Raw genomic sequence first — 138,157 nt, 5'->3', positions numbered from 1 at the left:
TATGTACACTATCATGTCATCTTCAAATAAAGACAGTTTTAATTCCTCCTTTCCAATTTTTTAAAAGATTTTATTTATTTATCTTTAGAGGGGAAGGGAAGGAGAGAGGGAGAGAAATATCAATATATGGTTGCCTCTCCTGTGTCCCCTGCCAGGAACTGGCCTGCAACCCAGACTTGTGCTCTGACTGGGAATCAAACTGCGATCCTTTGGTTTGCAGGCCCAATCCACTGAGTTAACACCAGCCAGGGCCTCCTTTCCAATTTAGATGCCTTTTATCTCTACTTCTCTGATTGCAGTGGCAGAACTTCCAGCACTATGTTGAATAAAAGGGGTGAAAGCAGACATCTCTGTTTTGGCACCAATCCTAAATGGAACACTTGTAATGTTTGCCCATTGAGTATGATCCTGGCAGTGGGTTTGTCATATATGGCCTTTGTAATGTTTACATACACTCCCTCTATACCCACTTTGCTAAGAGGTTTTATCATAAATGGGTATTAGATTTTATTGAATGCTTTTTCTGCATCTGTTGATATGATCATGTGGTCCTTATCTTTCATTTTGATTATTTAGTGAATAACATTTATTGATTTGTGAGTGATGTACCAACCTTGCACTCCCAGAATAAATCTCACTTGATCATGGTGTATGATCTTTTTGATGCATTGCTCTATTTGGTTTGCTAATATTTTGTTCAGGATTTTAGTGTCTATGTTCATCAGGGATGTTGGCCTATAATTTTCTTTTTTTGTAGTATCTATCTGGTTTCAGAATTAGGATAATGCTGGCCACATAAAATGAGCTTGGGCGCATTTACTCCTCTTGAGTTTTTTGAAATGGTTTGAGAAAGAGAGGTGTTAGTTCTCCTCAGAATGTTTGGTAAAATTAGCTGTGAAGCCATCTGGTCCAGGGCTTTTGTTTGTTGGGAATTTTTTGATTACTGCTTCAGTTTCACTAAGTGTAGTCTGTCTATTCAGCTTTGCTGATTCTTCCTGATTTAGTTTTGGTAGATTATATGTTTCTAGGAGTTTATTCATTTCATCCATTTTGTCCAATTTGTTGGAATATAATTATTCTTAGTATTTTCTTAAAAGCCTTTGTATTTCTTTGGTGTCAGTTGTTATTTCTCCTCTTTCTGATTTTATTTGCTTGGGTCATCTTTCTCATTTTCTTGATGAGTCTGGTTAAAAGTTTGTCATTCTTGTTTATCTTTTCAAAGAACCAGCTCATGGATTCATTGATCTTTTGTATCATTTTTTCAGACTCTATTTTTGTTTATTTTTACTCTGATATTTATTATTTCAGCTCACATTGGACTTTGTTGTTCTTTTACAAGTTCCTGTAAGTATAAAATTAGATTGTTTATTTGAGCTTTTTTCTTGTTTTCCGAGATAGGCCTGAAATGTTATGAATTTCCCTCTTACGGTTGCTTTCCCAGTGTCCACAGATTTTGGCTTGTTGTGTCCTCATTTTCATCTGTTTCAAGGCATCTTTTGATTTCTTCCTTGATCTTGTTTTTGGCCCATTCATTTTTTAATAACATGATATTTAGCTTCCATATTTTTGTGTGTTTTTTAGTGTTCTTCTTGTGAGTGATTTCTAATTTCATAGCACTGTGGTCAGAGAAGACAGCTGATATGATTTCAATCTTCCTAAATTTACTGAGACTTGTTTTGTGTCCTAACACATAGTCTATCCTAGAAAATATTCCATGTGCACTTGGAAAGTATGTATATTCTGCTGCTTTGAGGGGAAATGCTCTAAAGATATCAACTAAATCCATTTGATCTAGTGTGTCGTTTAGGGCTGCTATCTTGTTGATTTTCTTCCTGGAAGATCTATCCATCAAAATCAAAGGGATATTCAGATCCCTGACTATGGCTCTATTTCTGTTGATCTCTCCCTTTATGTCCATCAAGATTTGATTCACATATTTAGATTATCCTATGTTGGGTACATAAATATTAACTAGGGTTATATCCTCTCATTGGATGTTCCCTTTATCATTATATACTGTCCTTCTTTATCTCTTACTATAGTCTTAGATATAAAGTCTTTGTCAAATATAAGTATTGCTATCTCAGCTTTTAATATTCAACAGAGGAAGCAAACACATACAATGCCCTAAAGATAGTTCATTCAATAAATGGTATTGAGAAAATTGGACAGATACATGACAAAAAATGAAGGTAGACCACCTTCTTACACTACAAAGAAGAATAAATTTTAAATGGAGTAAATACTTACATATTAGACCCGAAACCATAAAAAAGAATAGGAGAAAACATAGGCAGTAAAATCTCAGACACTGCTTGAAGCAATATTTTATTGCATATATATACCTAGGCAAAGGGGAAAAAAGAAATAAAATTAAAAAAAATAGGACTACATCAAATTAAAAGTGTTTGCACAGCAAAGGAAACCATCAACAAAATAAAAAGATAACCCACAGAATGAGAGGACATATTTGCCAATATATCTGATAAGGAGTTACTATGCAGAATTTATAACTATCTTACAAATTTAACACCAAACAAACAATCCAATTAAAAAAATAAGCAAAGGACCTAAATAGACACTTCTCCAAAGAGGACATACAGATGGCCAATAGGTATGTGAAAAGATGCTCAGTGTCTCTAATCATCAGAGAAATGCAAATTAAAAACACAATGAGATTATCACCTCACACCTGTCAGAATGGCTATCATCACTAAATCAATATACAACAATGCTGGGAAGGATGTGGAGAAAGGGGAATCCTTTTGCACTGTTGGTGGCAATGCAGATTGGTGGAGCCACTGTGGAAAACAGTATAGAGATACCTCAAAAAAATGGAACTGCTTTTTTACCCAGCATTATCACTTCTGGAAATATATCCAAAGGATCCCAAAATGTTAATTCAAAAGAACATAGGTTTTTCAATGTTCATTGCAATGTTATTTACAATCACCAAAAAATGGATGCAGCCAAGTGTGCATCAATAGATGAGTGGATAAAACACCTATCGGATATTTACAAAATGGAATTCTACTCCACTGTAACAAAAGAAAAAAATTACCCTTTTCAACAGTATGAATGGGTCCAGAGAACATTATGCTAAGTGAAATAAGCCAGTCAGAGGAAGACAAATACCATATAATTTTACTCCTATGTGGAATCTAATGAACAAATTATCTAACAAGCAGAAAAAGAGACAGACTTATAGATGGAGAGCAGGATAATGGCTAAGGGGGAGGTCAAGGGGTGGAGGGATTGAGCAAAAAGGAAAAAGAACTCGAAAAGGACTCATGTTCATGGACAATAGTGTGGTGACTGCAGGGGGAGGGGTGTATAAAGGAACTAAATGGTAATGAGAAAAAAGTACAACAAAAATTTTTTATGAACAAGAATATATTTATAAAGATATTTGAATTTATTAGTGGTCAAAGGTGTTGAGGGCATCCAAGGCAGAGAGGGAAAACACAAGGGAAACAAAAACTGGCCTGTATTACATAGTTCACCTGGGAGAAAAAGAAAATAAAAAAAATAAGTAAGTCCTTAGTACTAGCATATAAGATGCATGGAAATGAGTGACTGGAGAAGAGGTTGGAAAGATAGGCTAGGAGAGGTTGTGAAAAATCCCTGAACTTCATGCTAAGGAATTTTGCCCTAATTATGTGAGTAAATGACTGCTAATGAAGATTTCTAAACAATGGAATATTCAGTCTGGGATTTTAGAGAAATGTGTGGTTAGTGGTAGAAGACTGGCAAGAAGTTGGAGAGACAGGTTTTTGTAAGAAATGATGACAGACTGGGTCAGTGCCAGTGGGGTAAGAATGGAGCACACTGATGTGAGATTTTTTTAGGGGTAAAGTGAATAGAACTTGAGGAGTGGCTGCATGTGAGCATTGGGGGAGAAGTCAAGAGTATTGTAGGCTTTCCAACTTGAATCATATTGATGGTGATGCTATTACCAATATAAGGACAGTAATAGAAGAAGCAGATTTGGAAAAGGTAACGTAAGTTCTACATATATTGAACTTGAGTTACCAAAAGTGTAAAATTTTTCATTGTATATTCAATTGATTTTTCCCTCCTCTTTACAAAGCTTTTCTCTCATTTTATTTTGTATTTCTACTTGAATCACAAATAGTACACTCAAGTGATATTAATTACTCAAGTTCTAGATAGGCATGACAGATAACAAAATACATCCTTTGGCTTAACGATAACTAGGAATCAAATCAATCCATTGTTCCCTGAGTTATATATTGACAGTCTGACTTTGCAAGGTTAATTAGATAAAATGTTTGTTTTTCCTTAGAAACCAAGGATTTGTTATACTAGTCTGAACAGAGACACATTATTTTCTTTTTTTTGTTGTTGTTGTTTTCTGGACAAAGCTGTTTTTATTTACTATATTCAATTCCATGAAACTCTTTAATTTAAATAGATACTAAAAATAAATTCCCTAAGGCAGAAAAATAATGAACAAAGGGAGAAAATAAGCCAATAGGACATGGAGCTACATGCACAATTGGCCACAGATAAATAAACAACATGCATGAAGACCGGATTCTTAACAACATTTTGCTAATTACAGTCATGGTCGGCGCCTTCCAAAAATAATACAGTATAAGCAGTATTTTAACAAGGGTAGAGAAGAAACTGGTAACAAAATGTTTGTTTTCACTGAAGTTTTCATTAGGTCATGACATGCAAGCAAAGATATTTAATATATTTTTAGAAAAGCAAGAAAAGAAATCTTTAAGCTATGAGAATGATAATTTTGAAAATATTTTGAAAAATTAAGTGATATATTTATGAAAGTTTAAGCAAATCCTCAATATATCTAGGATGCTCAGAAATTTGAAGACATCGGTTTTTTAAAATCTTTCCTTCTAATCCAAAACAAGTTTCTTCTTTTGTAAAATCTGTCAGTTTTCTCTTATTTTAATTTAGGTTATATTGTCTAATGGCCAGGGTTTATAATTCAATATTCTTAGATGTGTTTTGTTTTAAATTCTCTCTCTGGACTACCTCCTAATTTTTTCTACTCTAAAGATTGTGTAGCATAATTTTGATTCTGAATGTCATTTGGGGTCAGAAAACTAAGATGGAAACACTGTAGGGGAAAAGGAGAAAGAGCCATTATACCCATTTTTCTGAACTTCACATTTTCTTGTTTACGTCTTGGCTTTCTACTCTTGTATCCCTCCTCTATTTGTGACCAGAAATTTCACACTTATTGTTTATTTTCCAATCTGTTAGATTAACCCTGTCTGAATTAGGAAATAAAGAACAGAATTTAGGAAATAAATGATAATATAGAATAAGGAATCTGTAGGAGTAGAAAAACAAAGAGGGAGCCAGAAGATCTGGAGATGGATATAATCAAACTTAGGAAGCAAACACTTATCTTTGGTACCTAGTATTCTCATTCAACCTCTCTCCCCACATCCACCATCATACTTTAGCTCTTTCGTCTCCTTCTGGTCTAACCTGATTATTCTTTCTGTAGGGCTTTGCCACTTGCTATCTTACTAGCTTCATCTAGAAGTATTATCCTTCCCACGAGTTTTTGTATTTTACTAAAAGTCTAAAGTCTATTATGGTACAACCATTATGGAAAACAGTATGGAATTTTCTCAGAAAAATAAAAATTGACCTTTCTTTTGACCCAGCAATTCCACTGCTAGGATTATATCCTAAGAATCCTAAAACATCAATATCAAAGAACCTATGCACCCCAATATTCATAGCAGCACAATTTACAATAGCCAAGAGCTGGAAGCAACCTAGGTGCCCATCAGTAAATGAATGGATCAAAAAATTGTGGTACGTATACACAATGGAATTCTATGCAGAAGAGAGAAAGAAGGAGCTACTACACTTTGCAACAGCATGGATGAAACTGGAAAGCATTATGCTGAGTGAAATAGGCCAGGTGTTGAAAGACAAATACCATATGATCTCACCTTTAACAGGAAGCTAAACAACAAAACAAACAAGCAAGCAGAATAAAAACAAAGACACTGAAATAGAGAACAAGGGGGCAGTGACCAGAGGGGAGAGGGAAGGGAATTTAAGGGGGAAAAATGGGGAGGGATTTGGAGGAACAAGTATGAAGGACACAGGGATGAGGACTGGGGGGGCGGAAATGGGAGGGAGGTGGGGAGCACGAGGTGGGGGGGAATGGGATGGGAGAAATAGACAAAAACTGTACTTGAAAAATAACTAAATAAAAAAAGTCTATTATGTACTAAAATTCTTTGTAGGCCCAAGAATAATTCCTAATTGTTTAATGAAATTTGCTTCACTACTGATATAAAGGTGTTCTTTGTGCCTCTACTAGATATTTCTCACTTTTATATCTGTTTTCTTCCTGATCTTCATTCTTCCAGTGACCCCAGTCTGACCAGGGTTTCTATGTATTCAATTCCCACAAAATATTAGTACTTTAACTAGGATAGTAACAACAGTAAAAGTGAACTGTGATAGATATATGTATGAGGAGGAGAGTGGACAATACCTAAATTTGTGTGTGTGTGTGTGTGTGTGTGTGTGTGTGTATGAAGGGATATGTACATATGTGTGTAGATATTGCATATTTGTCCCTTGCAATCAATCCAAACAACAACATAAGAACTTCTCTGATAAGGGGCATCTGCTGGACCACTGAATCCAGCAAAAGAGGATTTTATGTACTGCAGGAAACTCTCTTGTATCTATGACTGCTATGATTGTTTAGGTTATTCTTAGATTATTTTCCAGTGAAATATAATTTAGCTGACCTGTGATATAGGCTTGGAAATAAACTTTATTACTTACTCAGAAACTATTTAACAAGTCTCTGTGTGTGTTAGAGTGTATGTGTGTATTCCCTTTGAATTAGTTTTTCTTATCTTTTCCAGGGGACCAGTAAGTATTTGCAGGGGTAGATACTTATGCTTTATTATCCTAGGAGACTCTGGAAGGCAGCCAAGATGATTTTGGAAAATGTGAGAGGACAAAGAGAACACCTAGAGGCTTAATTTTTTAAAAATATTTTATTTATTTATTTTTAGAGAGAGGGGAAGAGAAGGAGAAAGAGTGGGAGAGAAACATCAGTGTGTGGTTGCCTCTCACATGTTCCCTGCTGGGGACCTGGCCCACAACCCAGGCATACACCCTGAATGGGAATCAAACCAGGGACCCTTTCTTCACAGGCCTGTGCTCAATCCACTGAGCTACACCAGCCAGGGCTAGAGGCTTAATTTTTTTAAGGCCACCCTGATCTTAAAGATCAACTGGGAAAATATAGGAAAAGGAAATATAAAACTTCCAACCTATGAGAAAATCATCTGCTTTAGTGTGACATCCTTCTTTGATCCCTTTAGAAAAGAGCAGATTGAATGAATAAAGGTACAGATGGGAGTGTAATAAACTGGAAGATATGTACAAAAGTGGTCTAGTTGTGAACCTTTTCTCCAATAGGGAGAGTGTCAGTACCCTTTGCTGTGTATAATGTGCACTTTTTGCTCAAATTTTTGAAGGAAAAAGATGTACACAACACAATGGTAGTACTAATTCTGTATCTATATAAACACTTGTTGACTTTGTATCCTGCTGTTTTGCCAAATTCATTAATTAGTTTGAGCAGTGTTTGGGTAGAGTCTATAGGATTTTCCATGTACACTATCATGTCATCTGCAAACAATGACAGTTTTGTTTCCTCCTTTCCTATTTGGATGCCTTTTATTTCCTTTTCCTGCCTGATCGCTGTGGCCAAAACTTCCAATACTATATTGAATAGAAGTGGTGAAAGTGGACATCCTTGTCTTGTTCCTGATCTTAGCGGAAAAGCTTTTAGAAATCAAAGGCATTTTTGTATAGAAACAATGAATCAGCAGAAGCAGAAATCAAGGGAAAAAATCCCATTCGATATAGCAAAAAGAAAAATAAAATATCTGGGAATAAACCTAACCAAGGAGGTAAAAAGACCTATATGCAGAAAACTACACAGCCCTGAAGGAAGAAATCAGGGAAGACACAAACAAATGGAAACATATACCTTGTTCATGGATTGGAAGAATTAACATCATCAAAATGTCCATACTACCCAAAGCAATATACAGATTCAATGCAATACCTCTTAAAGTACCAATGGTGTATTTCACAGACATAGAACAAACACTTCAAAAATTTATATGGAATCATAAACGAGCCCGAATAGCAGCTGCTCTTTTGAGAAAGAAGAACAAAGTAGGAGGGAATCACAATACCTGATATCAAACTGTATTACAAGGCCACTGTAATCAAAACAGCCTGGTACTGGCATAAAAACAGGCACATAGACCAATGGAACAGAACAGAGAGCCCAGAAATCAACCCAACTCTCTACAGTCAATATTTGACAAAGGGGGCAGTAACATAAAATGGAGTAAAGATAGCCTCTTCAGCAAATGGTGTTGGGAGAACTGGACAGCTACGTGCAAAAAAATGAAACTTGAGCACCAACTTACACCATACACCAAAATAAATTCAAGGTGGATAAAAGACTTAAATATAAGCTGTGACACCATTAAAGTCCTAGAGGAGAACATTGGCAAGAAAATCTCAGCTATTCCATGCAGCAACATTTTTACAGATATGTCCCCCAGAGCAAGGGACATAAAAAAGAATAAACAAATGGGATCTCATCAAAGTTTAAAGCTTCTGTGTGGCTAAACAAAACAGCATTAAGTTAAAAAGACAACCAACTGTATGGGAAAACATATTTGCCAATGATACCTCAGACATAGGTTTAATCGCCAAAATATACAAAGAACTTACACAACTCCACTTTAAGGAGACAAGCAACCCAATTGAAAAATAGGCAGAGGACTTGAACAGACATTTCTCCAAGGAGGTCATACAGAGAATCCAGAGACTCATGAAAAGATGCTCAATATTGCTAGGTATTAGAGAGATGCAAATTAAAACCACAATGAGATACCACTTTATACCAGTCATAATGGCCATCATAAACAAAGCAACAAACAACAAGTGTTGGAGAGGTTGTAGAGAAAAGGGTACACTAGTTCACTGTTGACGGAATTGCGGACTGGTACAACCACTATGGAAAACTGTGTGGAATTTTCTAAGAACACTAAAAATGAATCTTTCTTTTGACCCAGCAATTCCACTGCTAGGATTATACCCTTACAGCCCTGAAACACTCATCCAAAAGAACCTATGCACCCCAATGTTCATAACAGCACAATTTACAATAACCAAGAGTTGGAAGCAACCTCGGTTCCCATCAGTAAATGAATGGATCAAAAAATTATGGTACATTTACACAATGGACTTCTATGCAGCAGAAAGAAAGAAGAAGTTCCTGCCCTTTGCAACAGCATGAATGGAGCTGAAAAGCATTATTCTGAGTGAAATAAGCCAGGCAATGAAAGACATATTCCATATGATCTCACTTTTAACAGGACCCTAAACAACAAAACAAACAAGCAAGGAAAATATAACCAAAGACAACTGAAATACAGAGTAGGCTGACAGGGACCAGAGGAGACAGGAGAGGGAATTTCAGGGGAAAAGGGGAAGAATTTACAGGAACTAGCATAAAGAACACATGGACAAAAACCGGGGGGGGTGGAAATGTGAGGGATGTTGGGATTACTGGGGCGTTGGGCTGCAGTGGGAGTAAAAGACAGAAAACTGTACTTGAACAATAATTAAATTTAACACAAAAGAAACCACTGTTTTGGATGATAAATAAAATTTTCCTTTGAGAGAAGAGAGAGAAAGACAATCTCGGTGAAAGAAACAAAATGAAAGAGTTAGACATGGCTGCAAGCACAAAGATCAGAACCACATGGAGCAGCTTCTTCAAGTTTTCAAAAAGAGCCAGCCCACTTGTGACTAAAGTGGGATGGAGGAAAGACTTTGGTCATGCTCATTGCAACAGCATTCCTCAGATTCTGACATGCTGAAAATCAGACAAGAGACATCACAGTTATCTTTCACTGGTCATGACAGTACTATTCAGTACAATAGCAACCCTGAGAAGTGTTCCTGAAGGTAGATTGAAGAATGACCTGCAATATGTTAAGGTAAGTTGTGTGATTAGTTGTTGAAATTCAAATTTCATAAATACCATTTAGATGGTTTCTCCCGGAAAACTTTCCAGGCACAAGACAAGGTCCATGCAAATACTGTAGAGCTACTTGATAATGACAGGAGCCGAATATTTTAAAAGACTGGTTCCTGGAGAAAGTCTTCCCTCAGTATCTTTGAGAAGCACCCTTAGTCAGGTTTATAATGTAAATGAAGAAGGTGAAACACTCAAGCAAGCATGAGTCAACAAACGTATGTTTGCAATGACAGGTTCAACACTGAAAAATATACCAGAGTGGTCACATAAGGAGGCTTTATTTCAATAGATTAGTTCTAGACATGCTCAATGTTTTCAATAAGAGCAAAGAACTGAACATATGTTTGGAATATAACACATTTTAAAAATAAGAAAGTCATAAATACATAAATATCTTCCGAGCATGATAAACTCTCTTACTCCTGCCACTCATCATTTAATCTTAACAGCACCAAGAGGAAAAAAAGCTAAGTTCACACAAATATAAATATCCAGGCATCTATCCAGGCATCTCCCTGATAGTAGCCCTAAGATATAACAAAACTGTAAACATCATCCACTGATGTTAGAAGCAACTATTGTTGGATAAATATATTTGTGTTTTTTCTTTTTTTTATTGTTGGTCAAGTACAATTTGTGTTTTAATAGTCGTGTTTGAGAGAGACTTCATGTTCTACTTTCCCCTCCTCAATATGTTCCTTCAACAATCCAAGCACATTCTCCCACTCAGGATATTTGCACATGTTTTTCATTTTGAGTGACACATTCTTTCCAGACATTTGCATAACTGGTCCCCTCAGCTGCTCATGTTTTTCATTCATCTCTCTGATTAGAGGCTTTCCTGAGTCACTCAGTAAATCATAACTGCCCCTGCTCCTTGCAACCCCCCTTTCTCTCTTAGCTTGCTTTATTTTTTTAAGATATATGTTACCACCTAGTGGACTATTATTTTTTTCTAATGTTTTATTACTTATTTTTTTAGAGAGGGGAAGGGAGGGATAAAGGTGCAGTTGTCTCCTCACACCCTCTACTGGGGACCTGGCCTGCAACCCAGCATGTACCCTAGACTGGGAATCGAACCAGAGAACCCCTTTGGTTTGCAGGGCCAGACTATGTATTTTTGTTTATCATTTTTCTGTAACAACTAAAACGTAAGCTCTATGAAGTATTTTTGTTGTTGTTGTTCAATGCTGGATTTCCAGTTCTTGAAGTACATATTGCATATAATAGTTGCTCAATAAATATTTCTGAACAGTTGAAAAAAACAAAATTAGAAAAAAATTACAGTACATTTCTCTAGTTTGAAATACTATTGCAATAATCTGCTCAATGGTCAGAAAATAAATTTCTGAGTTTTGAAAGACTTTCCAAAAAGTAAGGACTAAAATTAGAAATGTTTTCTGTTGCTTTCTTATCCTTATCCAGAAAATCATCCAGCCATGGTGTCTAAGATTCAACCCCCATGTCCTCTAGCTAAGCTTGTACTATATTTACTCTATAATTTTATTTTTATGATAAGTAAAACATTTTTTATTTAATTGTTGTTCAAGTACAGTTTTCTGTCTTTTACTCCCATCCCAGCCCACCTCCCTCAGTGTTCCCCCCTTCCTCCCATTTCCACCCCCATTAGTTTTTGTCCATGTGTCCTTTACACTAATTCCTGTAAATCCTTCCCCTTTTCCCCTGGACTCCATTCCAAATCCCTTTTTGGGGCCCCCCTCTTGGCTGCACCCTGGTACAGGACTATGTCTTAGGTTTGTATCTATAATGCATAGCTCTTGGTTTTGCAATGGTAGATGCCCAAATAATCTCTGCTAAATGGAAACAGAGGTTCACAGCCAGAATTAAAATGAACCAAAGATTAAAACACCCAGATTTCTATTACCAAACAGACCAATTTTGTTCATGTAATTTTGGAAAATGCATTTTTATTTTCCTCATATAGAAAATGGGGTGAATATTTCCCATTCTACCCATCTCAGTGGTTTCCTAGGAAACTCACATGTAAAAATAAGTTTTTAAACCATGTAAAGTTATGATTCATTCATATTTTTTTCAAATATAAAGTACTTTGAAAGTTTAGTGTAATGAAAAACTAAGCTTAAAAAATGATGGATGAGAAACATGTTAACTGTGTCCTGAAAATTAAATTAAAATAAGTGTGTTTGGCCTTTGAAATAATGACACATTCCTTCAATTGTTCAAACAAATTGTTTCAACAAACATGCTGTAAATGCTATAGGGTTTTTTGAAAAGGAGACATGTAGACATTACTTACTATTTCTAAATGCCTCTCATAGTCCAAAGGGGTGTCAGCATTCCCTTTGTTCTTGTTTTAGTTTCTTCTACTTAAATATAACTCATTTGTAGATTAGAAATGAAACTGGAATGTACAAAAAGGAAACTAATGGGACAGCTTTCCTATTCTTTTTTTTTAATTCTGAAAATGCCAAAAGCATTTTTTTATTGATTATGCCATTATATTTGTTCTATTCCCCCCTCCATTCACCTCCACCCTGCACACCCCTCCCCCACCATCCCCCCCCCCTTTAGTTCATGAACACGTGTCTCAAGTTCTTTAGATTCTGTATTTCCCATATTATTCTTGCCCTCCCTCTATCTATTTTCTATCTACTGTCTATGCTACTTATTTTCTGTACCTTCTCCCCCCTTCTCCTCCTCCCACTCCCCTGTTGCTAATCCTCCACATGATCTTCATTTCTATGATTCACTCCTGATCTAGCTGTCCTCTTAATTTGCTTTTGTTTTAGGTGTGGTTGTTGATAACTGAGTTTGCTGTCCTTTCACTGTTCACATTTTTTATCTTCTTTTCCTTAGGTAAGTCCCTTTAACATTTCCTATAATAAGGGCTTGGTGATGATGAACTCCTTGAATTTGGTCTTATCTGAGAAGCACTTTATCTGTCCTTCCATTCTAAATGAAAACTTTGTTGGATAGAGCAATCTTGGTTGTAGGTCTTTTCATGACTTGGAATACCTCTTTCCAGCCCCTTCTTGCCTGTAAGGTCTCTTTTGAGAAATCCTCTGACAGTTTGATGGAAACTCCTTTGTAGGTGACTGTCCCCTTAGCTCTTGCTGCTTCTAGGATTCTGTCCTTCATTTTAATCTTGGGTAATGTAATTATGATGTGCCTTGGTGTGTTCCTTCTTGGATCCAACTTCTTTGGGACTCTCTGAGCTTCCTGGATTTCCTGGAAGTCTATTTCTTTTGCCAGAATGGGGAAGTTCTCCTTTATTATTTGTTCAAATACCATTTCCACTCGTGACTGTTCTTCTTCCCCTTCTGGTACCCCTATAATTCAGATGTTGGAGCGTTTAAAGATGTCCTGGAGGTTCCTAAGCCTCTCCTCATTTTTTTGAATTATTGTTTCTTCATCCTTTTCTGTTTGGTCATTTTTTTCCTTCCTTCTGGTCTACTCCCTTGATTTGAGTCCCAGTTTCCTTTCCATTACTACTGGTTTCCTGTGTATTTCCATTCATTTCAATTAGTTTAGCCTTCATATGTTTGTCTAATTTGTGGCTATAATCAACCAGTTCTGTGAGCATCCTAATCACCAGTGTTTTGAACTATGCATCTGAAAGTTTGGCTGTTTCTTCATCACTTAGATTTATTGGCTCTGGGGCTCTGAGTTGTTCTTGAGCCATGTTTTGATCTGTTTTTGCCTGTTACGTATGAGGAGAGGCATCTTAGATGTTCACCAAGGCGGGGCTACCCAGGTCACTGGTTTGTGATGCTGTATGTGGGGGCAGGGTCAGAGAGGGAGCAATAGCAGTCCTCTCTGCTTGCCCAGTCCATCCCACTGCTCGTCCCAGCCTGCTTATCTGAGTGAAAATGTGCAAACCTGCCGCCCTGCACTGTGGGGTCTCAATGCTCACCTCTTCACTGGTTTATCTGCACCCAAATGCTCAACCGACTGCAGACAGACAGCCACGCCTCTTCCCTGTGTCCGCCGGTAGCTAGCTTGCACCTGGGATCCGTGCCTTCAGCTGCTTGTGCACCACCCTGGTCAGGGATCTTTTTGGCCAACCCGCTCTGCTGCTGGCTTCGCCCCTCTTACTGGTTTAGCTGAGCATTTAGTTGTTTTCGGACTCCGTATTATCGATTTTCTGTGTGGTTTGGTTATGTTTATTGTTAAAACTTTGTTATTTTTAAATTTGGTTGTGCGCAGACACAAGGTATTTTTACCTACTCCTCCATCTTGGCGGAAGTCTCTGTTCTTTTCAAGAACTAATTTCCTGAGAATGTGAAGACTTATAGCCATATGAGAAAGCAAGTCTAATACTTCATTTCTATTTTGTTAACTCAGGTAACCAAAAACCTTTGTTTGGGTTTCTTTTTAAAAAATTATTTTATTGTTGTTTGATTACAGTTTTCTGCATTCTTCCCCCACCCCCTCCAAACACACCTCCCTCTCTTGCTTCCTCTCTCCCCCTTGGTTTTGTCTATGTGTCCTTTATAGTAGTTCCTGACAACTCTTCTCCCCAGTGTCCCCTCCCCCCCTTCTCCGGCTATTGTTAGATTGTTCATATTTTCAGTGACTCTGATTTCTCTTTTTGAGTGTGAGGAAATAACCTGTAGCATTTTAATGAAACCAGGGAAATGTGTCACCGTGGAATAAAGGACTTTGTTATTAAAATCTCAGGGTTTTAATAGGTAAGGATCATAGGAGCAGGAATAAAAGCAGTGCTGTATAGATGGAGTGAGGCTGACTTATCCATCTGATTAAATTAAGGTACATGACAGATCCAGGTGAGATATATTCTTTACTTTAAAAAATTTTCCTTTATTGTTGTTCAATTATAGTTGTTCCCATTTTCCCCCATTACTCTCCCCTGCCCTACACACTCCAACCTCCCACATTTTCTGATTATGCTCTGACATCACCTCTTGGTTTTTTGGTGAACACTTTTGTACCCTTTTTAGCTCCCTGCAAACTACTTGCTGCTATAACTTCACAAATCAGTCCATGGTTGCCTCCATTTTATTCTCACTTGCTATCTACTATTCTCCTTTACTCATTTTTGTGCTTGCATGGGTGCCCTTATCTAAGTGTTTATAAATACTACATATGTAATTGTGTATATGAATAGATACATCTAATTAAATAATGATGAAATGTAATTTGTAAGCACTGAATAAATGTTCTAAAATAAATAAATAAAATCAATACCCAGTGACTACAGTTGGATAAATTATACTTATTATTCTGTTTTCAACTTAATTATTTAATGACTGATTTATGTCTCCACAAGTTTATCAAAATAGAGCTTGTCATAGTGCCAGTCTGTATACTAGCTATCCCTCATAAGGATCATTCACTGATTTAGAACATATTTATTTAGCACTAAATGTGTCTCAGGTACTGTTTTAAGTATGTGGTTGCTATCAGTGAACAAAATGGAGAAAAATACCTGCTGAATAGAGCTTACAGTCTAGAGTAGGGAGACAGGCAGAACCTTCATACCTTTCTTCCAAAAGTTCAAATTTCAAGTATATAACATATCGCAATTAGACCATAAAAATGGGTCTTGGGATATACTATGTAATTCTCCAAACAATCTAACTTCATAAAATGATGTGGTCTGGAAATAAAGGCAAGTATGTATTGCTCAGCCAAAATATTTCTCTGGTGACATAAGAATCCAGGGGTAGCCAAGAACCACATCACCCACTCCAGATTTCTGGCTTCCTCCCAGGAGTCTAAACATTTGTTTCCTGAGAAATACCACTTGAGTAATTTCTTGGCCTCTGGACTAGAATACCACAAAGCTAAAAATGCATTGCCCTTACTTTATTTTGTGAGCTAGAGTCAGGACTTTAAAAATTTTTAATTTTTTTTGCACCATGATAATTCAGCTATATTTTGGATAATCTGGGCCATATTGCTCAATGTTGTTCTGGGAGATAAAATTTTAGGGAAGGAGAAGATTTTATAGACCCCATGGAAAATCAAAATACATTCTAATGAGTTTTGAGGGCAAAACATGAAAAGTGAAACTCAAATCCAGGAAGACCTTACCAGAACTCTGATGCAAGTTATTTACCTACAGAATCAGAAGATAAGTCACAGGATATGAGATGTAACTCAAAAGGAATGTTGAGGAAAGAGTGTTCGTTAACCCAGAAGAAGAAAAGCCTGGGGGATAATTTAATAATTACCTTAAAATATCAGTGACTAAGATGTGCAGGATAGTCAACAAACAGTCTATTCTTCAGTGAGTAAATAGCTTTAAGAAAGGCCATGGGAGATTTCAGATAGATTTAAGTAGGAATCTTGATTGTGAAACACTGGAAGTAGTTCCTAAGGAATGTTGCATGAAATCTTCTTAATAGAGAGGTTTATAAATAGGAGAAAGTCTCATTTGTCTGTATTGGGTAGAGTGTAGAAGCAAGACCTAGCAACTGTAAGGTTTCTTCTATATTATTACATTTGGTACACCAGGTCTTTTGGAATCAAGTTGTCTTTGTATAATGTTGGAATAGACTGGCATGGTTTATAAACTATTGGTTAAGTGATATTTTTAAAATTGTATTTTTGTAAACAAAGTATAGTCTTTAGTAGTTTCCTCTCATTTCTAAAGATATCATGACAGTCTGAGTAAAATCTCAGTATGCTTTTTTTACTGTCAGTAGTAATTATTCCATTTACTGATGATTAAACTAATGTAAATGGTGCCAGTCCACACAAGTTCTGTTCTCTCAAATATTTTGTAAAAGAAAAGAGTATTTATTTGAATAATGTCCACAGATATTGTCAGAAAGATACGGCATTTAATGTTCTTTTTCTGTAGGTTTATTTGCTTTTAACCATTTATCTCTGCTTACATAGGGCTTATACCGACAATTCACAAGAAGCAGCTGAATCTCACACACATTTTGAAAGGTAAGTTTTAATTTTATTAAAATTTATAATAAAATTATGCAAAATAAGTACATTTGTAATAAAGAAAAAAAATTTTACAGTATTTTTGAAAAATATTTAGAGTTGGATATGACTTTGAAAACTATCAAAGGTTATCAAACTTTTTTTACTCTTGAGAAAATTGAGGTCATGAGAAAAAAAAATTTGTATCCAATGTAACAATGGTAGGATTAGGGCCAAAACTCAGGTCCCCTAACCCACAGACTAATGCTCTTTACAACACACATAATTAAATCTTTCTCTATTTTGATGGTTATTTTATTTTATTTATTTATTTATTTTTTGGTGAGGCGGCATGAGTATGTACAGGTCTGTTAAGGCTATGAATCTGTTGGTCCATAGAAGTATGACAGCCATATGAAAGTGATAAACAATTCAGAAGAGTATGTTCTTTAGAGAAGAGGGACACAGGAAAAATAACATGGCAAAGGGAGACTCATACAGAAGATATAGCCTGATTGTAGAGATGATCTTTTTTTAGGGGGACTCTGCTAGAATAAGAGCTGAGGAAGACAAGGGGGAGATACTAATTTACCATGCCTGAAAATATAAACAAATGGTTGGGAATTTGCCTGATATTAAATATCATAGATGACAGTTAAAAAATTAAATGTGTTCCACCACACCTTATGAAAAAGGTTTCATAATAATTGAATTTTTCACAGCTATTGAATTTTTTCAAAGGTGTTTATAGTAAGCAGTATCTATGTAGCTTGGGACTAGAGTCCATCTGTGTCATTAGTACTTGAGTGACATAGCAAATGAGAATTGTCAAGCAGTGTGACACTCTAAAAGACTCATGGTAATATAGAATGCCAGCATCACTGAAATATTAAATGAGGGAAAATGTAGATAGTCCAAATTTACATGCAAAAACCTAGATGTCCTAAATAAAGACCATGTTTCCTGAACCCATCTCAAAATCTGCTGTCCCAGACAATTCAAGTTCTCTCTCATGTTTTTTCTTCCTCAAACTCATCCTCCCTGGCTCCACCAGATATGCATTGTGTTTTAGCCTCCAAGAGCTCAAAGATTAATAAAAATGTATTTAATTCCCTCAAGAAGCTTTCAGTCCAATCCAGGGAGATAGAGATATAAAGAGATAATTATGATGCAGTCTACTAAATACTATGATAGCAGGAAACATTTTTCCAAATGGGTCATTGGAAACCTAGGCTATGAGTTTCAGCAAGGACATGATGTCTGAGCAGAGTTTTGAATGATAAATAGGAAGATCTCTTCATCTTTTCCTTAGATTATGGAAAATATTTCCCAACTGGACTTCTTACAAACATGTTTGCCCTAGTACATTTTGAGAGAGCTTATGGTTTAAAGGCAACAAAGCATAAAAAATTCATGAGATATCTGGGAAAATGACAAATGTTTGGTATGATTTTATTCAGGAGTGAGGGATCCAAGTAAAAAAAATAATCAGAGGCTAAATCATAGAATGCCTTATGTACCATGAGCCATGTTTTGTGGAATTGAAAAGTAGTAGAATATATTGTAAGTGGAAGACTAACCAAGTCCAATTTACTTTTTGATTTTAGGGCTTCTAATGAAGAATGGGTTGGAGGAGGGAAAACATGATAGCAGGAAGCCCAGTTAAGAGGCATCATGAAGAACATAATGACATTCTCACTTAAGACCATAGTGGTCGGAATAGAGAGAGGTGGACAGATTCAAAAGGTCATTAGGAGATAACATTGGCAAGACTCCATGTAGAATTGACTGTGTGATGAAATTGATTCTGTGGAGAGAACAAGGATTATCATATCTGGCTTGAGCAAATAGATAGCAGTGTCATTCTGTGAATCTGGAATATAGGAGGAGGATCAGTTCTAGGTAAGGGAGGAGAATGATGAGTTCAGATTTGAACATGTTGAGTTTGACTTGCCTGTAAGAAGACATCCAGGTAAAAATTTTTACTGAACAGTTTAATACAATGGAACTCAGTAGAATAGTATGTACTCCCTCTTCTTTGCCTCTTCTGAATGCCCTTAAAGACCATACTCAACAACTTAATACTTGATTCCACACTGCCCTGGACCTATCCTTTGTCTTCCCCTTTTCCTTCTATTTCCCGAAGGCAGACATTGTGTACCAATCTGTACCTTTTGCAATGCTTACTTGACTTGTAGGTAGGTATATGAGTGAGGACTTTATAAAGTTTTCTGAAGACTTGCATTTGGCCTCCTCACCAATGAGGTCATTCAAGAAAAAAATGATACTTTAATCCTCATTATAAGGTGCCAAGAATATTTCAGTGTTTATAAATAGCTGCAAATATCATAAGTCAGGTTTACCTGTGTGACAAATTTTACTTGAAAGATTACTAAAATATTTTCCATTACCCCTTTTCTTTAATTTAGGTTTTTCAAACTTGAGGAAGAAGTGTAAATGATAACTGCTTTTCTTACAATTCTTTATTGTATCTTCTGGGTCCCTGAGATTCTGCATCCTGGTCTGGCATATGGAATTAATAAATCAGGGAAGGGATCTGGTCATTGTTATGTAATGTTTGGGGACTTATAATTGTCTGTGAGTGTGGCATCCTGAGATACTCTCCACTTCATTTTCACCAAAGGAGGTGCCTCTGCTGTACAAACAGTGGAACTTGAGGGATTTCTGTTAAGCATTTACAGAAAATGGTTCCTCTTTTTAAAAATGCAGGAGGTTTGGGCACATTTTTCAAATGTGGGAATGAGGTCTTAGATGGTTTAGTAATTCTTGCTTTCTCATCTCCTTCCCTTTTGATACTTTTTTATTATATTTCCCCTTCCTCTTTTACCATTTTAAAAATTCATTTATGCATGCATCCATACATTCACACATTCATTTCTTACACATCACAACAATTTACCACTCCTAGTCTCTGTATGTGGCAAAATACTTAAGATAAGAATCGGTCCTGCTGTGCAAATGTGGAAGACTAACACATACCTGTTTATTTCCCACACTTATCTCTTGAGTAGTCTATGTGAATATCAGTGAGTTTTTAGAAAAAATAATTTCTGCCTTAGGAGCTTGTCATAAAGGAGTGATGCCAATATTGGGACTTGTAACCCCAGTGGGCGACAAAGGGTAAATCTTGGCAAGTAAATGGACAGGTAGAGCTTTATTTTATTGACCCACCTACCCACCCACCCTTCCAATCAAAACCTTGTATCACCTAATTTACATATAGGCTACTGTGTGCCAGTCCCATAGTAGATGCTTTACACATACCAAGTCATTTAATTCTCACTATAATTGTGTGAAAAAGTCCTATTACTATAGCTATCTTTTTTAAGATTTTATTTATTTATCTTTAGAGGGGAAGGGAAGGAGAAAGGGAGAGAAATATCAAGGTATGGTTGCCTTTCATGCATCCCCTGATGGGAACTGGCATGCAACCCAGGCATGTGCCCTAACTGGGAATCGAACCACAGTTGTTTGGTTCACAGTCCCACTGCTCAATCCACTGAGCTACACCAGCGAGGGCTACTATAGCCATTTTAAAGGTGAGGAAAATGAGGAACAGAGATGATTGATACATTCTCCAGCATCCCATAGCTAGTAAATGATGGTGCTGAGATTCAAATCCAGACAATCTAACTCCAGATTTACTGCTCTTATGCAATATACTAAGATATGAATCTGGTGTGATCAATTTAGTATGTATATATGCAGTTCTCTCAGCTAGACTGTATCTTCTTCTAAATGTGAGTTACATATATATGCTGGAGAGTAGCTCAAAACCAAGGAAAATGGTACCCACCCATGCTCTCAACATTTAAACACAGCACACAAGGATTAATGGGGAATCTACCAAAAAGATCAACTGAACTACTAGTAATAGGAAATAAGTGCAACAATTTGGTGACAAAAGAAAACGGAAGATTTAAAAAATGTCTATTTTAACTGCTGAATGAGGTATGATTAATATACAAAGAGCTGCATAAATTTAATATGTACAATTTGGTAACTTTGGAGGATTTTTAAGGGTATCTTCTGAGTCCTGAAATTATGAGTCTTTGAATAGCTTTCTCTTTAGGTAAATGTTCAATTATCCCCTTCATTATCACCTGGGCACAAAATAATTTGAATTGGTCTTCTAACTTGGATAGAAAAGGAAGGCAATGAAATGTCTAAAAGTAAGAATTTTTCATATTTTAATGTGGGAATGCCACTAGACAGGCAAGAAAAATTTCTAGATAATGTAAGAGCTTTGTAATAACAAATCTTATAAAGTGAATAAAAGATAATGTGGCTTTTAGAAGCTTAGTGGTTAGTAATGTAATCTTAACATTGCCAAAACTTTGACTATTTAAAACAATTTAAGATAAGTTTAAAAGAAAAATTACTGAATTTTTCTGACAGGTGACCCTGCGGGATAATGTACTTTTTTCCCTTAATCTTCACCTGAGGATTTATTTATTAATTAAATGAGAGAGAGAGAGAGAGAGAGAGAGAGAGAGACATTGATGTGAGATAGAAACACCAATCAGTTGTCTTCAGAACACACCCCAACCCAGAACTGAACCTGTGACCTTTTTGGTGTACAGGATGATGCTCCAACCAACTGAGCCACCTGGCTAGGGTAATAATGTACTTTTGTCATTGAGATCAGAAGGCAAAAAAATTAAGACCAGTGAACATCTTTTAATTTATCTAGTGATATTTGGTTATTGTTCCAAGCAGGAAGTGTTCATGATTTTTAATGTTGTGGTAATTATCTGCAGTTCCTAGTTTTCTAAGTTTTAGAATCACCCATGCCTAAACCTGTTATACAATCTAAATAAATGACCACTAGGAAATCTCTTTCAGTCTCAGGCCATTAACTCTCCAATTTTATCTCTAGTACTGAACTCTCCCCTAAGCTCCAGGTGCATGTATCCAAATGCCTACTCTGTATATCTACTTGGAATTTTAATGAGCAGCTCAAATGTATGATATTCAAAACTGAATTCTTTATTCACACACCAAGACTGTTTCTCCTCCAGTATGCCTCCTTTCAGTAAATGGCATCACCACTTGTTTACTTGATAAGACTGGAATCCTTGGCATCATTTTTTATTATCCCCTTTCTTGTGTGCTCCACATCTAATTCTATAGAAAATCCTTCTAGCCTTGCCTAAAATATATTCAGAATATGGCATTTCTCACCATCATAGTGCAAGTCACCATCATCTCCTGGCTGGACAATTGTGAGAGCTTACTAAGTCATCTCCCTACTCCATTTTGTACCTATCTCATTTATTGTCTACTCGGCAGCCAGAGTTATATCTAAGGCATAACTAATTGCATACATGCCCCTAATCAAAAACTTTCAATGGCTTTTCATCTCACTCAGGGCAAAAGCCAAAGTCTACAATGGCCTCTGAGGCATCACACAAATTGCCTCCTCTACCTCTCTGTCCTCTCCTCTTACATTCTTCCTTGCTTTCTCTGTTCCAGCAACAGGTTTCCTTACCACAACCTACCAGTTAGAACCCCTCTTCAGGGCCATTGCACTTGCTATTCAATCTGCCTGAAACATTCTCTACTCAGTTAACTTCATGACTCTCTCTCCATTCTTTTATTCAGGTCTTTCCTTAGAGAGGTCTTCCTTCCTAATCATCCTTTCTAAAATAGCCTCTTTCTCTCACTCCACCCATTACTATCTAGCCCCTCACCTTGCTTTATTTTTATGGCATTTATTATTACCTAAGATAGTTTTTGTTTATTTGTTTATGGTCTATTTCCATTACTGGAATATAAGTTCAATGAGGTCAATAATTTATCTGTTTTTTTTATTGTTGTATCCCAATTACCTAACATAAAACTCAATAACTATTTACTGAATAAATGAAAGACTGAATGAATGAATCACTCAATGGCCATAACCTAGGGAGAAGGTGGGTCATAGTTGGAGGAAATAAATAAAACATTTATTCTAAGATATGCTGCCAATAAAATATAGTTTACAAGATCATCTTAGTATTAGTGTAAAAATTCCTACTTTTCTCTTTTTAGGAGATACAACCACTTTGAAGTCAATTATTAATATGCAGTGAATATGATCCATAAATCTGTGGAGTTTTTCTAAATTAATGTAAAGATTAATAGATGAGATAGTTTTGAAACCTGATTTAGTAACCTATTTGAGCATTAAAAAACCCTTATATCACTAATAAAATTATAACTTGAGAAAATTAATATTTATTGTTGATCTTTATTTCTCTTGGAATTCTGGGGTGCTTTGGCTGTTAGAAATTTCCTGCTGGTTGTTCAGTCTCTGGCTGGGTTTTAACTTCCTAATTTCATTAAGGCTCAATTCAAGGACACACACATATGTACAGTGTGGTTTCCTGTTACTAGTTCATTAACAAGTTCATTATGTGTTTGTTCCTGTCTCAGCATTATCAAGACACAAATTGGGAAAAATCACTGTGTTATGGTAAACTTCTATATGATTGTTTCTCTGAATCTTGATTGAAGAATTACTTACTTTATAATACAATTAGAGGTTCAAGGGTATAAATGAGAGAGTTGTTTTGTAACATATTCTTGGGAAAAAAACTTAGGTAGAAAAGACTCCTATCTGCAGAATAGCCTAGTGTGTTTTAATGAATTTATCAGGAAAAGGCTTTTAGCATATTTTATCAATTACTTTCAAGAGATTCAAATAAATTAAAGTTTCAAAAGATAAATTAAATTAAATTAAATTAACTGCTGGTAAAGTGGAAACTTATATAGGCTATTGCTAACTAAATGACCTGATTACACCATCTCTCAGTTTGGGACCTTAGTTTCCTTGGCTGTAAAACGAGGGTGTTAAGATTAGAGTGTTAAATGTGTTTCAGCATTACTACTTTAAGATTCTGTGAAAATGATATTTCTTGATCTTTAAGACTGGGAATATCAGTTCTCATGATGAGATTAATACATATTTTATCTTGATAATTATTGAATCTAGGTAATAAGTACATACAGTTTTACTGTACTATTTTGACTTTTCTATATGTTTGAATATTCTTAAACAATAACAACAAATTTAGAAGTTAATTGATTAGTAGAATGCTGAATAGCAGATAATATACTATATTCAAACTGATTTTGTGAAGTCTATTTTGTGTCTATGCTGTTTTCTTCCATTGTCTTCTGAAACAATTATACAAAATATCCTTCCCTCTTAAGATCATTCCAGAGCAGTTTTCTTCAGTTTTTAGGTAACCATGTCAACTACCTGACAAGCAGCTTAAACCAACAATATCAGCCTTTTTCCTTCATTATTTTTGCATTTAGTTATTTGTATCAAAATGAAATGTGTGGAAGAATTTAAGAAAACAAGAGAGGAAATGTGGTTATTTTGGTTACCTTCACAAAAAATGTTGAATATAATATCTGCTGCATTCTAGGAACTGGATTTACAGAAGTAAGGCACACTTTTTTTCCAAAGGAAATCACATACAGCAGTTTCCTCTCATCTGCAATTTCAATTATCTATGTTCAACTGCAGTCCAAAAATATGAAATGAAAATTCCAGAAATAATTCATAAGTTTTAAATTGCATGACTTTTGGGGTAGTTTGATGAAATCTTGTGTTCTTCTGCCTGGGACATGGGTCATCTCTTTGTTCAGCATATCCATGCTACGTACATTGCATGCCCTGTAGTCACTTAATAGCCTCTTAGGTTATCAGATCGACTATCATAGTATCATAATGCCTGTGTTCAAGTAACTCTTATTTTACTTAATAATGGCCCTAAGGCACAAGAGTAGTGATGTGGCAATTCTGATATGCCAAAGAGAAGCCATAAAGTATTTCCTTTAAGTGAAAACTGGAATGTTCTTGCCTTAATAAGGAAAAAATTCATATGCTGAGGTTGCTAAGATCTATAATAAGAATGAATCTTCTGTCCATGAAATTATGAAGAAGAAAAAAGAAATATTTGCTAGTTTTGCCATCATACCTCAAACTGCAAAAGTTAGGGCCACAATACAGGATAAGTGCTTAGTTAATCACATTTGTGGGTGGAAGACATGAACTACAAATGTTTTCTGACGATGGGTGGCAACGTGTTGCACCAGAAAACATTGAAACTTCTGCAAGGAATCCCCTGAAACAAGTGACAACAGGCCATTTACTACAAGTAAGAGGCGGTTATAGAGATTCAGGAATAGGTTTGGACTTTAAAATTTAAAAAATTATTGGAGAGAGTCCACATTTACATAAATTTTATTATTGGATATTGTTATGGTGGTTTGGTTTTATTATTGGTTATTGTTTTCAATCTCTTACTGTAACTAACTTATAAATTAAACTGTATCATAAGCATATATAGGAAAATAATAATATATATAGGGTTCGATACTATTCAAGGTTCCAGGCATATGCTGTGGGTCTTGGAACATATACCTCATGGATAAGAGGGTGGGGGGGCTACTGTACTAGAAATAGACATGTGAGAGCTTTGACTTAGGCTGAACTTGAAGGAATGACAGAGTAGCCAATTGTTGGTATACTGAAATTTAGGGAGGTAAAAACAAAAATCCCTGGCCTGTCACTGGTTTTCAAATTCCATTAGCATATTTTTTCTTTGAACTTTATACATTCTTTAATTTTTAGAATCCATGTGCAAATGTCTTTGAAAAACATAATACATTAAGTAATATGAACTGCACTTTCATGAACATTTAGTTTTATATTATTTAGAGTACAAGGAAAGTTGTTTTAATCAAGAGTTCTTAAAATATTATAGCTCAAGAAATGGACCAAAGGTGGGCAGCAGTACTGATAAAGAAGATCACCCATGGCTCAGGATCATTCTACCTTGTCGCTTTATCATCTCCCAGTATGTTGACTTTGTCTGTGTGGTGTAATATGGCTCCTACTATCATATTTGTGCTGGTTGAATGAAGGGAGAGAAAAAAGAAGACAAGGGATTTTCCTGTCAAAACATGATCCAAAGATTGCACAAATCACTACTACTTGCATATCATCTAAATTTCTGCTGTATCTTCATACCAAACTGCAAAGGAGTCTGGGAAAAAAGTTTGGCTTGGAGGTCATATAAACAGCTGACTCATGAATTTCTACTGCTAAAAGGAGGGTAGGGGAATGGATAATGAGAAACAGTTAGCAGTGTCTGCCTTAGTTTATCAGATGACTTTATTTTGATAAGCTTCCTGAAAGACCTAGACCTTCTCACTGAGGTGGGCTATATGACTCATAAGAAATGGTTATAAAGAAGGTTGACTTGTCTGAAGTGTTTTCTGACATCAACCAATTACATGGTCCTAGATTCTCTGATGCCAAGTGGATGTTCTATCATTCAATTCAATTCTGACACTGTTTCTTTTTTTAAAAAATAATTTTATTTAGTTATTTTTCAAGTACAGTTTTTTGTCTATTCCTCCCATCCCAGCCCCCCCCCGCCCTGTGCTCCCCACCTCCCTCCCATTTCCACCCCCCTTAGTTCTCGTCCCTGTGTCCTTCCTATTTGTTCCTCCAAATCCCTCCTCCTTTTCCCCCTTAAATTCCTTCCCCTCTCCCCTCTGGTCACTGTCCCCTTGTTCTCTATTTCAGTGTCTTTGTTTTTTTTCCTGCTTGCTTGTTTGTTTTGTTGTTTAGCTTTCTGTTAAAGGTAAGGTCATATGGTATTTTTCTTTCAACACCTGGCCTATTTCACTCAGCTATTTCACTAATGCTTTCTATTTGTTCCTTGAATAGGAACAAATCCCTCCCCTCCAAATCTCTCCCCTTTTTGTTCCTCCAAATCCCTCCCCTTTTTCCCCCTTAAATTCCCTTCCCTCTCCCCTCTGGTCACTGCCCCCTTCTGACACTAAGTTTCTATAGTTAGCAAGGACACCACATGTTAAGGGCTCAGTGTCACAAGTCTGCCCCTACTTCAGTAGAAAGTTTCAGCACTTCTGACTAACCAACTATAAATTCAGGAGTTTCTATGACTTTTTACAGGTCTGGTAATTTGCTACAACAACTCAAATAAGTCAGGTAAACACTTTCCTGGATTATTATGAAGGATGTAACTCAGGAACAACCACTTGGAAGAGATATACTGTACAGGGCAAGGTATTGGGGTGGGAGAGGCATACCATGGCTCAGGGAGTTTGCTCTCTTTCTCTCTCCAGGTAGGTCACCTCTTGGGACCTTGATGTGTTCCCAACATGGAAGCTCTCTGCACAAGTTTAGGGTTTTTGTGGAAGTCTTATTAGATAGGAACGACTGATGAACTCACTGACCTTTGGAAATTGAAGTCAGCTTCCAGCTTCTCTCCTGTTTCAGGAGGTTGGGGTGGGACCTCCAACTCTTTAATCACTAGGACTTCCAACTTTCTAATCACTAGGTTAATTCCTCTGAAAACCAGCCGTCTTCCTTTCTAGGTGACCAGTAGTTACCTCATTAGCATAAACTTGGGTATGGCTAAAAGGGACTCCTTAGGAATAACAAAAGACACTCCTATCACTCAGGAGATTCCAAGGTTTTTAGGATGCCTGTGCCAGGAACTGGAGACAGAGACCAAATATATTTTTTACTATACCACAGCTTGATACTATCAGAAGCAGGAGTATAATTATTCAATAGTTTCTACTTTCTATTTTCTTTAACTAGAAGGTGAACTGTATGATATATAATCTCATTCACATTTGTACACATAGCATCTGGCACAGTGCTTGGCACATTGTTTCTCTGTAAACTGTTGCATGAATGTGAGTGAATGAAAACTAGATTCCAGCACGGCTTATCTCTGCAGTCTGTGGGTCTGTATTTAAGACTGTTTGGTGTTAATCTTGGCACTGGATCATGTGTTTCCCAGCTCATGTGGGTTTCCTGAGAAGCTCAGCTCTGGTGTCCTGCTATTGAATTTGTGGTTGTCTGAAGGGGAATTCAAAGTTCATAAATTAATTGGTTTCAGAATAATAAAAACTGGATTTCAGGGAATGCAGGCAGTCTAAATGTCCTCTGTCTCAGGAAACTGTGGTCTTCACAGCACACTGTTTTTCTGTGTAATAGCCAACTCTACTAAGTAACTTTTCAAGTTAGCTTTCTGGAGATACTATTATTGAAAAGAACCCTCAGAACCTTAGAAGTCTGACATATGCCTGAATGGTTAAAAACTGTTATTAAATTCATAGATTTTTTAAAAAGAACTATGTATGTGTGTATATCCATGTAAACAATATAGTCAATGGGTATTTTTATTTTTTATTGTGTTTGTTTCTCTAATGTCCCTTAATCTTACAAAGGAAATAACACTTTGGGAAATTCAATACTGCTTTTGCTGACTGCCTCATTTGAACACAAGTTCAGGAATATCCTCTTCCTGTTTTGATGATCAACACAGAAGGGGAGTTACAGAACTTTACACATGAAAGAATTATCATGATCCCTCTAGTCAACTACTTTAGCTATTGAGGGATCAGAAAGTATCCCAATATTAGCATGATTCTGCAGGGAGAGCACTGGACTAGGAATCAGGTCCACCTAGATTTTATTTCTCTTGAATTTTTGACTTTTGGAAAGTGACTTAACCTATTAAAACTTGACTCATATCCATTTGTAAAACTGAACTACCCCCTCTTAAACTATCTTAGGGAGCTAATGTATAAAATAAAATAATATACATATGTTCCTGCCAGAGAGGCCAGGGATAGCGCTTGTCTACCCTGAGCCTGTCCTAGCTTCACTTCATGGTGTCAGCTTAGAAAGTCTCAGTTCGACACAGTCCTGGCCTAGTGAGAATGATTAAGTTTTTCTAGGTACGAAGTCTGGAAACAGCCTAGTGCGTGCTTTGCCTCTAGAATTGATTTGGGTCCCAGGACACTTTGTAAGCATCAGGTTTTGGCTCTTATCTCTTACCCCACCATCTGCTTTTGGTTGTTTAATTGGACTTTGGCTCTGATCTGGAAGCTAAATTCTCCCTCTGTGTCTGTTGAAATTGGGGCCCTGGCCTAAATCTTTTAATGTAGTTTCTGGTAGCTCTGTTCCAGGGACTAACTGTAGACTACTTGTGGAATCATTTGTACCATCTTGCCCTGTTCTTTCACAAGAATGACTTGATCACAACTATCCTGAAGACCTTTCCTTCCCCGAGGCTTTGACGTACCTCTTCATTCCACACCCCTTGGGTGAAATTGACCCTGGCTTGCTTCATGTGCAAATTTAGGCCTTTTCTCAATTTTGGTGTAGAACAGCTTCCAGCTAAAGAAGGACTGTTCCAACTAGTATTATTCAGTCTCTCTTCTCTGCACCAACCAAATTTATTCCCAAAATTCTCTTTTTCTTAGGAGTTGCAGAATGCCTTGTATCTGGTCAGAGTAAGCAGAGTGAGAAGGAACAAGCATACAAGTATTATTGGCAAGTTCCATTGATGTCACCAGAAAGCCATCAGATAGAAATTTTAGTGTATTAAAATTAGTTGTCTTTTTAGTGTCTTTCTCTTCACACAAAGAAGCAAAGCTTAGCCTATGCTTTCACTGGGTAAGCTGTCAAACCAGGGTGGAAGTTCATATCTAATCAATTTTAACATCTGAGGCATGGTGCATCATTTCCATAGTGCATTTTATCAACTATACTTAGAGTTTGCATGTCTACAGACAAGAACATTGTATTATTTTGAGATATTGTTATAGTTGTATTTCTTTGAATTATACTTTTTTCTTATACCATAGTATAATAAAGTATAATATAAAGAAATATTTGCAAGAGCTAGAAGATTTGATGGAAAAAGAAGCTTGAAGAAAACTTCCTGAAGAGTTTTTAAAAAATATTTATTTATTTATTTTTAGAGAGAAGGGAAGGGAGAGAGAAAGAAAGGGAGAGAAATGTTAATGTGTGATTGCCTTTCACATGGCCCCTGCTGGGGTCCTGGCCTGCAACCCACGCATGTGCCATAACTGGGAATTGAACTGGTGACCCTTTAGTTTTCAGTCTGGCTCTCAATCCACTGAGCTACACCAGCCAGAGCCTGAAGAGTTATTTTTTTTAATAGAAGAAGATAAATGAATTAATTGGAATTGCATTCACAGGAAAAGAAAAACTTTAAAATCCAGGTTTCCATGTTTTTACCATTATGTGAACAAATTCTTATCATAAAATACATGATAAGTAACTTCTGACAAAAATAATTGTGAAAGAACCAAATTAGCTGACACTTGAAAAGCAGACACTAAACTTCCTAAACAATTATCAGTTTCGTTCCACCTTTCAACTTCATTTTAGGATGAAGCATTAACTATACAAATAGATATAAAAGAAAAAAAAAACCTGTTAGGGTAAAACATAAAGTTAGTAATGGAGGGAAGACTGCGTCCACAATCCCCTCTTCAGTCAGTCTCCTTGCTTTTTGCTTTTTTTATTTATTTACATATTTAGTGTAAAATATATATTTGCTGTTGGAGGGAAGTTATTGCTTGAACCTGTGTTCCACAGCAAGGAAGATAATTTTTATCCATTAAAATATTAGATGGTATGCAAACTGGGTCCAATCTCAATTCATTTCTATTTTGGAATAAATCACTGACATCATTTCATGTACTTTACAAAAGCATCACAGTACTCTGGATTCTTATGACTCTTCATAGTTCCTCAGCATGGAGATTAAATCAGGGGTGGATTAAAAACTCTGTGGGGACTTAATAGATGAAGGATAATACTGTAGTGATCTGAGTTTCTTAATTTTATTTGGGCTGAAATAAAATCTTGTTTGGTTATGTAAATAAATATTTGATAAACTTTCAATAAGAAAAGAGATATATGACACTGAATTTTAGTTACACCAAGGAATTAAGAAATCAGGGATTCCTTAACGCAAATGCAAAGGCAATTTTTGTTTGGAATTGAAGGTTGAACTAGATTACTTCTGAGGTTTTATTCAATATTTTTATTGAAACTGAAGTTTAAAAGTGTTAAGGCAATTCCTCAAGGTCACCTAGATGATTGCAGAAGGAAAAGCCTCGAGTAGAATCCAGGTTTCAGATTCCTTGTCCTTTTATGACTATTGATACTTAAAGATATTTGAAACTCAAAACGGTGAAGTACTTTGGATAGTGCACTCTGAGGGAACAACATAGACCTGGTAAACCTTTGGATTATCTTTTAATTCTCAGTGTGATGAGTCACATAGGAAAATAACATTGGCATACTGAAATGCCTATCAGGAACTAATTAAAAGGGAAAGAAAATAACTCAGATGAACTTTGTAATTTCCTCTGAGTCTTTTGACAAATGTAGTCTTGGATACTGACCTGCTTTGAATGCAGATTTTCTCGTGACAGTTGGTAAATTTGGTGAATAAAGCAGAGCTCCTCCTACATTAAAAACTTCGATTGTAAGGTCACTTAAAATTCATTAAGTTTAAGAGGCTGTTCATGGGGACATATTTCATTGGGATTACAGAAGATTTTATTATAACTGGACACATTATTTACTTACAGTAAGTCTGGAACTTAAATTTGGGGAAAGGAGTGTGAGAGTGAGAAGTAAATTGTTTTGAATAATAATTTGTTTCATTTTCTTCACCTTTAAAAATAGGCTTATTTTTAAGCAAAAAATAGTTTGTGTGACTTGATACAATATTAATTTGGGGAAATAGAATACTTTTAGCATGAAGCTAATTCATAGATGTTGGAAGATTAGCATAAATACCACTATTGCTTTTAACTCTTTTAAATTTATTTTTTTTAATGACCAGCTTTTTTTAAATGTCTTTTTTAAAAAGTTTCATTTTTTTTTTATTTTAGAGAGCATGAGTAAGGGAGAGAGAGAAAGACAGAGAGAGAGAGAGAGAGAGAGAAGAACATTGATTTTTGTTCCACTTGTTTATGCATTCATTGCTTGATTCTTGTATGTGTCCTGACCAAGGATCAAATCTGCAACATTGGTATGTTGAGAATATGCTGTAACCAACTGAACCACCCATTCAGGGCAGCTTTTAATTCTTATTGTTGTTTCCTAATTAACCTCTATTTTCTATAAAAATCATACCTCTTACAAGCAAACTTTGTCCTTTCAAAATAGCAAGAATAGTTGCATTTATTGTTAAGAGGTTTTCTGAGATTATTTTCTATGAGACTTTTTGGTACAAATGAGAACATTCACTCTGCAGTAACTTTTCTATCTTAAACTCAGAAAAAATCATAGAGTTCCTCTAAAATGAATAATTTAGTTTATCTTTCCATGGTGTTTTGAGTTATTTATAGGCATGCATATCCTTTGTATGTGGTGATTTTATGTATTTGTATAATGTGGTTATATGTATTCTAGGGATATTAAAACAAAAATTTTAATTTTCACTGCTTTTGCTGTAAAATAAAGTAACATCTTATATATTTAACTCATATTTTTCTTTGAAAGAATACATAGTTAACACAAATCTAACACTAAAAAACGTATCACTTTTACACATTGCACTCACTTTGGATGCTTACAGATTAACTGTCATTTTTAATATGTAAAAGGGTACAGGGAATCAGGACATGAATATAGGGAATTTATCAGCTGTTTTCTATATTAAAAAAATCTTTTCCCTGGCTGGTGTGGCTCAGTGGATTGAGCACCGGCCTGTGAACCATAGGGTTACCAGTTCAATTTCGAGTCAAGGCTTATGCTTGGGTTGTGGGCCAGGTCCCCAGTAGGGAGTACATGAGAGGCAAACACATATTGATGTTTCTCTCCTCTTTCTCCCTCCCTTCCCCTTTCTCTAAAACTGAGTAAATAAAGTCTTTTTAAGAATCTTATTAAAACATAGAATGTTTTAGAGAGTTTAAGACTTAAATAAAGTACATGGAATTATTGTTGTTCCATATTATTACAGAATAATAAACTAAAAAATAAGCAGTCTGGTTTTCAGGCACAGCTCTCCCCCATATAGCCTTGAGACCTTGGGATGGACATTCTGCTCCCCTCCATCTTAATTTATTCATTTGTGAAATAAATCAGATGTTCTGACTCTATGTAATGTCATGAAAGACAATAGAAATGTTAGAAATGATTATTCAAACAGCAGGACTAAATAAACAGGCAGAGCAACTATTGGATTCTTTTCTTTTTTTTTTAATACTAAGATTTTTCCTGTAAATGAAAAGGTGGTATTTTTTGAAAATGAGAGAAATATCACTATGTTTTTGCTACAACTTGGAGGAGAGTGGGGGTAGGGTGGATTGCTTGTTCCTTTCAATGCACTTTTCAGAGTGTCTTCAAAGAATCAATAGGAGGTGGCTTCTGGATATGGGATAAGTGGAAGGCAACTTATAACACTTGAGTTATATGGCCACTATGCTGTAGACATCTTAAATGTACTATCTCATTTAATCATTTTCTAAACCTCAAGTATTATTGCCTTAATTTGTTTGATGAGAAAATTGGGATCTATAGAGCTGAATTGTCTTGCTGTGACCTATGTGGCTGTAATGTTCATGTTCTTTCCATCATTCCATGCTGCTTCTAGTGTCATGCATAGGCCATGCTGAGGAGATAAGCTCTTTGGAATTATGTCTTCCATTCTCTCTGTGGGATCAAAACTTTAGCTGGGGAGAAGGATAATGTGCATGGTCATGGAGGAAGTTGATAGGTGCCTACATAGCATGATTTGGGAGGCAGTTGGCAGGTGCCTGCCCACAAATATTATTCACACTGACTTTTCACAGTCACTTTGCCTGACATTTTTCCACTAAAATCATTACTTTGTTTGTCTTTGCCACTGGGGAGGTTGGAAGGACTGTCAAATGCATACACCCTTGGGAGAGTTCATATATTAAATGTTTTATTACTTAATACTTTAGCAGGCAGTGTGGAATTGGAGAAAGAATTCATATGGTAGAGCCAGAAAGACCTGAAATTGAATTCTGATTACACCATGTTTTAGCTGTTTAACTTGCACATAATATTTAACCTCCCAGAGCTTCATTTTCTTCTTGAGTCAGATAGTAATGCATCTGCATAAACCTTTTTAAAAATATATTTTATTGATTATGCCATTACAGTTCTATTTCCCCCTTTCATTCCCCTCCACCCTGCACACCCCTCCCCCACCATTCCCCCCCTTTAGTTTATGACCACATGTCTCAAGTTCTTTAGATTCTGTATTTCCCATACTATTCTTGCTCTCCCTTCTATCTATTTTCTACCTACCATCTATGCTACTTATTTTCTGTACCTTCTCCCCTCTTCTCCTTCTCCCACTCCCCTGTTGCTAATCCTCCACATGATCTTCATTTCTATGGTTCTGATCCTGATCTAGCTGTCCTCTTAATTTGCTTTTGTTTTAGGTGTGGTTGTTAATAACTGAGTTTGCCGTCCTTTCACTGTTCACATTTTTTATCTCCTTTTTCTTAGGTAAGGCCCTTTAACATTTCATATAATAAGGGCTTGGTGATGATGAACTCCTTGAACTTGATCTTATCTGAGAAGCACTTTATCTGTCCTTCCATTCTAAATGAAAGCTTTGCTGGATAGAACAATAATGGATGTAGGTCTTTGGATTTCATGATTTGGAATACTTCTTTCCAACCCCTTCTTGCCTGTTAAGGTCTCTTTTGAGAAATCCTCTGACAGTTTGATGGAAACTCCTTTGTACGTGACTGTCCCCTTAGCTCTTGCTGCTTCTAGGATTCTGTCTTTCATTTTAATCTTGGATAATGTAATTATGATGTGCCTTGGTGTGTTCCTTCTTGGGTCCACCTTCTTTGGGATTCTCTGAGCTCCCTGGATTATCTGGAAGTCTATTTCCTGTGCCAGATTGGGGAAGTTCTCCTTTATTATTTGTTCAAATAAGGTTTCCACTGGCGGCTATTCCTCTTCCCCTTCTGGTACCCCTACAATTTGGATGTTGGAGTGTTTAAAGATGTCCTGGAGGTTCCTTAGCCTCTCCTCATTTTTTTGAATTCTTGTTTCTTCATTCTTTTCTGTTTGGTCATTTTTTTCTTCCTTCTGGTCCAATCCCTTGATTTGAGTCCCAGTTTCCTTACCATTACTATTGGTTTCCTGTGCAATTTCCTTTATTTCAATTAGTTTAACCTTCATATGTTCCTCTAATTTGTGACTAAAATCAACCAGTTCTGTGAGCATCCTGATCACCAGTGTTTTGAACTGTGCTTCTGATAGGTTGGCAATTTCTTGTTCACTTAGATTTATGGGCTTGGAGCTCTGAGTTGTTCTTGAGCCATGTTTTGATCTGTTTGTGCCTGTTATGTATGAGGAGAGGAGCCTTAGTTGTTCACCAGGGCAGGGCCACCCAGATCGCTGGTTTTGTGACTGCTGTATGGGGGAAGGTCAGAGGTGGAGCAATAGCAGTCCCCTCTGCTCCTTTTTGCTGCTGGGGCCTGCATGGTTTGTCTCATGGCTAGCTCCTTTACTGGTTAATCTGTGTGCAAATGTGTGACCACAGTCAGCCAGCCGCCTTTCGTCTTCACTGGATCTGCCTGTCACTACCCCACACCTGGGATTCACCCTTGGCTGCCTGGGTTGGGGGATCTTTTTTGCCTGATCCACTCCTCTGCTGCCTCTGTCCCTCTTACCGGTTTAGCTTAGTGGTTCACTGTTGTTGGACTCCCATATTGTTCAATTTTCTCTGGTTTCGCTGTGTTTATTGTTGCTAAAACTTTATTGTTTTTAGATTTGGCTGTGCGAGAAGGTAAAGTGTTTCCACCTATGCCTCCATCTTGGAAGTTTGCATAAACCTTTATTACAATAACTATGATATATTAAACAGCTGGTATGGCTAGTTGTGATAGGGTGGGAAAAATACTGTAATGGAAGTCAGAGGACTTTGTGTCCCGCCATGTCAGTTTCATTCATCCAGATAAGTATTTATTGAACACCTACTATGTGCCATATACTGTGATGGGTACTTGGGATATATAACAGTGAATAATTTGAAACCCCTGCTTTTTTATATTTTAAATTCTAATTTGCGCTAATGTAACTATATCCATATCCTAGTCATATAGAGAAAGTTTAATATTCTTCACATTTTAGAGATGGCAATAAAAATATAACCTTTGACCTCACTTAATTTATAATCTAATGAAGTAGAAATTAATCAGATAATCCTAAAAATTAAAGTGAGATTAAAACCATTAAGTCTTTAAAGGAAAGAGAATCAGCACTCTAAAAACAGGTAATGGAGGTTTCACTTAAGCTTTCATTGAGCAAGTGATATCTATGTTAATATCTGAAGAGTGAGTAGGTGCTAACTAGGTCATAGTTGTATTTGTCCATACTCAGATTCTTTTGGATTTCCCTCAGCTCTACTATACCTTCTTTGGTGGCTGTTGCAGACTTTCCCTCTTTTTAAACCTCCTGCTCAGCTACTATACATTTATTCTCTGGAGGTGTATTTGCTTCCTGTTTCACAGAAAATAGAATCCATCAAGAATCTATCTGATCCACCCATCTCACCACTTTTATACATGCATTGGTTTGCATCTTCATCCATGATTTTGTTTTGTTTCAGAGAAAGAACTAGCCCTCTATCAGTCCAAGTTCAATCTCCTCAACTTTGCTTTAGATTCCATGCCATCCTTTTGCTTTTTTAGAGATCTCTGTACATAATTTCCCCTTTTCTCTTATGTATTTTTAACTTCTTCCCCTCTCTGAGTTCCTTTGTCAGTAAAGTTGATAAAAGACACCCTTCTTGACCCTCTCCTGTACAACAAAGGCCTGGACAACCTATACAATCAAGCTTCAATAAAAAGTGCTCCACACATAAAACTGTCTTTACCAAAGTCACCAATTTTTCTTACTTCCAAGTAAAACAGACACATTTAAGTTCTTGTCTTCCATTCTCCCATGTCCTCTTTTTTCAAGAATGTAGATAACATGGAGAAGACTCATAAAATCCAGTCTGGGAAAAGGAGTACAGAAAGTTTAGGAGGAAGTGCTACCTGAGATAATCTCAGTGACTAAGCATAATCAAGGACTGCTCTAGGGAAATCAGGATGAGTATTAGGTTACCTGCTTGGTCAAAGCTTACAGATAAAACAAGACCATGCTTTTTAAGATTTATAGGAAGAAGATGAGACTAAATGTGTAAGTAAGGTCCAGAAAATTAAAACTGTTGATTGCCATGCTAAATATTTTATGAGATGCAATTACATCACAGAAGTTAGGGCATAGACTTTGAACTGACACTTACCTGGCTTTGAATCTAACTCCATCACTTGCCAGCTATGAGACCCTGGCATGATCATTTAGCTTCTCTCTGAGTCAGTTTCCTTATTGGTAAAATGGGATGACATATGTATCTATCTCAAAATGCTGTGGTGATGATTAAGTGAATTAGTACAGTCAAGAGTTTATAAAAGTACTGGTATGCCATAAGTGCATTGATTTGTAAACTGTTATTATAAATTATTCAAGCTTGTGAAGGAATTTCAATGGATATGTTTATATTTTGAGAAGGTCACACTACCTACAGCATAAAAAATGGACTGAATCTGACAGTCAGATGGAAATGCATCAGTAGGTCATTGTGGTTGATTAGTCAAGATATGGTGATGGGTAGTATAAGGGTCATGGCAGTGAAGATGAAGTAATATGGATGAATCACAAAGATATTTAGAGAATGGAATATTTCTGATGTTGTGTGTATATATGAAATGGTGAGTGAAGATAAATGGGAACAAAACAATCCTGTTTCTGTTTTTTAAGACACACCTTGGGAAGTCATACTACCATTTGATACTGTAAACAGAGATAAGGAAGATGATGATAAGTTGCACTAATGTTTGGACTATTTATAATCTCCAAGTGTATTCATGTTCTTTGAAACAGAAAACTGAATTACACTGTCAGTGTTTCAAATCATGTATTGAAGGATTATCTGGATATATCAAGATAACCTGCATAAGTGGAATTTACTGCTGTTGCAGGAAAGATATACTTTCTTCTCCATGACTTTCTTTGATAAGTACAAGTTTGTTATTTCCATAGCTAAAAAATGTTAAGAAGAATCCTTTGATGAGCAATGTGGAACTATCAAGGTAACATGATCAAACATGGTAAATTTGTTTTGATTGTGGAGCTTGTAAGCTTTCCAAAATGAGGGTATCTCTGGAAATATGTAACTAGTTTACAATCTTAAAGACATATCAGTTCATTTATTCAATCACTAAATATTCATTGTCTGCTATGTGATAGGTATTATGCTAGCACAAAAGCAGAAGCAGTTCCTCTTCTCATAGGCCTTACAATTAACCAGAAGTAATGGACATTATTTAAATAATCTCAATGATAAATGTGTAATTTTAAATTCTAACTACTCATCAGCATGTAAGCCATGGTAATACATCGTGGAACCCAAGAATGTGCATGTGTGTGTACATTTATACATATATCTCATTGTTTTTTGGTAGTAACTATCAAGGAAATCAGAAGGGCCTAGGAGGTCCTGAAAATCATCTCACTCACTTCCAAGGACCAAATCAATGATGGAAGGTGGGAAGTATTGGTCATTCTAATATTCCCATGGATACTCATTGAAAGAAATACAAAGCCATGTTGTATTTCTACTACAAGTAGTTTTCTTTTCCCTAGGCAACTTTAACTTTGCTCAGCCAGCAGTGATTAATCCCTAATTGTGCAGTTAGCCATATCATTTATGTAGCAGTTTTTCAAGAACAGTGTACATTGTTGACAATAAATCTGTACTGTGTTATTGAGGGAAAACTTGAACTCCAGGGCATTCTTTTTTTATGACTTTATTTATTTTAGAGAGAGAGGAAGGGAAGGAGAAAGAGAGGGAGAGAAAAATCAATGTGTGGTTGCTTCTCACATGCCCCCTACTGGGGACCTGGTCTGCAAGCCAGGTATGTGTCCTGACTGGGAATTGAACCAGTGACCCTTTGGTTTCCAGGCCTGTGCTAATTTACTGAGCTACATCAGCTAGGGCCAGGTCATTCTGATAATAACCAAAGCATGTGGGATGGATTGCCAACATCTGGAAAAGGTGAAACAGCATAGGATTAAAGATGTGTGAGTGTGCCATCAGAAAATCATTTATAAACTAACTGTGGCAGCAGCTCATGATGGTGGAAGAAGTACTGTGGTACCAAAAGGAGGTCATATGAGCAAAACCTTTAGAAAGCCAGAGAGGGTCCTCCAGCATTTATATCCTATTTACAACAGTACTTTGAAGGCTTCAAAAGGGGACATTGAATTATTGTCACATTGTATTTTGTCATTGTGAAAAGTTTCTACTTCAGCATTTTGTGGTTGTATTTGCAAGTGGAGTATTTCAGTAAGTGCCCCCTCCCCCCAGGTATCTGGTCAAGAGACTTTAGCCCAGGGAAGTGCTACATAGCTTAAACGTTGACCTTCTCTGGAATGAGCTTCTGACTCAAAGGCTATGTAGAAAATGAGAGATTGGACTGTTTAAGTGCATATTTTTTATTACTTTGAAATTTGGGATTAAAAGTTTATGAACTTTTAAGGGATTTTGATATACAATGCTAAATACTCCTCTAATTAGGTTACAGGTTTGCTTAAATAAGAAAGTGGCTTACTTTGCTCTCAGGTAACTGGAAGTAGCTATTCACTAAGGGTATGCAATTTTACTGAAGGCAGGGACAAGGGCTGTGGGCTACTCAGAACTTGTTGTTCTGCCCTGCCTAGAGTGTTTCCCTTATCTGCATAATTGCTTGATCAAAGGTGGCTCACAATCAATACCACGTTCTAAGCAGCAGGATGAAGAAAGGAGGGAAATGGAAGGGAGAAAAGGTCTATTCCCTTTAAAGTTATGGCCCAGAGATTGAAGACAACAGTTCTCTTTACATCTCTCAGGCCAGAATTTAATGGGATGTCACATATAGCTGAAAGGCTGTTCAGAAACAGTCTTCATTTTGTGTGGACATGTGCCCAGCTGAAACTCCGGGGTTTCCACTACTACTGAAGGAGAAAAGAATGAATATTAGGAGACAGCTGGTAATCTAAGCTGTACCACGTCCAAAAACAATTGTAGCAATTCATATTTCTACCTGGTCTGAGAAAGTAGCCTGAGAAAAGTTTCACCTTTTTAAAATTAAATTTGCTTGTATTATAATTTATTTAACTGTAAGTTTACATAACTTACTTTCTAAAGACTAATTTTCAGAGTGCTTTTAGTTTCATAGTACAATTGAAAGGAAGGTACAGAAGTTTTCTATACTTCTCTGTTCCCACACATGTGTAGCCTCCCCATTATCAACATCCCCCTCGACGGTGGTACATTTGTTACTGTTGATGAATCTTCATTGCCACATCATAATCACCTAAAGTCCATAGTTTATTTTTAGGTTCATAGGGTTCACTCTTGATGTTGTACATTCTATGGGTTTAGACACAAGTATAATGACACATATCCATGATTATAGTATTATGCAGAATATTTTCATTGCCCTAAAAATCCTTTGTGCTCTGCTCATTCATCTCTACTGCTCATCCAACCCTGGCAACCCTTAATGTTTTTACTGTCTCCATAGTTATGTCTTTCACAGAATGTCATATTGTTGGAATCATACAGTGTGTAGCCTTTTCAGATTAACTTCTTTCATATAGTAATTTTCATTTAAAGTAACTCCATGTCTTTTTATGGCTTGATAGCTCATTTCTTTTTAGCCTTGAATGACATACGGTTGTCTAGATGTACCATGGTTTACTTATCCAGTCATCTCATGGAGAACATCTTGGTTGTTTCTAAGTTTTAGCCATTATGAATAAAACTGCTATAAACATCTATGTGCAGGTTTTTTGTGTACATTAGATTTCAACTCCAGTGGGTCAATATCAAGGAGCGTGATTGCTGGATCATACAGTGAGAGTATAGTTTGGTAAGAAACCACCAAAGTGTCTGTACCATTTTGCATTCCCACCAGCAAATTATGAGAGTTCCTGTTGTTACACATTCTCACCATCATATGTTGAGGGTGTTCTGGATTTTAGGCCATTTTAATGGGTGTGTAGTGAATACATATATTTTGTCTGTTCTTTCAATACACTTGAAGGCAAGGAACAATGTTTCTTGATTGTTTTCATATCTGCAGCCTTGAGTGAAAAATTAATGTTCAGGAAATGTTTGTGAAATGAAGATCTGTATGGTTGCCTCTGACCATGTCAGCACTAATACATCAATCAAAGGCATAGTTATAAAAATAGAGACTCTGAGGTACTAGTTTGATGAGGTGACTCTAAAGTCTCTTAGGATACATTTGTCTAACTCAGGCTTAAAAGCAGCTGTGAGAACAGTGAGAAAATAGATGATTAGGTAGATCTACCAATTAAGATTATGGAGCAAATTTAGAGGTTTTAAGCAGATGATTATAAAGAACCAGTCTTCATAAAGCACAAAATTCATTTTTATGAAGGGTAATCAGTCCAATAAAAAACAATAAAGCTCTGTTCACATATCAGTAAAAAATAACTTCATTTGTCTTAAACATTTATCAAAAAGCAAGCTTATGAGGTTACAAAACTGGTTTAATACTTAAGTGGTGCATGGAAAATATTCTGAAGGCAAAGAACTAATGGAAGTGTATTGAGAAGAGAGAAGACTCCACTATTTTAAATATAAGGATAGACAGTGATCCAAAAATATATTGATTTCCACTTAATGGAAAAGGGAAACATCAGTAAGAGAGAGGAAAAGAGGGAGAAAATGGGGAAAAAAGTGGAGAAAATAAAAGGAAGGGCCAGAGAAAGGGGAGAATAAGGGAGAAGAAGACAACAGTAAGAGCCTGAAGTGACAAAAAAGCTCCCCTCCAGCTTTAGTTTCAAAATGGCTGCTTATCTAAGCCAGAATACAAATTCTCTTGCCTAGAGATATGCACCTACTGGAAGGAACCCTTTATGGGTATTTTCAGTTACATTGTTTGAACCCTCAGTTTCAAAGTTCTCAAAATACAATAAAGGCTAGATGTTTCTATTGTGCCTTTCCAAATTGAGACTGGAATCAGAATTTCTAATGTTTCTCAGTTAAAACCTTTAATCATATTTTTAGACTAACAACAAAATTTAAAAATTCCCTTATAACAATATAAAATTGTTTCTGAAGACTTTTGTAGAAAAAGATTTGGAAGAAATAAATGAAATCTCATCTTGCACATAGAAAATAAAGATGTGCTATAGTCTGAAGAATTTGGCAGGCTTTGAAAATATTTCATTAGAAATGCAAGAACTTTGAACAGAGGGAACATATTTCTTAAAGTTATCACTGGTGAAACTTAACTTTGGTAGAGTCTTATTGTCTTACAAAAATGTTCTACTTGGTATGGTACCCTTTGATAAGTATAATCCTAAAACACGCTGACCCGTGTCCTTCAAATAACATAGCAAAAATCTGAGAGCAGGAGCAAGCCCTTATGTGAGATGTTCTCCACTCATGTGTTCAAGGGGGAAGAAATGAGTGATTTACTCCTAGTTAGACCACCTTATGTCCTGTCACTGCAAATTACTCCAGAGAGTTATCTATACTCATTATCTTCAGTTTTTACCCTTCCATTCCTTAAGTATATTTTATTGATTATGCTATTGCAGTTGTCCCAATATTTCCCCCTTTACTCCCTCCACCTGGTGCCCTACTTTGCTCCAACAATCCTCCTGCCTTAGTTCCTGTCCATGAGTCATGCATATAAGCTTTTTGGCTTCCCATTTCCCTATACTATTCCTAACCTTCCCCTGTCTATTTTGTACCTACCAATTATGCTTCTTAATCCCTGTACCTTCACCTTATTCTCCCTTTTTCCCTTCCCTGCTGATAACCCTCCAAATGATCTCCATATCTATGATTCTGTTCCTGTTCTGGTTGTTTGCTTAGGTTTTTTTTTTTTTTAGATTCAGTTGTTGATAGTTGTGAATTTGTTGCCATTTTAATGTTCATAGTTTTGATCTTTTTCTTAAATAAGTCCCTTTAACATTTATATAATAATGGCTTGTTGATGGTGAACTCCTTTAACCTTACCTTATCTGGGGTGCACTTTATCTGCCTTTCCATTTTAAATAATAGCTTTGTTGGATAGAATAATCTAGATCATTTTGAAATTGAGACTAGAACCAGAATTTCTGATGTTTCTCAGTTAAAATCTTCAATCATGTTCTTAGACTAACAACCAAATTTTAAAATTGCCTTATAAAAATATAAAGTTGTTTCTAAAGACTTTGTTGTGGAAAACAAATTTAGAAGAAAAAAATGAAATCTGAGATTACACACAGAAAGGAAAGATGTAGGACCTTGCATTTCATGACTTTGAATACTTCTTGCCAGTCCCTTCTTGCATATAAGGTTTCTTCTAAGAAATCACATAATAGCCTTATGACAACTCCTTTGTAGGTAACTGTTTCCTTTTCTCTTGCTGCTTTTAAGATTCTCTCTTTATCTTTAACCTTTGGCATGTTAATTATGATGTGTCTTTATGTGGTCCTCTTTGGGTTCAAAGTGGTTGGAAACTCTGTGCTTTCTGGAGTTGTATGTCTATTTCCTTCGCCAAATTAAAGAAGTTTTATTTCATTATCTTTTTTTTTTAATTTATTGAGTTATTTTTCAAGTACAGTTTTCTTTTGTCAATTTCTCCCATCCCAACCCCCCCTCCGCCCCATCTCCCCACCTCCCTCCCATCCCCCCTCCCCACAGACCTCATCCCTGTGTCTTTCATACTTGTTCTTCAAAATCCCTCCTCGTTTTTCCCCTTAAATTCCCTTCCCTCTCCCCTCTAGTCACTGCCCACTTGTTCTCTATTTTAGTGTCTTTGTTTTTATTCTATTTGCTTGTTTCTTTTGTTATTTAGCTTCCTGTTAAAGGTGAGATCATATGGTATTTGTCCTTCAATGCCTGGCCTATTTCACTCAGCATAATGCTTTCCAGTTCCATCCATGTTGTTGCAAAGGGTAGTAGCTCCTTCTTTCTCTCTGCTGCATAGAATTCCATTGTGTATATGTACCACAATTTTTTGATCCATTCATTTACTGATGGGCACCTAGGTTGCTTCCAACTCTTGGCTATTGTAAATTGTGCTGCTATGAACATTGTGGTGCATTGTGAAATTGATGTTTTAGGATTCTTGGGATATAATCCTAGCAGTGGAATTGCTGGGTCAAAAGGCAGGTCGATTTTTATTTTTCTGAGAAAATTCCATACTGTTCTCCATAATGGTTGCACCAGTCTGCAATCCCACCAACAGTGAACTAAGGACCCCTTTTCCCCACAACCTCTCCAACATTTGTTGTTTATTGCTTTGTTTATGATAGCCATCCTGACTGGTGTAAAGTGGTATCTCATTGTGGTTTTAATTTGTGTCTCTCTGATAGCTAACAATATTGAGCACCTCTTCATGTGTCTCTGGATATTCTGTATGTCCTCTTTGGAGAAGTGTCTGTTCAAGTCCTTTTCCCATTTTTTAATTGGGTTCGATGTCTTCCTAGAGTGGAGTCTTGTAAGTTCTTTGTATATTTTGGAGATTAAACCTTTGTCTGAGGTATCATTGGCAAATATGTTTTCCCATACAGTTGGTTGTCTTGCTAATTTAATACTGTTTTCTTTGGCCATGCAGAAGCTTTTTATTTTGATGAGGTACCATTTGTTTATTCTTTCCTGTATATCTCTATTTCATTATCTTTAAAAATAAGTTTTCAATTTCTTGCTTTTCCTCTTTTCCTTCGGCCACCCCTATGATTCAGATGCTGGAATGTTTAAAGTTGTCCCAGAGGTTCCTAAGCCTCTCCTCATTTTTTGGAAATTTTGTTTCTTCTTTCTCTTCTCGTCGAATGTGTATTTATTCCTTATGTTCCAAATTGTTGATTTAAATCCGGCTTCCTCACCTTCAATGTTGGCTCTGTAGGAATGTCCTTTATTTCACTTAGTGTAACCTCCGTTTCTTCCTTTATGTTATTGCCATACTTAACGAGGTCTCTGAGCATCCTGATCACCAGTGTTTTGAACTTTGAATCTGATAGGTTGGCTATCTCTCTTTTGTTTACTTCTTTTTCTGGGGTTCTGTTCTTTCACTTAGGCCATATTTCTTTGTCTCCTCAATTTGGCAGCCTCCCTGTGTTTGTTTCTGTGTATTGGGTAGAGCTGTTTTGACTCCCTGCCTTAGCATACCAGTTAAGTTGTACGGGGCTGAGTCTTAGGTACTCACCGGGGTGGGCTAACACACTTCACTGCTTTGCGGCTCTGTACATGGGGGAGGGTTTGGAGAGGGGACAGTGTTGCTGCCTGGTTTCTGGAGGTTTGCTCAGCACTCACCTCATTTCCAGTCACTTCAGCAACTTCCCATATGGGACTGGTGCCCTTCCAGTTCTTGCCCTTGTGGTATATTCCAGAGTGGGTGGGTTCATGTATGTTCTAAGTCTATGCAGGCCCTTTGAATTGACTTTCCTAAGAAACCAGCAGTCTCTTCTGCTGCCCGAACCCCCACTGGTTTTTACAGCCAGAAGTTGTGGGGCCTTATCTTCCTGGTCCTGGATCCTTGGGCTATGTGGTCTGGCCAGGAGTGGAATCGTTCACTTCCAAGGTATCCCTCCTGATTTTTATACACCAAACATGAATGCGGGGACTGCCTGGTCCACTGCCACCACTGCCTCTCCACACCACACCGCATCTCTTGTCTCTCCACCCCAACTGTGTGTCTTCACCCCTCCTACCCATCTGGATGAATGTGGCTTCTTTAAATATTTGGTTGTTTTAATTTCATACAGTTTGATTTTCTGGCAGTTCTGAGTGTTACTCATTTTGAGTTTAGTTCTAATTCTACTTGTGGTTGCATGAGGAAATGAAGTGTATCTACCTATGGCTCCATTTTGGGCAGAAGTCTACCCTTCCATTCTTTATTGAACCCACTTTAATCTGAGTTTTGCTCCAAATATTTCACTTATTCCCTTAGCAACTCCATCAATTATCTCTATTTTGCTAAATCTATTAGGCCATTCTCAGGCTTCATCTTTTTGGGTCTGTCAGCATTGTTTGACACTATCTATCACTCTGTCCTCGAAACATTCTCTCCACTTGGTTTCTAGTACACCACAAACTCTGGGTTTTCCTTTTACCTCCCTGGTCTCTCTTTAGTTTCATTTGTTGGTACCTACTCATCTGTTTGACCTCTCTAATATTGAAGGTTTTCAGATCTCAGTCCCTGGTCTTCCATTTTTCTTTTCTTTTTTAATCTCATTTCCACTATACTTTAAGGGACTTCGATTGATCCTGTGGCTTTAAATACTGTCTATATTGTGATGACTCTCAAATATATATCTATAGCTCTAATCTTTTCCTAATCACTAGAGTCAAATATCTAACTGTCTATTCATCTTTTCCCCTTGGATGTTTAGTCAGGCAGCTGAAACGGAACCATCCAAACTGAACACTTGGCCATCATCTCCAGGCCCCATAAATAATTATCCAGTTGCTCATAACAAAAAAACAGAGGCAGCATCCTCTGATACACCACATTCAATCTATCAGTAAATCCTATCAGCATCTCCATTGCTATCAATTTGCTCCAAGTCACCATCAACTCTAGACTGGATTACTGCTTCTTCTCTTTCCTTGTATACAGAGTAGCCCTTTAAAGTATAAATTACGTCACGTCACTCACCTCAAAACTCACAACTGTCCAATTGCTTCTCATTTTACTAAAAGTAAATGGTAAAATAAATAGGCACATGACCTACCCTGTGCCTGTGAGATTGTCTAGCCTTTTCTGTTTCTATTGTACTGGTGTTGCTATTTCTTACTTAGTTATTTTTCAAGTACAGTTTTTTGTCTATTTCTCCCATCCCAGCCTCCCCAGCCCCTTGCTCCCCACCTCCCTCCGATTTCCACCCCCCTTAGTACTCGTCCCTGTGTCCTTCCTATTGGTCCTCCAAATCCCCCCCTTTTTCCCCTTAACTTCCCTTCCTTCTCCCCTCTAGTCACTGTCCCCTTGTTCTCTATTTCAGTGTCTTTGTTTTTGTTTTTTTTTCTACTTGCTTGTTTGTTTTGTTGTTTAGCTTCATGTTAAAGGTGAGATCATATGGTATTTGTCTTTCAGCACCTGGCCTATTTCACTTAGCATAATGCTTTCCAGTTCCATCCATGTTGTTGCAAAGGGTAGTAGCTCCTTCTTTCTCTCTGCAGCATAGAATTCCATTGTGTATATGTACCACAATTTTTTGATCCATTCATTTACTGACGGGCACCTAGGTTGCTTCTAGCTCTTGGTTATTGTAAATTGTGCTGCTATGAACATTGTGGTGCATAGGTTCTTTGATATTGATGTTTTAGGATTCTTAGGATATAATCCCAGCAGTGGAATTGCTGGGTCAAAAGGCAAGTCGATTTTTATTTTTCTGAGAAAATTCCATACTGTTTTCCATAATGGTTGTACCAGTCTGCAATCCCAACAAAAGTGAACTAAGGACCACTTCTCCCCACACCCTCTCCAACATTTGTTGTTTGTTGCTTTGTTTATGATAGCCATCCTGACTGGTGTAAAGTGGTATCTCATTGTGGTTTTAATTTGCATCTCTCTGACAGCTAACGATATTGAGCATCTCTTCATGTGTCTCTGAATGTTCTGTATGTCCTCCTTGGAGAAGTGTTTGTTTAAGTCCTTTTCCCATTTTTTAATTGGGTTGGGTGTCTTCTTAGAGTGGAGTCGTGTAAGTTCTTTGTATATTTTGGAGATTAAACCTTTGTCTGAGGTATCATTGGCAAATATGTTTTCCCATACAGTTGGTTGTCTTGCTAATTTAATACTGTTTTCTTTAGCCATGCAAAAGCTTTTTATTTAGATGAGATCCCATTTGTTTATTCTTTCCTTTATACTCCTTGCTCTAGGGGACATATCAGTAAAAAAGTTGCTACATGAAATATCTGAGATTCTCTTGCCGATGTTCTGCGCTAGGACTTTAATGGTGTCACGACTTACATTTAAGTCTTTTATCCACCTTGAATTTATTTTGGTGTATGGTGTAAGTCTGCGCTCAAGTTTCATTTTTTTGCACGTAGCTGTCCAGTTCTCCCAACACCATTTGTTGAAGAGGCTATCTTTACTCCATTTTATGTTACTGCCCCCTTTGTCGAATATTAATTGACTGTAGAGAGTTGGGTTGATTTCTGGGCTCTCTGTTCTGTTCCATTGGTCTATGTGCCTGTTTTTATGCCGGTACCAGGCTGTTTTGATTACAGTGGCCTTGTAATACAGTTTGATATCAGGTATTGTGATTCCCCCTACTTTGTTCTTCTTTCTCAAAAGAGCAGCTGCTATTCAGGCTCATTTATGGTTCCATATAAATTTTCGAAGTGTTTGTTCTATGTCTGTGAAATATGCCATTGGTACTTTAATAGGTATTGCATTGAATCTGTATATTGCTTTGGGTAGTATGGACATTTTGATGATGTTAATTCTTCCAATCCATGAACAAGGTATATGTTTCCATTTGTTTGTCTCTTCCTTGATTTCATTCTTCAGGGCTGTGTAGTTTTCTGCATACAGGTTTTTTAGCTCCTTAGTTAGGTTTATTCCCAGATATTTTATTTTTCTTTTTGCTATATCAAATGGAATTTTTCTCTTTATTTCTGCTTCTGCTGATTCACTGTTGGTATACAAAAATGCCTTTGATTTCTGGATATTGACTTTGTAACCAGCTGTTTTGCCAAACTCATTAATTAGTTTGAGCAGTTTTTGGGTAGAGTCTATAGGATTTTCCATGTACACTATCATGTCATCTGCAAACAGTGACAGTTTTGCTTCCTCCTTTCCTATTTGGATGCCTTTTATTTCCTTTTCTTGCCTGATCGCTGTGGCTAAAACTTCCAATACTATATTGAATAGAAGTGGTGAAAGTGGACAACCTTGTCTTGTTCCTGATCTTAGTGGAAAAGCTTTTAGTTTTTTCCCATTCAGTATGATATTGGCTGTAGGTCTCTCATATATGGCCTTTATTATTTTGAGAAATGCTCCCTGTATTCCCACTTTCCTGAGTGTTTTTATCATAAATGGGTGTTGTACCTTATCAAAAGCTTTTTCCGCATCTATTGATATGATCATGTGATTTTTGTCTTTGCTTTTGTTTATGTGATGTATTACATTTACCGATTTGCGAATATTGAACCATCCTTGCATCCCTGGGATGAATCCCACTTGGTCATGGTGTATGATCTTTTTGATATATTGTTGGATGCGATTTGCCAATATTTTGTTGAGGATTTTAGCATCTATGTTCATCAGCGATATTGGCTTGAAGTTTTCTTTCTTTGTTGTGTCTCTATCTGGTTTTGGAATTAAGATGATGCCGGCTTCATAACAAGAATTTGGGAGTTTTCCATCCTTCTGGATTTTTTGGAATAGTCTGTGGAGATTTGGGGTTAGCTCTTCCTTAAATGCTTTGTAGAATTCTCCTGTGAAACCATCTGGTCCAGGGCTTTTGTGTGATGGGAGTTTTTTGATTACTGCTTCAATCTTTTGCTATTACTGGTGTATTTAGATTTTCTGCTTTTTTTTCACTGACTTTTGGAAGATTGTATTTTTCTAGAAATGGACACATTTCCCCTAGGTTTTCAAATTTCTTGGCATACAGTTCTTCATAGTAATTTCTTACAATCCCTTCTATTTCTGTGGTATCAGTTATAATCTCTCCTCTTTCATTTCTGATTGTGTTTTTTTTGTGTCCTCTCTGTTCTTTTCTTGATGAGCCTACTTAAAGGCTTCTCTATTTTGTTTATCTTCTCAAAGAACCAACTCCTGGATTCATTGATCCTTAGAATTGTGCTTTTAGTTTCTATGTCATTTAATTCTGCTCTAATCTTGGTTATTTCCTTCCTTCTGCTTGCTCTGGGCTGTCTTTCTTGTTGTTCTTCAAGTTCTTGCAGGCGTAGGGTTAGGTTGTTTGTTTGAAATGTTTCTATCTTCTTTAGGTGAGCCTGTATTGCTATAAACTTCCCTCTCAGGACTGCCTTCACTGTGTCCCATAAGTTTTGGGTTGTTGTGAGATCATTTTCATTTGTTTCCAGAAACGTTTTGATTTCTTCCCCAATTTCATTCTTGACCCATTCGTTGTTGAATAGCATACCATTCAGTCTCCATGATTTTGAGTGCTTTGGGTTTTTTTCTTTGGTGTTGGTTTCAAATTTCAGGCCCTTATGGTCCTTATGGTCAGAGAAGATACTTGGTATGATTTCAATTTTCTTGAATTTTTTGAGGCTCGTTTTGTGTCCTATCATGTGGTCTATCTTTGAAAATGTTCCATGTACATTTGAAAAGAATGTGTATTTAGCTTCTTTGGGATGAAGGGCTCTCTATATATATATCAATTAAGTCCATTTCATCTAGGGTGTTGTTTAATGCCACAACATCTTTGTTGATAATTTGTTTGGAAGATCTGTCCAGTTTTGAAAATGGGGTGTTAAAATCCACTACTATAATTGTGTTGCTGTCAATATCTTTCATGAAGTCCTCTAAGATTTTCTTGATATACTTGGGTGCCCCTAAGTTTGGTACATATATGTTTACAATGTTAATGTCTTCTTGGTGGATTCTTCCATTGAGTATAATGAAGTGACCTTCTGGGTCTCTCTTTATGGCCCTTTTTTTGAAGTCTATTTTGTCCGATATGAGAATTGCTACCCCAGCTTTTTTTTTCTCGTCTGTTTGCTTAGAAAACTTGTTTCCAGCCTTTCACTTTTAGTCTGTGATGTTCTTTTGTCCTGAGGTGGGTCTCTTGTAGGCAGCATATGTGTGGGTCATGCTTTCTTATCCATTGAGCTATTCTGTGTCTTTTGATTGGAGCATTTAATCCATTTACGTTTAAGGTTATTATTGATATGTCCTTATTCATTGCCATTTTTGTACCTGTGTTCCTCTCTGTCTCCCTCTTTTCCTTCCTTTCCTTAAAGCATTCCTTTTAGTATTTCTTGTAGAGCTGGTTTGGTGGAGGCATGTTCTTTTAGGCTTCTTTTGTCTTGGAAGCTCTTTTTTTGGCCTTCTATCTTGATTGAGTGCCTTGCTGGCTAAAGTAGCCTTGGTTGTAGGCCTCTGGTTCTCATTACTTGGAATATTTCTTGCCATTCTCTTCCTGCTTGAAGTGTTTTCATTGAGAAGTCAGTAGCTAACCTTATTGGGGCTCCCTTGAATGTTACTTCTTTTTTTTTCCCTTGCTGCCTTTAAGATTCTCTTTTTGTCTTGAAATTTTTCCATTTTGATGATGATGTGTCTTGAAGCGGGCCTCTCTTGATTGGGACTCTCTGTGATTCCTGAATTTGTGAGACTTTTTCTCTCATCAAATTAGGGAAATTTTCTCTCATTACTCTTTCAAATACGTTTTCCATCCCTTGTTCTTCTTCTTCTCCTTCTGGTATTCCTATTATTCGGATATTATTACGTTTCATATTGTCTTGCATTTCTCTTAATCCCTCTTCATTCTTTCTGAGCCTCTTTTCATTTTCTTGCTCTTTCTGTGAGATGCTTTCTACCTTGTCCTCCAACTCACTAATCCTATCCTAGGCCTCATCTATCCTACTTTTGAAACTTTCTACTGTGTTCTTCAATTCAGAAATTGTATTCTTCATTTCCTTTTCTCCCTTGCTGATAGTTTCCATTTCCTTTTTCATGTTGCTGTAGTTTGCAGAGAGATCATTTTAGTTCCCCTGTAGTTTCTGGTAGTTCACTGTGAGCTCTTTGAACTTCGTAATAACCAGTGCTTTGAATTCACTATCTAATAGTTGATCAGCCTCTATTTCATCTAACATTCTATTTGAAGTTTCTGCTTTTTCTTTCATTTGGGGATTGTTTCTTTCTCTTCCCATTGTTTGAGACTCTTTTTGTTAGTCTCTGCTTCTAAAATTGATCTGTTCTGAAACCCTGGTTTTATGGTGTAAACTTCTGTGGTATGATCCTTGTGAAGTTCAGTGGTGCAAACTCCTTGAAGTTTCTTGATGTTCCTCATCTCCACCTACTCTCACACTGGTCCTCGCGCTGGACTCTGCGTTTGTCGTCTACACTGCTCAATATCCCGGCTCTAGTAGCCGCCTCCTCACGCGCCCAGGCCCGTTACTACAGCAGCGATACAGGGGCCAAGAATGTCCCGGCTCCCGTAGCTGGCTCCTTTGCTGCCCACGGCCGTCACAGGGGTTTGGAGCATCACAGCTTCCCTACCTGACTCCCCGGAGTCCAGTCCTGTTGCTATGGCAGCGGCACAGGCACTGAAATGTCGTGGCTTCCATACCTGACTCCTCTGCGCCCAGGCCCGTCCCTGTGGCAGTGTCACAGGGGCCTCCGGTGTCCCAGCTCCTGCAACTGACTCTTCTGTTGCCCAGGCCGGTAGCTATGGCATTAGCACAGGGGCCAAGAATGTCCCAGCTCCGGTTCCTGCCTCTTCTGTCGCCCAGGACCGTCACAGGGGCTTGGAGTATACGGCTCCCCTACCTGACTCCCCGGCTCCCAGGCCTATTCCTCTGGCGGCAGCCCAGGGGCCGCGTGTGTCCCAGCTCCAGTAGCTGACTCTGCCGCTGTCTGCTGTTTCAGCGTCGGTCACAATCTCTGGTCTTTTAATTTCATAAATGCTGGGTAACCGATGTGTTATTGTGCTGTTTCTCTATAGATTTGCCAGAATTTTCACCCATGAGTACAGGAGCTAGCATCAGTTCCGTCTTACTCCATCGCCATCTTCCCAGCATGGTGTTGCTATTTCTAGGACTACTAATAATGCTCCTTACCTCAGGGCTTGTGAAGGTGGTGTTCTTTCTATTCAGAAAATTCTTCCTCTGTATTTTCACCTGGCTTATTCCCTCACTTTGTTGAGGTCCTTAATGTCTGTTTGTCAGAGATGTACCACCTTATCTAAAATGAGCCCCATTACTTTGTTTCACATTATCTTGCTTTGTTTTTCTTTATAGCTTTTATAATTATCAGATATATTTATTGTTCGGTTCTTTCATCAAAAAATTAATTCCACGAGGGCAGGTTCTTTGTCTTGTTCACTGATGTACCCCCAGTGCCTGAAATAATGCCTGGCATGTAGTAGGTTTCCAAAAATAATTGTTGAATAATGGACATACAATAGAAATATTTACATGCTTTTGTTAGCATTCTTTTCTGTAACTGATGGTACTATATATGATATAATAGCATATATCCATGTATTTATAATCTACATATTATGGACGTGAAAAGATATAGTATTAAAATAATCTTGACGTAATATAAAAGCTGGCTTTTTTTACATTTTGTATTCTGTTCTGATTTGGTAAGGCACATCTCTCATTTACTTTTTTTTCATTTTTAAAAAAATTTATTTCTTTATTGTTCAAGTACTGTTTTCTGTTTTTACTCTCATCCCTGCCCACTCCCCCAATGCTCCCATCCTCCCTCCCATTTCCACCCCCCTTAGTTGTTGTCCATGTGTCCTTTATACTAGTTCCTGTATATATTTCTCCTTTTTCCCCTGAAATTCCCTCCCCTCTCCTCTCTGGTCACTTTCCCCCTGTTCTTTATTTCAGTGTCTTTGTTTTAATTTTGCTTGCTTGTTTGTTTCATTGTTTGTCTTCCTGTTAAAGGTGAGATCATATGGTATTTGTCTTTCAACACCTGACTTATTTCACTCAGCATAATGCTTTCCAGTTCCTTCCATGCTGTTACAAAGGGTAGGAGCTCCTTCTTTCTTTCTGCTGCATAAAATTCCATTGTGTATATGTACCATAATTTTTTGATCCATTCATTTACTGACAGGCACCTAGGTTGCTTCCAGCTCTTGGCTATTGTAAATTGTGCTGCTATGAACATTGGGGTGCATAGGTTCTTTGGGATTGGTGTTTTAGAGTTCTTAGGATATAATCCCAGCAGTGGAATTGCTGGATCAAAAGGCAGGTCCATTTTTAGTTTCTTAAGAAAATTCTATACTGTTTTCCACAGTGGTTTTACCAGTCTGCAATCCCACCAACAATGGATTAGGGTCCCCTCTTCTCCACAACCTCTCCAACACTTGTTGTTTGTTGCTTTGTTTATGATGGCCATTCTGACTGGTATAAAGTGGTATCTCATTGTGGTTTTAATTTGCATCTCTCTGATAGCTAATGATATTGAGCATCTTTTCATGTGACCCTGGATCTTCTGTATGTCCTCCTTGGAGAAATGTCTGTTCAAAACCTTTGCCCACTTTTTAACTGGGTTGCTTGTCTTCTTAGAGTGGAGTCATGTAAGTTCTTTGTATATTTTGGAGATTAAACCCTTGTCTGAGGTATCATTGGCAAATATGTTTTCCCATACAGTTGGTTGTCTTTCTAATTTAACACTGTTTTCTTTAGCTGAGCAAAAGCTTTTAATTTTGATGAGATCTCATGTGTTTATTCTTTCCTTTATATCCTTTGCTCTGGGGGACATATCAGTAAAAATGTTGCTGTGTAAAATATCTGAGATTTTCTTGCCAATGTTCTCTAGGACTTTAATGGTGCCATGGCTTATATTTAAGTATTTTATCCACCTTGAATTTATTTTACTATATGGTGCAAGTTGATACTTAAGTTTCATTTTTTTGCACATAGCTGTCCAGTTCTCCCAACACCATTTGTCGAAGAGGCTATTAGTCCATTTTATGTTGCTGCCCCCTTTGTCAACTATTAATTGGCCATAGAGATTTGGGTTTATTTCTGGGCTCTCTGTTCTGTTCCATTGGTCTATGTGCCTGTTTTTAATCCAGTACCAGGTTGTTTTGATTACAATGGCCTTTTAATACAGTTTGGTGTCAGGTATTGTGATCCCTCCTACTTTGTTGTCTTTCTCAAAATTGCAACTGCTATTCAGCATCATTTATGGTTCCATATAAATTTTGGAAGTTTTTGTTCTATGTCTGTGAAATATGTCATTGGTACTTTAATTGGTATTGCATTGAATGTGTATGTTGCTTTGGGTAGTATGGACATTTTGATGATGTTAATTCTTCCAATCCATGAACATGGTATATGTTTCCATTTGTTTGTGTGTTCCCTGATTTCTTTCTTCGGTGTTGTGTAGTTTTCTGCATACAGGTCTTTCACGTCCTTGGTTAGGTTTATTCCTAGATATTTTATTTTTCTTTTTGCTATATCGATTGTGATTCTTTTCTTGATTTCTTTTTTTGCTTTTTGATTGTTGGTATACAAAAATGCCTTTGATTTTTGGATATTGACTTTGTAACCTGATGTTCTGCCAAATTAACTTATTACTTTGAGCAGTTTTTTGGTAGAATTGATAGAATCTTCTATGTACATGATAATGTCATCTGCAAACAGTGAAACTTTTGTTTTCTCCTTTCCTATTTGGATGCCTTTTATTTCCTTTTCTTGCCTGACCACTGTGGATAAAACTTCCAATACCATATTGAATAGAAGTGGTAAAAGTGGACAAACTTGTCTTGTTCCTGATCTTAGTGGAAAAGCTTTCATTTTTTGCCCATTGAGTATGATGTTGGCTGTAGGTCTCTCATATATGGCCTTTATTATGTTGAGGAATGATCCCTTTATTCCCACTTTTCTGAATGTTTTTATCATAAATGGGTGTTGTACCTTATCAAAAGCTTTTTGTGTATCTATTCAAATGATGATGTGATTTTTGTCTTTGCTTTTGTTTATATGATGCATTACATTTACTGATTTGTGAATATTGAACCATCCTTGCATCCCTGGGATGAATCCCACTGTGTCATGGTGGGTGATCTTTTTAATGTATTTTTGGATGCAGTTTGCCAATGTTTCGTTGAGGATTTTAGCATCTATGTTCATCAGCGATATTGGCCTGAAGACTTCTTTCTTTGTTGTGTCTCTATCTGATTTTGGAATTAAGATGATGCTGACTTCATAAAAAGAGTTTGGGAGTTTTTCATCCTTTTGCATTTTTTGGAATAGTCTGTGAAGAATAGGGGTTAGCTCTTCCTTAAATGCTTTGTATAATTTTCTTGTGAAACCATCTGGTCCAGGGCTTTTGTGCTTCAGGAGATTTTTGATTGCTGGTTCAATTTCATTTGCTGTTATTGATCCATTCAGGCTTTCTGCTTCTTCTCCATTGAGTTTTGGAAGATTATATTTTTCTAGAAATGTGTCCATGTCACCTAAATTTTCAAATTTCTTGGCATACAGTTCTTCATAATAATTTCTTACAATCCTTTGTATTTCTGTGGTATCGGTTGTAATCTCTCCTCTGTCATTTCTTATTGTGTTTATTTGGGTTCTCTCTCTTCCTTTCTTCTCATGTACTTTTGAAGTTATTACAAGAAATGAATGTTTTGGAGACACAGTGTTTGCTTACTAACAAGTATTTGAGAGCATCTGGGAGTGGGAAGAAGGTTGTTGATCAAAAAAATTGTTTTTCTCATTCCAGAGCAGTGGAGACTTTCAAGACACTGCATTGTTTTCCAGCTGTGACTGCATTTGAATAGAATGTAAGGCACATTTAATTGTTTAATAACAGTTTGACCGGTGTTAAGAAATTAATGACCTGTGGGGATTTTTTACTTAAAAATATTTTACTTATCATTAGATGAGAAAGGAGTGAAGCGAGAAAGAGAAGTGGAGAAACATTGATTGGCTGACTCTCATAAGCCCCCAACTGGGGACCTGGCCTGTGATGCAGGCATATGCTCTGACCGAGAATTGAACTGGTGACCTTTTGGTTTGCAGCACGGTGCTCAACCCACTGAGCCACACCAGCCAGAATGACCTGCTTTTTGTTTTTTGTGTTTTTTTTTAAGTGCTGTAAAATCCTGTTGCTGATATGTTGGATGACATTATAAACTAAAAAAACTCGGATCTTCTCAGATTAGGAACAGATTCTGAAATGTGTAAACTGCTTTGTGAATTAACACTGTTTATCTGGCAGTTACTATAGTAGTTCAAAATTAAATTCTCTAGCTTTGACAGTGCTTCAAGAAATTTGTTAACTGGATGAACTCAGGATGCCATACAAGAAAACATCTAAAAAAAGAATTAGGGAATAAGATGATTAGTTATGTTTTACAAGCTATATTGAACACATTTTATAAATATCAGTGGAAATATTAATATGTAATGCTGGCAGGGACACAAATATAATTATGTTATACATAATTGGATGTTAAAGTGATGTTTGTTTAAAAGAGATCCTACCTCTATTTCATTTGTCTGCAGTGGTTTCCATCATCCAATATATGCCTAACTTCTTTCTGTATTTTGGTGGGAAATGACTTACACTACTTAACTAGTGATGAGCATGATGAATATATTTGACACAAAGTATTTTTGTGTTTGCAAATACACAGTCATCTTCATCATTGTTTTTAAAATATTTTATTGATTTATTTTTAAGGAGAGGGATAGGAAGGAGAAACAGAGGGAGGGAAACATTGATGTAAGAGTCAACATCCATTGGTCACCTCTCATATGCACCCCAGCCATTGGGGACCAAACCCGAAACCCGAGAATTGAACTGGCAACCTTTCATTTCATGAAACGTCGCCCAACCAACTAAACCACATCAGTCAGGGTGTCTTCATCATTCTCTATAAAATACTCTACTTAGGATGTAATATTTGCTACTTATTATCTAAATTAGAATTGACTTATCACCAGTTCATAGGCTGATTGTACTGTTATTGAGTCATGTACTGATCTCAGCATGTTGTCAAACTTTAAGATCCTGCAGGTTCTGTAGATGTTGATTATGATGCTGAGTCATAGTCATTCTCTACAAGCTCTTCATAGACATTTGTATATGTTGGGTAGTCTCCTTGAAATAAGATTGGTTATGCAGAAAGCCAGTTCTTTTGAGTCACATCCTAAATCTGTGGATAGATACTCAGCAGACGAAGGAAACAAAATGATACCCCAGGGATAATTATGTGAGAGGAAATTGAGCTTCACTAAAGTAAAATTAGGTGAAAGGCAGTATTATGTGTTAATATGAACAGAGTTTTTAGGATCAGTTATAAGCATCTTTGCTTGTTCAAGTTTTGTGACCTTGAGTAATTCACCTAACATTTCTGAGCCTCAAACCTCATAGTTGCAATACTGAATTAATAATAATAGTAACTATATCCCTGGCTAGTGTGCCTAAGTGGATTGAATATCAGCTTGCAAACTGAAAGGTCACTGGTTCAATTCCCAGTCAGGGCACATGCCTGAGTTGTGGACCAGGTTCCTGGTTGGGGGGTGTATGAGAGACAACTGATCAATGTTTCTGTTCCACATGGATGTTTTTCTCTCTCTCTTCCTTCTTTCCCCTCTGTCTAAAAATAAATAAAAACCTAAAAATTAGTAGTAACTATCAGTGTTGGTGAGACCTAAACAAGCTATCCATATCAAGCATCTTGCACAGAGCTTAATAAACTATGGTTTCTAATATCATTATTTTCTAAATATCTGACAAATTTGGTGCTAGAACTTAGATCTCCTGGTCAGTGCCTTCTCATGTAAGACCATATAAATTTATCATTTCACTCATAGATGAAATTTAAGGCTTTGTAATCACATTACATTTTTTCTACCTTCAAGTTCTACTTCTTTGTTTTCCCATTTCTGTAAGCCCTATTCTAATTTCTTTGGGTGATATTTTTTTTGATATTATAAGTAATGTGAATGGAAAATGTCAAATTTTATGACATTGGTTTTTTAACTTCCCCAAATAACCTAATAAAAGAAACTAGAAGTATACATAATATACTCATATTTCTTTTAAGTGTTTTTTTAGTTGTTTACATTTTAAAGAATTTATTTATTTACTTTTAGAAAGAGGGGAAAGGAGGGAGAGGGGGAGGGAGAGAAAAATCAATGTGCAAGAGAAACATCAGTTGGTTGCCTCTCACAGTACCCCAATAAGGGGCCAAACCTGCAAGCCAGGCATGTGCACTGACTGGGAATCAACCTTTCTCTTTGCTGTATGATGCCCAAACAAGCCACACCAGTGAGGACTAGGTGGTTTTTTTAGAAGCCACTTGAGTAACATTGAAGAAGTTCATTCCTTGTTTCCTAACACAATTATTTGTCTCTGCAGCTCGGTCACTGCTTTTATAAACTCGTCCTGTTTTATAAACAGAAACCTGTGGTCATTTCCAATGCTTTGGAAGAATCTTTTTTCCTTTGTCAAGGTAGAGAAGAAACTTTTCTATGAAACCATATCATGTGGGTGACTAGATGATTAGCCTTGCAACATTTTTCTATCCTTCTTTTTTTTAACTTCCCTTTCAGTACAGATTATACCAGCTGTGAGGTCTTGTGCAAGTCACGTTACTTCTTTAAACCCCATTTTAATGATTATAAAAATGCAATACCAACATTACATCCCTGAAGATTTCAATAAATTTAATAAATTCTTTGTGAATTATCAAAAGATGAAGAAATGTAAAAAAATTTTATTAGGACAAAGAGAAGTAAAGGCAGGTAATGGAACAACATGGGTGGTAGAAGTTGGAGTTTAATATTAAATGCTTAGTTATCTACTGTCAGGTTAATTTTGCTGAATTAGTAGAGGCAAATGTGTAGGTTGGAACAACTTATTTTCAAGTGTTTGTTTAGTGGCTAGATGCTCAGAAGCAAATCCCTTTCAAGCATATAGAGCAATTTATTATTCTCATTGCACTTTCACATATATTATCTCATTTAATCTTCAGTACAAATATGCCAGGCTGTGTTGATTACCTTCAGTTCATAGTTGGGAATTGAGTTATAAGTTTCCTCTAAGCATATTAATGATTGAGGCAGGGCTGAATGAAGTTCAGGTTGATACTTATAACATTGTACCTTTTATTATAATATGCTCCTTAGATGTATATCTGTTAGTTTATGCAAGGATTAATTAGTCCTGTAAACTTTTATAACACCTTGCTGTGATTCTAAATTTGCTTCAGATGGGCTTTTAACCACACCCGTAACCTCATCTATCTTGTGACTTGTGGAGTCTGTATCCAGGCTGCTGGCTGTTTTTGAATCACCTGTGTAATTTTTTCAGTGTGCTTGATTCTTAGACCGAAAGGGACTTATTAGAGACTCCAATTAATGCCTCTATAGGGGAGAGTAGGAAAAAAGAGGGCCTGTGATAATTGCCTATGATAATCTATTTCTTGAGAAATCATATTATTGGTACGTACCTGGAGTTTCTCCAATAATGCTAATGCAAGGATTGTCCCAGCCAACTCTTAGAAGGAGATTGTATAGCATGGCTTTGAGGAGGTGGGGAAGTAAGGCTGAAGACAGGAACTAGCTTTAGGCTTGCCATTCCAAAGGAGTGTCTGTTTCTGTGGAAAACTGTCTAAGCAAGAGTATTATGTGAAACTGAGCAGGTAGAAACCAGAAGCTGCCTTCCACATTGATCTCAGGTATGAAAAATGCTTAGTATAGTGGTTGTGTTCAAGAGCTCTGGCAGAAGACTATCAGGATTCAAATCTAAATTTCACCATTTATAGTCTGTGAGTCTTGTGGGAAATTGTTTAATTTCTCTATGTTTCAGCTCCTGGTCTTTAAAATGGGAATAAAAAGAGTATATACACCCAACACTGACTGTGAGTATGACATGAGATAATGTGCATAAAGTGCTTAGTACAGGGCAGTACTTGGGCTGCTGTGAATGCTGAAGAAGTTGTAGGAGGTATTATTGTTATTGCAGATATTATGACTGTTGTAATTTACACTTTGTATATTAGACAAGGTTTAACTGGAATCATATCTGGTAAAAATAAGTGCTTAAAGAAACTTTATTGAATTATTACTCTGACAAAAATGTTATGATGAAACTGTGTGGTGGGTTGATGGTTTGGTTGGTGTCAATAAATTGAGGAAGGTTTGAGGTGAAGCTTCTGGTAAGATAGGTTCATTTGCTAGTTAGAGGAAAGAGCTTAAGAGAGTGTTTTCCAGTTCTAAATCTGCCACAAATAAGTTGTGTGAGCTTGGACAGCTCACTTTTCTTTCTGGGTATTTTGTCATTTTAAAAAATAAGTAGTTAAGCCCTGGTTAGTGTGGCTCAGTGGACTGAGTGCCAGCCTGTGAACTAAAAGGTTGCTGGTTTATTTCCCAGTTAGGGCACAAGTCTGGGTTGTGGGCCAGGTCCCCAGTAGGGGGTGCATGAGAGGCAACCACACACTGATGTTTCTTTCCCTCTCTTCCCCTCTCTCTAAAAATAAATAAATAAAATCTTACGAAAAATAAAAAAATAAGGAGTTAAGATCAGGTAAGTGGTTGTTAACTGTGGGTTAGAGATGGGGAGTGCATCATAAACTGTTTTAAATCTTGTATATCTGCATTTCTACTCCCCATCTTGCCTTTGTCCTCATATCCTCCCCACTACACCCCTCTTGTGAAAACTCTATCCTTTTTGGTAATCATATAACCATATAAAGAATATAGCCCTGGCCAGTTGGCTCAGTTGGTTGACTTATCATGCCATCCACCAAAATATTGTGGGTTCTCTCCCCAGTGAGAGCACATACCTATGTTGCAGGTTTGATGCTCGGTTGGGGCATGTATGGGAGGCAATTGATATGTTTTCCTCTCACATTGATGTTAATCAATCTCTCTTTCTCTCTCCCTCCTCCCTCCCTTCTTCTCTTTCCAAAGTAGTAAACATATCCTGGGGTGAGAATTAAAAAATATATAAAGCACATCATTGCACTAGTGACAATTCTGTAACCCAACAGCCAAGGAAATAATTGCCTTTGTGTTCATTTGTATGAGAAAGTGTAGATGGGAGCCTGGGTATAATTCAGGAACTTCTTTTATGGGCTTACAGATAAACCAGGAAGCCAGCTACCCCGTTTCTGGCTTTTGCTTAGGTATATTGAGCTGATCCAAGAAATACTACTTGATAGCTTGAGTCAAGCTTCATTAGCTTATAAATAGAATAGAAGCAAGTGATTTTTAACTCTTTATTTAACATTTATGCTATACATGATATAAGGGTATGAAATATTTAAGGACAGACTGATAGGTGAAAGAGGACTTTAAAGTTTGTGAGCATTTTAAAGGAAGCCAGATTGCCTTAGTCTTTATAGGTAATATTAATGGATTTCTCTTTGTCAAACCCATCATCTTGGGTCCAAAAGTGACTAGCGTGTTTATCTCAATCTATGAGAGAAGCTCTGTGGAAGGTCTGTGGTCTTATGTTGACCAAACCTACCCATTACTTATAGATGCTTTAGAAGGCAGCAATGGGCTGGCAAGTGTGTAGGGAGGAAATCAGGAGAGATATTTATTGAACCTCAAAGAGAAATGGCATCCTCTTATAATTTTATGAAGCATACAACATAGCATGGTGTTGATTCAGCCTACTTAGTTAATTGAGAGAAGACAAATATTGGAGCCCCAGAGGAAACGCTTTTAAAATCCTAAGTCAAACATGTGGGAATCAGCATTGGAGGGTGGAAGTGCATTGGATTGGGAATCATATCTCTGTTCTCTCCTAGTTTTGTTATTAACTTGCTGTGTAATATTAAACAAGTTTGAGTTTTACTTCTCAATATGTAAAGAAGGATTGGACAAGCATTGTCTCTAGTATACTAGCTGTCTTCAACAGCCTGATCCCAAGATTCCATTATGTAATAATTGAAGCCTACCAACATTAGAACATTATAGATTCACCAGGTAGGATAAAGAGGGTGGGGCAGGGAGAGAGGGTTTTTATGCTCAATTAGTTTACATAGAAGAAAAGAAAGGTTGTCCCTGAATGTTAGGTAAGTGACCTTTAATCCTTAACTTCCTGTGAAATGTTGGTTCCAGGATTATAGACTAAAGAGCAGTGTAGGACTTCAAGTAAGTAGTGATTTTTTTTTTGAGAGTGTCTTTCAAAATTTTATTTATTTATTTATTTGTTTATTTATTTATTTAATTGTTACTCTATTACAGTTGTCCCAGGTTTTCCCCTTTTGCCCTCCTCTGCCCAGCCTACCCCTCACTTCCGCAGTCAATCTCCACACATATTTTTAACTGAATTTATCAGGATGACCTTTGTTAATAAAATTTTATGGGTTTCAGATGTACAATTCTATAATACATCATCTTATATTGTATTGTGTGTTCACTATCCCAAGTCATTTATCCCCCCTCTACCATCTTCTATCGCCCCCACCCTATTTCCTTGTAGTACTCACCATACTGTTGTCTGTGTCTATGACGGTTATATATTTTTTTGGCTTAATCTCTTCACCTGTTTCACCTAGCCCCCCAACCATCTTCCCCTTTGACAGTTGTCAGTCTATTCTCTCTATCTATGAGTCTGATTCCATTTTGTTTTTAATTTATTTTGCTTATTAGATTCCACATATGAGTGAAATCATATGGTATTTATCTTTCTTTGATGAGCTTATTTCACTTAGCATAAAATGCTCTTTAGGTCCGTCCATGCTATCACGAAGGTAAGATTTTCTTCTTTTTATGGCCAAGTAGTATTCCATTGTGTAAATGTACTACTGCTTTTTTATCTACTTGTCCCCTGGTAGGCACTTGGGCTGCTTCCAAATCTTGGCTATTATAAATAATGCTGCAATGAACATAGGGGTGTTTATATTCTTTTGAGTTAGTGTTTCAGGTTTCTTTGGATATATTCCCAGAAGTGGAACTGTCAAAAGGCAGTTCCATTTTTAATTTTTTGAGGAAATTCTGTACTGTTTTCCACAGTGGCTGCACCAATCAGTATTCCACCAGCAGTGCACTAGGTTTCCTTTTTCTCCACATCCTCTCCAGCACTTGCTTGTTGATTTATTGATGATAGCCATTCTGACAGGTGTGAGATAATATCTCATTGTGAAAGGAGAGGGGTTTTTTTATTTTAATTGAGCAGGTATGTGGAGAAGTGAATCCTTTAAGTTTTTATCACAAAACTAGCATTCTTTAAGGATAAATAGATGATTACATTGTATTCTGTGGCAGTGAAGTGCTGTTTTAAGAAGGGCTACTAAATTCAGATTTGCCCTTTAGAAAGGTTATTGTTGCTGTATGTGGTGGAGAGTGGTTTGGACACAGGAAATGCTGATAAGGAGATCCTTGATGAAAAGATCCTCAATTTAGAAAGTGGTAGTGATAGGTGAGAGATTAGATGGGAGAGAAAGAAGTTGAGGAAGACTCTTGGGTTTCTAATTTGGGCAATCAGGAAGATGATGATGCTGTTTACAGATATAGGAAACATAGGGAAGAGTGAAACAGATAAGAGAGTAGAAGATGATGATTTAATATTTATGAAGAAATGGAACTGAATTCTAAATGGAACAAAGTTCTGAGTTATCTGAGGTTTGGTGTAGGTTCTGAGCATTTTAAGTAGTCAGATAACTTTAAAATATTTTATATTTCAGAAAGGAGTATATGTATCTGTGTGTTTTCTTCATTGATAGAGGAGAGGATTGCTATGGAGATTACTGATGTCATATCCCTCCCCCAAAACCAGTAAGAACTGGTGGGTGTGGCTCAGTCTTCAGGCTGAAGGCTACTTAAGTCATCCCATCCTGGCTACAGCTGTGATATACAGAAAAGTGTGGGGATGGGGCTGGTGAAGGGATACTGTTTTTTTGTTTGTTTGTTTGTTTTGCTTTGTTTTTACTTTTAGGAGAAAGATGAAACTGTAATCCTCCCTTTCCAATTATATTGATTCCAGACTTGATTCTTTCTTTGTTCATGGTTCAGTGGGGCACAATTTTCCCAAGTCCTGGTAGAAAGCATGCAGAGAGTTCCCAAATGTATTTTCAATTACATTTAGTTATTCAGTTATTTGAAGTAAGATCAAGTTAAAATGTTGTATTTTTTTTAGAGTGGAAAATTCAAGGTATTAAATTTTAGAGAAATGGATTTAATTCATTTGGACATCAGATGCCTACATGTCATTATTATTTGCACAGCATTTGGCTCTACTTTGTCTTCAAACGCTGAGATAAAAGGTAAACCAACAATGAGGTAGTTTGAAAATTAGGGATATTAACTGTCTTTTGAACTTGACCTAAAAAAAGTGCATGACAAATAGATGGATTGTTATTGTAAGTAATTCAGGAAGTCCATGCACAAAAGATATGTTCATACTAGTCAGTGCCATGTATAAGGTAACTGATGATAATAAACATTTTGTGGGATAAAAACCAAACTGAAAGACACATTGTAAATATTTTCTATAGTCTCTATTCATTTCATAAGTAAATATGTTAATTATCTGAAACATCACTGCCTGACACCCAACTAACTGAAACTTTCCTTAATTCCTATCATTAACTTTTAAGACAATTAGATAAATAAAAAGCATACAGAGATTTAAAGTAAAACTTAAAATTAATTACAGAATTATTAAATTATGTCTCATGAAGTCTTCTTATAACTGAAGGTAATTAGAATGTTGCATTTGACAAAGATTTTTAACCATAAAAGTTGAAACAACAAGATTGTCATTTCTTCCCCAAGGCAGGCTTTCTTTATGTGTACATGAGGATCCTACATCAAATTACTACTTGTGCCACAATCTCTTTCTGTGGGTCCTTTTCCCCTCACATCAGTAAGTGTTATAAAGTATTAAAATGAACAACAGGGCAGAAATGAGAGGAAATTATTGGCATAAAGACAACATGAGGTTTGTAGTATAGTACTACTAGCCTTGCTAGTGGGAAAGTTTATAGAATATTTGTTTTCGTTGCTTTTTAAATTATCAAATGGGGTCACCATTGCCTCCTACTGCCTCTTCGCCCAGAATAAAAGGAGACATTTCCTGATGTCATTCTATTCAGCTACCTGCCACTTCTTGAGTATTTCCAAAGAGTGACTCTGGCTTGCCATACTCTAGGGCTAGTTCTGAACTTTAGTTTACTAAAGGATTTAATTAACCAGACTAGGCCAACAAGATCTGCCTATTCCCCTAATTCTTAAGGCCTTTAGCCATAGCAGTTATATTTTATATTTTCTATCCCTTTTTTGTATGTGCTATGCTATAAAATGGATATTGTAAACACTGAATTGAGACTGGTCCTTTCTATTAGAGAGATTTGTATAATAAAGTGTTCCAGTCCTAGACTAAATTATGATCTGTATGACCACAGAGATAACTCCAAGTGAATTTCTTGTTTCTGTGAAAACTTATGACCTTGCTAGGCAAAGTCACAATTTGCATATGTGATTTCTTAAGAAAGGGATAACCATATAGTAGTAATCCAATTTTTAAACTACTTTATTGAGATGTAATTTTCATAGCAAAAATACTCATGCTTTTAAAGTGTACACTCATGCTTTTAGTGTGTATTGTTCAGTGGTGTCTAGGATATTCATGAGGTTATACAGCACCACCAATATCAAATTCTAGAATATTTGCATCACCCCAAAACCAAACCCCATATCCATTTAGCAGTCATGTCTCATTCTCCTCCCCTTCCAGCCCTTGGCAACCACTAGTATTTTCTGTCTCAATGGATTCACCTAGTCTAGATTTTTATGTAAATGTAATCATGCAATATGTGGTCTTTTCTACTGGTTTTTTTTTTTCATTTAGCTTATGTTTTAAAGATTCTTCATGTTGTGGCATATATCAATACTTCATTACTTCTTGTGGATGAATGTCCCATTGTATAAATATACCATAATTTATTTATCTGTTCATCAGTTAATGAACATATAGAATTAATCTAGATTTAGCCATTTTTGTCATTAAATACAGGAAAAAAGTAAAAATACTTTGATTTTATTTCAGTTAATCCTCCTCAAGATTTTGAGATTGTGGATCCTGGATATTTAGGTTATCTCTATTTGCAATGGCAACCTCCACTGTTTCTGGATAATTGTAAGGAATGCATGGTAGAATATGAATTAAAATATCGAAACATTGATAGTGAAAACTGGAAGGTAAGTAGAGCATGCAGTTGTGACATCTGAGTGATTATTAGGAGTTTTCTTGTGATTACTGATGTCAGTGTTCACTCTAATTCCTGTCTCTCAATAGCTATTGTTAAGATAAAACAAGCTGCCATAGCTGCTGCTTTTTCCTATGCTTACTGTCACATCTGTTTTCAGCCCATCCAGTATTAAGACTACTATTGGAAGTATAGAAAAAAAACAAGCAAAACACTCGGTCTCATGGAATATGAATTTGAAGAGTGCTTATACATTTTACCATATTTTATAGTTACTTATATACCTATCTATGGGTCTTATATATGCTACTAGACTGTGAATTTTTTTCTTTGTGGGAATCAAGATTTGTTTATCTTTGTACTCACTCCATGGAACACAACATAGTTCTTTGCATATATTTTAGTAAATCGAATTATTAACTATTTACATAGACAACAAGCATGTTCATTCAAAGATTTGTTGTACAATGAATTTTTTTACCTTTCTAATTTAGCTAGGTAGTTTCAAGGGACACTTCTTTTATTTTTTATTTTTTTTAAACTGACCCGAGGACATATTCATTGATTCCATAGAAAGGGGAAGGGAGGGAGAAAGAGAAGAAGAGAAACATCAATATCAATGTGAGAGAGAAACATTGACTGGTTACCTCTCCTACTGCCCCTTACCAGGGACTGAACCTGCAACTCAAGCATATGCCCTGATTGGTAATCAAACCCTCAACCTTTCAGTTTGCAGGACGACACCCAACCAGCTGAGCCACACTGGCCAGGGCTCAGGAAACAATTCAAATCAAACATTTATTGAGCAATTTTTGTTCCTAGCACTCTGCTAGGCATCAGGAATCCAAGGATAAACGATATGTGATTTTAGTCCTCTAGGATTGGGGTCCCCAACCTCCAGGGCTGTGGACCAGTACTGGTCCTGGCCTGTTAGGAACTGGGCTGTACACCAAGAGGTGAGCTTGAATGTAATGCACTTAAATCATTCCCAAACCATCCCCTTCACCCCATCTGTGGAAAAATTGTCTTCTACAAAACCAGTCCCTGATGCCAAATAGTTTGGGGACCACTGCTCTAGGAGCTCACAGTTTGTCTTTCTCCAGTTACCTCCAAGATTTTAGTTTATATTATTCTTGAATTCATATGACATTTGAAAGGTGATAAATCATTTGCCATGTGATATGTGCATGGTATGTGAAAATTATCTCTTGATTTCAAGTAGCTTATAATGTAAATCTGCCATAGAGACTTTTCCATAGAGCCTTTTTCTCTTCCAGATTTTTTATGGCATATTAAGATTCAAATGGTCTCATCAAATGATATACAAAAGTTCTGCCAGAAATATAACTGAGCCATTGACTGTATCAGATAATCATGAGTAATTTCTTAGCTATTGGGAACTCTCCAGTGTATTAATAATTTATTAGCCTTATTAATGTAGTTTATGATACCATCACTGTTTCTAAACCTGACTCTGTCTCATGTTTTTATCAAACAGACCATCATTACTAAGAATCTACATTACAAAGACGGGTTTGATCTTAACAAAGGTGTTGAAGCAAAGATACATACACTTCTGCGAGGACAATGCACAAATGGATCTGAAGTTCAGAGTTCATGGTCAGAAGCTACTTATTGGACATCACCTCAAGGTTTAAAGAAACCTTTCCTTTCATATTTAATGTTGTGAGAACAATATATATAGGGAATAAGTCTTTTAACATTTATACATGAGATTGCATGCACAATTGAAAGTATGGTACAAAAAGAATCACTTTTAGGAGTGGGCAACTGGCCTTTTTGAATTGTTTAAATTAGCAAACCTATTTGGTGAAACCAATGTCTTATTTGATTAATATAGTTTCCAGTTTTGGCATCATATTAATAAATATGCCTGTGAGCATTTGCTCAATTTCTCAGAGCATTTTAGGATTATTAATTTAGTACTTGCATATATGCTTACACTAGTACTTACACTAGTAAATGAGCCCTCAAAAGTTTTTGATTTTGCTTGCCCCACTTACAGTGAAGTGATTCAATAACTTCCTTTTGGAATATTCTTGATTATGTTGATTGTTAAATTAAATAGAGAGGTAAAAAGAAATGAAAAAGAATTGTACAGTGATTTCCCAAGTGATTCATCACCATGCCTTTCAAGCATTCACAGTTCATTCATTCCTTTAGGAAATCTGGAAACTAAAGTGTGGGATATGAGTTGTGTATATTATAACTGGCAGTATTTACTCTGTTCCTGGAAACTTGGCACGGGTATCCATTTTGATACCAATTACAACTTGTTTTACTGGTGAGTATTTTTATAATAAGGATTTCTTATTAGGAAAATATCTATTAAAATTAATCCATAGAATGAGTAACTGAATTTTTGCTTAATTAAATTTATTGTATTTTTCAGTGTTGTACTTACAATGAAGTTGTTTATAATTATTTGGGGTTTTAAAGGAGAAGAAGTATGTTTAGGCTATGGCTTCTGGAAGGCTCTCTGTGGGTGATATAAGAATGCAATCACTGTTTTTATACTAGATTCGGTTTTGTATTATTTAAATAAATGAATGTATAACCTAAAAATGTTGGCATGTTTCATATTTTTGCTTTTTGAGAAAGCAAATGCCTATTAAAATTGGATCCTTTTTCTAACTTTTTTACCTTTGGTAACTATCACTGAGGCTTTTAAACTTACAGCCATCTCGAATCTTCTATCTCCCTCATTCCTTATTTCATGATAACATTGGTTATGTTCTGACACTCCTTTGCTAGGTCATACATCTGTTCTTTACTTCCCATGTATTCTGTAAGAACATGATTTTGGGCTCAGTTCATTTCACAACTGGATGATTGCCATACCTTCCCAAGTGAAGGTTTATTTGCTTCTCATCTCTCTCCTTCCTATTAATACTGCACACTGTAGTTAGATCCATCTTCCTAGACTGCAATATTCATATGCCACTCTTGCTTAAAAACCTCCAGTGGCTACTCATTGCCTCCAGGATAAAATCTAACTGCCATCCAGGTCTCTGCCTCACTGTGTCACTGCCTTTCCAATGTTACCTTGTACTATCACCACTATGGATGTTCCACTCTATCTAGACCGATTTCTACATTTTTATTCTCACTCATGTTATACTCTTTTATGCTTTTGTGTGCATTCCTATCTGAAATGCCCTATGGCTCTCTCTTTTATCAACTCTCAAAACATCCTTCAAGGGCCATCTGGTATTAAATTTCCTTAAATCTTTACTGATCACATCAATTTCTGCTCAGTTTTTCTCTGAACTATTACTTATTGTCCAGATAGCATTTAAACTTTTTGTCACATATATGCTTTCTTTCTTCTCTTAAATTGTTAAGAGATTGGTGGGGATGAACTATTTCTTATGTTTCTCTTGACTACCTCTGTGCTATACCTGTAGTGGACTATCACTACATATTTATTAAATTAATAAAAAAGATATATTTATGAAATAATAGAAAAAGTATGTTTCTCCCTGCCAGAGCTCTGCTGGGCCTCCAGGTCTGTGGCAAGCTGAGGACATAGGTCTCTCTTTTATAGGTTGGGGTTTGTTAAAATTGTCAAAATAAGGCCTATTTTAAGGGATACCAAGTGAAATTTAGATGATGGTAAGAGAGTAAAACTGATTACTATGCCTAAAAACAGTTCAAACCTAAATACAGGATGATAGTTTCTGTAACCAACAGAGATGTTATTTGTCAGATTGCTTATGTTCATAAAGAAGGAGATATGATATTCTGTGCAACTTATGCTCATGAACTACCCAAGTATGGTGTGAAGGTCAGCTTGGCAGAGTAGATTACAGCATATTGTACTGGCCTGCTCCTCGCTGGCAGGCTTCTCAATAGGTTTTACAAGTGGAGGTGGCTGGAGATGAATACAATGTGGAAAACATTGATGGTCAACCTGGTGTCTTCACCTGCTCTTTGGGTGCAGGGCTTATCTAACTAATACCAGAAATAAAGCTCTGGGGACCTTGAAGGGAGCGGTGGATGGAGGCTTGTCTGTCTCTCATAGTACCAAATGATTCCCTGGGTATGGTTCAGAAAGCAAGAAATGCAATGCAGAATCACATCAGAAGCACATCATGGGTCAAAACATTGCAAGTTATATGTGTTACTTAATGGAAGAAGATGACGATGCTTACTAGAAACAATTCTCTCAGTACATAAAGAACAATGTAACTCCAGACATGATGGAGGACATGTATAAGACTCATGCTGCTATATGAAAGAATTTAGTCTATGAGAAGAAGCTTTAAAAAGCAGCTTAAAAAAAGAAATGGAACAGTTTCAAAATGTGTATAACCCATAAGAAAGATTACATAGCTCAGAAGAAAACAAGCTTCCCCAGAGCTCAGAATAGGGTACTGAGAGCTAACAAACCAAACCACAATTTTCTATGAAGATTTTTCAGATAAAAGGCAATAAACTTACAGAGTAAGCATAAAAAGAAAAAAGAAAGAAAGAAAAATAAAAAGCATTAGAGGACAAAGTGTTACTCTTTGTGAGTTTTAGGCCCAAATTGTCATGGCATTTTTCTTTAAAAAATCATAATAATAAGTGATAAGATATAAGTTATTAACAATCTGAAGAACTGAGATCTAATTCCCGCTCTGACATCATTTCACTCAGGGATCTTCAGAAAGCAATTTCCCTTTTTGGGCTCTCAGTTTTCTCATCTGAAATTGGATATGCCAGTTTTTAAGGTCTAACTTTTTGCTCATTAATGCAACAAATATTAAACAATTATTAAATGCCAGTCTCTGTTCTACATAAAAAAGACAAAAATGTGAATAAGACAAAGTCCCTTCCCTCTTGTACATTGTATTTCATGTTTAACATAATTTTATCATCATCTTAGTAAAATAGTGAAGGATAAATATAGAGAATGGAAAATAAGTATATCATGAGGCTTCCCACTGACACAAAGTTAATCTATATATAAAGTCAAACCTCTGATCAGGTAAACTAACCAAGACACTACAATTTTGCAAATTTGGCTAAACTAAATACTTGGCATGAAGTCAATTGTGTAGAATCTAGATATTTGTACCAGCACCATTGATTGGATTGGCCAAATTTGTTTGGCCAAGTTAGTTTTACAAACTTTCAGTTATAATATAAATAAGCCACAGAAATGTAGTGTGCAGCACAGGAAATATAGCCAATAATGTAATAACTTTGCATGGTGACAGATGGTTACTAGACTTATTGTGATGATTGTTTTGTACACCTGAAACTAAGATAATACTGAACTAAGCCAACTATAATATTTTAAAAAAAGGCAGTATCATCTAGGACTATATAAATCCCTGGTTTTCATTTATTTATTTATTTATTTATTTATTTATTTATTTATTTATTTAAATTGATGTTCAAGTACAGTTTTCTGTCTTTTACTTCCATCTCATTTCCTGGAGGTTGTTTGTTGCTTTGTTTATAATGGCCATTCTGATCAGTGTAAAGTGGTATCTCATTGTGGTTTTAATTTGCATCTCTCTGATAGATAGTGATACTGAACATATTTTCATATGACACTGGATCCTATGTATGTCCTCCTTGGAGAAGTGTCTGTTCAAGTCCTTTTCCCATTTTTTAATTGGGTTATCTGTCTTCTTAGAGTGGAGTCATGTAAGTTCTTTGTATATTTTGGAGATTAAACACTTGTCTGAGGTATCATTGGGAAATATGTTTTCCCATACAGTTGGATCTTTTTTTATTTTAATACTGTTTTCTTTAGCCATGCAGAAGCTTTTATTTTGATGAGATCCTATTTGTTTATTCTTTCCTTTATGTCCCTTGCTCAAGGAGACATATCAGTAAAAATGTTGCTGCATGAAATACCTCAGATTTCCCTGCCTATGTTCTCCTCTGGGACTTTAATGGTGTCATGGCTTATATTTAACTCTTTTATCCACCTTGAATTTATTTTTGTATATGGTGTAAGTTGATGCTCGAATTTCATTTTTTGCACATAGCTGTCCAGTTCTTCCAACACCATTTGTTGAAGAGACTATTTTTACTCCATTTTATGTTGCTGCCCCCTTTGTTGAATATTAACTGAACATAGAGACTTGGGTTTATTTCTGGGCTCTCTGTTCTGTTCCATTGGTCTGTGGGTCTGTTCTTATGCCAGTACCAGGCTGTTTTGATTACAGTGACCTTGTAGTACAGTTTGGTATCAGGTATTGTGATCCCTCCTACTTTGTTCTTCTTTCTCAAAATTGCGGCAGCTTTTCAGGGGTGTTTATAGTTCCATGTAAATTTTGAAGTGTTTGTTCTATGTCTGTGAAATATTTCATCAGTACTTTAATAGGTATTGCATTGAATCTGTAAATTGCTCTGGGTAGTGTGGACATTTTGATGATGTTAATTCTTCCAATCCATGAACAAGGTATATGTTTCTATTTGTTTGTGTATTTCTTGATTTGTTTCTTCAGTGTTGTATAATTTTCTGCATACATATAATTTTACCTCCTTGGTTAGGTTTATTCCTAGGTATTTTATTTTTTGTTGCTATATTGAATGGGATTTTTTTCTTGATTTCTGCTTCTGCTGATTCATTGTTGGTATACAAAAATGCTTTTGATTTCTGGATATTGACTTTGTATCCCGCTGTTTTGCCAAATTCATTTATTATGTCAAGCAGTTTTGGGGTGGAGTCTATAGGATTTTCCATGTACACTATCATGTCATCTGCAAACAGTGACAGTTTTGTTTCCTACTTTCTGATTTGGATGCCCATTTCTTTCCTTTTCTTGCCTGATCACTCTGGCTAAAACTTCCAATACTATATTGAATAGAAGTGGTGAAAGTGGACAACCTTGTCTTGTTCCTGATCTTAGTAGAAAAGTTTTTAGTTTTTGCCCATTGAGTATGATGTTGGCTGTAGGTCTCTCATATATGGCCTTTATTATGTTGAGGAATGCCCCCTCTATTCTCACTTTGCTGAGTGTTTTTATCATAAATGGGTGCTGTACCTTATCAAATGCTTCTTCTGCATCTATTAATATGATCATGTGATTTTTGTCTTTGCTTTTGTTTATGTGATGTATTACATTTACTGATTTGCAAATATTGAACCATCCTTGCATCCTGGGATGAATTCCACTTAGTCATGGTGAATGATCTCTTTAATGTATTTTTGGATGTTGTTTGCCAATATTTTGTTGAAGATTTTAGTGTCTATGTTCATCAGCAATATTGGCCTGAATTTTTCTTTCTTTTTTGTGTCTTTATGTGGTTTTGGGATTAGGATTATGCTGGCTTCATAAAAAGAGTTTGGGAGTCTTCCATCATTTTGGATTTTTTTGGAATCGTCTAAAGGATAGGGGTTAGCTCTTCCTTAAATGCTTTGTAGAATTCTCCTGTGAAACTATGTGGTCCAGGGCTTTTGGGTGTTGGGAGTTTTTTGATTACTGCTTGAATTTCATCTCCTGTTATTGGCCTGTTCAGGCTTTCTGTTTCTTCTTCATTGAGTTTTGGAAGATTATATTTTTCTAGAAATTTGTCCATTTCCCCTAGGGTTTCAAATTTCTTGGTGTACAGTTCTTCATAGTAATTTCTTACAATCCCTTCTATTTCTGTGGTGTCAATTGTAAACTCTCCTCTTTCATTTCTGATTGTGTTTATTTGTGTCCTATCTCTTCTTTTCTTTATGAGCCTGCTTAAAGGCTTGTCTATTTTGTGTATCTTTTGAAAAACCCAGCTCCTTGGTTTATTGATTCTTAGAATTGTGCTTTTAGTCTCTGTGTCATTTAATTCTACTCTGATCTTGGTTATTTCCTTCCTTCTACTTGTTCTGGACAGTCTCTGTTGTTGTTCCTTGAGTTCTTGTAGGTGCAGGGTTGTTTGAAATGCTTCTATCTTTTTTAGGTAGGCCTGTATTGCTATGAACTTCCTTCTCAGGACTGCCTTCCCTGTGTCCCATAAGTTTTGGGTTGTTGTGAGTTTGTTTTCATTTGTTTCCAGAAACTTTTTGTTTTCTTCCCTAATTTCATTCTTGACCTATTTATTGTTTAATAGAATGGTGTTCAACGTCCATGATTTTGATTGTGTGGGGTTGTTTCCCTTGGGGTTGGTTTCAGTTTCAGTCTCTTCTGGTCAGTGAAAATGCTTATGATTTCATTTTTTTGAAGTTGTTGATAAATGCCTGGTTTTCTTAATAGGAATATTATTCTTTGATTCATACATCCTGGTGGTGAGTCAAGATAAACTTGCATTATCTTTGACATTTTGTAAAGGTTCTCATTATGATATTGTGGACTGTCTTCTTTCCTTACTGTTGTATCCCTAGCACTTATCATAGGTTCTGGTGCATAGTTGTTACTCAATAAATCTTGAATGTTTTTAAGTGCCTTTTAACTTACTTAGTGCCTTAAGGTAATTGAAATTTAGACACCATAATGCTAGAAGATATTGGTAAAACAATTCTTGAAAATCTTTTCTTTACAGGTATGAGGGCTTGGGCCATGCATTACAATGTGCTGATTACATACAGGCTAATGGGAAAAATATTGGATGCAGGTTTCCCTATTTGGAGTCACCAGGCTATCAAGATTTCTACATCTGTGTTAATGGATCCTCAAAATCTCAGCTTATCAGACCCAGCTATTTCATTTTTCAGCTTCAAAATATAGGTGAGGTAACCAAACACCTTTAAAATGTTTCTATTTTAGGCCATTTACAACCACATGTAAGAGAAGAGGTAGACATAGAGAAAGAGAAAGAGAGGTAGAGATGGAGACCTACTAAAAAACAAAGCTAGAAAAATGAGGGTCTACAGAAGATACAAGGAAGCACTTATTAAATATAAAAGTATGGAAGATAAGGCATTGAGTGAAAGGTGAAGTAGTATTTTCATTAGAATTCACAATCTACTTCCCAGCTTCTAAGGGTTTGTCTGCTATATAGTATAATTGTTTAGTGTTAGTGATGCAGTAATTATGGAGTCACTTGCTTGCAGGCCTCAATAGTCAAATGGTTGGATATTTTCTGAGTTTGGGTTCTCAATTCTAGCAGTTACAACAATGACAGGTTCTAGAGTTGGCCATATCTAGGCCCGAATTTACCACTTTCTAGGGTTATGACTTTAGGCAAGTTATTTTTAACGTATTTCAATTTCTTCATCAATAAAAGGAGGGTAATAAAGGATAACCTCATAGATTTACTGTGGGTATAAATAAATTTATAATACAACATCCCTGGTTCAGTGCCTGATATATTATAAGCTCTAAATATGTTAACTGTTAACAAAAATAGTAGTAGCCATAGTTGTGGTAAATATTTCTAATGCTATTGTAGGGGCTAAAACTTTTCCTCTACACTTCTAGGTTCCTTTGACTGGCCTAATAATTAAATTGACATAAGACAGATTAACAGGAGAAAACCAAATTTAATTACATATGTATGAGAGCCCCACATAGACATGAAAAGCCCAAAGACAATTAGTCAATTGAGGCTTATGTGACACCCTGAGCTAAGGAGAAGGGCCTAGAGGCCTGGGGTTTCAAATAGAAGAAAGACAATTCATAGGAAGATGGAAAAAGTAAATGCTAAATTAATGTTTACAACACTATTCAGAGACAGTGGGACACAGAGAGGACTTGGAACAAATAGTTCCTGCCAGCTTTCCCCAGCCCACTACCCCTGGCCCATACATTTTGTAGTTATCTCTGGTGATAGCTCTCTTCCTGTACCAGCCTGTATTTAAGTTGTTTCAGTCAATTAAGTGGGAAGTTGAAAAGAAAAAAGAAAAGAAAAAAAAAGAAAGAAAAAAAACCTTTCTGAGTCTTTTGGACCTTAATAGTTTTCAGCTTAAAATAATCTGTATGCTTAAGTGGCACTTCTTGTGGTGATATAGTCTGTTTCCCTTCACTACAAAATAAAAAAAACGACTATAATGATTTGGATCATCTAGCTTTTTTCGTTGGTTTTATTATTTGTCAGTATGTGACTCAGCAAAGATTAGTTTCCAAAACAACCAAGTTGTTTGGAAATAACTTAAACTAGGTTGGTGAGCAACCTTGATTTTAATTCACTTTATAGAGAATAGTCTTGAACTACCTGATTTGTCCCTAAGGTTCATGTTACTAGGTTTCCTTTGCTTTTCATATGGACTACTGCCAAACTTCAGTAACCTCTATGTTGAAATGGTATCTTTTTGTTTTTCAGTTAAATCTTTGCCACCAGACTATCTTAGTATTGTTGTGAAGAATTCAGAGGAAATTAACCTGAAATGGAACATACCTAATGGACCCATTCCATCCAAGTGTTTCATTTACGAAATTAAGTTCACAGAAGATGATACTACTTGGGTGGTATGAGCATTACATTTATTTGGGAAAAACAAACATAGCCTTTTAAATAAAATAACAAACATGAGAACCAACCAATTGCTATCCAGAGGAGGTAGCACAGGAGGTAACATGACATTGACATGTATCTTAGTTTAATTTCAAGAAAATCAAATCAGATTTTTGCTGTTTGAGAGTATAATCAATCATACCAACTTTAAAGGTGCATAGAACCTTGAAGATAATCTAGTTACTTATTTTCAATAATGTGTGAATAAATTAAAGTTGCCAAGTACATGTATAAGATGGATTATGAAGAGGTCTCAGGTTAAAAAAAAACAAAATAAAAAACAAAATCATAATAACTACTTCTTGAGGAACAACCATCAGGTTGGAGTTAGAGTCGAGACTAGCTGGGTTTCCTGAGAATTGCTTGTAGCTGGGAAGAGAGGTTAACAGGAAGGAGGCAATGGTTGAAAGACGGATTATCCTCCAGCACCAAAAATGTGATGATGCCACTAGCCCCGCATTATTATATGATAATTTTAATCATTTATTTTTAACTTAGAGGGTGTTGGAGAAAAAGTAAGTCAGGCATTAGTTCTAATCAATTCATTTCATAAGCATGAGAAAACTGGGAGTTGAATTGATTTATGAGTCCCAAGGAAATGAATTGATTTACAGTAACATTACACAGCTAGAGCTAAAATCCAGATCTTACTCCCTTTAACCTATATTACATTGTATTGGTTCTCAAGAAAAGTTACAATAAAATAAAAGCTATTATTTTTATGAGAAACACTCCTCAACTCTTTAAAATATAAAATTGAAGTAATTGCTTCAGTTATTTTTTCCTTTGAAATTATCCATCTTTGTGTATTCTTACATCTGAAAGTGTAGTTTCATGCCAAGCCCAAAGCACCTACTACACAGGTCTTATGTAATTAACCAAAATAAAAAAGGGGAAAAAAGCTTTATGTATAGTTTCCATAGCAACAGCATTCACATGATGGCTCTTTTTCCAACACAGTGTACATAGCACTTTCCAATTCATGAAATCTGGGAAATTTAACACTAATCCAAATATTGGCTGTCACACCAAAGCTACCTAGGAATTGTGTCCTGTCACACATGTCCTTTACTTCATGTGTTCATTGTCACTATAGAGAAAACTTAAAATATAGATAAAGAAGGGAATGAAAAAAATGTAACCCACTTTACAGAGAGATGATCACTATTAAGATTTTGGTATATATATTTCTAGTCATTTGATGCATATATTTTATGTAACAAAGTCCAATTTGAAGGTGACAAAACAAATGGGACTGATCTAGCTACAATTAGATCAAATAATGGCATCTTATTTTTTCCTTGGCTTTCAGACCTCCACATTTGAAAATGAAATATATGTCAGAAGAACATCAAATGAAAGCCAACAATTATGCTTTTTAGTGAGAAGCAGAATGAATATTTATTGCTCAGATGATGGAATTTGGAGTGAATGGAGTGATACACAATGCTGGAGAGGTATGAAATAAAAGAATAGCAACTAAATAACCAGCTATTTGTTAGCATAATTAATTTTCTTTCCGTGTATTTTGTGGTTATATAAATCAGTTCCTCCAGCCAAGATGCAGGGGACTTCTGGCCAAGATGGAGGCATAGGTAGATGCATTTTTGTGTCCTTGTACAACCAAAATATGGACAACAACAAATTTAAAAACAAAGAATAACCAGAAATGCCAGAAAATTGAACTATATGGAAGTCTGACAACCATGGAGTTAAAGTAAAAACATTCATCCAGATCGGTAGGAGGGGTGGAAACAGACAGCCATAGTGGAGAGGACTTGTGGACCAGGCAAGGCAGTGGCTGGCAGAGCAGCTATCCTACCCTGCATTTGCATGTGGATAAACAAGGAGGAACAACTGGGGAGTGAGACAGACCATGCAACCCAGGGTTACAGTGTAGGGAAATAAAGCCTCAAAACCTCTGACTGAAAATACCTTTGGGGGTTGAGTTTATAGGAGAAACTCCCAGCCTCACAGGAGAGTTCATTGGAGAGACCCACAGGGTCCTAGAATGTACACAAACCCACCCCCATGTGAATCAGCACGAGGAGGGCCCAATTTGCTTGTGGGCAGCAGGAGAAGTGACTGAAAGCCGGCCAAGAGCCCAGCAAGTGGCATTGTTACCTCTCAGAACCCTCCTCTACAGACAGTGCCACAATGCAGCCACATGTGTTGCTCTGCCCTGGTGAATACCTAAATCTGCCTCTTACTACATAACAGGTGCTCTGAGACAAAAAAAAAAAAATGGCCCACATGAAAGAACAGATGAAAGCTCCAGAAAAAATACAACTAAGCAATGAAGAGATAGCCAAACTATCAGACACACAGTTCAAGACAATGGTAATCAGGAGGCTCACAGAAATGGTTGAGTATGGTCACAAAATAGAGGAAAAAGTGAAGGCTATGAAAAATGAAATAAAGGAAAATGTATAGGGAACTAACAGTGAAGGGAAGGAAACTGGGGCTCAGATCAATGGTTTGGAACAGAAGGAAGAAAGAAACATTCAACCAGAACAGAATGAAGAAAGAAGAATTTTAAAAAAAAATGAGGAGTGACTTAAAAAACCTCCAGGACAACTTAAAACATTCCAACACCCTAATCATAGGGGTGCCAGAAGGAGAAAAGGAAGAGCAACAAATTGAAAACTTATTTTAAATCATAATGAAGGAGAATTTCCCTAATCTGGCAAGGGAAATAGGCTTCGAGGAAGTCCAGAAAGCTCAGGAAGTAGGACCCAAGGAAGTATACACCAAGTCACATCGTAACTACATTACCCAAGATTAAAGAAAAGGGGACAATCTTAAAAGCGACAAGAGAAAAGGAGACAGTTAATTACTAAGGAGTTCCCATAGGGCTATTAGCTGATTTCTCAAAAGAAACCTTATAGTCATGAAGGGGCTGGAAAGAAGTATTCCAAGTATTAAAGGCAAGGACCTATATCAAGATTATTCTATCCAGCAAAGCTATTATTTAGAATGGGAGGGCAGAGAAAGTTCTTCCCAGATAAGGTCAAGTTAAATGAGTTCATCACCACCCAGCCCTTATTATATGAAATGTTAAAGGGACTTCCTTAAAGCAAAGAAGATGATGAACAGTAAAATGACAACGAACTCACAACTATCAACAACCAAACATAAAAAGAACATAAACAAAAATGAACTCAGTGAACAACTAGAACAGGAACAGATTCATGGAAATGGAGATCACATGGAGGATTATTAGTGGTGAGGGGGAGGGGAGAGAATGGGAGAAAAGGTACAGGGAATAAGAAATATAAATGGGGATGCTGGGAAGATGGCGTCGGAGTAGGACAGAGCTGATGCTAGCTCCTGTATTCATGGGTGAAAATCCTGGCAGATCTATAGAGAAACAGCACAATAAACCACCGGTTACCCAGCATTTACGAAATTAAAAGACCAGCGATTGTGACCGATGCTGAAACACCAGACAGCGGCAGAGTCAGGTACTGAAGCTGGGACACACGTGGGACCTGTGCCATCGCCATAGCAACAGGCCTGGGAGCCGGGGAGTCAGGTATGGGAGCCGGACACTCCAAGCCCCTGTAATGGTTCTGGGCAACAGAGGAGTCAGGAACCAGAACTGGTACATTCTCGGCCCCTGTGCCGATGCTATAGCTACCGGCCTGGGCAACAGAAGAGTCAATTGCAAAAGCAGGGACATCGGAGGTCCCTGTGCAACTGCCATAGCGACGGGACTGGACTCCGGGGAGTCAGGTACAGAAGCTGGGATGCTCCAAACCCCTGTGACGGCCCTGGGTGGCAGAGGAGCCAGCTCCAGGAGCGGGATATTCTCAGCCCCTGTGCCGCTGCCGTAGTAACGGGCCTGGGCGCTTGAGGAGGTGGCTACTAGAGCCAGGACATTCAGCAGTGGTAGGTGACCAACGTAGGGACCAGCACAAGGACCAGCGTGAGAGTAGGTAGAGACAGAGAACATCAAGAAACTTCAAGGAGTCTGCACCACTGAACTTTACAATGATCATACCACAGAAGTTCATGCCATAAAATCAGGCTTTCAGAACAGATCAATTTTAGAAGCAGAGACTAACAAGAAGAATCTCAAACAATGGGAAGACAAAGAAACAATCCCTAAATGAAAGAAAAAGCAGAAACTTCACAAAGAATGTTAGATGAAATAGAGGCTGATCAACTATCAGATAGTGAATTCAAAGCACTGGTTATTACGAAGTTCAAAGAGCTCACAGTGAACTATCCGAAACTACAGGGGAACTAAAATGATCTCTCTGCAAACTACAGCAACATCAAAAAGGAAATGGAAACTATCAGCAAGGGACAAGAGAAAATGAAGAATACAATTTCTGAATTGAAGAACACAGTGGAAAGTTTCAAAAATAGGATAGATGAAGCGGAGGATAGGATTAGTGAATGGAGGACAAGGTAGAAAGCATCTCACAGAAAGAGCAAGAAAAGGAAAAGAGACTCAGAAAGAATGAAGAATGATTAAGAGAAATGCAAGACAATATGAAACATAATAATATCCGAATAATACAAATACCAGAAGGAGAAAAAGAACAACAAGGGATAGAAAACGTATTTGATGAGTAATGAGAGAAAATTTACCTAATTTGATGAGAGAAACAGTCACACAAATCCAGGAATCACAGAGAGTCCCAATCAAGAGGAAAACAAGGAGGCCCACTTCAAGACACATCATCATCAAAAGGGCAAAATTCCAAGACAAAGGGAGAATCTTAAAGGCAGCAAGGAAGAAAAAAGAAGTAACATTCAAGGGAGCCCCAATAAGGTTAGCTACTGACTTCTCAATGGAAACACTCCAAGCATGAAGAGAATGGCAAGAAATATTCCAAGTAATGAGAACCAGAGGCCTACAACCAAGGCTACTTTACCCAGCAAGGCTCTCAATCAAGATAGAAGGCCAAATAAAGAGCTACCAAAACAAAAGAAGTCCAAAAGAATACGCCTCCACCAAACCAGCTCTACAAGAAATACTAAAAGGACTGCTTTAAGGGAAGGAAGGATAAGAGGGAGACAGAGAGGAACACAGGTACAAAAATGGCAATGAATAAGGACCTATCAATAATAACCTTAAATGTAAATGGATTAAATGCTCCAATCAAAAGACACAGAATAGCTCAATGGATAAGAAAGCATGACCCACACATATGCTGCCTACAAGAGACCCACCTCAGGACAAAAGAACATCACAGACTAAAAGTGAAAGGCTGGAAACAAGTTTTCCAAGCAAACGGACAAGAAAAAAAAGCTGGGGTAGCAATTCTCATATCGGACAATATAGGCTTCAAAAAAATGGGCCATAAAGAGAGACCCAGAAGGTCACTTCATTATACTCAAGGGAAGAATCCACAAAGAAGACATTAACATTGTAAACATATATGCACCAAACATAGGGGCAACCAAATACATCAATTAAATTTTAGAGGACTTCAAGAGAGATATTGACAGCAACACAATTATAGTAGTGGATTTTAACACCCCACTTTCAAAAATGGACAGATCTTCCAAACAAATTATCAACAAAGATATTGTGGCATTAAACAACACCCTAGATGAAATGGACTTAACTGATATATATAGAGCCCTTCATCCCAAAGAAGCTAAGTTCACATTTTTTTCAAATGCACATGGAACATTTTCAAAGATAGACCACATGATAGGACACAAAACGAGCCTCACAAATTCAAGAAAATTGAAATCATACCAAGCATCTTCTCTAACCACAAGGGACTGAAACTGGAAACCAACACCAAAGGAAAAAACCCCAAAGCACTCAAAATCATGGAGACTGAATGGTATCCTATTAATGAATGGGTCAAGAATGAAATTAGGGAAGAAATCAAAACCTTTCTGGAAATAAAGGAAAATGAACTCACAACAACCCAAAACTTATGGGACACAGCGAAGGCAGTCCTGAGAGGGAAGTTTGTAGCAATACAGACCTACCTAAAGAAGATAGAAACATTTCAAACAAATGACCTTACTCTACGCCTGCAAGAACTTGAGGAACAACAACAAAGACAGCCCAGAGCAAGCAGAAGGAAGGAAATAACCAAGATTAGAGCAGAATTAAATGACATAGAAACTAAAAGCACAATTCTAAGGATCAATGAATCCAGGAGTTGGTTCTTTGAGAGGATAAACAAAATAGAGAAGCCTTTAAGTAGGCTCATCAAGAAAAGAAGAGAGAGGACACAAATAAACACAATCAGAAATGAAAGAGGAGAGATTACAACTGATACCACAGAAATAGAGGGACTGTAAGAAATTACTATGAAGAACTGTATGCCAACAAATTTGAAAACCTAGGGGAAATGGACACATTTCTAGAAAAATACAATCTTCCAAAACTCATTGAAAAAGAAGCAGAAATTCTAAATACACCAATAACAGCAAAAGAAATTGAAGCAGGAATCAAAAAACTCCCATCACACAAAAGCCCTGGACCAGAGGGTTTCACAGGAGAATTCTACAAAGCATTTAAGGAAGAGCTAACCCCAAATCTCCACAGACTATTCCAAAAAATCCAGAAGGATGGAAAACTCCCAAATTCTTTTTATGACACCAGCATAATCTTAATTCCAAAACCAGATAGAAACACAACAAAGAAAGAAAACTTCAGGCCAGTATCTCTGATGAACATAGACGCTAAAACCGTCAACAAAATATTGGCAAATCGCGTCCAACAATATATCAAAAAGATCATACACCAAGACCAAGTGGGATTCATCCCAGGTATGCAAGGATGGTTCAATATTCGCAAATCAGTGAATGTAATACATCACATAAACAAAAGCAAAGACAAAAATCACATGATCATATCAATAGATGCAGAAAAAACTTTCGATAAGGTACAACACCCATTTTTGATAAAAAAACACTCAGCAAAGTGGGAATACAGGGAGCATTTCTCAAAATAATAAAGGCCATATATGAGACACCCACAGCCAATATCATACTCAATGGGAAAAACCTGACAGCCTTTCCACTAAGATCAGGAACAAGACAAGGATGTCCACTTTCACCACTTCTATTCAACATAGTATTGGAAGTTTTAGCCACAGTGATCAGGCAAGAAAAGGAAATAAAAGGCATCCAAATAGGGAAGGAGGGAAGCAAAACTGTCACTGTTTGCAGATGACATGATAGTGTACATGGAAAATCCTATAGACTCTACCCAAAAACTGCTCGAACTAATTAATGAATTTGGCAAAACAGCTGGTTACAAAGTCAATATCCAGAAATCAAAGGCATTTTTGGTATGCCAACAGTGAATCAGCAGAAGCAGGAATCAAGGAAAAAATCCCATTCGATATACCAAAAAGAAAAATAAAATATCTGGGAATAAACCTAACCAAGGAGGTAAAAGACCTGTATGCAGAAAACTACACAGCCCTGAAGAAAGAAATCAAGGAAGACACAAACAAATGGAAACATATACCTTGTTCATGGATTGGAAGAATTAACATCATCAAAATGTCCATACTATCCAAAGCAATATACACATTCAATGCAATACCTATTAATGTACCAATGGCATATTTCACAGACAGAACAGACACTTCGAAAATTTATATGGAACCATAAATGAGCCTGAATAGCAGCTGCACTTTTGAGAAAGAAGAACAAAGTAGGAGGGATCACAATACCTGATATCAAACTGTATTACAAGGCCACTGTAATCAAAGCAGCCTGGTACTGGCATAAAAACAGGCACATAGACCAATGGAACAGAACAGAGAGCCCAGAAATCAACCCAACTCTCTACAGTCAATTAATATTCTACAAAGGGGGCAGTAACATAAAATGGAGTAAAGATAGCCTCTTCAACAAATGATGTTGGGAGAACTGGACAGCTACGTGCAAAAAAATGAAACTTGAGCACAGACTTACACCATACACCAAAATAAATTCAAGGTGGATAAAAGACTTAAATGTAAGCCATGACACCATTAAAGTCCTAGAGGAGAACATCGGCAAGAAAATCTCAGATATTTCACACAGCAACTTTTTTACAGATATGTCCCCTAGAGCAAGGAATGTAAAGGAAAGAATAAACAAATGGGATCTCATCAAAATAAAAAGCTTCTGCATGGCTAAAGAAAACAGTATTAAATTAGCAAGACAACCAACTGTATGGGAAAACATATTTGCCAACAATATCTCAGACAAAGGTTTAATCTCCAAAATATACAAAGAACTTACACGACTCCACTCTAAGAAGACACCCAACCCAATTAAAAAATAGTAAAAGGACTTGAACAGACACTTCTCCAAGGAGGACATACAGAACATTCAGAGTCACATGAAGAGATGCTCAATATCGTTAGCTATCAGAGAGATGCAAATTAAAGCCACAATGAGATACCACTTTACACCAGTCAGGATGGCTATCATAAACAAAGCAACAAACAACAAATGTTGGAGTGGTTGTGGGGAAAAGGGGTCCTTAGTCCACTGTTGGTGGGATTGCAGACTGGTACAACCATTATAGAAAACAGTATGAATTTTTCTCAGAAAAATAAAAATCAACCTGCCTTTTGACCCAGCAAATCCACTGCTGGGATTATATCCTAAGAATCCTAAAACATCAATATCAAAGAACCTATGCACACAATGTTCATAGCAGCACAATTTACAATAGCCAAGAGTTGGAAGCAACCTAGGTGCCCATCAGTAAATGAATGGATCCAAAAATTGTGGTACATATACACAATGGAATTCTATGCTGCAGAGAGAAAGAAGGAGCTACTACCTTTTGCAACAACATGGATGGAACTGGAAAGCATTATGCTGAGTGAAATAGTCCAGGTCCTGAAAGACAAATACCATATGATCTCACCTTTAACAGGAAGCTAAACAACAAAACAAACAAGGAAGCAGGAAAAAAAAAAACAAAGACACTGAAATAGAGAACAAGGGGATAGTGACCAGAGGGGAGAAGGAAGGGAAGTTAAAGGATAAAAGGGGGAGGGATTTGGAGGAACAAATAGGAAGGACACAGGGACGAGAACTAAGGGGGGTGGAAATGGGAGGGAGGTGGGGAGCAAGGGGTGGGGGAGGCTGGGATGGGAAAATAGACAAAAAAAACTGTACTTGAAAAGTAACTAAATAAAATTAATTTTAAAAAAGTATAAATGGTAAGTAGAAAATAGACACGGGGATGTTAAGAATAGTATGGGAAATGGAATAACCAAAGAACTTATATTTAAGACCCATGGACATGAACGAAAGTGGGGGAATGATGGTGGGAGTTTGTACAGGTCAGAGGGGAATAAAGTGAAAAAAATGGGACAAGTATAATGGCACAATCAATGAAATATATGAAAAGAAGAAATTAAAAGGCTCTTTCATAGAGTCGATAATCAGAGAAGATAAATCAGTGAGTACCTTAATCAAACATAGATTTATGGAAAATCTAATATTCAGTTTTAACTAAGAATAGGTAAAGTATAGCAACATTTTTGTTTGTCTGACTATCAGTAAAGAGAATATGCTAGTTCTTTTTGGGAGGGAGGGGCGCCTGTGTTAAAAAATATTTTCAATTTTTTAAAAAATATTTTATTTATCTTTAGAGGGGAAGGGAAGGAGAGAGGGAGAGAAACATCAGTGTATGGCTGCCTCCCATGTGTCCCCTGCTGGGAACTGGTCTGCAACCCAGGCATGTGCCCTGACTGGGAATCAAACTGTGACCTTTTGTTTCACAGGCTCATGCTCAGTCCACTGAGCTATGCCAGCTAGGGCTGCTTTCAATTTTTAAGAGAATAGAAATCTTAAAGCAAGGATAAGTCAGCATATACTTTTTTTGGAGTGTCTTGTACTATGCCTAATGAATATTTTTCTACTTAATATGTCATCATTAGTAAAATACATATTTAATTCATTTCCAACACTGATTTAAATTGACACAATAAAGTACATATTGAAATAGCAATATAAACTAAAAAGCCTTGAGAATGAGGCAAAATATTATTGTGCTTCTCAGTGTACTAGCTTTATTAATAGACATGACTAATAATTGTTTGAAGTACCTTAACTTAGAATTGCTCTTTCAGATATATAAGTATGTAAATACATATACATATATAGATACAGACAGATCCTGTCATTTCTATCATTCATCTCCTTTCATGTTGCTCCATTACACAAGAATCACTGTTTGACTATTATCTCCCTATTAATATAGTGGTATTATTGTTCTCTTTTATTTTCCAGTTATTTATTAAGCACCTACTATGTGTCACACTTTTCAGCCATGAGACAAGGAGCAGTAAAAAAATTCCCTGTCCTCAGAAAAAAAATCCTTGTCCTCAAGAAATTTATATTTTGTTCCCACATTGAGTACAGAGAGGCAACAAACAACGAAGCCAAATGTATTACATATATGATCACTAAGGGATATGGAGAAAAAATAGGCAGAGAGATGGGGAACTCAATTAACTAAAAGATGACATGAAATCAGAATGAACACTTACTGGTTCTATTCTTTAAATTTTGTCATCACTAGAATAAATCTGTACACTTTATGGAACTGACATTGAGAAAGTCATGTTCTACTGGTATCTTGTCATTAGTTGATGCATAATTTATGGTGAATTTTTAGCCACATTCTCAAAATCTATATCTTTTTGTGTATTGTACATATAGTCTTAACCATGATATTGATGACTGAGATTTCTTTTCCCCTGATGGATATCTATTGGTAAAAATCTTAAAACTTTGAGTTCAGGAGTAAAGAATTTCCTGAGATACATGTGGCTTTAGTTCTTTAGGCTATTTTTTATTGGATGTTTCAAGTTATGGAACAATAGGACAATTTTTAAATGAAAATATATCTTCTTTATGGTTGACTCTATATATAGAAGAAGCAACTGGAAATTCAGGGAAGAAACCTGCTTCCCCACTATTTGTGCATACCAAAAACTTACACTATTAGTTACTTTTCTGGATTATATCCTTGCAAATCTTAACTGAACTGACCATAGAAATTTGACTTATTAGAAAATAAGATCTGGAAGGAAGAAGACAAAGAAAAAGGTTGGATTGTGGGTAGTTTTAAGTGTATGTATGGGCCTAGGATTCAAGATGCTCTACAGTACTACTTTGAAACAAGTGAGACATACTAGTTTTGGAAGGACAAGCTTTGCCTACTGTTCTAAGTCTGTCTAGTCATTTCTCATTCCTTGCTATGCAGAAGAACCATTAAAAGTTCATCTATAAAAGAAAACAAAAGCCCAGGGTGGTGTGGCTCAATGGATTGAATGCTGGCCTATGAACCATACGGGTTGTTGGTTCTATTCCCAGTCAAGGCACATACCTAGGTTGCGAGCCAGGTCTCCAGTAGGGGGCACATGTGAAGCAACCACACATTGATGTTTCTCTCCCTCTCTCCCTCCCTTCTCCTCTCTCTAAAAATAAATAAATATAACCTTAAGAAGAAGAAAAAAAAACACTGGTATGGCTGGTGTGGCTCAATTGGTTGGGCATCTTTTTGCAAAGAGAAGGTCACCAGTTTGATTCCCAGTCAGAACATATGGCTGGGTTGCAAGCCAGGTCCCTGGTCAAGGGCATGTGTGAGAAGCAACCAAGCAATGTTTCTCTCTCACATTGATGTTTCTCTCCCCCTCTCTCTTTTCTTCTCTTTGTAAAATAAAAAATAAAATAAAATAAAAATTTAATAAAGAAAAACTCTTTAGTCACTGAAATGTGAGACAACTTTAAAATCATAACCTTTAAAGACTAGGTCTATTATTTACACAAAGACTTATACTGAAGACCAGCTCTTGCTAAGTACAGTATTATATGATATAAACATTTGTCTTATTGAGAGTTAAGAGATACACAAGATATGTTTATTTTATCACTTGGCTAATTTTTATCATTTTCTTCCTATGAAAAACTCACAAGGTCAGTTTTTAAACAAAACCATATTAGAAAATAAGAATTGGGCTTTGAGGAGTTATTTTTCCAAGTGAAATGAAGAGATGTCACACTTCAGTGAGGTGGTTCTACATAAAAAGCACACAAATGAAAGAAATGGTACACTCAAACATATCTGTGGTGTCTATGCACTGACAATGATGGCAGATGTTTCTGAGTTAAAACTCAGCTCTTCACCATTTACTAGATTATATATTAAATAATCCAGTTTTTAAAATTATTGTGAACATCTAACCCTTCTCCCCCTTTCTTGTGATTTTTTTTACGTAGATGGAATGTGGAAGGAAACCCTGCTATATTTCTTGATACCATTTGCTTTTGTCTTAATTTTTATTCTGTTAATAAGTTGCCTGCTTACTTCTAAACAAAAAGCTTTACTGAAAATGGTAAGTTGTATAACATTATAATACTTGGGGGCAGTAGACTGTTGAGAAGAGCACCCCCAGCCTCTGTGGATGAGAATAAGTCTTCCAAGACATGATCTGCTTAGGGAGGAAAGGTGGCCAGTCTCTCAGAGGAGAAGGGCCTTGAGCCTGTTCCTCAGTGGGCTTTTATTATGTTCCATTTGCACAAGAATACAAATAAAGCTTATCAGTCATTGTCAGGCAGTAATGCTCAAACAATAGATAACATTCAGAGAACTATGAGGGCTTATTCTCACTCAGGGTCAGATAGCCAAAAGGCCATAAAACTTTGGGGAACAAACCCATTTTATGCTTAGACCCTTATCAGGAAATTGAGGGTATTCTTAGTGAAGCAGGTTTCACAAGATTTTATGCATTCTTTCTTAGGCCTGATCATCCCAGGGAACTGCCAGTTCCTGTCTAGGGCTACACCACCCTCCAGCATTGTTTCAGGCTTAAGTCAGGCAGGGGGAGTAAGGCAGCCAAGAGATTAAGAGACTTCTTACAGACAGAAGGAGGACTTAGATTATGTCAAAGCCAGGGGGTGAAGGTCCATCACCCCCTTTTTCTATAGTCCCCCAAGTCCTTCCCTGATGGCCCCATTGCAACCATGCCTGTCTTAGGCCATCCCTCCCTTGAGGAATCTTACCCATCATCGGCTAACCAGTCATCTGCCTGGGGCAAAGCAGGGTAAAGTAAAGGGGGCAGAGGCGGGGCCCCTGCTGGGAAGATAAGCTTTGTCTCCTTAGTGACTTATAGTCCTAAGATCTTTTTACTCAGCCTTAGCTATGGTGGGTTACAGCTCCTAAAACGAGGCAGAGCAGTTCCCAACATCAGATTTAAAAAATTGTTCTGCATTCAGGACTAATGGACTTATATTTTATAATTGTGCCTACACATTGTGGATGGACAATTGATGTTGTATGGATTGTGATGATATTTTTGGAAAATATAGCAATATAAAAATTAACCCTAGCCCTGGTTGGTATAGCTCAGTGGATTGAGCACGGGCCTGTGAAGCAAAGGGTCACTGGTTTGATTCCCAGTCAGGGCACATGCCTGGGTTGCAGACCAGGTCCCCAGTATGGGACACATGAGAGGCAACCACACATTGATGTTTCTCTCCCACTCTTTCTCCTTCCCCTCTCTCTAAAAATAAATAAATAAAATACTTTTAAAAATTAACCCTAAAAAGCTACATTTTGGGGTGGATTTACCTTTGCTGAAATAAGAGAATAATGCCTTAGAATATGAAACACTATTTACATTTAGATTATAGTAAAATATAAGAAGGGAGTTACAGGAGAAAAGCAGGATTAAGAGAAAATTATTGAGTGACTTAAAATGGACATACTTTGAAATGTATTACTAGTGTGCCACAGGCAGAGGATCACAAACATTACCAGGGTGCCTATACTTCAAGAGTTCACACTCTAGTTGAGGGAGATAGAATTCACACTAAAAATAATCTGTATTATAAGCCGATTATAAATTTTTGTTTTTGAGTTGTATGGATAATGTAATAAATTTCAAAAGATAGAGGGATCACTATGAGTTTGTGGGCCTTCAGGAGGAACTGTTACTTGGAGGAAAATATCTTAATGTCAAGTCTTTCAAAGATAAAGATTATGTATAATATGTTTCCTTCATTTCTCTGATGAATTCTTTTTTTCTTTTGCCTATCCTGTGAGTAATTAATCTAAGGCAAATGGTTTGTTATTAATGCTTATTTGTTGATAATAGAGCTCTTTTTTAATTTCAGATGTTTCATACAAAACAAGAAGTCTTTTCTCATCAAGAGACACTCTGTTGACTCAGTAATTTTGTTTTATGGCCAAATGTTAACTATGAGTCTTATTAACTGAAATTTTTTCCAAATGTTTAATAAACCTGATTTTAAAAGCATTGTATTTAAGTAGTCTTTAGAGTATTCAAACCATCATTCTAATAGTAAGTTTTCTAGATTCTTAATAATGTTTTTCCTCATTAATATGTGGTAAGCTTGGGAGTGGTGCATTTGCAGAAGTCAAAGGATGGGTCAGATTCTATTTAGTGATGTATTGTTAGCAGTGGAAAAACAGTGCCAGCTGTTAACTTTGGTTCAGCAACCTCAGTTCCTGAGTTCTGGCTAAGACAATTCAGAGCCAAGTCTCAAACTGTAAGATAAAATGTATTTAGAAAGTCACAGGTGTAAAATGGCCCTTGGAGTTTAGGAGAAAGAGAGAGTGAGATACAGACATGCCTTGAAGGAAAAAAAAAGAGGGAAGAGAGGCTGGGGTGTGCTCTGGAAGAGATAGATGATAGATATAGAAATAGATATATAGATAGAGAGAGGGAGAGAGAGATGAATGAGTGCCCTGGGGAAAGAAGGGAGTGGGGTAAAGTGCTGGTGTGCTCTATTGAAACAGCCATGATGAGTACTCCATCCAGTGGGCTTTTATCTGATGTCTCAGAGGATAATCTCAATAAAATATTCATCAACTTTCTTGGTGTGTCTCCTCAGGGTCATGGTATCTACTGATTGGTTGGCACCAGAGGATAGGGTCATTACTCATTTCATCTGGTCCTGATGACAGCCATGGCATTGCTCCACCAGATTTTGCTACTTCTCTGAGCTTGGAGCTGAAACACTGCTAAGGCATAGATGTCATCTCCAAGGGTTAGTGCTTAAAAGAGAGGTTGTGCAAGGGCTTGTAGTTTTGCCTCTTGCTAAGCACTTGGGTCTGTCTGCCTTGGTGACCCTGTATACCTGGCCCATTATTCCTCTTCTGTTAATGCCTATTTAACTGCCTACTACATTAATAAAACTACGTGATTTCACATGTTGCACTAAGCTATAGTGATATTGTCCAATCTTGGAAGATGAAAAATCTAATCTAAAAAAAAAATTGCACTTGGAATGGAAGTGCTCATCATAAATAAGATTGTTTGGTTTTAAAAATAACCCATGAAGGGGTTAATAAGAAGTTTTAAATACATTCATAGTGTAAAGTGTGCTTTAAATTTAAAGAAATGAGAGAAAGGCAGTGCCTTTAAAAGGCTGAAAGTGATAAAATGACTAGAGATCATATTTAAAAAAATTTAGATGTCATAGACTACACAAACTACAAAATAAAATTTTGGGAGTTCCCTATACTAGCTTGCAGGCAACATATTTTCCTTTTTTTTTTCCTGCTATTACTCATGGAATTTTAATTAGGTTACATTTAAGTCCGTTTATTTTTTTTAATCAATTACACTTGTCCCCATTTTTCTCCATTACTCTCCCCCACCCTACCTACCCCCAACTCCCACATTCAATCATCCCCCCTTGTGGTCTTTGTCTGTGGGTCCTTTGTACATATTCCTTGGATTGACCCTTCCCCTTCTTTTCACCATTATCCTCCTCACCCCTCCCCTCTGGTTACTGTCAATTTGTTCTTTATTTCCATGTCTCTGGTTCTATTCTGCTTGCTTGTTTTGTTTTGTTAATTAGGTTACACTTATAGGTAAAATCATATGGTATTTGTCTTTTACCATCTGGCTTATTTCACTTAGCATAATGCTTTCCGGTTCCATCCATGACATTGTGAAGGGAAGGAGTTCCTTCTTTCTTTGTGCTATGTAGTATTCCATTGTGTAAATGCACCATAATTTTTGATCCACTCATTTACTGATGGGTCCTTAGGCTGTTTCCAGCACTTGGCTATTGTAAATAGTGTTGCTATGAACATTGGGTTGCATAAGTTCTTTTGAATTGATGTTCCGGGATTCTTAGGATATAATACCAGCAGGTAGAATTGAGTGATCAAAAGGCAAGGGCCAAGAGACATATGCAAAGATGCTCAACATCACTAGCCATCAGAGAGATGCAAATTAAAACCACAATGATATACCACTTCACACTGGTCAGAATGGCCACCATAAACAAATGAACAACAAGTGCTGGCAAGGCTGTGGAGAAAAGGAACCCTAGTGCACTGTTGGTGAGGGTGCAGATTGGTGCAGCCACTGTGGATAAAAGTATGGAATTTCCTCAAAAAACGTATTTTCATTTTGATGGTGTGATTTTTTTCAGTTCAGAGACCAAAAGGCAGGAGCTTATGAAAGAAGCCTTTTAGAAAGGACATCCAAACTGCAGAGTAATTGACAATTGACATCTAGGAGAGAATGTGGCAATTAAGGGATAGCTTTAGAACATGCTTTAGTCTTCCGCCAAGATGGAGGCATAGGTGGATGTGCCGTGCCTTCTCACACAACCAAGATTAGAGAAAACTAAATATTAGCAACAGAAAACACAGCCAGAACACAGAAAATTGAACTTTTCGGAAGTCCGTTAACAACAAATTCTTCAGCCTGACCGGTAAGGGGCGAAACCAGCGGCTGGCGGAGCAGGGTTGCCCAGGAGGACTCGGCCAGACACACTAAGGCCCGCGGAATCCAGGTGCAGGGTCAGACCTAGTGAGCGACCCAGCGAGCAACCAGGCGAGCGACCGCGGGGGAGACAGCCAGGCCCGGGGCTGCGTGTTGACTGACGTCGCGCATTTGTGCGAGGGTGGACAGGCGAGGGAGTGGGCGGTTGGACCGGGCCGGCAGGTCCCCACGGCAAGCCGCAGTGGAGGGCGCCGCCATTTTCCTGCTCTGACCCCACCTCCACATACAGCGTCATAACCCAGCGACTCTGAGTGGCCCAGCCCAGGTGAACCACCTAAGGCACTGCTCCTCTGCACCCAGCTGTGAGAAGCGGCAGAGGGGGTCACCATTTCCCCGCTCTGGCCACGCCCCCACATACAGTGTCACAACCCAGCGACCTGGGAATCCAAGGCCCCCCGCTTCTCACACTTAAAGGGCCCGAACAGACCAAGAATGGCGCAGGAGGATCTCAGAGCCCCAGAGCCAATAAATCTAAGCGATGAAGAAATAGCAAAACTCTCAGACGCACAGTTTAAAACATTGGTGATCAGGATCCTCACAGAACTGGTTGATTATACCGACAAATTAGACAAATATATGAAGGCAAAACTAATTGAAATGAATGGAATTGCACAGGACACCAATAGCAATGGAAAGGAAACTGGGACTCAAATCAATGGAGTGGACCAGAAGAAAGCAAATAATGGCCAAACAGAAAAGAGTCAAGAAGCAAGAATTCAAAGAAATGAGGAGAGTCTTAGGAACCTTCAGGACATCTTTAAATGCTCCAACATCCGAATTATAGGGGTACCAGAAGGGGGAAAGGCACAGCCACCAGTGGAAAACTTATTTGAACAAATAATAAAGGAGAATTTCCCCAATCTGGCAAAGGGGAAATAGACTTCCAGGAAATCCAGGAAGCTCAGAGAGTCCCAAAGAAGTTGGACCCAAGAAGGAACACACCAAGGCACATCGTAATTACATTAGCCAAGATGAAAATGAAGGAGAGAATCCTAGAAGCAGCAAGAGCTAAGGGGACAGTCACCTACAAAGGAGTCCCCATCAGACTGTCAGCAGATTTCTCAAAACAGACCTTACAGGCAAGAAGGGGCTGGAAAGAGGTATTCCAAGTAATGAAATCCAAAGACCTACAACCAAGATTGCTCTATCCAGCAAAACTTTCATTTAAAATGGAAGGACAGATAAGGTGCTTCTCAGATAAGATCAAATTCAAGGAGTTCATCATCACCAAGCCCTTATTATATGAAATGTTAAAGGGACTTATCTAAGAAAAAGAAGTTAAAGAAACATGAACAGTGAAAGGACAACAAACTCACAGTTATTAACAACCACACCTAAAACAAAAGCAAACTAAAAGGACAGCTAGATCAGGAGTGGAACCATAGAAATGAAGATCTCAAGGAGGGTTAGCAACAGGGGAGTAGGAGGAGGAGAAGGGGGGGAGAAGGTACAGAAAATAAGTAGCATAGACAGTAGATAGAAAATAGATGGGGGCAAGAATAGCATGGGAAATATAGAATCTAAAGGACTTGAGACACATGGTCATAAACTAAAGGGGGGTGATGGTGGGGATGGGGGTAGGGTGGAGGGGAATAAAGGGGGAACAGAACAACTGTAACAGCATAATCAATAAAAAAATTTAAAAAAAGAACATGCTTTAAATATAAGACAGTTGTTTTAAAATATAATAAATAATAAATAACCAACAGATTATCATCAAGATCCAAGGTTTAATTTGGATCAATCACTGTTTAATATTCTTTAGAGTGATTCTACTCTGGTCCACATTACCTATAGAGTAAGCATTAATTGGGAGCCTATTAGAAATGGAAAATCTCAGACTCCAACCAAGACCTATCCAATTAGCAACCTTCCTTTTAATAATGTCCCCAGGAGATTCATTTGTACCTTCAACTAGAAAAACACTGATATACAGCAGGTTCTCGAATAATGTCTTTTCACTATAACGTTGAGAAAAAAATTGTTTTCCATCCATGGCTACTGTCTGTGTGGAGTTTGAATGTACTCCCCATGTCTGTGTGGATTTCCTCTGGGTAGTTCAATTTCTTCCCACATCCCCAAAATATGCACGTTAGATAAATTGTTATGCCCCAGTCTGAATGTGTGTGTGTGGGAGTGCACCCTTCCATGGAAGAGCATACTGTCCAGAGTGGGTTTGCACCTTGTGCTGTGAGCTGCTGGGATAAGTTCTAGTCACCTGCCACCCTGAATTTGAATAAGTAGGTTGGAAAATAATACTTGTTTTTACTAATCTTTCTTAATTGTATATATACTCATATTTATTTCAATGTTTAATAACAGAAGTGTTTTGGATCTTTAGAAATTTGATCATGCTTTTGTTGCCAACAACATGCCATGGGAACATAACTTTTGTTTACATCAATTAGCCTATGGTAAAATTTGTTTCCTTATGTCATTTCACTTAAAGTCACACTTTCCAAGAACCTTTCGATGATGTTAAATGAGAACTTATTGTATGGCACTGTTTGAAAATGAAAAAGAGTAAATCAATAAAATGAAAAATCAAGCCTGTGGGCAGGGTAACTACAACTTTGTCATTGTTACTAATCTTATATCTAAGAGGGGAAAAACAGCTAAAACTTTAGAGCGTATGGAAAGAAAAATAATTTCCCCCTATCCTTCTAGGTTCTTGGATGAAACACCCCCTGCCCCCATAATAAAGCATTGTAACAGAGGAGAAACATAATTTTCATAATATATATACCTCTTGTATATATTGGAAAGACCCAGGAAAACTGAGTAAGTCTTCGAAATGTCCCAAGCAACCAGCTTAAATACCATCTCAAATTAAAGACAAAAGAAGGTGTTGGGGAGTGGTGGGAGTCCACTTATTGAGATTACTAGGAAAAGCACAGTAAACAAAGGTAAGGTTGTTATGCAGATTTAAGTAAGTTGTCTTCTCCACAGATAAGAATCTCTAGAATATAGTCATTCTCTTCCTGTTGCAGGGAGTGCGACACTCTTATGAATGGAGATGCCCTTATAAAAGTAAATGTTTCTTGTTAAAGAGTAAGTTCTACTTATTTTTCAGAGGTTTTCTTGTATCTGCTATTTCTTAAAAAGTAATCCTTATGCCAAGAGGCATCTTTTTGGGTGGCAAATTCTGTTTCCCTTCAGGTGTAAACTAGAATACTGTAAATGAAAATTAATTTTAGACTATAATAAAAATAAAAAGCATTTGAGTAAGCAGAGCTGTGTTACTACACTGAGGGGGTTCATTTGCCAGTGTACATCAAAGCCCAATAAAATGAAAACAGGAGTTTGCAGCAAAAAAGTAAAGTTTTTGTTTTTAAGGGAATGGCTTTGATCCCAGAGGCACAGGTGAACTGTTGCTCTAAGACCTCCACAATGTCCTCTAGGGGATAGATTATATATGAGAAAAATCTAGTTATGTTGACTAATGGAGTTTGGGTTGTGGGATCTACTAATGTTTTGGGGGTCAGGGTAAGGAGTAATTGATAATTGTATCAGGTCCTGTTGTCAGCCCTGGCATTGTTCTGGGTTTTTCTGCTTAGATGGGGCTGACACACAACTGAGGTCAAGATGTTATAACTTTGTTCTTTTGGCCAACAGAACTTAGATTTTATTCTTAAGACAGTCTGATACTGACCAGAACCTGTTGTCCTAAGGGCTTAATAATTGATGGAGTGGATCTAAAGTATGTTATATTATTATTAGACTGGAAAAATTTATCTTGAATTAAGAAAAAAGTCATATTAAATAAATGAAGTTCCTATGCAGTTACTGCTGCAATCCAGCAGACAGAGATTCAGGTAGCAACCTAAATTGGGATCCATTGAGACAAATGGGAAAACTATCTTTTATAGACAAAGTTCTAGAACAAGTTCCCAATTTTATGCAAATGAGGTTTCCAAATGTTGCAGGTCTGATTGGTTGGTGTAATTGCAAACGAGGGTACAATTTGTGTAGTTCTTATTGGATAGGGCAGGTCTTAGTTCATGCAGTAATTGACTTAGACTACATAAACAAGGTATAGTACTGAAAGCTAAGAGTTCAATTTGAGGGTGTTTCTGGTATATAGAGTACGCATAGCCCCTGTCAACAAATGGTTGCTATTTATCACAAAATTTGGGCCTTCTGTTGATTGTGAGGAGTCCCCTCTCAGCAGATAAATGTCTTCTTATAATTCACATCAAATTAACCTTTCTTCTTGGGGTTCACAATCCTTTCATATCACATGTAATCAATTATGTACTACCATTTCTCTAGGTAGAGCTAACCTTGTTGAACATTGAAGCCCCTGCAATAATATGAATTGAGATATAAAATGACTGACAATTGATCTCAAGGAGGGCTTCTTAATTTTTTTAATGTGTTGAGGAGTTTTGGAGAAGAAGAAAGAATATGGAGTGTACAGGTCAAAACTGAGCAAGGAAATGGCAGGCAACTCTATCCTCGGAGGCTCAGTAAATCTTGGGGACCTAGTATTCTAACTGCCCTGTTCAGAACATGCATAACAAGCTCTACAAATTAAAATATTTCTGGAATTCCTGCCGTAAACCTAGAAGTCCCTACCAGATCTTCCTGGACAATAGACCCTCTGCCTTGGAAAGGATTCCATCTTTGAGGTTCTGGTCATGTTCTAGTCTTTAGGTTTTATGTGCAGGAATGGTTGAAGGTTCACAAGTGTTATTTGTGAGTGGTGTTACTAATAAGTAGTGTATTCAAAGGCTTAAACTTTAGTTTCAGGTCTTGTTAGAAACAGGATAGGACCAGAATGAGCTATTTCTGCAGTTAGAGAATTGCACCAATAACCAAGTGGCACCAAATGTACAAAGATTTGGACCTTGTAAAAGGACCAGTGGAAGTAATGATTTGCTGCTGTGTAGGTTTATTAACCTTTCAATAATGTGACCTCAAATTTTCTGAAATTAAAATTTTTGAACTCTAATTTTTTAATTTTTGCATTATAATAGAGTTCCAAGCCGAATATTTCTAACTGTTTGGACATAAAGCACCTAAAGTACTAGAGTTAGAATGATAATTTATTATAATTTCTATGCTCAGAATAGTTCTAGTCTCATTCATAGTAAAAGGCAGTTATTTGAAAAAGCACTTCTGGAATGGTGGCATAAGGCACTCCATTGTCCCTCTCAGTCAGCAAAACAACTGTAACTGGTGAGAATTATTTTAAAAAACCCAAGTATTTAAAGTAGCTTAAATTAGCTGGAAATTAGCTTAAAAATCTATGGAAAGTAGAGAAACATTTATTCAAGAAAAATCCAGTAAATTTTGATAAAATTAGCTAGAGTTCATGTCAGCTGAGCAATGAATTGTTCTCCCATCTTTTCCAGCTCAGTGCAATGGAAACTCTCCTCAATGTGGGTATAGCTAATAACATAGGACTTCCTCTTTTTCCACATCAAGTTTAAGACTGTGATTTCTCCCCATGGGAAGTTGGTTCCCAGCATCTTTTGTCTTTCTTAATTCTTTTTTTGCAGAAGTTCTTTTCCAGGGCAAGAGATATCCACCAGTACCCATTCATAGAACAGAAACTCTACTCCAGGCACAGCAAGCTGAGAATACTGGGTTCCAATAACTTTCTGTATAAGGTATTACCTAGCTTTTGTGTACGGCAGAGGTACCATGTTTGGAGGAACAAACCCAGAAGACCAGTGATGCTCTTCCCTCCCCAAACCAGAGTTTTAATTCTACGAGTAAAATTCTTGCCCTCATTTCTGGACAGTAGCACAGAGATTCTGCATAGGGGCAGTTAGACCTTGAGAACTAAGAGTTCCTTAGCTTTCCCTAAATGAACTGATTTTATCTGGAATAAAAACTGAGGAAGCTCAAAGGCTAACAGTGATGTAAAAAATGCAGAATTTGCTAGTGAGCAAACATAATAGCACAAAAAGGCAGAAGAGAAGCTAAGGCTAAATAAGGGTAACATTTCTATAACTCATTGTCACTGAAAATATAAATTTGAAATAGACATGATAACATGTATGCTGAAAGCCCTAGTGTAGCCACTAAGAAAATGCATTTTAAAATATATTGAACAATTATTAAAGTAATTTAAATGCTATACTAAAAACTTTCACTTACAATTGAAGGCAATAAGAGGGAAAGAAGGACAAAAGGACATGAGTCATAGAAAAAACAAAAAAGAAAAATGTCAGTATTAAATACAATCATATTACTACTAATATAAAATATTACTGAATTAAACAATCTAATAAAAAGACTGACAATTTGAGACTGGATAAAAAAAACAAAGATCCAACTATATGCTGTCTACAGGAGACACACATTAGATTTGAGGATATTAAGTTTTAAGTGAAATGGCTAAATAATACATATACTATGCAAACATCAACCAAAGAGAGCAGAATTGGTTATGTTACAGCCAAACAGTTAATTTAATTTTAAAAATGTCACTAAGGATAAAGAAAGACATTCCATAAGGATAAAAAGGTGACTCCAACAGGAGGACATAATGATTATATCATACGCATATAACAAGACAGACCCAAAAGACATGGGTAAAAAATCTGATCCAGTAGAAGAGTGTGATAGCAACGGGCCTGGGCACCACAGAAGTCACCTACAGGAGCCGGGACACTCTCGAGGCCGCTGTGCTGCTGCCACAGTGACGGGCCTAGGCACCAGGGAGTCAGCTTGGGAGCCAAGAAACTTGCAGCTCCTGTATCACTACTGTAGCAGCTGGCCGGGGTGCTGGAGGAGTTCACAATGGGAGCCGAGACATTCATGGCCCCTGTGATGGGTCTGGGCGCCAGAGGAGTCAGCTGTGGGAGCCCGGACAATTGCGGGCCCTGTGTCGCTGCCATAGCGACGGGCCTGGGAACCGGGTAGTTGGCTACAGGAGCTGGGACACTCAACAGTGGTGGGTGACCAGTGCAGGGACCAGCACCAGAGTAGGTGGAGACAGAGTATATCAAGATACCCGAAGGAGTCTGCACCACTGAAATTCACAGGTATTATAACACAGAACTTCACACCATAAACCCAGGGAGTCAGAACAGATCAATTTTAGAAGAAGAGACTAACAAGAAGAGTCTCAAACAATGACAAGACAAAGAAACCATCCTCAAATGAAAGAAAAAGCAGAAACTTCAGAAAGAATGTTAGATGAAATAGAGACTGATCAACTATCAGATAGTGAATTCAAAGCACTGGTTATTACGAAGTTCAAAGAGCTCACAATGAGCTACCAGTAACTACAGGGGAGATACAATGATCTCTCTGCAAACTACACCAAGATGAAAAGGCAATAGAAACTATCAGCAAGGGATAAGAGGAAATGAAGAATACAATTTCTGAATTGAAGAACACAGTAGAAAGTTTCAAAAGTAGAATAGATGAGGCGGTTGATCAGATTAGCAAGTTGGAGGACAAAGAGGAAGCATCTCACAGAAAGAGCAAGAAAATGAAAAGAGGCTCAGAAAGAATGAAGAGGGATTGAGAGAAATACAAGACAATATGAAACGTAATAATATCGGAATAATAGGAATACCAGAAGGAGAAAAAGAACAACAAGGGATAGAAAACGTATTTGAAGGAGTAATGAGAGAAAATTTCCCTAATTTGATGAGAGAAACAGTCACACAAATCCAGGAATCACAGAGAGTCCCAATCAAGAGGAACCCAAGGAGGCCCACTTCAAGACACATCATCATCAAAATGGCAAAATTCCAAGATAAAGAGAGAATCTTAAAGGCAGCAAGGGAGAAAAAAGAAGTAACATACAAGGGAGCCCCAATAAGGGTAGCTACTGACTTCTCAATGGAAACACTCCAAGCAAGAAGAGAATGGCAAGAAATATTCCAAGTAATGAGAACCAGAGGCCTACAACCAAGGCTACTTTACCCAGCAAGGCTCTCAATCAAGATAGATGGCCAAATAAAGAGCTTCCAAGACAAAAGAAGCCTAAAAGAATATGCCTCCACCAAACCAGCTGTACAAGAAATACTAAAAGGACTGCTTTAAGGAAAGGAAGGAAAAGAGGGAGACAGAGAGGAACAAAGGTACAAAAATGACAATGAATAAGTACCTATCAATAATAACCTTAAATATAAATGGATTAAATGCTCCAATCAACAGACACAGGATAGCTCAATGGATAAGAAAGCATGACCCACACATATGCTGCCTACAAGAGACCCACCTCAGGACAAAAGACCATCACAGACTAAAAGTGAAAGGCTGGAAACAAGTTTTCCAAGCACACGGAAAAAAAAAAATGCTGAGGTACCAATTCTCATATGAGACAAAATACATTTCAAAAAAAGAGCCATAAAGAGAGACCCAGAAGGTCACTACATTATACTCAAGGGAAGAATCCACCAAGAAGACATTAACATCATAAATACATATGCACCAACATAAGGGCGAACAAATATATTAAGAAAATCTTAGAGGACTTCAAGAAAAATATTGACAGCAACAATTATAGTTGGGGATTTTAAAACCCCACTGACAAAAATGAACAGATCTTCCAAACAAATTATCAACAAAGATATTGTGGCATTAAACAACACCCTAGATGAAATGGACTTAACTGATATATATAGAGCCCTTCATCCCAAAGAAGCTAAATACACATTCTTTTCAATGCACATGGAACATTGTGAAAGATAGGTCACATGATAGGACCTCAAACGAGGTCCCCCCAAAAAAATCAAGAGCCTCAAACGAGCCTCCAAAATATTCAAGAAAATTGAAATCATACCAAGCATTTTCTCTGACCACAAGGGACTAAAACTGGAAACCAACACCAAAGGAAAAAACCCAAAGCACCCAAAATCATGGAGACTGAATGGAATGCTATTAAACAATGAATGGGTCAAGAATGAAATTAGGGAAGAAATCAAAACGTTTCTGGAAATAAATGAAAATGAACTCACAACAACCCAAAACTTATGGGACACAGTGAAGGCAGTCCTGAGAGGAAAGTTTATAGCAATACAGGCCTACCTGAAAAAGATAGAAACATTTCAAACAAACCACCTAACCCTTAGCCTGTAAGAACCTGAGGAACAACAACAAAGACAGCCCAGAGCAAGCAGAAGGAAGGAAATAACCAAGATTAGAGCAGAATTAAATGACATAGAAACTAAAAGCACAATTCTAAGGATCAATGAATCCAGGAGTTGGTTCTTTGAGAAGATAAACAAAATAGAGAAGCCTTTAAGTAGGCTCATCAAGAAAAGAAGAGAGAGGACACAAATAAACACAATCAGAAATGAAAGAGGTGAGATTATAACTGATACCACAGAAATACAAGGGATTGTAAGAAATTAGTGTGAAGAACTGAATGCCAAGAAATTTGAAAACTTAGGGGAAATGGACACATTTCTAGAAAAATACAATCTTCCAAACCTCAATGAAAAAGAAGCAGAAAATCTAAACACACCAAAAACAGCAGAAGAAATTGAAGCACTAATGAAAAAACACTCATCATACAAAAGCCCTGGACCAGATGGTTTCACAGGAGAATTCTACAAAGCATTTAAGGAAGAGCTAACCCCTATTATTCTCAGACTATTCCAAAAAATCCAGAAGGATAGAAAACTCCCAAATTTTTTTTTTATGAAGCCAGCATCATCCTAATTCCAAAACCAGATAGAGACACAACAAAGAAAGAAAACTTCAGGCCAATATTGCTGATGAACATAGACACTAAAATCCTCAACAAAATATTGGCAAATTTCATCCAACAATATATCAAAAAGATCATACACCATGATCAAGTGGGATTCATCCCAGGTATGCAAGGATGATTCAATATTCGCAAATCAGTAAATGTAATACATCACGTGAACAAAATGAAAGACAAAAGCACATGATCATATCAATAGATGCGGAAAAAGCTTTCGATAAGGTACAACACCCATTTATGATAAAGAAAAATTTAGCAAAGTGGGAATAGAGGGAGCATTTCTCAATATATAAAGGCCATATATGAGAGACCAACAGCCAACATCATACTCAATGGGCAAAAACTAAAAGCTTTTCCACTAAGATCACGAATAAGATAAGGATATCCACTTTTACCACTTCTATTCAATATAGTATTGGAAGTTTTAGCCACAGTGATCAGGCAAGAAAATAAAATAAAAGGCATCCAAATAGGAAAGGAGGAAACAAAACTGTCACTGTATGCAGATGACATGATAATGTACATGGAAAGTCCTATACACTCTACCCAAAAACTGCTCAGACTAATTAATGAATTTGCAAAACAGCGGGTTACAAAGTCAATATCCAGAAATCAAAGGCATTTTTGTATACCAACAATGAATCAGCAAAAGCAGAAATCAAGGAAACAATCTCATTCAATATAGCAAAAAGAAAAATAAAATATCTGGGAATAAACCTAACTAAGGAGGTAAAAGACCTGTAATCAGACCTGTAACCAGAGGGGAGAAGGAAGGGAATTTAAAGGGAAAAGGGGGGGGGATGATTTGGAGGAACAAATAGGAAGGACACAGGGATGAGAACTAAGGGGGGTGGAAAAGGGAGGGAGGTGGGGAGCAAGGGGCGGGGGGCTGGGATGGGAGAAATAGACAAAAAACTGTACTTCAAAAATAAATAAAAAAAATATGTGCATTCAACCCTTAACTATTATGAATGTTATTTATTTTATTTTTAAGTTGATAGCCTTTACTAGGATAGGGAAATTTCATATTATTCCTCATTGGTAAGATTTTAAATTAAAAAAAAATGGTGAAGGACTTCTGCCAAGATGAAGGCATAGGTGCATGTGCCGTGCCTTCTCACACAACCAAGTTTAGAGACAACTGAATGTTAGCAACAGAAAACACAACCAGAACACGGAAAATTGAACTTTTCGGAAGTCTGATAAGAACAAATTCTTCAGCCTGACCGGTAAGGGGCGAAACCAGCAGCTGGTGGAGTGGGGTTGCACGGGAGGACTCGGTCAGATGGACTCAGGCACGTGGAATCCAGGTGTGCACAATCCAGGGGCAGGGTTGGACCTAGTGAGGGACCCAGTGAGCAACCAGGCGAGCGACCGCAGAGCAGACAGCGGGGGGAGCGGGGCTGAGTGTTGACTGTGGTTGTGCATTTGTGCACAGGTGGACAGGTGAGGAAGTGGGCGGTTGGACCGGGGCCCGGCGGGTCCCTGTGGCGAGCGGCAGTGGAGGGCGCCGCCATTTCCCTGCTCTGACCCCACCTCCACATACAGCGTCATGACCCAGCAACTCTGAGTGGCCCGGCCTGGGTGAACCACCTAAGGCCCGGCTCCTCACCAAGCTGTGAGAAACAGCAGAGGGGGTCGCCATTTCCCCGCTCTGACCACGCCCCCACATACAGCGTCACAACCCAGCGACCTGGGAGTCCAAGGCACCGCTTCTCACACTTAAAGGGTGCGAACAGACTAAAAATGGCGCAAGAAGATCTCAAAGCCCCAGAGCCTATAGATCTAAGCGATGAAGAAATAGCAAAACTCTCAGACTCACAGTTTAAAACACTGGTGATCAGGATCCTCACAGAACTGGTTGACTATAGCCACAAATTAGACAAATATATGAAGGCGAAACTAATTGAAATGAATAGAATTGCATAGGACACCAATAGCAATGAAAAGGAAACTGGGACTCAAATCAATGGAGTGGACCAGAAGAAAGCAAATAATGGCCAAACAGAAAAGAGTCAAGAAGCAAGAATTCAAAGAAATGAGGAGAGTCTTAGGAACCTCCAGGACATCTTTAAATGCTCCAACATCCGAATTATAGGGGTACCAGAAGGGGGAAAGGCACAGCCACCAGTGGAAAACTTATTTGAACAAATAATGAGAATTTCCCCAATCTCCTTTAGGGGAAATAGAAATATTTCCCCTAAGGAAATAGACTTTCAGAAAATCCAGGAAGCTCAGAGAGTACCAAAGAAGTTGGACCCAAGAAGGAACACACCAAGGCACATCATCATTACATTAGCCAAAATTAAAATGAAGGACAGAATCCTAGAAGCAGCAAGAGCTAAGGGGACAGTCACCTACAAAGGAGTCCCCATCAGACTGTCAGCGGATTTCTCAAAACAGACCTTACAGGCAAGAAGGGGCTGGAAAGAGGTATTCCAAGTGATGAAATCCAAAGACCTACAACCAAGATTGCTCTATCCAGCAAAACTTTCATTTAACATGGAAGGACAGATAAAGTGCTTCTCAGATAAGATCAAATTCAAAGAGTTCATCATCACCAAGCCCTTATATGAAATGTTAAAGGGACTTATCTCAGAAAAAGAAGTTAAAGAAACATGAACAGTGAAAGGACAACAAACTCACAGTTATTAACAACCACGCCTAAAACAAAAGCAAACTAAGAGGACAGCTAGATCAGGAGTGGAAACATAGAAATGAAGATCTCAAGGAGGGTTAGCCACAGGGGAGTGGGAGGAGGAGAAGGGGGGAGAAGGTACAGAAAATAAGTAGCATAGACAGTAGATAGAAAATAGATGGGGGGCAAAAATAGCATGGGAAATATAGAATCTAAAGGACTTGAGACACGTGGTCATAAACTAAAGGGGGGGTAATGGTGGGGATGGGGGTAGGGTGGAGGGGAATGAAAGGGGGAATAGAACAACTGTATCAGCATAATCAATAAAAAATTTTTTAAAAAATGTTGAAAGTATATTGAATTTTACCAAAAAAATTTGTATCTATTGTGATTGTTGTGTTTATTTGATCTTTTAATATTTATAAGGTTGAATTATATTTATGGATTAGGTCATGTTAAACCAGCTTTATTTTCTTGATATCAGTTATTCTTAAATAATGTATTATTTTATTTATACAAATAAAAAATAATGTATCACTATATTTCCTTCTGTTTGGTCTCTGGAAGATTTCAGTATTATGTAAATAGTCAATTTCTTGAAAATGTATTATTACACATTGATAAGCTTTTGAAGGCTTAAATTATTCCTACAAAGTGTTTACTTTGTAGGAATAATTTAAACTACTATTTCAAATATTTAGAAATTATAAGATTATTCAGTCTTTCTATTATTATCATTAGTTAGTTTTTGTTGGTAATACTTCTTTCAGGCAATTTAACATTCAAATTAGAATACCAAGATTATTAGCACGAAGCTGTTCATACTATTTTCTTTTCTTTTTAAAAAATTTTTATTAATTATGCCATTATAGTTGTTCTATTCCCCCTTCATTACCCTCCACCCTGCCTCCCCACCTCTACCATTCCCCCCCTCTTGTTTATGACCATGTGTCTCAAGTTCTTTGGATTTTATATTTACTGCACTATTCTTGTCCTCCCCCTAACTGTTTTCTACCTACCTTCTGTGCTACTTATTTTCTGTACCTTCTCTCCCCTTCTCCTCCTCCCACTCCCCTGTTGCTAACCCTCCATGAGATCTTCATCTCTATGGTTCTGCTCCTGATCTAGCTGTCCTTTTAGTTTGCTTTCGTTTTAGGTGTGGTTGTTAGTGAGTTTTCTGTCCTTTCACTGTTCATCTTTTTTATCTTCTTTTTCTTAGATAAGTCCCTTTAACATTTCATATAATCAGGGCTTGGTGATGATGAACTCCTTGAATTTGCCCTTATCGGAGAAGTACTTTATCTGCCCTTCCCTTCTAAATGAAAGCTTTGCAGGACAGAGCAATCTTGGTTATAGGTCTTTGGATTCATGACTTGGAATACCTCTTTCCAGCCCCTTCTTGCCTGTAAGGTCTCTTATGAGAAATCCACTGACAGTCTGATGGGAACTCCTTTGTAGATGACAGTCCCCTTATCTCTTGCTGCTTCTAGGATTCTCTCCTTCATTTTAATCTTGGCTAATGTAATTACGATGTGCCTTGGTGTGTTTCTTCTTGGGTCCAACTTCTTTGGGACTTTCTGAGCTTCCTGGATTTCTTGGAAGTCTATTGCCTTTGCCAGATTGGGGAAATTCTCCTTTATTATTTGTTCAAATAAGTTTTCCACTTGTGGCTGTTCCTCTTCCCCTTCTGGTACCCCTATAATTTGGATGTTGGAGCGTTTAAAGATGTCCTGAAGGTTCCTAAGTCTCTCCTCATTTTTTTGAATTCTTGTTTCTTCATTCTTTTCTGGTTGGTCATTTTTTTCCTCCTTCTGATCCACTCCTTTGATTTGAGTCCCAGTTTCCTTTCCATTACTATTGGTTTCCTGTGCATTGCCATTCATTTCAATTAGTTTAGCCTTCATATGTTCCTCTAATTTGTGACTAAAATCAACCAGTTCTCTGAGCATCCTGATCTCCAGTGTTTTGAACTGTGCATCTGAAAGTTTTGCTATTACTTGGTCACTTAGATTTATGGGCTCTGGGGCTTTGAGATGTTCCTGAGCCATTTTTGGTCTGTTTCTGCTTATTACGTATGAGGAGTGGAGCCTTACGGGCGGGGCGGGGCCTCCAGGGTGGGGTAGGTGGGTTGTGAAGCTGTATGTGGGGGTGGGGGTCAGAGCCTGGAAATGGCAGCAGTCTCTGCAGCCTCTTGCTGCTGGGACCCTCTTGGTCCCGTCTCACTGCCTACTCTGTCACTGGTCTATTTGTGCAGGAATGCGCCAGCACAGCCAACCTGCCACACCCTTCACCCTCGCCGGATCTGCCAGTCACTCACTGGTTCGGCCCCCTGCAACCCCACGCCTGGGATCTGTGCACCTGAATCTGTCTGAGTTTACCTGTGCAACCCCGCTGCGCCAGCTGCTGGTTTCGCCCCTCTTACTTGTTAGGGTTAAGCATTCATTGTTATCGGACTTGGGAAAAGTTCAATTTTCTGTGTTCTGGCTGTGTTTTCTGTTGCTAATATTTTTTTTGTCTCTAAATTTGGTTGTGTGAGAAAGCACGGTGTCTCCACCTATGCCTCCATCTTGGCGGAAGTCGTCCTTCATACTCTTTTCTTATATTTTAAATTTCTGACATTTCTATAGATATGCTCTTTTTTAATTATTTAAAATAAGTTTTAAATGTCTAAAGAGTTAAATTATGTTGAAATATAATTTATACAGAACTCATGTACACCCAGTTAAAGTATGCAATTTAATGTTTTTAGTATATTTTTACATCATCTGCATTCAACCCCAAACAACCATTAATCTATGTTCTATCTCTATAAGTTTGCTTTTTATAAACATTTCACATAAATGGAATCATCTATGATGTGATTTTTTTGTGTCAGGCTTCTTTTACTTTCTACAATGTTTTCAAGGTTCATTTATATTGTGGCATGAGTTGATACTTTATTTCTTTTTGTGCCTGAGTTACCATTCATTGTATGACTATATCACATTTTGTTTATTCTTTCATCTGCTGATGGACATCTGAGCTGTTTCCACTTTTCATTTATTATGAATAATGATGTTATGAACATTTATGAATAAGTTTTTGTTTGACTGTCTATTTTCAGTGTTCTTAGTTATGTACTCTGGAGCATAATTGCTCAGTCATATGGTAATATTCTGTTTAACTTTTTGAGGAACTGTCCAATTATTTTCCAAAGCGGCTGAACCACTTTATATTTCCCCAGCAATGTATGAGTGTGTTAATTTCTCCACACTCACACAAACAATATGTATTTTCTGTTGTTTTGTTTATATCCAGCTTATTGGTTGTGGACTAGTATCAGTTTGTGGTTTTGATTTGCATTTTCTTAATGGCTAATGAGGTTGAACATCTCTTCAAGTGCTTGCTGGCTATTTGTACATCTTCTTTGGAGAAATGTCTATTTGAGTCTTTTACTCATTTTTATATTGAGTTATTTATCATTTTACAATGGAGCTGTAAGCTTTCCTTATAACATATACCCTTAAGTATATATCCAAATAATTAAAAATAGATGTTCAAATAAAAAACTTAAATGATACATTATTTGTAATTGTTTTCTATTTCATGGATTGTCTTTTCATTGTCTTCAGTCTTTTGAAAGACAAATAATTTTAATGTTGATGAAGGCAAATTATTAATCACCTATCGCTTATGATGGGATGACTGAATTTCATTTTTTTGTGTTGATATCCATTTGTTCCAGCATCATTTGCCGACAATTCTTTCCTCATTTATTTATTTTGAGTTCTTTGATGAAAATCAGTTGACTTTAAATGTAAAGTTTACTTCTGTACTCTCAATTCTGTTCCACAGATCTATATGTCACCCGTATGCCAGGACCACATTATCTTGATCTATGGTTTTATAGTAAGTTTCTAAATCAAGAAGTGTAAGCCTTCCAACTTCTTCTAGTTAACTCTTTCTTTCTTTTGTCCACTGAAATCTGTTATTGAGCCCCTTTAGTGTACTTTTACTTGTAGTAATTGTACTTTCCAACTCTTAAATTTCTTTTCATCATTTTTTAAATAAGTTCTATCTCAGTATTGATAGTCTATGTTTTGTGAGACATTATTTTCATACTTTCCTTTAGTTTTTAAAATGTGGTATACTTTAGTTCTTTGATCACACTTAAATATCTAATTTAAAGTTTTTTGCCTAGTAAGTCTAATATTTCATTTCATTAGGGATGGTTTCTATGATTTACATGGTTCCTGTGTATGTAATACACTTGCTTCTTTACATGTCTCATTATTTTTCAAAACTAGACACTTTTCTAATGTGTCATTCTGAAAACCAGGGGTTTTCACACCAGTAGCCCCACCCCACTGTTTTTTGTCTGTTATTTTAATATTATTGCTCCTTATTTCTTATTTAGTTTACTTCTTTGACTCTGTGAAATCCATAATCTTTCTTTATGTGTAGTAACTGAAGTATTTGTTTTCCTAGCTAACTCATAAGCTGATGAATCAATGGAAATTTCCTTAAGCAACTAAAACAGTCTCCTAATATTTGTTGAAGGGCTTTGTGTACCTGCTGGGGCATGGCTAAAACATTCAGACAGGTAATTGATGATTTTGCCTCAGACTACTTATTTCTTGTATAAAGCTTCAATGACATGACAGATATGAGAGTTTAGAACTTTCATGGGTCTTTCGTGAGCATATGTACATCTCTGGGCATGTGCATAATACTACATATGCTGTGGCATTCTGGATTCCCAGAAATATGTAGAGTTTTTCAAAACCCTATAGATATCTCTTCAGCTTTTTCTTTCCAATTTTTTGTTAATCTCTTTTTATTGTTGTTCAGTTACAGTTGTCTCATCTTTTTCCCATTGCTCTCTCATCCCCATCCCCTTACTCCCACAGTCAATCTATCCATTGTACATGATCGGGAGTCCTCTATTCTTGTTCCCTGATTTGCCCCTTCCCCTTCTTTTCCCTATTATCCCCTGCCAACATCCCCTCTAGTCATTGAAGGTTTGTTCTTTATTTCCATGTCTGATTCTATTCTGTTTGTTTCTTTTCATGATTAAGTTCCAATTGTAGAAGAGATAATATGGTATTTTTCTTCTCTGCCTGGCTTATCTCACATGGTATAATGCTCTTCAGTTCCATTCATACTGTTGTGAATGGTAGGAGCTCCTTTCTTTTTGCTATGTAGTATTCCATTGTGTAAATATACCACAGTTTTTTGGATTCATTTATCTACTGATGGGCACTTACACTGTTTCCAGTACTTGGCTATTGTAAATAATGTTGCTGTGAACATTGGGATGCATAGGTTGTTTTGAATTGCTGCTTCAGGATTCTTAGGGCATAATCCCAGCAGTGGAGTCACTGGATCAAGGGTGATTTCATTTTTAGTATTTTGATGAAATTGCCTACTGTTTTCCACAGTGGCTGCACCAGTCTGGATTCCTACCAAAAGGGTACTAGGTTTTCCTTTTCTCGATAACCTATCCAATGTGTTGTTTGTTGATTTGTTATGATAGCAATTCTGACTGGTATGTAATAGTATCTTATTGTAGTTTTATTTTGCAACTCTCTAGTGGCTAGTGACGTTGAGCAAATTTTTATGTGCCTATGTTCTCCTTGGAGAAGTGTCTGTTCAAGTTTTTTCTTTGCCCATTTTTAATTGGATTGTTTGTCTTCCTGGTATGGTGTTGTGTGAGTTTCTTTTTTTTTTTTTTTCAGTTGATTCTTTATTTTATTTTTTAAATTTATTTATTTTTTATTGATTATGCCATTATAGTTGTTCTATTCCCCCCTTCATTCCCCTCCACCCTACCCCCCATCCCCACCATTACCCCCCTTTACCCCCTTTAGATTATGACCATGTGTCTCAAGTTCTTTAGATTCTATATTTCCCATACTATTCTTGCCCTCCCACCTATTTTCTATCTACTGTCTATGCTACTTATTTTCTGTACCTTCTCCCCACTTTTCCTCCTCCCACTCCCCTGTTGCTAACCCTCCTTGAGATCTTCATTTCTATGGTTCCACTCCTGATCTAGCTGTCCTCTTAGTTTGCTTTAGTTTTAGGTGTGGTTGTTAGTAACTGTGAATTTCCTGTCCTTTCACTGTTCATCTTTTTTATCTTCTTTTTCTTAGATAAGTCCCTTTAACATTTCCTATAATAAGGGCTTGGTGATGATGAACTCCTTGAACTTGACCTTATCTGAGAAGCACTTTATCTGCCCTTCCCTTCTAAATGAAAGTTTGCTGGATAGAGCAATCTTGGTTGTAGGTCTTTGGATTTCATCACTTGGAATACCTCTTTCCAGCCCCTTCTTGCCTGTAAGGTCTCTTTTGAGAAATCCGCTGACAGTCTGATGGGGACTCCTTTGTAGGTGACTGTCCCTTAGCTCTTGCTGCTTCTAGGATTCTCTCTTTCATTTTAATCTTGGCTAATGTAATTATGATGTGCCTTGGTGTGTTCCTTCTTGGGTCCAACTTCTTTGGGACTCTCTGAGCTTCCTGGATTTCCTGGAAGTCTATTTCCTTTGCCATATTGGGGACATTCTCCTTTATTATTTGTTCAAATAAGTTTTCCACTGGTGGCTGTGCCTTTCCCCCTTCTGGTACCCCTATAATTCGGATGTTGGAGCATTTAAAGATGTCCTGGAGGTTCCTAAGACTCTCCTCATTTCTTTGAATTCTTGCTTCTTGACTCTTTTCTGTTTGGCCATTATTTGCTTTCTTCTGGTCCACTCCATTGATTTGAGTCCCAGTTTCCTTTTCATTGCTATTGGTGTCCTATGCAATTCTATTCATTTCAATTAGTTTCGCCTTCATATATTTGTCTAATTTGTGGCTATAGTCAACCAGTTCTGTGAGGATCCTGATCACCAGTGTTTTAAACTGTGAGTCTGAGAGTTTTGCTATTTCTTCATCGCTTAGATCTATAGGCTCTGGGGCTTTGAGATCTTCTTGCGCCATTTTTAGTCTGTTCGCGCCCTTTAAGTGTGAGAAGCGGTGCCTTGGACTCCCAGGTCGCTGGGTTGTGACGCTGTATGTGGGGGCGTGGTCAGAGCGGGGAAATGGCGACCCCCTCTGCTGTTTCTCACAGCTTGGTGAGGAGCCGGGCCTTAGGTGGTTCACCCAGGCCGGGCCACTCAGAGTTGCTGGGTCATGACGCTGTATGTGGAGGTGGGGTCAGAGCAGGGAAATGGCGGCGCCCTCCACTGCCGCTCGCCACAGGGACCCGCCGGGCCCCGGTCCAACCGCCCACTTCCTCACCTGTCCACCTGTGCACAAATGCACGACCACAGTCAACACTCAGCCCCGCTCCCCCGCTGTCTGCTCTGCGGTCGCTCGCCTGGTTGCTCACTGGGTCCCTCACTAGGTCCAACCCTGCCCCTGGATTGTGCACACCTGGATTCCACGTGCCTGAGTCCATCTGACCGAGTCCTCCCGTGCAACCCCACTCCACCAGCTGCTGGTTTCGCCCCTTACCGGTCAGGCTGAAGAATTTGTTCTTATCAGACTTCCGAAAAGTTCAATTTTCCGTGTTCTGGTTGTGTTTTCTGTTGCTAACATTTAGTTGTCTCTAAACTTGGTTGTGTGAGAAGGCACGGCACATCCACCTATGCCTCCATCTTGGCGGAAGTCCCGGATGTTGGAATGTTTAAAGATGTCCTGGAGGTTCCTAAGTCTCTCCTCATTTTTTTGAATTCTTTTTCTTCATTCTTTTCTGGTTGGTCATTTTTATCCTCTTTCTGGTCCACTCCTTTGATTTGAGTCCCAGTTTCCTTTCCATTACTATTAGTTTCCTGTGCATTGCCATTCATTTCAATTAGTTTAGCCTTCATATGTTCCTCTAATTTGTGACTAAAATCAACCAGTTCTCTGAGCATCCTGATCACCAATGTTTTGAACCGTGCGTCTGAGAGTTTTGCTATTTCTTCATTGCTTAGATTTATAGGCTCTGGGGCTTTGAGATCTTCTTGAGCCATTTTTGGTCTGTTCCCGCCTGTTAAGTAGGAGGAGCGGAACCATTGGACTCCCAGGTCCTTGGGTTGTGACGCTGTATGTGGGGTCGTGGTCAGAGCGGGGAAATGGTGAACCCCTCTGCTGTTTCTCGCCGCTGGGTGAGGAGCAGAGCCTTAGGTGGTTCCCCAGGTCAGGGTCACTCAGGTCGGTGGGTTATGATGCTGTATGTGGATGCAGCGTGAGAGCAGGGAAATGGCTGCGCCTTCCGCTGGTGCTCTTCTCTGGGACCTGCTGGGTCCCCGTCCAGTTTCCCACTCCCTCGCTTGTCTATCTGCGCATGAATGCGCAACCACAGTCAACCCGCAGCCCCTGCTCCCTCGGTGTTACCCGGTGGCAGCTTGCTCAGTCGCTCACTAGGTCCAACCCTGCACCTGGCTTCCGCGCACCCGAGTCCGTCTGACCAAGTTTTCCTGTGCTACCCTGCTCTGCCAGCTGCTGGTTTTGCCACTCTTACCCGTCAGGCTGAAGAATTTGTTGTTAACAAACTTCCGAAAAGTTCAATTTTCTGTGTTCTGGCTGTGTTTTCTGTTGCTAATATTTAGTTGTTTCTAAACTTGGTTGTGTGAGAAAGCACGGTATCTCCACCTATGCCTCCACCTTGGCAGAAGTCCGTTTAAGTTCTTTATATATTTTAGAGTTCAAACCCTTGTCTGAGGTATCATCAGTAATTATGTTTTCCCATACAGTTGGTTCCTTTTCCATTTTGTTGATGTTTTCTTTAGCCATGCGGAAGCTCTTTAATTTAATGAGGTCCCATTTGTTTATTCTCTCCTTTATTTCCCTTGCCATAGGAGATGTATTGGTGAAAAAATTAATGTGTAGGATATCTGAAATTTTCCTGCCTATGTTTTCCCGTAATAATTTTTTGGTGTCACAATTTACATTTCAATCTTTTATCTATCTTGTGTTTATTTTGGAGTATGACACAAGTTGTTGGTTTGTTTTATTTCTTTGCATGTACTTGTCCAGATGTCCCAACACTATTCATTAAAGATGGTATTTTTACTACATTTTATGTTTCTGCCACTTTGTCAGCCAATAATTTACCATACTGACCTGGGTTTATCTCTGGGCTCTTTATTCTGTCCCATTGGTCTATGTGTCAGTTCTTATGACAGTAGCAGAATGTGTTGATTATGATAGCCTTGTAGTATAGTTTGATATCAGGTATTATGATCCCTCCTACTTTACTCTTCATTCTCAAGATTGCTGAGGCTATTTGGGGTCATTGATGGTTCCATATAATTTTTAAATACTTTGTTTTATATCTGTAAAATGTGTCATTGGTATTTTGAGAGGGAGTGTTGAATCTATAGATTGCTTTGAGTAGCATGGACATTTTAATGATGTTAATTCTTGCTATCCAAGAACGCAACCCCTGCTTCCACTTATTTGTGCCTTTCTTAATTTATTTCTTTAGTGTTGTAGAGTTTTCTGAGTACAGGTCTTTTACTTACTTCGTTAAGTTTATTTCCAAGTATTTTTTCTTAATAAATAAGATTTCCCCCTGATTTCTGTTTCTGATGTTTCATTCATGGTGCACAGAAATGCCTTTGATTTCTGAATAGTGACTGTATCTCATTGTTTTGCCAAATTCATTCATTAGGTCAAGTAGTTTTTTGGTGGAGACTGGAGGGTTTCTATGTACACTATCATGCCACCTATAAACAGTGACAGTTTTACTTACTCCTTTCAAATTTTGATGCCTTTATTTCTTTTTATTGTCTGATCACTGTGGCTAGAACTTCTAATACCATGTTGAATTGAATTGGTGAAAGCAGACATCCTTGTCTTATACCTGATCTTAGGGGCAAAGCTTTTAGTTTTTGCATTGAGTATGATGTTGGCTGCATGTTTCTTGTACATAGTCTTTGTTATGTTGAGGTAGGCTCCTCTATTCCCATTTTGCTGAATGTTTTTATCATAAATGGGAGCTACATTTTGTTGAATGCTTTTTCCACATCTATTGATATGATCATGTGATTTTTGTCTCTCTTTATGTTTTTTGTTCATTTTATTTATTTATTTTTAGAGAGAGGAGTATGGAGGAGAGAGGAAGTGAAACACCAATCTGTGGTTGCCTCTCATGTGGCTCCCACAAAGGACCCAGACCACAACCCAGGAATGTGCCCACACTGGGAATTGAATCAGCAACACTCGTTTGCAGCCCACATAAATCCACTAAGCTACACCACTCAGAGCTGTCTTTCTTTTTGTTTATGTGATGTATTATGTTTATTGATTTGTGAATGTTGTATCATTCTTGCATTCCTTGGATGAATGCCAATTGATCATGGTTGTATGTTTCTAGAAATTTGTCCATTTCACTCAGGTTTTTAATTCTTGACATATAGTTGTTTATAATAATTTCTTACAATCCTTTGAATTTCTGTGGCATCAGTTGTCATCTCCCCTCTTTCATTTTTGATTGTTTTTATTAGGTCCTCTTTCTTCTTTTCTTGATGAGCCTGCTTAAAGGCTTGTCTATTTTGTTTATCTTTTCAAATATTCAGCCCCTGGATCTATTGATCCTTTGAATTGTTCTTTTAGTTTCTATGTTGTTTAATTCTGCTCTGATCATTGTTATTTCCTTCCTTGTACTCGTTCTGGGCTTTGTTTGTTGTTGTTCCTTCAGTTCTTGTAGGCGTAGGGGTAGGTTGTTTATTTGAAATGTTTCTATCTTTTTTAGGTAGTTCTGTATTGCTATGAACTTCCCTCTCAGGACTGCCTTCGCTGTGTCCCATAAGTTTTGGGTTGTTGTGAGATCGTTTTCATTTGTTTCCAGAAACTTTTTGATTTCTTACTTGATCTCATTTTTGACCCACTCATTGTTTAATAGTATGCTTTCAATCTCCATGAGTTTGAGTGTTTTTGAGCTTTTTATTTGAGGTTTATTGCTAGTTTCAAGCCATTTTGACCTAAGAAAGTGCTTGATTTGATTTCAATTTTCTTGAATTTTTTGAGGCTTGTTTTGTGTCCTGTCATATGGTCTACCTTTGAAAATGTTCCATGTACATTTAAAAAGAATGTGTATTTTGCTTCTTTGTGGTGAAAGGTTCTGTATATATCAGTTAAGTTCATTTGATCTAGGGCATTGTTCAATGCTGCAATATCCTTGCTGACGTTTGTTTGGAAGGTCTATCTATTTTTTCTCAATGGGATCTTAAACCTCCCTAGTATAAGTGTGTTGTTGCCTATATCATCTTGAAATCCTCCAAGATACTCCTTACATATTTGGGTGCTCCTATGTTGGGTGAGTGTTTACAAAGTTTATATCTTCTGGATGGATGCTACCTTAAAGTATTATGAAATGACCTGCTCTGTCTCTCTTTTTATGGTATTTGTTATTTTTTCTTCCTTTTACAAAATATTATGTGTGTGTGTGTGTGTATGTGTTTGAACACAGTTCTCCCCATTTTCCCCAATTACTCTCTCCCTGCCCTACCCACCCCACCTCCCACATTCAATCCTCCTCCCCAGTTGTCTTTGTTCATGGGTCCTTTATACATGTCCATTGATAACCCTCCCACCCAATTATACCTTCCCTCTCCCTGCTGGTTACTGTCAGTTTGTTCTTTATTTAAATGTCTCTGGTTATATTTTGGTTGCTTGTTTGTTTTTTTTTCATTAGGTTCCAGAAGCAAAACACACATGCTTTTCAAATGCATGTGGACCATTTTCAAAGATACCATATGATAGTACACAAAACAAACCTCAACAAATTCATGAAAATTGAAATCATATCAAACATTTTCTTGGCCCACAAAAGCTTGTATCTAGAAACTAACCTCAAGGAAAAAATTCAAAAATATTCAAACTCATTGATACTGAATAGCATGCAATTAAAGAATGACTAGGTTAATAATGGCCTTTGTTTTGAAATTTATTTTGTCTGGTATAAGTATTGTTAACCCAGGAGTTTTCCCTGCACTTTTGCTTGGAACATTTTTTTCAAGGCCTTCATTTTCACTGTGTAGGTCTTTTGTTCTGAGGTGAGTCTCTTGTAAGCAGCCTATGTGCAGGTCATGTTTTCTTACCCATTCAGCTACCCTATGTCTTTTCACTGGAGCATGTAATCCATTTACATTTAAGGTTACTATTGATAGGTAATTATGTTAATCATTGCCATTTTTTCTTTTGTACCTGTGTTCCTCTGTCTCTCACTTTTTTCTTAATCTTCTTAAAGCAGTCCTTTTAGCATGTCTTGCAGTGTTGATTTGGTGGAGATGTATTCTTTAGGCCTTCTTTTGTCTTGGAAACTCCTTTTTTAAAAGATTTTATTTATTTATCTTTAGAGGGGAAGGGAAGGGGAGAGAGAGATATATATCAATGTATGGTTGCCTCTCGTGCATCTCCTGCTGGGAACTGGCTTTCAACCCAGGCATGTGCCCTGACTGGGGATTGAACCACGATCCTTTACTTTGCAGGTCCGTGCTCAATCCACTGAGCTATTCTAGCCAGGGCAGAAACTCCTTATTTATCCTTCCATGTTAAATGACACCCTTGCTTGGAAGAATGGCCTCATTTCCAGGCATTTGTTTTTCATTACCTGAAATATTCATTACCATTACCTTCTGTCTTATACTATTTCTGTTGAGAAATCAGCTGCTACCCTAATTGGAGCTCCATTGTATTTTACTTCTCGTTTCTCCATTGATGCCTTTAAGATTCTCTGTTTGGGTTCTTAGGATATACTCCTAACAGTGGAATTGCTGGGTCAAAGGCATATTCATTTTTAGTTTTCTGAGAAAATTCCATACTGTTTTCATAGTGGTTGTACCATTCTACAATCCCACCAACAGTGCACTAGGGCCCCTTTTCCCCACAACCTCTCCAACATTTGTTGTTTGTTGCTTTGTTTATGATAGCCATCCTGACCGGTGTAAAGTAGTATCTCACTGTGGTTTTAATTTGCATCTCTCTGATGGCTAGCGATATTGAGCATCTCTTCATGTGTCTCTGGATATTCTGTATGTCCTCCTTGGAGAAGTGTCTGTTCAAGTCCTTTTCCCATTTTTTAATTGGGTTAGATGTCTTCTTAGAGTGGAGTTGTGTAAGTTCTTTGTATATTTTGGAGATTAAACCTTTGTCTGAGGTATCATTGGCAAATATGTTTTCCCATAGAGTTGGTTGTCTTGCTAATTTAATACTGTTTTCTTTAGCCATGCAGAAGCTTTTTATTTTGATGAGATCCCATTTGTTTATTCTTTCCTTTATATCCCTTGCTCTAGGGGACATATCAGTAAAAATGTTGCTGCATGAAATATCTGAGATTTTCTTGCCTATGTTCTCCTCTAGGACTTTAATGGTGTCACGGCTTATATTTAAGTCTTTTATCCACCTTGAATTTATTTTGGTGTATGGTGTAAGTTTGTGCTCAAGTTTCATTTTTTTTGCAGGTAGCTGTCCAGTTCTCCCAACATCATTTGTTGAAAAGGCTATCTTTACTCCATTTTATGTCACTGCCCCCTTTGTCAAATATTAGTTGCCCATAGAGAGTTGGGTTGATTTCTGGGCTCTCTGTTCTGTTCCATTGGTCTATGTGCCTGTTTTTATGCCAATACCAGGCTGTTTTGATTACAGTGGCCTTTTAGTACACTTTGGTATCAGGTATTGTGATCCCCCCTACTTTGTTCTTCTTTCTCAAAATTGCAGCTGCTGTTCAGGGTTGTTTATGGTTCCAAAAGAACCTATGCACACCAATGTTCATAGCAGCACAATTTACAATAGCCAAGAGTTGGAAGTAACCTAGGTGCCCATCAGTAAATGAACAGATCAAAAAACTATGGTACATTTACACAATGGAATTCTATGCAGCAGAAAGAAAGAAGGAACTACTACCCTTTGCAACAGCATGGATGGAACTGGAAAACATTATGCTGAGTAAAATAAGCCAGGCACTGAAAGACAATACCATACGATCTCACCTTTAACAGGAAGCTAAACAACAAAACAATCAAGCAAACAAAATACGACCAAAGACATTGAAATACAGAACAGACTGACAGGGACCAGAGGGTACAGGGGGGAGAATTTTAGGGGAAAAAGGGAAGGATTCACAGGAACAAGTATAAAGGACACATGGACAGAAACTAAGTGGGGGGGGGATGGGAGGGAGGTGGGGAGCATTGGATGGTGGGCTGGGATGAGAGTAAAAGACAGAAAACTGTTCTTGAACAATAACTGAATAAAATTTAAAAACAGTTAAAAGAAGAAATTACAAATCTCTGAGTAAGAAAAAGAAATATTATTTGTTGTTAGGCACTGGAAAAAAAGAAAAAGGATTCTTTGTAACTTTTGGCATTTTAATTATGATATCTTAGAGTAGGCACTTTTGGGTTCATCTCAATTTGGATACTCTGTGCTTCTTGAACTTACATGGCTTTCCCCCTCTCTAAGTTAGAGAAGTTTTGTGTCATTATTTTTTTTGAACAGAGTTTCTATCCCTTGCTCCTTTCTACTCCTTCTGGTGCTCCTATGATGTGAGTGCTGTTGTGTTTCCTGTTGTTCTGCAGTTCCCTTAAACTATCTTCATATTTTTTTATTTGTTTGTTCAGTTGCTCTACCTGTTTTTTTTTTTTTTACCTTATCTTCCAGGTCACTAATTCAGTCCTCTGCTCATGCAGCCTGTTTATGATTCCTTCAAATGTATTTATTTCAGATATTGCTTTCTTCATTTCTTTCTGGTTCTTGTTTATGGTTTCTATTTTTTCATGTTGTTATAGTTCCCATTCAGTTCCTTGTAGTTGTCACTGGGTTCCTTGAGCATCCTTATAACCATTTATTTGAATTCTATATCTGATACTTTGCTTGCCTCCATTTCATTTAGCTCTTTTCTTGGGGATTCTTCCAGTCCATATGATTGTGGATTCTTTATTTGTCTCCCCATTTTAGGTGTTTCTTCTTGTTTGTTTCTGCTGTCATGATGCTCTGCTTTGCCTGCCTGTCTTTGTGGGGTGGACTTCTGTGGTAGGAATTCCGTGGGAGTCAGTTGTGTGGTCTCTTTGATCTCCTTGCCTGGAGGCTCTAGGGTTGCCCTTTCCTTGATTTGTGTGAACTTTCTTGTTGTACACTGGCTTTTTTCTTGTTGTACTCTGGCTTTACCCATTTGTCACTTCTTTGTTGGTGGGTTCTCCCCTCCAGTGGGCTTACTGGCAGTCACAATTCCCACCTTGTCTTGTATATTGTTGTACAGGTGTTGGTTAACAAAGCAGTATTACCAGACAACTAAACCTACACCAGTAAAAGGAGCCTCCTACCACATCAGCACTATCAATGGCAATTGAGCAAGGATTAATAAAGTTGAAGAGAGCTTAAGAATATTATAACATAGGACAAAGGGAATATGAGACAACTAAAAAAAGGGGAATCATTTTTGAGTGGGAAGAGGGAGGAGAGTTAATAAGAGTAAGGATAAAACCAAGGAAAAGAAAGGGAGAAAACAAAATTTAAAATGTAAGTAAAACATGGAGTAAGTAAAAATGGAGTAAGAAAAGACAAGAGGTCTTTTAGGTCCTCTTCTCATATACTGTGAGCTCTGAAGTAAAATTAAAAAGGTATTTGACCAGCAGGAGGAAAATTGCAGATAAACCACAACAGTGACACAGCAGTGTCAATAGCAATGACAGCTGAATAAAGTTCAATAAAGGTAGAAAGGAAATGAGAATATTTTACAAAAGATAAAAGTGAATATAAGATGTCTAAAGTAAAGAAAAATGATTTCAAGAGAATGGGGGCGCCCTGGCTGGTATAGCTCAGTGGATTGAGTGTGGGCCTGTGAAGCAGACGATTGTGGTTCAATTCCCAGTCAGGGCACATGCCTGGGTTGCAGGCCAGTTCCCAGCAGGGGCCAGTTTCCAGCAGGGGATACATCAGAAGCAACCATACATTGATGTTTCTCTCCCTTTCTTTCCCTTCCCCTCTAAAAATAAGTGAATAAAATCTTTAAAAAAGAGAGAACGGGGGAAGCAAACTAATAAGAGTAAGGAATAAAACCCAGTTTGAGATTGGAGGAGAAATTAAAAGAAAATTCCTCACTCAACTGACCAGGAGGATGTGGAAGGCAAAATAGAATAAAACAGGGGGAGAGTATCTTATGGGATTTAAAGTACAAATGATTAATTAACAAATAGGAGTTGCACTGAAGAAGTAAAGCAATAATCATGGTATTTCCCCCAATTAACCATAGTTCATAAAGGTGGAAAGGAAATAAGACTATTATAAGAGGGGAAAAAGAATGTGAGCTGACTTAAGAAGGAAGAGTGCTTATGTGAGGTTAGATGGAGGAGAAATAGTGAGAGTAAAGGATCAGAGCATATTATAGTGTAAGAGAAAATAACATTCACAACAACAGTAAGAAAGGTCAGGAAGATGTCGAAATGGAGTAACACCAGAGAAGGATACTATGTGGAATTTGCAATAACAATAATGTGATAAAAATATATAATCTGAATAAAAATAAAAAATAGAAGACCAAGAGTAGTGAGTTATTTGGAATATAAGTGAAGTGAAAGGAGAAAAATTAAAATGCTATGTGAAAGGCAGCAAAAAACCCCAAAACTAAACAAACAAAAAAGACAAAAAACAAACAAAAACAAAAAAGAGAGAAAAAATAAAAATATCATGCTAGTTCTGATGCAGAGGAAGGTGAAATTGGTCTCAGCTGTTTGTGTTTCACCTTCTGACTTCTTTCTAGATCTTTTTCTGGTATTCTCTCAGCTCAAGGTTCTGGGGTGGGTTGTCCAACTTCAGGCAACACTGCCTGTATCTCCTTCCCCTGACTCTAGAGGGAGCTTCTGTTGTGATCGAGAGGGTGAGTTATCTGTGTTTCCCCTTGGAAGCACTGTTCAGTCTTCTGGGAAAATTGTTGGTGCATTTCCCCTGCCCCTACAACTACCGTCTTAGTCTGTCCCAATTTATTTACAATAATGTATAGTTACTGCTTAAATAGCTGTCCATTTCATGGGGGCCAGGGAACAATCTGTGTACGAGTGCCAGCTCTCTCTTGCTTGGTGTAGTCTGCAGCTCTGTATGTTAGTCAATTCTGGTTGGTGCCCCTGAATCTCCTTTGTTCTATCTTTTCTTAACTTCCTGTTTTGATGACCTCATTGAAATAGGGCCCTAGTAACCAGTGTACTTTGTCTCCCTGTGGGGAGTTCAAAGTGGGCCATTTTAGGTGTTAATCTTGCTATCTTACTTTTGTAGAAAGAACACCCTGCTGGTTGTTAAGCTTTCCCAGCTGGTTTTGCAGATCTTCCTTTGCTCCTGCAAGAAGAGGGGGCTGGGCTCAATTTTTCCTCTCCCAGTGGTGGTTCTGCCTAGAAAGGGGGCTCAGTCTGTCCTACAATAATCACAGGTACACCCTTTCTAGCCTACTGCCCTCAGAGCACTCTGCAGCCTACACTCTACATTCTGCACCATTGCACTGGGCTGGGGCTGAGAAACCATTTCACTTTGCACTCTTTCAATCAGTCTGCCAGGTGCCTTGAGTGGGAGCAAATTATGCCCACGATTCTCCCTCCCTGTTGGCTAGGCAGCTGCACGTGCGTGTGGTCCCTGCCCACTCAAGTGGTTAACAGTGAATTTTCCATATGAATAACTTGCTTGCCCTATACTTCACAAATCCTCTTCCTAAATCCTCTCAAACAAGCAATAGCCAGCCTCAGTGAGCCCCCAATCCTCATACCTCTTGCTAAGTGGCCCCAAGTCTGACACTAGAATCAGTCAGCCTGCATCACAGCTTGGATTCCTTTGGGAATCTCTAGACCAGCACAAGTAGCAGCCATATGTAGATTGCTTTGTAGCTCATGTCGGGTCGCTCCAGACAGAACACAGATGGTGATTGACTTTGCCCTACACCCCCCAGAGCCTATGCACCCAGTGGACAGCTACAGAACATGTCAGAGCATCATTACCCTCCTCCTGTGCAGCTGATCCTCCACAGAGGGCAGAAGTTGATAGTCAGTGGTCATAGTCAGTCCTTGTAGCTAAGTGGCCTGGGTAAATTACTCCCACTGACCTTCCAACAGCAACCAAGGATCAACTAGCTACAAGGGGAGGGTGTACTTAGCCAAAATGGAAGGTGCACCTTGAGTACTCAGCTAGGGTCATAGGGGAGGCTGTACCACTGGACCTTACAGGACACCTACTACATTAGGGCATACTATGAAGACAGTAGTCAAAATATCTCTACCAAATACATAGAAAAAAACACAGGGAGGCTGCCCAAATAAGGAGACAAAGAAATGTGGCCCAAAAGAAAGAACAGACCCAAACTCCAGAAGAAGAACTAAAGGAAATTGAGATAAGCAAACTATCAGATGCAGAGTTCAAAATACTAGTTATTAGGATTCTCAAGGAACTTAGTGAAGACCTCAAAAGGAAAAAAAATGAAGGATACACTAATTGAAATAAAGAATAATTTATAGAGAATTAACAATAGAGTGGATGAAGCCAATAATTAAATCAATAATTTGGGACATAAGGAAACAAAAAACAACCAATCAGAAGAGCAAAAAGAAAAAAGAATCTCCCCAAAACAAGAATAGTGTAAAGAGCCTCTGGAGCAACTTCAAGCATTCCAACAGTTGCCTCATAGGGGTGCCAGATGGAGAAGAGAAAAAGCAAGAAGTTGTAAATCTATTTCAAGCATAATGAAAGAAAACTTCCCTAATTTGGTGAAAATAGACACTTAAGTCCAGGAAGCACAGAGAGTCACAAATAAGATGGACTCGAAGAGGCCCACACCAAGACACATCCTAATTAAAATGCCAAATGTTAAAGACAAAGAGAGAATCTTAACCTGGCAACAAACAGTTAGTTACCTACAACAGTGCTCCCGGAAGGCTGTCATCTGACTTCTCACCAGAAACACTTTAAGCCAGAAAAGTTGACATAAAATATTCCAAGTGATGAAAATCAAGGAGCTGTAATCAAGACTATTGTATTCAGAAAAGCTACCATTTAAAGTTGAAGTTGAAATAAAGAACTTCCCAGACAAGAAAAAATTAAAAGATTTTGTTACCACCAAACCAGTATCACAAGAAGTGTTAAAGGGCCTTCTCGAGTAGGCATGTTATATACATAATCTTCTTGACACTTTTCTGAATTTTGGCCATAGATAACTATAGTTATAGAAGATATATAATATTACTTTGTGGTTTAAATTTATGTACATAAATGGTATGATAATATCTATGTCATTTTGTGTCTTTTTGTTGTCTTTCTTAATTGAATTTATTGAGGTGGCATTGCTTAATAAAATTATATAAGTTTCAGATATATAATTCTATAATTGATCATCTGTATACTGTGTTGTATATTTACCACCCCAAATCAAGTCTCCTTTCATCATCATTTCCTCTACATCTTATCTTTCCCTTTTAATTAATATTTTGTTATGTATAGATCTATAAACTGGTCATTTTTTAAATAAAATAAATCAAATTTTAAAAATATATCTTATGAAAATTTGATACAAATAAAAAACAGATTTGATGCATTAGTTACATTTCCCCCTCATACACACTGAAATAAATGTGTAACACAAAGTAAAAGCAAAAAGGTTGTTCCTTTAATAATAATATCACCTTCTGTACCCTTTAGCATGGTCATTTTCTTTTTTAATAACTTGAAGTTCTGTTATTGTTTCTGGACCTCAGTGTTTATTTAAAAAATCACTTTTCCAGTCTTATTTTGATGTTTTGTAAAAGAATAAACTAAACCTCAAAAAAGCCAATTTGGACCCTTTAAAGTTTTTCTTCATCTTTGGTTTTTAGAAGTTTTACTGTGATGTGCCTTGGAGTGGCATTACTATTATTCATTCCTGCTTGAAATTTGTAGGTATTCTAGAATCTGTAGCTTGATGTCTTTCTTTAGTTTTGAGAAATTATGTACCATCATCTTTACCTATATTTTGTTTTTCTCATTTTCTCCCTTCTTTTCCTTGGATATTCCAGTTATATATGTGTGGTATTTTTAGTATGCACTCAATGGAAATTTAGAATACACAATTGCTTGATGCTGCAGTCCTCTGAACTACTTAAGTTGGGGATAACACATTCAGATTTAACACCAAAAATATCACTCTATTTGCTAATGTAGAAGATAGCCATGATGTACAGAGTAGACTAGGCAGGTAGCATAGTCATGAAACTTTAGCCCTAGTCATAATTTTGAGTACTTGTAATGTATTTGTTTTGCTGACTTTCCTTTCCCCTCCCACTTCCTAAATGTGGAATTTTCCCACAGTTCTATTTTATTTTCTTATGTTCTTCTCTTATACTTTTATAGTTTCAAGTTACCTCTGCATAGTTAGTTGTCTATGACGTGTATTGCTACAGTTTTCATTCCTTTTTTAAGAACCAGTGCTTCATCTGAAACTGCACATAGTATATATAGCCACATCTCAGACCAGGGGCTTAAAAAACAAATATATTTTTTCTATCACATTGTAGTTCTGTCCTTTGATTTCCAGTTTCTGTTACTTGTATGATCATACATCTAGCCACTCAAGCTCACATCTCTTATCTTTGACTCCTTCTTCTCCAGTCCAACATTCCATGAGTTACAAGACCTCTAGCATTTTTATCCACATTATCTTCCCTATCCTTCTCTATCTTTTCATTACCAAGACCCACTATCAGCTCTCACTTAGCAGGCTATTTTAAGTTTTCTAACTGGCCTCTCTGTATATCAGTCTCATTCTACTTTACCTACCTAATGAATAGTTTCCACATTAAGTTCTCTAAGGACGGAATGTTGTTTTCTTGTTCAAAACATTCAAACAATTTCTTTCTTTTAAGTTATATTCTCTCTTTTTTAGATTATATATATTCATTTTTAGAGAGAGATGAAGGGAGGGAGAAAGAGAAAGAGAGCAACATTAATGTGTGAGAGAAAGTTGCCTCTTGCACACCTGCAGTGGAAGACCTGGCCCACAACCCAGGCATGTGCCCTGACTGAAAATCAAACCAGTGGCGACCTTTAGGTTCACAGGCCAGCATTCAATCCACTGAGCCACACCAACTAGGGATAAAACAATTTCTCAGCATGGCATTCAAAGCCCTTCACAATAAGAGCCCAACCCCATCTTCATATTTTCCCCTATCATGCTTCAACAAAGACACTTTGCTTTAGTCAAATTAGACTAATTTGAGTAATTTTCATTCTCTATACATTTTTCATGAATTTTTTCCTTAATGTATGTTTTTTGCCTTTAGTCACAAAAGCATAAAACATTGAATTCCCTCTTCTTCATTAGTAGAATAACAACTATCCTTAGGGACACACATGATATTCTGGTCTTAAGGCAAGTCACATCATGTACTCTTTTACTTTTACACACCAAATTGTTTACTTTTAAAATCATGTCAAAATGAATAGAGGCACTTCTTTGAAACAGAACTGACTTAATACCTGTAATTATTTAAAATTTGGCAGAAGAATATAATAAAGAGGAGGGGCTGTCATACAATTTTTTAATAATCTCAAAGTGATAAAACTTTGTCCTCAGAACTGGAAAAACTTGTAAAAAGAAATTGTAGCCAGGGCTGGATTACAAATGAGTTTTTGTTATTGCACTAGTTTCACTAGGGGTTCAAGAAAAATTCTTTAGAGAGAAAACCTTAAAGAGAGAAATCCAAATGTATATTCCACATGTAAAGAGCAGTTTTTTCACTGCTCCTCACATTGAATATTGCACTCTGTAGTACTATTGAGCGATACTTACCTCATGCCAATACTCTTTCTTGATATTGGAAGCTACATATAGTTTGGAATACACATGTAACATGCTATATATTTGTGTTATGTTGTTTATATACATCCACATCATTAATAATTTGATTCTGAAAACTGGAAGTCATAAAATGAGTAGAAATAATATGTTAAATAGTTTACTATTTAATTAATAAAATTGTTATTAGGTAATAATTTATAAATGACATAGCCAGACATTCAAGGTCATACATATTTGTAGTGGATGGAAATAGAATGAAAAAAACCTGAAGTTAATCTAATATTATAGTGTAAAAATTTATGAAGGCCTCACTAATGTGAAAATTAGATTTCTTTCACTAACAGACTTAATTGGATGATTTTTATATGGCAACTTCACAGTACTAGTTACTAGTTACTTAGCTCTTATTATAGGTCTGTAGGCTTCCTCCCTAAGTAGAAATTAAAGGGCATGGATGTTAAGAGCATAAAGTGAGTTGGTAATAATACATTTTACATTCAGCATTTACATGCTAGGCATAATCTAAGAGCATTACTTGTATTACTTCATTTAAACCTCATAACTACTCTAAAATGTAGGTGATTATAATTATATCCATTTTACAAATGAGAGACCTAAGGCATACAGAGATTAATTTGCTCAGAGTCATGTGAATATGAACCCAAGCAATTTGGTCCCAGGATTCATCCTCTTGTCTACCATAGCATATAAACTTCATTTTTTCAATGTACTTAATCTATGAGATTAGTACATAGATTAGACTAATTTGAGAGAGAAACATTCTATTGAGGGGAAAGTACATTCTATTCTAATTATTTCATAGTTATTTAAATTCACCTGGAACTGTCCACTATGAAATTATGCTATTTGCCTTTAACTTTCTACAGCTGTTGTTTTAGGCCTCTTCCTTCCTAAACTCTCAATAGTAACTGTCAGCTGCCAAACTAATGACTAGTATTCATCTTCATAACATAAACTTACCTTCTCTAATCTCTGCCATCTTCTATAGATAGAGCCCATCCATTACTAACTTCTGAGAAGACTGGACTTCTGCTGGTTTTATACTTTCCTTTACACTCAACATATATATCTCTTCTATTTTGGCTATGTATCCTCTTCTCTGAAAGGCAAAACCTCAGCGTTTCCCAATTTACCCCCACAGAACCCTACTTAATAGGTGTTTTGAAAGTTAATAGATATTACATGAAATAGAAGGATTTTCTGGGAAGCTAAATTTGGAAAATATTAGATTGAAATTCTGAATCTGCCTCTTACTAATTGTATTAACTTGGTAAAATAACTTGTATGCATCTCATTTTTCTTCATTAATAAAATGATGCTAAATATATTATCTGCTTCACTGATTTGTTGCAAATATTATGAGGTAATGTACGTAAATAACTATATTATGCTTTACTAAAATTTTTTATTCAATACATGGCAGCTGCAATTGCTAAATTATGTTCATTATTATTATAAGCTAGGGCAGGGCTACTAAGATTGAATTGTGACCAAGTCTGCAGACTTCTGATAGAGCATGTGGCCTATTTCTTACTTGTAATGGATCCCAAATTCTGCTTTGTGTATGGCTGCTTCAGAATTTCTGCAAGTGCCTGTTAAAGATGCCCAGGCTCTATTCTTCAAAATAATAATTTAGGACATTTTATAAAATTTCATTTTTATAAAATGAATTCTCAGTAAGATTTTCAAATCACTAATTTAGAAAATAGTGATATTCCCTAGCATAGCATTCAATGCTTTATATGATTTACTTTTTTTACTTAATTTTTATATTATAATATTACTTAAATATATAATACAAAATAAGATGTAAACTACTTATGATTGTAATTCTTACATCATAACAAAACTAAATACCTTTACAAACTCAAAGCAACCAGACCTACAATGCTAATAATGTTGAATTTAACACTAATTTAACTCAACATATGATAATGGCTTTTAGAAAGTGAAGCTATTTCATCCATTCATTGTAAATACTGTACTCATTTGGGAAGAAGGGAAGACAGGTTCTTTGGAATTGGATTTACCCATCTTCCTGTGCCCTTTTCTTTTTTTTTTTTTGTTTATTTTTTTAAATTCTATTGATTATACCATTACAGTTGTTCTATTTCCCCTCTTCATTCCCCTCCACCTTGCACCCCCCGCCCCCACCATTCCCCCCTTTAGTTTATGACCGCATGTCTCAAGTTCTTTAGATTCTATATTTCCCATACTATTCTCCCCCCTATCTATTTTCTACCTATTGTCTATGCTACTTCTTTTCTGTACCTTTTCCCCCTTCTCCTTCTCCCTCTCCCCTGTTGCTAACCCTTTATGAGATCTTCATTTCTATGGTTCCGCTCCTGATCTACCTGTCCTCTTAGTTTGCTTTTGTTTTAGGTGTGGTTGTTAGTAACTGTGAGTTTGCTGTCCTTTCACTGTTCATCTTTTTTATCTTCTTTTTCTTAGGTAAGGCCCTTTAACATTTCATATAATAAGGGCTTGGTGATGATGAACTCCTTGAATCTGATCTTATCTGAGAAGCACTTTATCTGTCCTTCCATTCTAAGTGAAAGTTTTGCTGGATAGAGTAATCTTGGTTGTAGGTCTTTGGATTTCATGACTTGGAATACCTCTTTCCAGCCCCTTCTTGTCTGTAAGGTCTCTTTTGAGAAATCTGCTGACAGTCTGATGGGGACTCCTTCGTAGGTGACTGTCCCCTTAGCTCTTGCTGCTTCTAGGATTCTCTCCTTCATTTTAATCTTGGCTAATGTAATTATGATGTGCCTTGGTGTGTTCCTTCTTGGGTCCAACTTCTTTGGGACTCTCTGAGCTTCCTGGATTTCCTGGAAGTCTATTGCCTTTGCTAGATTGGGAAAAATTCTCCTTTATTATTTGTTCAAATAAGTTTTCCACTTGTGGCTGTTCCTTTAACCCTTCTGGTACCCCTATAATTCGGATGTTGGAGTGTTTAAAGATGTCCTGGAGGTTCCTAAGTCTCTTCTCATTTTTTTGAATTCTTGTTTCTTCATATTTTCCTGTTCAGCCACTATTTTCTTCCTTATGGTTCACTCCCTTGATTTGAGTCCCAGTTTCCTCTTCATCACTATTGGTTTCCTGTGCAGTTCCCTTCATTTCAATTAGTTTAGCCTTCATATGTTCCTCTAATTTGTGACTAAAATCAACCAGTTCTGTGAGCATCCTGATCACCAGTGTTTTGAACTGTGTATCTGAGAGTTTTGCTATTTCTTCATCACTTAGATTTATGGGTTCTGGGGCTTTGAGATCTTCTTGAGCCATTTTTGGTCTGTTCGGGTCCATTAATTATGAGGAGGGGAGCCTTAGGTGTTTACCAGGGCGGGGCCGCCCAGGTCACTGGTTTGTGACGCTGTATGTGGGGGCGGGGTCAGAGCAGGGAAATGGCGGCCCCCTCTGCTATTTCCCGCTGCTGGGTGAGGAGTGGAGCTTCAGGTTTTCACCAGGGTAGGGCCGCTAAGGTGGATGAGTTGTGAAGCTGTATGTGGGGGTGGGGTCAGAGCGGGGAAATGGGGGCCCCTCTACTGCCTCTTGCCGCTGGGGCCTGCCTGGTCCCATCTCACCACCTACTCCCTGGCTGGTCTATCTGCGCACTAGTGGGGAATCACAGTCAACCCGCCGCCCTGCACCCTCACTAGGTCGCTCACTAGGTCACTCACTGGGTCTGCCCATTGCAACCCCACGCCTGGGATCCACGTGCCTGGGTCTGTCTGACCGAGTTTTCTGTGCAACCCCACTCCACCAGCTGCTGGCTTTGCCCCTCTTACCAGTCAGGCTGAAGAATTTGTTGTTATCAGACTTCTGAAAAGTTCAATTTTCTGTGTTCTGGCTGTGTTTTCTATTGCTAACATTTTGTCGTCTCTAAACTTGGTTGTGTGAGAAAGCACGGTGTCTCCACCTATGCGTCCATCTTGGCGGAAGTCCTTCAAGGCTTTATATGATTTACTGTTATCCTGCTTTTACATTCTCAGCTTGTGCTGTAGTAGGAGGAGATGTTTTGAAATAGAAGTTTGAGGACCCCCCCACATAGTATCTAGAAAAAAGAGTTGTAACTGACAGACAAAAATCCTCCAGTCACTATAAAGATTTTCAGTACTCTACAGCAGGGGTTTCAAATCTGTTTACACACACACAAATCACTTGGAAGTACTTCTTAAATATTTGTATCACTGGACTATACTCTTGGAGTTTCTCATGGAACAAATCTGTGATGGAGCTTGGAAATGTAAATATTTAAAAAATTTCTTCAGGTGATTCCAATGAGAGTACAGGCTTGGAAACCATAGCATATTCTTTCAGGTCCATATTTTTTTTAGAATAGAGACCAGATGTTTTGTACTTCTTTATATTGTCCAAAATTAATAGCTCAGTGATTGCACAAAGTAGATGCTCACTTATTGATCTAAGTAAGGGAGGAGGACTGTTTGTTTGAAAATGGAAGATAACTCTGTGCTGTATCTCCAAAATGACTTAATTTGTATCAGACATCTCCTTCTCTGGAATGAAGGAAAAAGAAGTCAACCAAGTATTCTCTTCCTAACTCTCTCGAAACTGCTTCAAAGGTAACTAGAGATGTAGATGTTTATGCTCTTTGATGGAAAATTCAAATGTAACCAACATGGACTAGCAGAACCCAATTCAAACCCACTTAACTTTTTCTGTGTACTGTCTCTTACCTATGAAAGCAACACAAGTAAAGAATTCAAATAAAAAGTTATACCATTTTGGTTAACATTGCAGGCTCTGGATTTATATTCCTTCTGTTCAAATAGGTTTTTTTTCCCCATTGCTAACTGTATAACCTTAGGAAAGTTACTTAACCTTTTTGTTCCTCAGTTTTAGTACCTACATTATATGATTGCTAGGAGAATCAAATGAGATGGTGAATATAATTCACAAATAGTTCTTGACACATAAGATGTGCTAAATATTTGTTTGTATATCTCCTCATTACTAATGAAGTTTCTACATATATACAGGGTCTGGCACAAATAAAGCCCCTTCTTTATTACAAAATCATAAGCATGTAATTCTGTGACATAACATTATCACACTCAAGTACACCATAGGACATTCAGGTAAAATGTTCAAATTAAAACTATAAATTATTACACCAAAATTATTACCCTACCAACCACACCCAAACAGGCCTTACTTCTGCTGGACCCTGTTTATCAGAATCTCCATAGAATACTAATCTCATTATCTAAAACATAGCTTTTGTGAATTCAACAACCTCTTACATTGAAGCTTTATTTTTCAAATAAATAAATACCACTATAGTAAATACCACTATACTAAGGGCTATGATCACTATGAGTTACACTTAAAGCTAAAACATCAAAGTATATGTTCTCACTTTGTCTATACACTAGTGCAAATACTTATTTCTTCCAGCAATCTTTAAATGATGTTTTGGTTTTCACTGACAATTTCCCAGAGCAGCTGGCATCTTGACATTAAACACAGCAATAGATTTTGTTCCAACTTTGTTTTTTTTTTTTGTCCCTTTTCTCTTTTTTTTAAATTTTATTTAGTTATTTTTCAAGTACAGTTTTTTGTCTATTTTTCCCATCCCAGCCTCCCCTGCCCCTTGCTCCCCACCTCCCTCCCATTTCCTCCCCCCCCCCTTAGTTCTTGTCCCTGTGTCCTTCCTATTTGTTCCTCCAAAACCCTCCCCCTTTTTCCCCTTAACTTCCCTTCCTTCTCCCCTCTGGTCACTATCCCCTTGTTCTCTATTTCAGTGTCTTTGTTTTTTGGGGTTTTTTTTTCTGCTTACTTGTTTGTTTTGTTGTTTAGCTTCCTGTTAAAGGTGAGATCATATGGTATTTTTCTTTCAGCACCTGGCCTATTTCACTCAGCATAATGCTTTCCAGTTCCATCCATGTTGTTGCATGCACCACAATGTTCATAGCAGCACAATTTACAATAGCCAAGAGTTGGAAGCAACCTAGGTGCCCATCAGTAAATGAATGGATCCAACTTTGGATAAGAGGAAAGATTCATGTGGATGATGGCAGTGACCTTAATTCGTCATTTCATGTTTGGGTACTTCAAGATCACCAAAATTACTTACTGTGTATACTTTTATCAGTTAAGACAATTAAAACATGAGAACATTAGAGGGGACTATTGATCGATTCTGTTATTTAATGACTTTGTAATAATTATATGAAAAAAGGAGATAACTTCTGACCTTACTGGTGTGGCTCAGTTGGTTGGGCATCGTATTGCAAAGCAAAAGATCATTGGTTGGACTCTGAGGCAAGGCACATGTTTGGGTTTCGGGTTTGGTCCCCAGTTGGGGCACATATAGGAGGTAACCAATCGCTGTTTCTCTCTCACATCGAAGTTTCTCCCCCTTTCTTTCCCCCACTCTCTAAAAATAAATAAACAAAAATCTTTAAAAACAGGAGGTAACTTTTTATGTTGTACTGAGTTGTGTATCATATAATGCATTTCAAATGCTTTGCAAAGATGATACACACTTAACAACTACTTCTTCCACTTTTTTATTTTCTCCTTCATAGTTTTAATATTACATAGATATTAAAGCACTTTCAATGTGCTAGAGAAAAAACCTAAGTTATGTGTTTGAATACTTCTCCTAAAACGCTACTGTTATGACCTCAATTATGTCTAAAAGTGCATTAGAAGAATTAATTATTGTTTGTTGATATGCTAACAAATAATATTCTTTGAAAACTCTGTATTTTCTAAAATGAAAAATTAATTATTATGTATGTAAAGATAAAATAAAATATAAATATAAAATAAAGATAAAACCATTCAATGTGGTCACAAATGAAAATCATATAAACCAAACTTGCTTTATATCTGATTATCACTGGGTGTTGGCAATGTAGGACTTTAAACCAACAATCTCTAAAGATGTATGATAATTCTAAAATTTATTTTTTGTAGTATTTTGCTTAATATTTTTTTATTTTGAGATTTTTATTACTAACTGCTTTTAAACTATATATTGGTAATACTTTTATTCCCTGGCTGATAATGCTCCATAATCACCACAATATTGCAAAACACATAATAAATAATACTTTTTAATAATTTGATAAGAAATGGAAAATCTCAAGAATGTAAAATATAACTGAGCTGTTAGCTTACAGTTGTGTATGTGTGTGTGTTTTCTACAAAACCATTTAGCATTATATAGAGCAGGATTGCCTAGAAAACATATTAAAATAGCCATTCATTGATTCAAACCTATAGTCATACCCTCAACACATTTGCTGAATGCTTTCTGTGTGTTAAAAATTGGTCATGCTACAGGGGATAAAATAGTGAACAAGATAGGCATGATCCATTTTCTTAAACTGTTCAGAGTATAGTTGGGAAAACAAATAAGTAAAATGACAATGATAGGTAATGTGAAATATGATACATATTTTATAAAGGGGAGATGGTATAGTATGAGAGGAAAGGTCAGAGAGTCCTAAACTTCATGACCAGTGATATGCTAGGGGAGGAAATGTTATCTTGGGGGTCCTTGTTTACCCCTAACCTTCTATATTGCTGATCATGTCTTCCCCTGAACTTTCTTTCCCTAGTATGTTGCTACTGATGTGATAGAGCTCCTTAGAGAAGGAAAAAGGGGGCTAGAGAAGAGCTTCATATGAATCCCTTGCACAACCACTCCCTTAAGCATTAAGCCCCAAAGATAACATAAATGCCTCAGTTGTGTTTCAGCTGCAGGCCCAGAAAAACAACAAAACCAGATAGAGTGATGCTATGGCTCACATCAGGACCAGATTCATTGGCTAACGACCCCCTCCCCTAGTACCAGCCTATCACTAGAGACCTTGACCCTGAAACGATAAACCTGGAAAAGTTGAATATTCTGTTGAGATCTTCCCCTAGAACCTCCCCTAAGATCCATATATTAGAGGAGGGATAAAAACCCTCAGGATAAAGGACCCGGAGTATGCTCTTTCTCTGTCTTGAGCATGCCCATGCCTTTCCCAAGTCTGTTCTTTCTCCACTGGAGAAGGTGTACTCTCTGTCACTGGAGCATCCCCACCTCTGCTTCCCCCAGGTGTGGTTTCTTTTCTTTTCATTCTCCCAAGCTCCAAGGGCCCTTATTTTGCCTCTGTAGCTTGTTTTCTGAGTCCACACAGCCCAGCTGGCTTATTCTTCCATGATTCACTTCTTTTGTCTCTGTGTCTTTCTAAATAAACTTTTGCCTATATTTGAGTCTTGACCCTGAATTCTTTCCCAGCCAAAACTCAAGTATCAAGGTTTCTGAACTGAGGCCCAGTAGCATCCTGGTGCCATTTCACCACTAACAGAAAAATTTGGGCTGAAGATTTGGTGGTCATTAACATATAAGTGAGAGTTGAAATCATAAATGTAGATGATGGATAGGGAAGCCATTTGAAGAGTTTCATCTCTAGAATTATGTGATTATATTATAGAAATATTCTGATAAGCGCGGAAGACATATTTAGGGTAAGTGGTGAGGTGTTTCTCCAAAGTTGATGGCAAAAAGACAACAGATGTCAGAATGATATTTTGACATAAAAAGCATAAGAACATGATTTCTCTCAATAATAATTCAGTATGACATAAAAATAAAATAGTAAAGAAAATTTTGGAACAAAACATATAAAATTTTCGTGAAGTTGCTTCAAACTCCTTACCTTAGGAAATCATGCATTGCTATAACAAGGTTATTTGATATATATTGCTATGATTTGTGCTTTTCCTTGTATTGAACGCTTTCTTATTTTAGAAGTTATATATGTATCTGGGGAGGTTTAGAATAATTATAGCAGAAATCCAAAGATATAATTAGTATATTCCTAATACCCAACATACATTAGATTTAGCCCATAATGTGGGAAATTTTAAGACAAGTGGGCAGCAACCAGAGGGGAGAGGGAAGGGAACTTAAGGGGAAAAGGGGGGAGGGATTTTAAGGAACAAGTATGAAAGACACAGAGATGAGGACTGGGGGGGTGAATGGGAGGGAGGGGGGAGACCGGGCGGGGGGGGGTGGGGTGGGATGGGAGAAATAGATTAAAAAAATGTACTTGAAAAGTAACTAAATAAAATTTAATAAAAAAAAGACTAAATTGAAGGAGCAATTTTCTTCTTAAAAAGTCAGGCTTTGTCAACAGGAAGGATTTTCTATCCCCTTATCTCTATGATTCACTTATTTACATGACAGGTTTTGTTTTTTAAAATAAAGTAGGACAGAGGGCTTTGGGATTAGGAAAATAATTTGAGGGCAGATTGAAGACAATAACAGATGTCATGATAACTGGAGATTGAACTTTTAATATGAGAAATGTTGAGACTAAAATTGAAGGTGTTATTTCATGAGACATGGTAAAACTTTCCTGTCTTGGTTGATGTTTCAAAAAGGATGGTGAAACTGGAATCATTGGAGACCAGTTATAAATGAGGGACAGAGACTTGAGAAGATTCAGTTTACCAATAAAAAATGATTTACACTATTATCAATGGACTATGTGGCTAACTGAAATTGTTTATCTTTGCCATATTCAGACAAATATGAACTTAACTTTATATAGTCCAAGTCTGACAAGTCCTGTGAGGAAACCAAGTAAGTTGCCAAGATATCAATATGATATGTGAAGTGGAATATTACCTAACAGTTTAGCAAATGCAAGTATTCTACTCCAGTTTTCAACTGGATTTCAGTCCCATGTAGTGATTCTGTTTCACCAATATATCTAACAGTATGTACAGCTCAGCACCACCTCTGATTTTCACAAGTTCAAGCATACTAAGTTGTATCATGATTTGCATAGGTAGTCTTTATTTTTGTGGGAATTAGAGGAGGATATACAGCAATTCAAGAAACTCACATTAGACATTTCATTGTTTCAAATACCCACATTGGCCAAACTGCCTATGGGATCCTGTACTTTTGAATTCCTTACATTTTGGGAAACTTCTCTCTTTCTGGACTTCAGAATAAACAAATAGACCTTAACTACTTTATCAAAAGATAGATAAAGCATTATACCTGAACATTTTGCTAGAAGGGCATCCAGTTGCTCGAATAAAAAGAGCCCAATATTTATCTGGACCCACTCACCTTGGAAGACACTTT

General features: G+C 37.2%; 1 protein-coding gene and 1 pseudogene across 2 annotated transcripts; both read left to right on the top strand.

The window, feature by feature from the left end:
* Nucleotides 1–16,513: 16,513 nt before the first annotated feature.
* Nucleotides 16,514–91,410, top strand: IL13RA2 (interleukin 13 receptor subunit alpha 2). Of its 2 annotated transcripts, XM_053657514.1 has the most exons (13): nucleotides 16,514–16,535; nucleotides 16,961–17,014; nucleotides 56,327–56,387; nucleotides 60,425–60,476; nucleotides 64,706–64,832; nucleotides 66,617–66,768; nucleotides 68,275–68,428; nucleotides 68,961–69,081; nucleotides 75,261–75,445; nucleotides 76,980–77,125; nucleotides 78,484–78,628; nucleotides 89,397–89,512; nucleotides 91,293–91,410. In XM_053657514.1, the coding sequence occupies exons 5-13, from the start codon at nucleotides 64,739–64,741 to the stop codon at nucleotides 91,341–91,343; spliced, it is 1,164 nt and encodes a 387-aa protein (XP_053513489.1). In that variant the 5' UTR covers nucleotides 16,514–16,535; nucleotides 16,961–17,014; nucleotides 56,327–56,387; nucleotides 60,425–60,476; nucleotides 64,706–64,738; the 3' UTR covers nucleotides 91,344–91,410. The 2 variants fall into 2 exon arrangements, with proteins under 2 accessions (XP_053513489.1, XP_053513488.1); XM_053657513.1 differs by lacking the exons at nucleotides 16,514–16,535; nucleotides 16,961–17,014 and adding an exon at nucleotides 31,400–31,473.
* LOC119034552 (60S ribosomal protein L5-like) lies at nucleotides 70,334–71,209 on the top strand (annotated as a pseudogene).
* Nucleotides 91,411–138,157: the final 46,747 nt, after the last annotated feature.

The sequence above is a fragment of the Artibeus jamaicensis genome, unplaced genomic scaffold, assembly GCF_021234435.1.
Source record: "Artibeus jamaicensis isolate MK-2021 breed Jamaican fruit bat unplaced genomic scaffold, CSHL_Jam_final scaffold_461, whole genome shotgun sequence".
Taxonomy (NCBI): Eukaryota; Metazoa; Chordata; class Mammalia; order Chiroptera; family Phyllostomidae; genus Artibeus; species Artibeus jamaicensis.
This window is presented reverse-complemented; position numbering and strand designations above follow the sequence as displayed.

Excerpts from the sequence above, each read along its gene's own strand:
- IL13RA2 (XM_053657514.1), top strand. The coding sequence starts at position 64,739 with ATGGATTTAATTCATTTGGACATCAGATGCCTACATGTCATTATTATT. Across the intron at positions 64,833-66,616 it reads TTCAAACGCTGAGATAAAAG|TTAATCCTCCTCAAGATTTT; the intron begins GTAAACCAACAA and ends ATTTTATTTCAG. Across the intron at positions 69,082-75,260 it reads AATTACAACTTGTTTTACTG|GTATGAGGGCTTGGGCCATG; the intron begins GTGAGTATTTTT and ends TTTTCTTTACAG.